This window comes from Humulus lupulus, chromosome 5, assembly GCF_963169125.1.
Source record: "Humulus lupulus chromosome 5, drHumLupu1.1, whole genome shotgun sequence".
In the NCBI taxonomy this organism is placed as follows: domain Eukaryota; kingdom Viridiplantae; phylum Streptophyta; class Magnoliopsida; order Rosales; family Cannabaceae; genus Humulus; species Humulus lupulus.
In genome coordinates, this window is record NC_084797.1 from 55620716 (window position 1) to 55764894 (window position 144179).

A 144179-nucleotide genomic window follows, 5' to 3' on the forward strand; every position below is an offset into this window, starting at 1 on the left:
TCCGGAAACCCTTATTCATTTATGATTGATGAAATTATTGATCGTGGTTGTGACTAGGTGTACGATAGGGCTCGGGGCAGGGTCGTGCTCGAGGGTCATCTTTCTTAGTCAAAGCACTCGGAATTAAAGGTAAGAAAATTGTACCTGGTTATGTCGTTATGTTGGGACTAAAATTTCCCTATATTTTTATGTGTTGTCATAAGATGGTATTATGCAATGGGGACATGTGATAAATGGCCTAAGAGTGTCGAAATCTATATTAGCACACAGGACGCGGCTCGGCCACTGGTAGCCGAGGACAGCTTAATAATCACTAAGCTCGGTTTAAGTGGACCGGAGTCAGTGGGTTGAACACTGGGCTTGGCCTAAGTGAGCCAAAGACATTGGGTTAAACAGAGGGTGCAGCCTAAGGGAGTCGACCCTAGTTATTGCATGACATGTGTACTGTTGTTAATCTGATGTATATGATATGCTGAATATTTGGACATTAGATGATTGGCTATTGACTGTTGTCCTTGTTTAAGTAAATATTATGGCTTGCTGGATAATTGGCCTAAGTGAGCCAATGTCTTAATGTCTTCATTGCTCTATGAACTATTTTGTTATCAGTATTGATTGTGCTATGATGTTATAGTTTTCTTGCTGGGCCTTGGCTCACGGGTGCTACGTGGTGTAGGTATAGGCAAGGGTGAGATGAATTGACCATGGGTTGGAGAGCTCTGGGGGCGATGTGTACATTGTCAGCTGCTCGACCGTCACGGTCGAGGGTTTGTACAGGGACGGAAACCTAAAATGTGTATTTTTCCATTAGAGTGGCTTTTATTATTTATAACATTTGGAAATTCTGTAATTATGTCATTTAAACCCTGATTTGGGATCCCATGTTTCAAACATTTATTTTAATGAAAATTACTCATTTATGACAAAAATCTTTTAAACCTAACTTGCTTATATCTTTAGATTCACATTTTTATTTAAATGACTTGGTTAGCAAGTCTCGCACTATTTTAAACACACAGTGTAATAGTCTTGGTTATCCAGGGCATTACACAATGTGTCGAAGAATCGCTTGTTGGAGCTATTCGCGAAATATCGCATTGGCAAGGAATACAAGTTGTATGTTCCTTCCAATACCTGTCGAGTCGATAATCCCCCCAGGGGTGCGTGGCCATGAGCGAGCCTATCTTGAAAGCGGGCGGGACCATTCCTTTGCACCCGTTTTTCATCATGATGCTTAATCACTTAGACCTTGCTCCGCTCTAGCTGGCGCCTAACAGCTGGCTGGCCTTAAGTTGTCTAGACATGGCGTTTACTGAGCTCAACAAATGCGCTCCTGTGGCTTGAGAGGTGCATTTTATATATAACCTCATGCCAACCCCTAAATCCAAAGGCTTCTATTTCTTACAGAAGGCCAATTCCCAGGTTTCCCTCATAGAGGGTTTTGTATCAAACATGGGGTCTTGGAAGCATGACTTTTTCTTCGTAAAAGGTCCCATTTTCATACGTGAACGCTTTCACTCATCCCAAAGTAAGTACTTCAAGCTTGTCTTCCTTTTACTTTTAATTGATTATTTTGGAGCTTATGCTTATATTGGTAATTATGTTGATTGTGCAGAGGAGTTTGGTGACCTTGACATTCCTCGGTCGGAGTCAACGCCAGTGGAAAAACTCCTTGATGTCGACCCCGCCAAGAAAATGGCTGCCCGCCTCTTCACTGTGGCCAACCTGAACCACCACAACTTATCCGTGGTATCGGATCCTGATGCGTTGTGGCACATTTCTCATCGAAGGAAGAAAGCGCCTTTAACTGAGCATCACTCTGACGGGAGCGATGCGGAGTGGGTGCCCAAGGAGGTTTCCCCAGAACCCAGACGACCATGTCGATCATCTCCATCTCCTAGGGGGTGCCCTCCTTTGGCTCCTATGGACCATGACATGGCCTCTCACTCCCGCGGTCTGCAAGCCATGCCGGAGATCTTCGTGTGTCCCTTTTCTGAGGAATACAATACTCTTCCTCATGCTCCCTTCAATCCTAGTTCGCTGGGGGCTCATTTTCCCAGTGTTCCTGCGCCTCATCCTGCTTCGGGGAGCGAATCATTTGTCCCTACCCAGCCAGGTGCCCCTGACTTGGAGGGGGCACCCTGGGTGGATCGTATGGCTACCTCTTATGGGCAACGGTATACTCGGGTCGCTGAGGGTCTTCCTGAGACTAATTGGAGAAGTCTCGGGAATTTTGCCATGTCGAAGCTTGGGGAGACTCTGATGCGCTCCACAACTTGGGTGAGTTCATGTGTCTTACATGGCCTTACTCTTTTTTCTTTGTTTTGAATTCTTTGTTTTCTCATCATAGATACTATATTAAAGTATCCACTCTTAATCTCACAAAAAGAACTCTCTAAAAAATACAAATGACATTAAAAAATGAGAAGTAAAAGAGCTAAGGATTTGTGGTTGCTTGCTCCTTTATTTATAGCTAAAATGGTCTTTCAAAGTAGTCCACGAAATCTGCAAAAATCAAATAAGGAATTGCACAAATTCTTTATTTAGAAAATTTTGTCAGTCTGTCAGATGCTGTTGATACAGATTGGGAAACTTACTCAACAGATAGTGTATCTGGACAGATTGACAGTCAAGATTTATTCCAACAAATTTTTTAATCAATTAAATTTCTAATAATTTTCTAGTTTGGCCCATGATCTGCAGTAAATGATTAGAATATCATAGAATATTATTTAAATGAAGAAAGTTGAAAATATTTTCTTTGTTACACAAAGTTTCATTTTCCAAAAAAATGAGACTACTTTTTTTTAATCTTTCTTTTCACATCCACCCATTACCACAAATTTTGTCAATAAAAAATGTCACAAAATATTCTTTAATCAATTGACAAAAAGTCTTAAAGACTAAAAAAGAAAAAAATATATTTTATTTAAAGAAAAATTTTCTTATAAATAAAATAATATTTTCTGAGTGAATATCAATATATATGGACGAAATTTTAAGTAAAAAATTGCCATGAACAAATCTAAGAAAACAAATCTGGAACAAACAAGTTGTCACGACAGATCTTTAACTTGTCGGGACAACTGCTTCAAACTTGTCAAAAAAACACTTTTGACTTATAAAATATATTGTCTATTTAAGATAGTCAATTTAGAGACCTGGCGGCTTTTCCCTGTATGTCCACTACCAAGGTAAAATCGCAGCAATATATAGTCATTGAAGGGGACTCCAAGATGTTTATTGAAATGGGTTGCGAGACCCTTTGGGAACTTAAGGATTGTGTCAGTGAGACCAAGATGCTTCTTCCATCCTTCTCTTGTTGTGTTTTTTATTTTATTTCTAGATCGGTTAACTTTCGTTGCTCATAACATTGCAAAGTGGGTATTAAAAGTTACTACACATTTCTTGACTATTCTAGAATATGCTAGACATTTGTAGAATACTTTACTCTAGAATTTTCTAGATATTTGTAGAATAAGAGTACTTTAGAATTTCTTATAAGTATTTCTAAAAAACTCAAGTCTAGAACTTTCTAGTTATGCTTGAGAAACAAGTAAATTTGTGTGGTTAATATTCCTTATAATAAAAGAATGATCTAGAACAAGTAATTCTAGCCACAAATATAAAGTAGGCTAGCCACTATAAATACCCTATCATGGGTAGCAAAATGATGTAACTAGAAACTACAAACCATCAATATAATTCTACTACTTTCTACTATCCTTTACTCTCTAAAACATAAACCTTACTCCTCCAAACCCAAAATCTTCACTTGTCCACTAAACAACATCAAGTATAATATCATAACCCATCATTACTCTATCCACTGCTACTACTCATCAAATATTCTAAACTATAAAAATTCATCACTATTTTCTTTATCTCAAATTCACAAATCATCAATGGTACCAGAGCCTCGTTCGATCAACACCGTGCGTAGTTTTTCCAACTCACCATGAGTTCTGATTCTAGCCGTTCATCTCCACCTCTTCCAATTTTACATGGAGAAAATTATGATTTTTGGTCCATCAAAATAAGGACCTATTTTCTTTCACAAAATCTATGGAAAATTGTTGAAGATGGATTTAGTGTTCCGAAAGACAAGTCTTAACTTACGGAGACTCAGAAGAAGGCCCTGGAGGAGAATCAACAAAAAGATTCTCAAGCGTTATTCTGCTTGTAGCAAGCTATGGCAGATGATATATTTCCACGGATTATGGGCGCATCAACTGCGAAAGAATCATGAGACACATTGCAGGAGGAGTTCCAAGAAATAGTTAAGGTACGCACCGTTAAACTACAGAAGCTCAGAAGAGATTTTGAAAATCTTAAAATGAAGGATAATGAGACCGCAAAAGATTACTATTCTAGAATTAGAGAAATAGTAAATAAAATGGGAACCTATGGGGAAATAATTTTTGACAAGAAAATAGTAGAAAAAATACTAATTTCTTGTACAGAAAAATATGATGCAATAATCTCTGTGATATAAGAAAAAAAATATTTAGATACTCTATCACCAATTGAATTAATGGGCTCTCTCGAAGCATACGAAAGAAGGCGAGAAAGGCATAGTGAAAATTTGACTGAAAATGCCTTTCAGTCTAAAATTAATTCGCGGTCTCAACAATCTAAAGCTAATGTGAGAAAATCACTAGAAAATTTTAAAAGCAAGAGTTATCAAGAAAAATAAAAATAAAATAACAACAAGTATTCTCTGTGTTGCATTTGTAAAAGAAAAAGTCACTTGGAGAAAGACTATTGGTTTAAAGGGAAACCTCCTTGCCAAAATTGTAAAAAATTTGGCCACACTGAAAAAACTTATCATTTTAAGAAATCCCATCAAGCTAATTTTTTAGAAGAGAAAAATTATGAAAATAATCTCTTCTATGTCTGCCAAGCTACATCAGAAGAAAAAGATACTTGGTATCTAGATAGTGGTTGTAGTAACCACATGACAGAAAATGAAAGCATATTTTGTAGTCTTGATGAATCAAAGACTAAAATCACAATTGGTAATGGTGACTTCATGGAAGCAGTTGGCAAAGGCATCATTGTCATTGACACTAAAAAAGGCAAGAGATACATCAATGATGTACTCTTGGTACCCAACATCGATGAGAACCTACATAGTGTAGAACAAATGATTGAAAAATGGCACTCTTTGCATTTTGAAGGAGATTCTTGCACAATCTATGACATGCAAGACAAATCCTTTGAAATTGCAAAACTAAAAAAGAAAGAAAACAAATGCTTTCCTTTACAATGAGATACGCAAGCAATGTCGCAATGCAAGTGCAAGAAGATGGATCGTGGGTATGGCATAGAAGGTTTGGAAATTTCATTTTCCACGGGCTAAAGATCCTCCAGCAAAAGAATATGATTCAAGACCTCCGAGCAATCAAGGAGCTCAACACTGCTTGCGAATGGTGCATGCTCGAAAAACAACATCGACAACCTTTTCCATCCAGTAAAGATTGGAGAGCCAGAGAGCCACTGGAGTTAATCCACACAGACGTTTGCGAGCCTATGCGTACTCTATCAAATGATCAAAATAGGTACTTCATTCTCTTTATCGATGACTTTACTAAAATGACAAGGGTTTGTTGTTTGCGACAAAAATCGCAAGTTTTTTATATTTTCAAGAAATTCAAAACCTGTGTCGAAAAGAAAAGTGGTTGTAACATCAAGACAATAAAAAGTGATAGAGGAAAAGAATACACTTCTAATGAGTTCAACAAGTTCTGCGAAGAAGAAGGCATGGAGCATCAACTCACAATTGGATACGTACTAGAAAAAAACGGTGTGTCTAAGAGAAAAAACATAATTGTTATGAAGACAGCAAGAGCTATGCTCATGGAGAAAGGTCTTCCAAAAAGATTTTGGGCAGAGGCAGTAAGCACTATAGTCTACTTGCTCAACAAATTTCCAACCAAAGTTGTGCAAGATAAGACACCGATTGAAGCTTTGAGTGGACGAAAGCCATCAACAAAGCATCTCAAAGTGTTCGGCTGCATATGCTACTCACATATTCCAAAAGAGAAAAAAGGCAAGCTAGATGAGATGATTGAGAAAGGAATCTTCTTAGGCTATAACACTCAATCAAAAGGTTGTCGAGTCTATAGCTTAGGAACGAAGAAACTCATAATCAGCCGGGACGTAAGATTCGACGAAGATACTGCATACAATTGGGAGACAGAAGAAATATAAAGGAAGGCTATCAACATTCCACTATTGTTAAGACAAGAAATTAATGAAGACCATGATCAAATTAGGTCTTTAACTAAACCAACTATGCAAGAACTAGTACAAGACACAGAATCTCCTCCAAAATCACCACCATTGTGAATGAGACCCTTAACAGATATCTACGAGACTTGCAACTTAATGCTTATGGAGCCAAAAAGCTTTGAAGTTGCTCAAAAGCAAGAAGTATGGAGAAAAGATATGGAAGAAGAGATAAGGATGATCGAGAAGAATGTGACTTGGGAGCTTGTAGATCGTCCACAAGACAAAGACACTATAGGTGTCAAGTGGGTTTACAAGATAAAGCTCAATTCAAAAGCATAAAACAAGGTTAGTTGCCAAGGGATACTCACAACAACATGGAGTTGACTACAATGAAACATTTGCTCAGTTGCATGCCTCAACACAATCAGGGCTTTCATTGCTCTAGCTGCACAAAAAGAAATGGAAGATTTTCCAATTAGACGTGAAGTAAGCATTTCACAACGGCTATCTTGAAGAAGAAATCTATGTGGAGCAGCCTCAAGGGTTCGTGGTGCAAGGACAAGAATATAAAGTTCACAAGTTAAAAAAGGCTTTATATGGCCTAAAGCAAGCTCCAAGAGTCTGGTACAACAGGATCGACAACTACTTCACCGAACAAGGCTTCAAGAGGAGAAAAAGTGAGCCAACACTCTACATCAAGATTCAAGGAACGAATGACACACTTATTGTCTTTTTATATGTTGATGATCTCATCTACACATGCAATAATGAGAATATGGTCAAGAAGTTTAAAGAAGACATGATGAAAAGTTTCGAGATGACTGATTTGGGCTTAATGCACTACTTTCTCGGGATTGAAATAACTCAACAAGAAGATGGGATTTTCATTTCACAAAAGAAGTATACAGAGACACTATTGAAGAAGTTCAAAATGGAGGGATGTAAGACAGTATCAGCTCCACTAGACAACAACAAAGCACTCAAGAAAGATGATGACTCACCAAAAGCAGATCAATCAAAGTTTCGAAGTTTAATTGGTAGATTACAGTATTTGATAGCTACAAGACCAGACATTATGTATGTAGTCAGTCTCCTATCAAGATTCATGCATGATCCAAGTCAAGTTCACTATAAAGTAGCCAAGAGAGTTCTTAGATATGTTCAAGGAACAAAGAACTATGGAATATGGTATGGAGTCACCCATGCACAAAACTAATTGGCTACATAGACAGTGACTGGGCAAGATCACTAGATGATATGAAAAGCACGATAGGATATGCCTTTATTGTAATGCCCCGAATTTCCTAATAAGGGTTAGGACCTTGATTAGGAGGCCGGGAGGGCCATAATTGAATTATGATGCTATTTAATGATCATATGCATGTTTATGTGAATTATATTATAATATGATGATAAATGCTGCATATGGGTGTATTTATAATTATAAGGGCATTTTGGTAATTTGGCCCGTTGAGGGCATAATTGTGTATTTTCGTGCATGTGGGTGAGTTATGATTGGTACCACATTATATGTGGATTTTTTCGAGCCTTTCAGCATGAGACGATCATGAAATGCAAGTGTTCGGTCTAGTCATAACGGGTTTAAGTTCGAGGCTCGGGTTGAGTCTCGGGGTGAGTTTAATGATTAGAGCATTACCGGGAATTAAAGGATAATGGGATATGGATAATTGGTATGTGAGAATATTGAGAATAGTGGGAATTGGAGAGTGTTAATTATGATTAGCGAAATAGGTGCGAAAGGACAGTTTTGCCCTCAGTGGCTGTTAAGGTTTTATTTTAGACCGAAGGGCATTTAAGTCTTTTCACCCTTAGAGATTGATATAATCCATTAAGGCTGTAGAAAGAAGAGGAAAACAGAGTGTTGCCTTCCTTCTCTCCCGATGGTCTTTTTCCTCCATTTTCTCTTTGGATTTTCAAGCTATTTTTGAGGAATCAAGCCAAGGAACCAAGCTGGGATAAGCTAGGGTTATGCTCCACCATTGAAGAGGGTGTGTTGCTGAGATTGAGGTGAGTTTTTAGCCATTAGAACTCTTGCTTTTGCTCTGTTTTCCAAGTTAAGCTCCAGCTGGTTTTTGGGTTGGAGAGTTGGGAATTGGTTGGAGTTTTGGTTAGGGTTCTTGGGGTTGTGGTCCCTAGGACATGTGGAGGTGGTATTTGGGTTCATTTGAGACTTAATTTGATGTTTGGAAGTTTTTGGATTGGGTTAGAAATGGTGGAATCGAAGGAAGAGAATTCTGGGAATTTGTTGGCTGAAGGTAGCGCTACAGCGCCCAGTGTAGGGCGCTACAACGCTACCTGTAGAGGAGGCTAGGGCAGTTTGGTTCTGAGTATAGCACTGGGGCGCTAGGAGGGTGGCGCTGTAGCGCTACACTATTTCTTCAGAACCTTGTTTTAGGTGTTTTTAAGGGTTTTCAGCTCGGGGTTTCAATCCTTAAGGCCCGGGATTGAATCTACTCACTGTGTGGGCATGTTTCAAGGTCCCGAGAGTGGGGTTTAGGTCGAGACCCTATCTTTGATGATTTTTCATTAATTGGAGATTGTATATGGTTATGACTAGGTGACCGCCAAAGGATTAAGGATCGATTGTTCTCAAGGGTCGTTCTTGTTCTAATTCTCGCTCGAACCGGAGGTAAGAAAACTGCACCCTGTGTATATGGGACATGCATGGTTATTCAGGATGCATGTTGGATTATTAAATGTGGCATGCATGATTATTTTTGAGGCATGTCAAGTGGTTAAATATGATGCATGAGATGCACGAGAAACATGTGATTAGGGCATGCTATGGTTATTGAATATGAGAATGTTCAGAGCTTGAGCCTCTGTGTTTATGCATGATCCTAATTGTACTGGTATTTGTTAAGTAAGCATGCTGAATGCCTTGTATTCAGATATTGGATATGTGATATATGTTTGGTGGCATTGCTTACTTGTATATGGCACTGACTAGTCAGAGGTACTGATCTAAGAGTTAGAAACAGCATAAGCGTCCTGAACGCAGGGCCGAATGAAGATTAGATCTAATCGATATCAGCGTTGAATGGCTCTAAAGCATTAATGCTGGACCGACCCTAAGGTCGATGACCTTTTAAGCACTTGCCTAGTCTAAGACTAGTTACTGAGAGCCAGGGCCTAGGGCCTAGGTGACTGTTTGTCACATGGCTAGGGAACGATGTTCCAGGGTTATGGCTCTATGGTCATGAGGAAGGTTATGTTGGTGACTAATCATCATGCACCTATCCTATCTAAGCTAGTGAAAGGATCACTTGTCTGCTTGATTGGTTTATGCTGGTGACTATTTCACCAGATACCTATCCTGCCTAAGCTAGTGAAATGATCACTTTTCTGTAAGCCTTGGTGACCCTATCGTCACATGGCTAAAGGGAATTGTCCCCATCATAGTGACTGTACCATTGTCACTCTTCTATATTTGGACTGAGAGTCCTGGATGATTATTATGATCATTGGTTGATGTGTTATACTCAACATTACGTGAACTCATTTGCCTGCTGAGTAGGGCTATATCTGCTAGGTGTGTGCCTTATGATCTAATGACATGTTGTAACTGTTCATGAGCATATTAAGTTTTCTTGCTGGGCTACGGCTCACGGGTGCTATGTGGTGCAGGTAAAGGCAAAAGAAAGCTGGACCATCCTTGAGTCGGAGAGCTTAGGTAACGATGTGTACATATGTAGCTGCTCGTCCACCACGGCCAATGTTTGAAGAGGAACTAGGGTTGAACCCTGTTTTGCCGCTTAGATCGGCCTGTTGTAAATATTTTCTCGTAGTAGACTTTGAAATTATAAATTTTGGGATCCCAATATATATATATATTAAACGTTCTAATGAAACGTTATATCTTATCCAAAATTTTCAATCCCTAAACCGCTAATCATACTTTGTTACACGATTTTGGCCAAATGACTCGATTAGCGAGTTTAGCATTATTTAGAAGGCACACCGTAACGGTCCTTGGAGTTTAGGGCGTTACATTTACAATTGGATCAGAGATATTTTCCTGGGCATCAAAGAAACAAGCAACAATCAACAATTGCGCAATCATCAGCTGAAGCATAGTATATTGCTGCAGCAATGACTACAAGCCAAGCTATATGGTTGAAAAGAATACTTGAAGACATGTGAGAATCACAAGACGAAGCTACATAGACCTACTGCGATAGTAAATCAGCTATTGCAATGCCCAATAATCCCGTATTTCACAGCAGAAAGAAGCATATAAGCATCAAGTATCATTTCATCAGAGAAGCTAAAACAAACAAAGAAATAGAACTCAAGCACTCCAGCACTAAAGAACAGTTAGCAGATATATCTACAAAGGCACTATCAAGAGGAAAGTTTGAGCTACTACGAGACATGATTGAAGTTGCTGAAATGTGTACCAAGGAGGAGTATTAGAAATTGCTACACATTTCTTAAATATTCTAGAATATGGTAGACATTTGTATAATATTTTACTCTAGAATTTTCTAAATATTTGTAGAATAAAATTACTATAGAATTTCTTATAAACATTTCTAGAAAACTCAAGTCTATAACTTTCTAGTTCTGCTTGAGAAACAAGTAAATTTGTTTGGTTAATATTTCTTATAGTAGAAAAATAATCTAGAACAAATAATTCTAGTCGCAAATGTAAAGTAGGCTAGCCACTATAAATACCTCGTCATAGGTAACAAAATGATGTAACTAGAAACTACAAACCATCAATAAAATTCTATTACTTTCTACAATTCTTTACTTTCTAAAACATAAACCTTACTCCTCCAAACTCAAATTTATTTACTTCTCCACTCAATCACATCAACTATCAAATCCTAACCCACCATGACTCTATCCACTACTAGTACTCATTAAATATTCAAAAGTACAATAAATCATCACTATTTTCTTTATCCCAAATTCACAAATCAGCTTTGTGGTGTAATTGTTACGGGGAGATAAACTATGACACTATGCCTACCGCTGTTATGAGTGACACCACTGAGTGGAGTGCTTAGCTTACTGTTGTGGTTTTGTACCTTCTTAGTTCCTTTTAATGAATTTTAGACGTTTCATAAAAAAAATGTATTAGACATCTTAAGGTTAAGGTGACAAGGCCGTTAAGGTGTGGTATGCGGCATGTGCTACAGCATGTCAAAATTCCAAACAAATATTCTTCACATACTGTAAATGGGTACTTGAGTTCACACCGAATAGCCGCCCAATCTGTGATAACGCCATTTCAACGGCTACATTATTATAAATGGAAACAGGAAGAGTCAGTCACAGGATGTCCCTTTCATGGCTTCCATCATCACTTTGCTGTGATTTAGGTACTACCTCAACCTCACCAAATTTTTATTACAACATTATACAAAAAGACAATAATAAAAGCTCCAATTTAATTGAAATTTTTCTCCACAGTCAATTCTTTTAGGACCTTAAAATTTAGCTTCAATAGTTACTTTTGACCCAATATATTTACGTTCTTTCATCAGAAAGAAAAAGACAATTTTATGGCACGACGAATCTTAAGAGAACCGAACAATCATAGATTCCGCGAAGTTATATTTTAATTATATTGACCACAGCCACCATATGTTTGTAATAATGTTACAATTAAAAAATACGCGACGTCTAAATTTTGTACATATGTTTCTTTATACGATTTTTTGGTTCAAGTTTGCTTCTGTCCAAATGGTTGTTTGGTTCAGAAACGGTTTGGGTTAAAGTGAACTGAATTGAGAAAGTCATATCCTTGGTTGGTTTTTGATTGAGAGAAGAATTATTATCTTTTTCTTACTAGGAGGAATGTTTTGTTGATTCTCGGGTTTGAGATTTTCTTGACACTTTGATTGAGAGTTTGGGATTGTTGTGTGTTTGTTCTTGAGTTGAATTTCTATTTTTCTTGTTCATTAGAGATTTGGGTCTATGTTGATGGTTCCATGGTCTTCCAAGTTAATTAGTCTGCGAAGCTGAGTGTTTTTAAAGGGTTGTTGAATCATGTATGGCTTCGTGAAGATTCTTTTCGTGTGATAAATTTAGCTGGGTTTCCCTTTTTTTTTCTTTTTCTTTTTCAAGTGTTCTTTTAATTTGTTGTGTCTTGGAAAGTTCTTATGGTCAAATGGTGGAACCAAGGGAGCACAGTGAGTAATTATCTTGTAAAAGCGAGAAGGTAGTTAGCAGAAAGGAAGCTCCTTCCAGTTTCCTGCCTTTCTTTAGATCAGGGAATAAGAGTGTCTTGGAAATGGAAGGAAGGGAGCTTTCAGACTTATATAGGAACTCCAGTGAGGAGTTATTTCTGAGATCTTATATGGAGAGTTCAGTGGGACCTTCTGTTCCATCCATTGATGTTCTGGGGTTTAGGAATCTATCTCAAAACTTTCGGACGGACAGTGAGGAGCTTTTCAAAAGCTGGCTAACTAATGGAGAGGCAAGCATCTGTTTTGTCCTTGTTGATTGACTTTAATTATCAATTTACAATTGGATGTTCTTAAAGAAAGATTTTCATTTTTTTTCAGTGCTCATTATCAAAATCTTGTGCTTTCCGTATAAGGAACAAGAAATAAATTATTTCATTAATCTTATCCGTTTTCTGTCTCTCTCTCTCTCACTCTGGTAGATTATGAGAGAACTACAAAGTTATGAAGTTATGCTATTGGTAGGTAGCTAACATATTATCAAATGCAACTTACTATATCATGATAAGTATGGTAAGTATGAGCCTGATTATGATATAATTCTTCTGATACAGGGATATTGTTGTTTGCATAAATTGTTAATTCATAACATAGTTGATGCTCAAAGATTCTCTTTGAGTACATAAAAAAAATGTTCAGTTTCTCTTGTTAGTTTATGTTTTAACTATTTTTTTTCCCACTCCTTTCCATTTTAAATTTTTAGAAGACTAGAAAATTTACTCTGATTTAAAACTTAAGACAAAAGTTAAATGTAGGCTTAAGTGCTTCCTTACATCTTCTGTCTGGCACGAAGATGGAAATATGGACGTTAGAGCATAATTTTGAAATGTTTCTTATTGGAGTGGCATGGTAGTCCTTTTAAATTAAGGTTCGAGTGAAATTTTACTTAAAAAATGTAAAAGTAAGAGCATAAGTCTAGGTGGCTTCAATTGGTGCACACAACATTTATTAATGCTATGTAACCAAGTTAGACCGATCAGATCATAAGCAATGTATGCAGCAAAGCAGTCAATCTAATTTTGCTTAAAAAAAAATGTGGTTTGCATAATTGATCATACAATTTGACTATTACCCCATAAGCACCAGGCAGAATTATCTATCAATGTGGATGTGGCTCTATCAAGGGGACTTTGTGTTAGGCCCTTGGTATGTTTCACCTATGCTAGGAGAGGTAAGAGGCCAAGTGTCCACGGGTAGTTTGGTCAGTAAGGCTTTTTGTATGGAGAGGGTAATTTTGTAATTGTTGAGTTAGTTATGGTAAGGGATGTAGAGGTCGTGGGGGTGGGAGAATGAGCTATGCATGAATTAGGTGATATTCACCGCATCTAGGAGAGCCAAGGTCTCTCGAACACCAGTGGGACTTGTTAACTTTTTTTTATTTTTTTAATAATAGCTCAATTTCTCTGGTTTTTCTCTCATCTGTTGTACTGTTTTCAGATTATTTTGCTACTGTAAGTTGTTCCCAGGTACTCAGGGCACATCATTTTGATTCTGTGTTTCTTCATTTAGTTATAACTAGTGACGAGAAAAGGGCATGAGTTTTGTGATGGCTCTATACTATAACTTAACTACTTCTAATAAATATTTAATACAAAATACATTTACTTGTGGCCTTAAGTGGCGTATATTCCCTTCAACTCGCCCAGAATATATTCTGTCTGAAAACTCATTTACTTCTAATAAATAATTAATACATATACTTGTGCCCTTGAGTGACTGGTATAGTCAGTTCGAATTTTAATTTTCTAGATTATTTTTTATCTGCTTCCTAATATTTATCTATTTCCAGAATAATTCCTTCAACACGTCCGGTATAGCACATCGTACTCGGCAAGGATCGCGAAGGTGAGCAAGTCAAGTTATTTTAGCCTTTAGTGGCTAGCTTTTTGCCATAATTTGATCATTTTATTTCTTATGTTGATAGGATTTTATTTATCTTGTATGTTAGTGTGTTTTCTTTTAATTATTATAAAATGTAATAAATAAATGGTAGATGATGACGATTTTCTGTGAACTTGCTTGCATTGTACAACAGTGATAATAATAATAATAATAGTAGTAGTAGTAGTAAATCTTCAATTTAATTAAAGGATGAGAATTAAACATCAGGCATCAATAATGTTTTGAAGCTATTTGGTCGATTTAGAAAACAACTAGTTACCTTTAGTTGATTGGCATCCCATAATGTTTTGGATTTTCCAGTGGAAGACAAGAAACCTTGAAGTGATTTTCTTCCTTCCTTAAATATTGTGTTGCGCTTGTATGAGTGTGATGTGGCTCAAAGGTCTGCATTTTATCTCCCATTGTGGCCACTAGCTTATTCTTAAATCCCATTTTAGACGAGAACTCATATTCAAGTGGTAGGAAGGACGAAACAGTGCCTTTACAAACAAAACTCAATGTCCAAAATGATGAGCAAAAAGATAAATAAAATTAAGCAATTGAGTGTAAAATCAATCATGGAGGGAAAAAAAATCGACTTAACCCATTACTTTTGATCATCTGGTGTGTGATTATAACAAGTTGCTTACTAGATTCTGATGCTGAATAATGTTTTGTGTGCCTATCAGATGTCCTAATTCCCAGTACATGATCTTCATGACACAATGAAAAACATTTAACAATTATGTACATAAAATTCTGCAGAAAGCTTGTTCACTATACTCTTTTACATAATAATTTAGCAATTAATTTAATTTTTTCATTCAATGTTTTTCTGAATTGCCAAGCTTTCTTAATTTAAATACATGTGCAGGATATCTACTGAAATATCTAATTTGATTGGTCAGCAACATGTTGGTATACTCCAAAAGAAAAGAAGCAATGACATTATATATCCTCAAAATAACGCCTCAGCTGATGATATTTCTGGCAGTGTCAATCATCACTCAATCAGGTTTTTATTACTCCCATTAAATCTCATGTAAGAGCATCTCCAATGAAGTACTAAATCTTTAATGCATTGCTAAAATATAGCACACTCCAAGAAAAACTACTCCAATAGTGTACTAAAAGTTGTGCCAAATTTGGCACAAAGGATAACATATGCCAAATTTGGCACAAAAGATCGCATGATCCAAATTTGGATTAGCAATATTTAATAACTTTTTTTATTTACTATTTTGCCATGAGTTATTATTTTTGGTATCCAATTTATTATTGACATTAATTGCAGACTTTTGGATGATAAAAAAATGAAAAAGAAAATTATTATTTTTTTATATTTTCATTAAATATTAAATGATTATAATTGAAGATTCATTTTTACATCAATTTGCATCTATATGCATTGGAGTACAATTGTAAAAGTTGTGCCAAATATGTCATTTATTGATTTTTTGTGCTAAACTTAGCAATATATTTGCATCTTGCATTGGAGATAGTCTAATGTGTCTACACATGCACATACTTGTTCATTGCCTAAAACAGTTAATATGGTTCTTATTCCAATAGGCACTCTTATGGTTTTTGAGCTAGCTTGTTCTTATTTTATTTTTTATTTTTTCAGGAATGCAGCTGAAAAGGGATTACAGGCTAGTGAGTTATATCTGGCCAAGGTTTGTCTTATATTGAGAGGTTTGTCTAACTTTACTAAGAGCGCATTGTCTATTTTTTAACTGTTCAATTATGTGCAGGCTTGGTTTCATAGTTCTCAACCAATGACAAGAAGTCGATCCTCTGAATTGCGGTAATAGCATTTTGTTATCTGATAACTGTAGAAATTAACAGTAACAAGAATATTTTTATTACTAAAAATAGCTAGAAATTAACAAATACCATCATAGAACAGATTTGAATTTATCCAACGAAGAGTCGTGTCCTAGTCTCATGAAATTCTTTTGAAAGTATAAATTTAATTTTCCAATTAATAGTCTTTGCAGGTGGTTAATTGATACTCTAAAACTTGCACATACTATTCTCTATGAGATTTTTTTCATCCTATTATTCATAGTTTTATTCTGTTTCCACTTGAATTTACTAGTTGCATTGAATATCATTCTGTTACTTTTCTGTTTCCTGCAGGAGGAAGTATGCTGCAATGCAAAGTTCACAATCAGCAGTCGGTCTGCTACACCATGCTTCTGCACATGGTATCAGCACAATGAATGAAGATTATGCATATCTGAATGGATTCAATGGCTCCTCAGCGTGTGAGATACCCAACCAAATGGATACATTTATGTCTCCATCTAATTCTTCCTCCTCTACATTTAACAACCCACCAGTGGGTGAAATTGATAAAGTGTCTTCTGTCGTAAATATGCTTAAGGGAACATTAGAACGCAAGAAGCTCAACAATCATATTGGAAAAGAAATTCTTGAAGATAATAGCTGTAATGGGATTTTTCCCGCTCGAGAAGTCGCCATCAATGTGAACTTCAGTCAAGGACAAAGTAACCAGATTAATGAGAAGCCCTTTACTTTTCATGATGTATCCCCTAACCAAGTTAAGGATTTTGGAGTTGTACAAATAAATGATGGATCAATGAATCTTGATATGGAAGGTTTTGTAAATTCGACAAATCCGATTCAATCAAGCAGAGGTTCCCAAGAACCTTCTCAAAGTGAATCTTCTGCAGCTGCACCAGTAGTTTCATCTGGCTTCGATGCATGTGATGGTCCCAGTAACTCTGGACAAGCTATTAGTGTTTCTGAGACCTCAAGGAAACAATCTAGAAATAGAAGTTCAGAAAATGGTTCTAGAGCTAAAGGTATGTAACTGATACAGTAACACTGTACTTATCCATCATGGTCTTGATGAATAGCTCTTTTATAAAGAGATATGTTGAAGGCTTAAAGAAGTACTTCACGAAACAATCTCAGAAAATCAAGGGGCTTCTATAGCAGGGAGGCAGATAATAACTAAATTTGTTTTTGGCCCAAACATATTTTCTTGTGCATGGTTCAAATATTTCATTTGACATTGAAATTATTTCAGATGTCTGGAAACAGATACTTCTCTTCCATTTCATTGAATTTTTAAGACTAAAGTTAGGAATTTTTTATGGAACGAAAGTGTCTTCTTGTGGAAATGCAGATATCAGAGAACGGATTATTGGTAATTTGAAAGATGATCGAAAGGTACACCTTTTCTAGGATAAGTGATAAGTGAATCCAGTATTTAAATTACTTGAAAAATACTCTGTGAAGGTTCAAACATTTTACCCACTTTTAGTATTCATTCTTTTCTGGATATCTTTTGCAGAGGGGAAGCCTACATCGACATGGATCTGTGACATCTGCTATTTCAGGCAAGTAAGCATGATGGTGGTTTCCATGTTCTAACTCTGTTTAGTACTGTCATAAATGAATTACAAAACCTTATGTACTTGACTTCATGTATTTTCTTTTTTAGTTTAAATAACCTCTGTTTGGGGAACTCATAAATTTGTTGAATTTAGTGTTGGATTATTGTTGTTGTTGTATATTCTTAACATTACTGCGATCATTCTTACTCTTGTAGTTGACAAGGAGGACACAACCAAGAAGCGTAGGGTGGAGCGATCACGAAAGTAAGTTAACATTTCTCATATATTGGGAAGATTATGTTTGCAACAGAGTAACCTTATTCTGAATTTCACAATCTTTTTATTTTCTCCTGAGAACATATATAATTTGAATACATGCCCATTTTGTATTAAGTCTAGATTTTCCTGATATTGTCACATTAGAACCACTTTTAAAAGTAGAAACTCTCTCTCTCTCAATTATTTCTAATATTTAAAACTAAATTGTTTTATGTTTCAGATCTTGAGAGATCAAGTACTCAATGAAATTTTGATTCTTCACTTTGAGTCAAGCTAAAAATAACATAATAACGGGTCTACTTATTTTTTTCCTATTTCACTTGCATGTTAAATTATAAGTTTTTTTGATACCTTCTGCTTATGAGTGGTACAGTTGAAAGGATATTTTATAGCACTACCTCCAAATTTGCTCAAGTATTGTTAAGCTATTTTCTTAAGTTATTTTTATATGAGAAGCTTCTTAGAAAGTACCAACTTAGGGCTACCCCAATAGAAAAAAATTATCAGTTACTTGGTTTTGGTCACTCTATTTTGAAAGTTCATTTTATCTTTAGATAACATATTAATTCTGCTGAAAATAAAATTTGAAAAATTAATCATCTGCCCATTTCTAGGAAAAGTGAAATGAAAAAGAAAAATGTTTTGTGGAAATGCCATATCATGCTTATTGACATTAACTTTGTTGTTGATGTTTATAGAATGGCAGAAGCAAAAGAAAGAATTTTAAGTCCCGTTGTTCCATCCGATATCCAATCCATTCTAAAGCGGTGTGAAAATCTTGAGAAGGAAGTGCGATCACTAAAGCTCAACTTGTCCTTCATGAACAGGTATATGAGGTCTACTTTCTCTTAACTATGGTCTTTTATACTGGGATAAACAATAAATAAAGACCAAAACTTACATCATCGTATCTAGCTATCATTTAATTGTTATATTTGTTTTGGTGTACAAATGGGAGTAACTCCTTTTAACATATATAATAATTGGCAGCTTTTGATGTTTATTAGCCTTATTTTTGTCTAAAGTACACTTTGGTTTTGTGTTAACTTACTGTTATATTTGTTTCAGGAAGGATTCTGAGCAGACCAAGCAGATCGAGGAGCTTCAACAACAGAACGAGGATTTACTAGATGAAAAAGAATGCCTTATAGAAGAGATTAAGAGGATCATGTCGGAAACTGACAAAATATGAAACGTTTGGTTAGGGTATAGGGAAAATGCAATCTTTGTTAAAGATGGGTTATGTTAATCCTTCTGAATAGTAAACCAACATTGATTTGCTAATCAAATTAAATGTGTCAAGGAGCTGGTATATAATTGTTTAGTTTTATTATATGCTATATTCTATGTTAATGTTATTTATATTTGAGAAGATTTATAATTTCTTTATCTATCAACACATGTTCAATTGTGGCTTCAAATCGACAAATATCAAAACTATAGAAGTTTAACTTATATAATAAATTCATTGGTAATTTAAATGTTGCGAAAGTAAGATTCAATATAAGTTTATAGTTCATAGTTTTCTCCATGCCAGCATATAAGAGTCCAGGCTATGGCATGAGTGCATGGTTTTATCAGGAACATTGGGATATTGTTGGTCCAATTAGTACCAAAAACTATACTAGACTATTTGAATGAATCTGTGGCCCTGTGGACCATTCAGTCCACGATAGTCACTTAGATTCCAAAAGTGAAAAATCTGTTGCTATCAGTGATTTTCGACCAATCAGCATTTGCAATGTTCTTTGTAAATTTATCTCTAAGGTTTTAATTAACAAACTAAAATATTTTTTCTGATCTATTGATTAGTGCTCAAAAATATCATTTTATTAGTTTTAAAATTTGAAATTAATTAAGATTTCATAAATATTTTTATGGATTTATTGTAATATATTTTATTTTTGAAAACATTAATCTTAATTTAATTTGTATTTAATTTTCAGAAAATAACATGTATTTTAACACAAGGAAAAAGAAAGAATGAAGAATAGAAACTAATGACATTTTTAAAAGACATTTGTGGAGCAACTTAGGCCCAAAACCAAGCCCAAACAGTCGAGGCCCAAGCCTTCAGCAAGTCCCCACGTTGCCACATGGTAGCTTCCCATTCGCCAGCCCAGCCAAGCTACCACTCCCTGATTGAGACACTCCATGCACGACACGTGGCCATGCGCAACAGTCCCACCGCCTGACGCGCGCCTACCAATTGCTGCCACGCCTGCTTGCGGAGCCAACCAGGGTGCGCCACGTCGCCCAGCTGTCCCCCATGCCCCAACACCACCTCTGCCGAGCCAACTAGCACACGATATGTGTCAAACATGTCTCCCTCATAACTGCAGCATGTCTCCCACTTCCATCAGTTTTTGTAGTCATTTTCCCACTCTTTTGTATATGATTTTATACATTTTGGCTCATATTTTCACTATAAATAGAGAGCCAAATGTATGCAAAAAAAATATGAGATTGTGGAATTAAGAGTACAGAGTAAAGTTAGAGAGAAATACACTTATTTCTTCTTTCTTCCATTTCTGTTATACTTTTTTAGTAGAAACAATGCATATTTTATGCTAAATTCTCTTATCGAAAGGTTAGAGTGAAGTTCATGTTTCACATTATATTTTTAATATATTGATTCTTTTTTGTTATTCATTTCAATATATTTGTTACAATCAAATTTATTTTATTCTAAGTTTATTGGTGTATTTTACACAAGTCTAGTCATGCTCTTCTTATGTAATTTGGACTCTTGATTTAATTTATGATATTTGTTATATTATATATTTTTTACTCCATTCTGTCATTGATATTTTATCGCTCTAAGGTATATAATATGATAGGTTTTTAAAATTAGAAGTTAGTATAATTTAAGTAAGAACATATTTTAAGGTGAGATTTATTATATATATTTTCCAACTATAATTAATGGTGTAGAATTATAGTTGAGTAGAATGAATCAATTTTACTAAAATATATATTGTTTGTATGAATGAAACTTGTGACTTCCATATTTTCCTTTTGATTCTAATTCTTCAATTTTGTTTATTTAGTGTTTTAAAATTATACTTTTTCAAAGTTACATTATTTATATGTTTCTTATCTCTAATTTACTTTTTTTTTTTTTTTGTATTTTACCTCTCCGTGGATACGACATAGCCTGATTACTATTGCGACTGCTTAGGATTTTATTGGACGATATCAATTTTTGGCGTCGTTGCCGGGAGGTAATTTTACAACTAATCTCTCACCTTTAATTTAATTAATCACACAATAAAATTTAACCTAAGGTCCATTCATGGAATAATAAAATTCCCCAATTCGGTAAAATTAAGCATTTAACACCAAAATGCCCTAAAATTTCTATTTTCTCTTAGGTTTCTATTTTTTACCAAACTTTAATTTTTATGAATATATTTTATGCCCAAAATATATTTTCCATAGTTTTTCATTTTATTTTTCAAGATTTTTACCCGATTAGGGTTTTTGTGTCGGTCCAAGATCGAAAGTCTTATCTTGACTTTTAAACACAAAATTCATAATTTGGCTAGCAATAACTCATGGAAATAATTTCCAAACAAATATAATATTATTTAAAATAATGTTCTTAACTCGCGGAAAATAATTTCAACCCGAGTCGTTTCAAGGTACTCGAAACACAGGACGTTACAATACCTACAATTTATAGAGGTTTCGTTCTCAAAAATTAAAAAAAATGAGGATACAGCTCCCTCATCTTGTCTTCTGTTTCCCAGGTTGCCTCTTCAATGCAATGGTTACACCACTGCACCTTTACAAATGGCACCATCTTGTTCCTCAACACTTTTTCCTTTCGGTCTAGAATCATGACTGGCTTCTACTCATAGACGAGTTGAGGATCAATACTCAGCTGCTCATAGCTGAGTACATGTGAGGGATCGCACATGTATTTTCTCAACAAGGATACATGAAACACGTCATGCACCTTAGACAGGGCGGGCGGAAGAGCTAAATGATAAGCTACTTCCCTGATCCTCTCTATGATTTAGAATGGTCCAATGTACCTTGGGCTAAGCTTTCCTGCATCAGTCGGCATATTTGTTTTGTCGATCAACCAAAGTTTGCAAGCGTTGCCTTATCTGTCGGATGTCCTCAGTAATTTGATCCACCTCATTCGATCCAAGAAACTTTCTTTCACCGGTCTCGTGCCAATGAATTGATGATCGACATTTCCTTCCATACAAAGCCTCATACGGAGCCATCTTGATGGAATCATGATAGTTATTATTGTAAGAGAACTCTATAAGTGGAAGCTTCTCATTCCATGACCCTTGAAAGTCGAGCACGGATGCTCTTAGCATATCTTTTGGGGTCTAAATTGTTTGTTGGCTTTGACCGTCTGTTTGTAGGTGGAAAAAAGTGCTGAATTTCAGTTTAGTACCCAACATCGTTTGAATTCTACCCCAGAATGCCAAGGTGAAACATCCATCGCAATCTGATACGATGGAGTTGGGTACACCATGCAGTCTCATTATTTCTGCAATGTAAATTGTAATGCCCCGAAATCCCTAATGCGGTTTAATGGCTGGATTAGTAGGCCGGGAGGGTCATAACTGTTTAATTATACCATTAAATGAATATATGCATGTTTATGTGAATTATATTATAATATGATGTTATATGCATGCATGTGGGTCCACATTTGAATACTATGATGTTTTGATAATTTTGCCCGTTAAGGGCATATTTGTGAATTTGGGTGCATATTGTGATTTGTGAATGAGATCCCATTATTATGGAGATATATTCGAGCTATTCGGCATGAGACGGTCTTATATTATGAATTAGCAGTTTTGTCATAACGGGGGCTCTTTTATTGGGATATTGAATTATAAGAATGTTATTTGATGATTAATTGGGAGTTATTGAGATCAGGAGGAAATTCTGGGAGTTTTGACTATAATGCCCCCGGGGGTGTTTTTGGGAACCCGAGCACTAGGTTTTATTTGAGTTTACTTAAGCTTGAAGTAGCTTGTCAGATAGAACGTACGTTAGAAAACCTCTCGTTCTTTCCCGTTGGTTTGTTTTACAGTTTGAAGCGTTTTCAAGGAAATCTCAAGTTCTGGGAGTCAGAATGAAGCGAGGATCGAGGCATAGCGATCCTAGGAAAGATTAGAAGCTTCTTGATCAAAGGATTTGATGAGAAACAACCCAATCAAAGGTAATCTAAGTTTTAAGTTTTGAGTTTTTGGAGTTTCTAAGCTTAGAATTCGCTTTTGTAAATCGTTGAGTTTTTGGTTCGATTGAACCTCGGGATTTGATGGTTTTGGATCATTGGGAAGCTTGGGAACTTTGATTTGATGATTTGGAAGTGTTTAGGCATGTTTTTGGAGGGTTTATGAAAAACGTGTTTGGGGATGGGTCTGGGTTGGGGGCCGCGGCTCTAGCTTGATGAAGCAGGTGGGGCGATTTTGCTTTTGCTGGGCGCCGCGACCCTAGGTGTTGGGCGTCACGGCCCTTGCTCCTAGAGTGGCTAGGGGCCATGGCCCAAGGTGTTAGGGCCGCAGCCCTTGAGCAGGGTTGAGCTCGTTTGAGTATTTTGGCCCCGGGAACTTGGTTTTGGGCCTCAGGATTGTTCCTACTACCCGGATTAGTGGGGATTGATGTCCCGGAGGCTAGATCTTGGTTTGGGAACCCTTGTTTATCATTTTATTGATGGTGTCCCATATTTGGTTATGATTAGGTGACTGGTAAAGGACTTAAAGTCAGATTGTTCTCAAGGGTCGTTCTTTTATTCATTCTAGCTCGAATCAGAGGTAAGAAAATTGCACCCCATATGTGACATGCATGGTTGTTCATGAGGCATGTTGATTGTGTAAATGTGGACATCGATTGATTATTGAATGCCTAGCAAATCTTGCTCACTTGTGCATGGTACTGACAAATTAGTCAGATTTGGCAAAGGTGTCAGTATCAACTGTGAAGCTGGGACTTATTAGTCATGTTCGGCAGTGGTACTGGGCACCGGTCACACAATGCTGACTTATAAGTCAGGACGGCCTTAGTGTGTTCAACGCAAGCCAATAAAGATTAGATCTAATCGACAACTGCATTAAATGACTCAAAAGAGCGTTAATGTCGGACCGACCTCAAGTCCGATGAAAACTAAAAGCGCTTGTGTGACTTACCCATCAGTCACTCATCTATTAAGTTAGGGACTTACCCATCAGTCTCTCATCTGTTAAGTTAGGGACTTACCCATCAATCTCTCATCTGTTTAAGCTAGTGACTTACCTAGCAAGCACTCATCTGTTTAAGCTAGTGACTTACCCAGCAGTCACTCATCAGTTCAAGCTAGTGACTTACCCAGCAGTCACTCATCAGTTCAAGCTACTGACTTACCCAGCAGTCACTCATCTGTTTAAATTAGTGAATTGCTTGTCAGTCACTCATTATGGTTTACCAGAACCTGAAGTGATATTCACTCATCTGTTTAAGAGCTATAAGTTCTGTGTGATTATAATGATAATTAGTTGATAATATCTATATGCATTATTGTGTTTTCTTGCCGGGCCTTGGCTCATGGGTGCTATGTGGTGCAGGTAAAGGGAAAGAAAAGCTCACCCAGCCTTAAGTGAAGAGCTTAGGTGGTGATGTGTACATATGCGGCCGCTTGACCACCATGGCCAAGGAGTTCTCAGAGGAACTAGGGGGTTCACCTTATTTTTGCCGCTTAGGTTGGCGGGTTTGTAAATTTGAAACAGTAATGACCATTTTGAGTTGTAAATAACTTGTAAAAGATTTTATGGGCCCATGAATAATTTTATGTACTTAATAAAATATATCCTTTCCTTTTTATTGGTTTTCCACCTTAGCCTGTTAATAACACCTAGAGCACGTTTTTAACCAAAGGACTCGAGTAGCGGGTCAAATTTTCGGTTCATCGATCACCGTAACTATTATGGGGTAACCAGGGCGTTACATAAATATCTGCTAACTTATGTGCCCCATAAGTTACCTGGATTGGCAAGAAATGAGCAGACTTAGCAGCCTATCTACGATAACCCAAAATGGCATTGTGCCCCTTGGGAGTGGTTGGTAGACCTATGACAAAGTCCATCGTGACCATCGCCCACTTCCATTCCAGAATTTCTAAGGGTTGCAACAATCCGACTGGTCGTTGATGCTCGACCTTTGACTCGTGACAAGTCAAGCAGTGTGCCACATATTCAGTCGTCTACTTTTTCATCCTAGGCCACCAAAAGTACTTTTTCAAGTCTTGGTATATTTTCATTGTACTTAGATGCATGGCATAAGGAGAATTATGTCCCTAGAAAAAGATATGCTTCTTGATCTCGCCATCGTCTGGAACACATATTCTGCCCTTGAACCCCAATACTCCATCTTTGGAGATATGGAATCCAGGTCGCCCCTTGTTCCTCACATCGTACATCAGTCTTTGTACCCAAGGATTGACTAACTACCCCCCTTTTATAGCTTCCATAATGGTACACTCGATAGAGAGGTTATCCAATTGACCGACTACTATCTCTAAATCCAAGGTAGCAAGGTCAGCTTGTAACTACAGCGAAATCTCTTTCACTGTCATCACGTAAGCATAAGAAATTACTTTTCCGTGCTGCATCAGCACTGCTCCCAGCCCTTTGCCTGAGGCATTGGTATAAATAGTATATCCCTCTGTGCCATTAGGGATTGTCAGCACTGGGGTAGTCATCAATCTTATTTTCAGCTCTTGAAAACTCTTCACACACTTATCAGTCCATTCATACTTGATGTTTTTGCGGGTGAGGGCAGTCATTGGTGCAGCTATTTTGGAAAATCCTTCCACAAATCACTGGTAATATCCTGCTAACCCAAGAAAACTTCTAACCTCATGAGCATTTTTTGGAGGTTTCCACTTCTTAAGAGCATCTATCTTGGCGGGATCTACCGAACTTTCGTCTCCCGACACTATGTGCCCCAGCAAACTAACTTTCTGTAGCCAGAATTTGCACTTCGAAAACTTAACATAAAGCTTTTCATCTTGCAGACACTAAAGGACCAGTCCCAGATGCGTTGCATGCTCTTCTTCGCTTTTCGAGTATATTAGAATATCGTCAATGAACACAACAATGAACTTATCCAAATACTCGTGACATACGCGATTCATAAGATCCATGAATGTTGTAGGCTCATTGGTTAGTTCAAAGGACATCACTAAGAACTCATAGTGACCGTAGCACGTTCAGAAGACCGTCTTTGGTATATTTGTTTCCTTAGCCTTGAGTTGGTGATAGCCTGATTGCAGGTCTATTTTGGAAAATACTGACGCTCCGTGTAGTTGATCGAAAATATCATCAATCCTGGGCAATGGATATCGGTTCTAGATCAACACTTTTTCAGCTCTTGATAGTCAATGCACATTCTCATCGAGTCGTCTTTCTTCTTCATGAATAAGATCGGGGCTCCCCACGGAGAATGGCTTGGTCTTATGAAATTCTGGTCCAGAACGCTTGTATTTTCCACTGTAACTCCTTGAGTTTAGCTGGCGCCATCCTGTAAGGAGTCTTTGAGATCGGCGTAGTTCCCAAAATTAGATCTATCTCAAACATGTTCTCTCAGTCTGGTGGAATCCCTGGGAGATCTTCATGAAATTCGTCGGGAAACTTTCACACAACCGATACATCAGAAGGTTGTTGACCCATCTTTTTATCCTTATCCACCATGTTTGCCAGAAAACCGATGCATCCGTCACTCAACATTTTTCTCGCCTTCATTGCAAAAATCATGGGGCACTTCTTTTCTCTTGACGTACCCTTGAACTTGAATGGTTACTCTCCCGCTAGGGTCAAGACCACTTTTCTGCACTTGCAATCGATAACGACACCATATCTGGTTAACCAATCCATCCCAAATATGACGTCGTATTCATGTAGGTCCAAGACTAATAGATCTGCAGTTAGTTCACGACCTTCAATCCAAACTGGTACGATTACTCTAACCTATGTTCATACCAGCATATCCTCTCCTGATGGCAAGGATACCCCACAAATAACATGCATAGGATCAGGTCTTCTATTTTATTTTTCCACAAAGAATGCAGATACAAAAGAATGTAATGCGCCAGTATCAATTAATGCATATGCCAAGGTTTAGGCGATATAAATCTGACCTGACACCATATCAGATGGTCCAGCTCCCTTGTCACTTTGCGTAAGTGCATAAACTCGAGGCAGAGCTCCAATTTATTTCTGCTGGTCATTTCGGTTGCCCTTGGTTGACATTTAGCACTCTTTAGCAAAGTGCCCTGACTTTCCACAGTTATAACATACCCCACACTCACCCCGATGGCGTCGGTTACACTTGTTGCATAGTGGCCATCATTCAAACTCACGTCTCGGCTGTTTGTTGGGACTAGCCATTGCTTGATTGGGAGGTCCCCCTTTTCTTTTGTTATTTCCTCCAAAAATCAGCCTTGTGCCTCTTGGATTGTTTGTTCACCCCGAGTTCTGGCCGAACCTCGGGTTGAATTTTCCCCTTGGGCCATTCATATTGGCCTGAAACTATCCGGGGTTGTAGGGAGTGTACCTTCTGTCTTCGTTCTTCTGTGGTTCTGGCTTGTCTGATACGGCCCAAGACTCTTAGTGAAGAGCCCATTCCACAGCTTTGGCATACGTCTACACACCTAGTAATGTCTCTACGTAGGCCCTTCATAAAACTCCAGGTCTTATTCTCTTCAGTGTTCACCTGGTTCTTCGCGAACCTATATAGCTGGTCAAATTTTTGAACGTAGTCTTGCACACTCGACATTCCCTGTCAAGAACTCTAGCAATTCCATCTCGGCAACATTATGCCCTTTCTTGGCTGCGTCCCACCAGATGCGGACGTCTTTTCTCAACATATAGGTCGCATAAACTACCTTCTCTCTCTCTGTAGTTCCAAGGAAGTCGAAGATACTTTCCAAAATATTGATCCATTCCTCTGCCATTGATGGACCACGGCTCCCCTCGAATATAGGTGGATCTATTTGCCGAACCTTTCTGATATAGGTTTTGCTCGGGCAACTCTTGGTTCTTTTACTGGCAGTACGGTTGCTCAACGACAACCTGCAAGCATGGGTTCTATTCTTCATTTTTTTTCCAGGTGGTATTTCTTCATTTGCGGGTGGTACTTCATTGTTTTTAGCATTACTGGGTGGCATGGGGAGTAATCCCAAAAAGGGTATTAAACCTTTCATCTCGGAGGGCATCAAAGTCCTTCTGTCTCTTTTGCCCTCTTTCAATTTGGGCTCTATGTGTCTCCACTAGCCTTAGTAGATTATTCATCTTCTCGGCTATCTCGCGAATTCTAGCCACTTGGGTTGGAGCTCTAGCAGTAGGCCCGTTCTGAGCTCTAGCAGCAGTTGTGGCATGGCCCCGGCCAGCAGCATCCCTACCTCTCTCAGCTCTTGTCGTTGCCATTTTTTTTGTTTGATTTAAAATCAAAAAGCTCCTAAGCGCATAGCGATGAGAAGTTTATACCAACGCTGATTACCTTCTCCCTTTCGATAGCCGCCACAAAGTCAAAGATCCTTTATTTGAGTTGCTAGATTTGGTTTCAGCTGTACTCTTTGTCGTCGGCCTCGACCCCTTCCTCTGTCTCAGCCATGATCATTATTTTGGTCAATGACCACTCTCTTGGCTGGGTCTGGTTGATAACAATTCGACCTACCCTGGTTCGAGTGTTAGGCACCATCGAGTCTTTATACCACAATTTATAGTAGGGAAGAATACTAACCTAGCAATAAATGAGCACACCAGTTTTGCTCATAAACAAGAAAGAAGAACCATAATGATTCGACTCAAAACAGGTAGTCATAATATTCAGGGATATAACCTAGTAATACAAAATGATCATGACAAATCATGCCATAGGATTTTAGTTAGTAGGACGATAAATCCAAAAGAGAACCCTAGCTACATGTTGGGTTTCTACATCCGCATGCAACAACTATACAAAAGTCCTACAACCTAGTAGGTTTACGAAGTCTTTACAAAAAGTATCAACAAGACCCTCACATCATAACCTAATCTAGGCTATCCATCAGGATATCCAACTTTATGTCGGTATCCTTGTCCGAAATTTTGGGATCCTCCTCTAGCTCTACCTCCTTGCCTCAAGGTATACTATCAACCACGGAGGCAGGCCAATCCATGGCCCAAATACTAGCTCGATCTGCATACGAAAGTCATACCACGTGTCACGAATCAGTTTCCAACGCCTGTGTCGAGCCTCTCATACAAGTACTAGCATATCGCACTATCTGTCGCCCGGGTGTGTTGGCCCTATCAAGGACTTCTATCATGTAATGAGTCCATTTCCAAATGACACGCCGATGTTGTTGATCGTAATCGAAGCATCACAGATTCTCATCATTAAAGATTCTATAGTAATCGATCCTAGGCATAGGGATCATGGGTAGGTTTCCTATCACAAGGTCACCTATCTCAAGTATATCGACCATAACCTACAATTTATAGAATTGAGGTAAATAAAAGAAAGCAAAGGAAACATATATTAAAAGACAGTACTTATAGTGAGTGTCGGTCTATCTTTGTGAAATGTACATGTGGGTTGTCTACAGAACTGGCTCAACTCGAGTTCTTATACCAACTGTAACATCCCGGGTTTTCTTCCCAAAAAGGACGGTCCACATGTACATTACCTACAACAAGAAACAACTAGGTAAGCTAAAACGCTTAGTAAGTTCAAAAAACAAAAGCATGCTGAGAAGACAGGTGGTTACTGACCAAGTTATTGTCCCCAAATAACAATAGCTGAAAAAAATTCTTGATCCATCCGGACCCTACGCAATCAATTTCAAGAATGCAAAATCGTCTTGGCAAATTTATGGTCATGCCTGATAACCAATGACATACTATTTCCTATAAACAGATAAATCCCTGCACTTAGAAAAATCCCAGAGCAAGCAAATATAATATATCACAACTATTTCATATATACCTATATATCCCTGCACTCAGAAAATTTAAGATCAAGCAGATATAATATATCATAATATACTTCGAGACCAACGCTCGACAACTTCCAACAATTCAGGCATAACATGTCGTCCAGCATAAATGCTAATCTGTAAGAGAGAAAAGACTCTCAACACTAAGATCTAGCCAATAAATATCCCCATCAAGGGTAACTATCGTGTTACATAGGGCATCGCTACTGATCCAAGAGTAAATCCCTCACAAGGGTAACCATCAAGTTACCTAGGGCATCCCTACTTATCCAAGAGTGTAATCGAAGTTACATGGTTTTACAAAGACTTCTATGTTAATCAGTGGTGCTGGTGAGCAGTTGCCCCTAGGGGGTTGAGCCTCACTCAAACTTGGCAACCCCTAGTATCTCTAGGCAGTCTCACTGAATGGCCAATATTCATGGCCACTATCCGGGAATAATTTATCAGAGCACTTGCTTGGGTTCTAATCGTTCACTGATTAAGTAAGCATGAGGGCCCCTAGGTCCCATTCATTTTGGCGCCCCTAGGTTTAAACCAGCAATCCTCACCTCTTGGCATCTCGTCGCGGTAATGAACCAAACATAAATAGAATCAAGTAGTGTGACAAGGATCAACCGTCTAGAATATGATGGATATCTACTGGTCATATTTTCTGAATCAGCACCAACTAGACTAACGTCTCTAAGCAAACTTTCTGCCACAGTGTATATATGTGCATGTGTCTCTATACTAAGATACAATACAATAGTCGTTTCATGTTGCAGCCACACAATAGAAGTTGACTTACTTGGAGTCCTTTGCTCTCAGCAAGATTTCACCCTCCAATGTATAATCCAGTTATGCTTAGCCAATACTGTAATTATCCACACAATATACTCGGATTAATTATGGCATTGTATAATTCATTAATATTATTTTGGGTAGTTTGGACATTTTAAAAATCATTTGAAAGGATTAAAGATCCTTATTTGGTTTTAAACCCACTAAGGAAATTCATACAAAAATATTTGAGACTAAACCCTAAGTCTCCGGGAGACCTACCTTATGGTCTCGATACCTAGGCTCGTGTATCAAAATAGTATTTTCCCACAATCCGCTAAAAATCTTATTCTTTAAAAGTATCGCTATTAACCCGTACTTTCACAAGTCAGTTAATTAGATAGAAAATTTTAGCCGGTATTATATCTAGAAAATACTAATTAAATTCCTTAATTATTTTTCAAGAAAATAATATCTTAATTTTCCTTTTATTTTCTTAAGGTTTTAATCTCTATAAATCGGTTTAAGGAAATATTCTAATTTTAACTTAATTAGGAAAACTGTTAAATTTTTTTTATCTTGACTAGTTAATTTTTCGAAGTCAATTAATCAAGTTTACTTACTAGAAAAATAATTTACTTAATTACTTTCTCAGAATATAGGGTTTTAAACCCTCTTTTAATTTATTAACTTATTAATAAATTAAATCTTTTATTTTTTCGAAAGAATAAAATACTTTAATAAAAATAATTATCACTAATTTCAAAGTGGTATTTTAGTTCAAAATATATTTTCAAGACTTACCATGTTTTTATCTTGCAATAGGAAATTTTTTACTTTTTACCTTAAGTTCCAACATCCCATTTTTACACTAAGTGTGAAAACCCCATTTTTTTTTTTTCACAATTTTAACTACATACTTTGTTAGGTCATAACTAGAAATTTACTTACTCAATTGTTACCAAAATTTTCCAATTACATTTTTGGTATACCATTTAGGTCTTTGAAAAGTATTATATCAAAAGGAGCATTTTTTATTGGTGAAAATATTTTCCAACAATGAGGTAAAAGTTCCCTTATTTTCAAGTCCGTATTTTTTCCAAACTTTGGCACTTAATAACTTTCAAACCGTTCAATATTTTGTTACCAAATTTTACAGTTAAATACTAGGTTTTCCAAAGAATATGTCCACACATTTTTAGAAAAAACTGGGTTCATTTAACCTATACAGTAGTAGTCCAAACTTGGTCCTGAAATTAAGAATACGAAAAAACAGTTTTTTTACCTAAACTTTGAAATAGCATAACTCACTCATTTCTAAATATTTTTTAGTGTTTCAGAAGCTCAATTTTATGTACTCAATCTCATAAACATCACAGGGGATGCTTGACCCCTTCGAAGTCAAATCTCAAAACTTGTATTTTTGTTTTAGGGTTTTCAACAAAACCCTTGGGGATTTTGGTTCCTATTTTCAAAAATCAACACACATGCATCATAAAAATTATAAAGCAACTACCATAGCCTTATTACATCACCAATAAGAAACTTTAAGCATTAAATATAAAAAATAATGCTTAAAAAAATAAAAAACATACAATTACAACAATAAAAAAAAAGTAAATTGTTTACCTCTTGTTGTTCTTGCTTAAGGTTTGGATCTTTCTACTAGCTTTGGATCCTTCAAAACCCTTTCAAAACCTTAACCAACTCCCCCAACAACATATATAATTATCTATTGAAAAAAATCTATGGTTAAAAATTTACAAAAGTCTTGTTTTTTTAGACTTTTCCTTAGGGAAACCCTTCCTAGACAAATGCTTAAGCTTCCAAGCCTTCTTAGTGTTCTAGAGGTTGAAAGTGGTGAGAACACTTGAGAGAATTTTTTTTTGAAGAATATGAGAGTGAGATAAGAGTGTAGGGTCGGTTGGGGAGGTGGAAAAGAATGGTCAATCACACAAAAATATCTAAACACTTGAGTGTTTTTTTTTTTGACTTCATGTCTTTTGTGTCATTATCATTTATTCAATATGATTTAAAACTTAATCAATTTGGTCCATAGAATTTTAAAACCTCACATGGCCGGCCATTTAATTTCTATTTATGTAATCATATAATATTTTTTTATAAAGGTTAATAAATATTTCCTAAGAAGAAAAATTTAAATTGACTTTCTATAACCTTTTTAACTCATATAAAGTTTTAAAATAAAAATAAAACTTAGTTATAATAATTAAATTAAATGTCTCTCACATTTAATTTAATTAATCACACAATAAAATTTAGCCTAAGGTCCATTCATGGAATAAAATTCCCCAATTCGGTAAAATTAAGCATTTAACACCAAAATGCCCTAAAATTTCCATTTTCTCTTAGGTTATTATTTTTATAAAACTTTAATTTTTATGAATATATTTTATGCCCAAAATATATTTTCCATAGTTTTTCATTTTATTTTCTGAGATTTTTATCCGATTAGGGTTTTTGTGTTGGTCCAAGACCGAAAGTCTTATCTTGACTTCTAAACACAAAATTCATAATTTGGCTAGCAATAACTCATGGAAATATGTTCCAAACAAATATAATATTATTTAAAATAATATTCTTAACTCACGCAAAATAATCGTGACCCGAGTTGTTTCAAGGTACTCGAAACGCAGGACGTTACAATAGCTAGGCTAGTAAGTGGCTAAGCAAGAAAAGGACACTTAAGATCAACGGGGTGATTAGGGATAAAAATGAATAAATGGTAGGCTTCAAAGGCTCAATTGGTCCAAGGATGGCCTAAATTATGTAATCAGTGTGGTGTTGCCTAGGATTTCACATCAAGGAAAATCACTAAGTAATCCTAGAAACTTAAGCTATCACAAGAAACTATCTCTTTCTAGGGTTTCAAAAATGTTTAATCAAGCTATGCACACACTAAAAAGAGAAACACTCTCTTCAATCAATTGCTAGCAACATTTATACCCAAAGAATTTAGCTTAAAAACTCAAGCAAGAATGACATCCAGCTTCAACTTAGATTTATTATATTTTTGTTATTTTTTTTAAGAACGTCATCGAGCCCCTTAGTTAAACATTAACAAAAACAAAGAATATCCTCAAGAGAATGACAAAACAACAATGCAAAGACAACGAAAAACAAGACCAAAACATGAACAGGACACTAAGACAACAAGATTATAGCCACGAATCAAAAGAAATAACAAAAACAACAAAGTAAAAAAAAAAATGAAAATGAGCTGAGATAAGATAACTCCCCTCGCCTATCCTTCGGGATTGTCATTCAAAAAGATAGGGACGATTTAGAATCGATGGCCTTCTTTTTGGCTGGTTGTGGAGTTGAGGATTTGGGTGCCTTTCGCTTGGGAACTTTAATTCTAGCAACTGCTATTTGGGGAAAAATTTGGACAAAAATGGTTGCGGGGGCTCACAAATCACAGCTCACCATCAACATAATAGACTAAGGCAACCATGCAATATGTCCACCTACTTATCAATTAGCAAAACATTCTCATGATGTATCGTGGATCTCTCTGACTTGTGCTTGTCCCAAGTCAAAAAATTTTGCTCCAGCAAAAATTTATGATGGAATTTTTTCTGCAGCAGGCGGAAACCTTAATTTTTCAAAATTTGCAAATAGTTTGCTCCCCATTTTGCTTCAGCAAAATTTTCGCAAAACCTTCAGACCTCCAAATTACTTCTAAAACACCATTTGCTTGCTTTCTTAACACTTGAAACATAAAAACACACATAAAAACACTCCAAACACATCACAATAAAAGGAAATTAAAATTACAAAAATTAAAAATAAAAATAACTCAAAACACTAATATATTTTTTTTCTTTTTCTAAATCATTAGTTTTTTTCATCATATATTTTTTTTAAGTGTATCCTTATTCATTCTTTGGGTTGCTTCACAAATAAATCCTCCAAATACCATGGCAACCCAAACTTCTCATTTTTTTTTCTAATGATCTTTCAAGGAGATCAAGGTGTTGTATCGCTCAACCTCGCTTCCCCCAAACTTAGCTCTTGTCCTTGTACCTTAAATGCTCTCCCCAAGTGCTCATCATATAATTCCACCACACCATTGGGATATACCTTGTTCACTAAGAACCCACCATCACACCTTCATTTCATTAGAGAGTTTGAGAAAAACACTCTATTCTCAACTTCCAACATTTGTGATTAAGGCTTACTATGTTTCTTTTTCTTCTTCTTTTTCCTAGGTAAATTTGGAGGATGAGATGGTTCTTCTTCCTTACTTATCCATGGCTCACCACATTTCTCAATTTCTTCAAAAAGGACCTTTTTCTTCACTCCCTTGCTATGTTTGTCATGCATGTTTTCAATAAACTTGAAGTTAGAAGCATTTATGGCCAAACAAGCTTCAACTTCATTAGGTGAGCACATAGGATTAAAAACCTTAAATGTTACTTGTACATCTTGAGCTCGAATGGTGAGCTCTCCTTTTTCAACATCCTCCCGGTACCACGAAATGGTCTCCCCAAAATGATCGGTACATCTCTAACTTCCTCATAGTTCAGAATAATAAAATATGCCGGAAAAATGAACTTGTCAACTTGTACTAGGACGTCTTCAATCTTTCCCTCCAGATGCACCATAGAATGGTCAGCTAATTGCAAAGTGAGTGTAGTTGGCCATGTTTCTCCAATTCCCACCTTCTTAAAAATGGACATGGGCATCAAATTAATGCAAGCCCCCAAATCACAAAGAGCTTTACCAACTTCTTTTCCCCCAATAGAAATTGGAATTGTAAAACTGCCTGGATCCTCCATCTTGGGAGGGATTGTATTCTTCAAAATAGCACTACAACCTTCAGTCAAAGCAACCATTTCAAATTCTCCAAGCCTCCTCTTCTTTGTCAAAATATCCTTCAAGAACTTCACATAGTTAAGCATTTGTTCCAAAGCTTCCACTAGAGGTATGTTGATGTGGAGATGCTTCAAAACATCCAAAAATCTTCGAAATTGGCTTTCTTGCGGCTGCTTTTGAAATCGTTGAGGAAATGGTGGAGGTGGCTTGCTCGTTCGCTCCTCTGATGCATTTTGCGGAGGGATTGCTGCAACATTTTCTTCAGAATCAACTTTTGACATAATCAAAATTCCAACACTTTCTCCTTTTTCCACACTACTTTGGATTGAAGTAGGCTCATTTTTTCTCTTAGGATTGTCCTCAATCAACTCCAGATTTTTACCACTCCTCAAAGTGATCACCTTGAATTGCTCTTTACCATCTCTCCTTGGATTTTTGGTATCACTAGGCAAGGTGCCTAGTGATCTATTCCTCAACTCATTAGTTCCTCAACTCATTAGTTAGCTACCTCATTTGAATCTCTACGTTCCTCAAAGACGTTGCATGACTTTGAATTACTGTATCATTCTTGGCCATATACTCTTTCATCAAATTCTCCAAAGATCCTGTTTGAGAAACTTGTAAAGGAGGAGGTTGAGCTCTTGCTTGTTGAGAAAAACCCGGTGGATATGTAGGCTTATTTGGCATCACTGCACCACTTGAACTAGCCCCTTGACCTCCCCAAGAGAAATTTGGATGATCCCTCCAACTTGGATTATAAGAGTTTAAATATGTATTGTTGTGGTAGTCATTTTGATTCCCCAAGTAACAAACCGAAGCGAGATTAGAAGGACAACTATCAAATGCGTTCACTCCTCCACAATAAACACAAGAAACATTTGCTACTTGGCCCATAGGAGTTTATTGCAAGTTACCGCCCATACTCATGGTCTTCAATAGGTTGGTCATAAATGAAACTTGAGCGGTCAAAGCATCTACTTCATGAATACCCGCTACTTCCTTCTTGATGGAGCTCTAACATTAGACCATGGCAATTCCCTCCAAAATCTCATATGCTTCATTGTAAGACATAGAGAGAATTTTTCCTTTTGCCGAAGCATCTAACCCCATGCATGTGGAAGCATTTAGACCATTATAGAAAGTTTCCATTTGAATACAATGAGGGATGCCATGATGTGGACACTTCCTTAATAACTCTTTGAACCTCTCCCAAGCATCACATACTGACTCATCCTCCGACTGTTGAAAAGAAATAATCTCATTCCGAAACTTAACATTTTTCGTTGGAGGGAAGTACTTCATCAAAAAATTCTCAACTAGTTCATGCCACGTAGTCACTGAGTTGGAAGGAAGTGTACTGAGCCAAGCTCTAGCTATCCCTTAGAGAAAAAGGAAACAACTTCAATCTCAAGGCTTCTTTAGTAACGCCTTGCAACTTGAATAAATCACTCACCTCCAAAAATGAACGAAGATGGAGATGAGAATCTTCTATAGGCAGCCCACTAAATTGACCCACTATCTGCAACATTTGGAACATCACAGGCTTCATCTTAAACTGAGCAACTTGAATTTCAAGCCTAACAATACCAGGATTCAGCTCATTAAACATTGGGGCAGCGTACTCCCTTATGGCCCTTTCTTCTTCATCGACCATAACAAATGCATTAGCGACATTCAAAGAATTGGATGCTTCATTAACAACTCCCACAGCCGCATTAAGCATGGGTTGAGCTCTAAGTTCCTCAACCCCTTCACCTTTTTGAGCCATACCAAGGTGAATTTGAGCCCGTTCTTCCCTTAACCTTCTTTGAAATGTACGTTCAATATCAGGGTAAATAGGGGCTAGCTCAAAGGCTTGATGCTCGTTCATGCAATAGAATCAATCTAGCGAAGCACAAGATCAAGCAAACAAGACTAGTGTAAACTAAGAAAAACAAATTGCAAAGTAATTAATAATACACAAAATTTTAATTTCAATCCGCGATAACAGTGCCAAAAACTTGTTGTGATAATATTCAATCAAATATGTGCAAGTGTACACAGTCACAAAACATGTAATAAAGTGATAAGTATACAAGATCGTCTCCATAGGGATTGCAAATTAAAACTAAATGCATCAATTAATTACCAAACAATTACAGAAGAGTAACCAAATTAAATTGTTTTGATTTTTGTAAGCTAACACTACTTGGAATCAATTTAAAATGCTAAAAATAAATTGCAATGGTAATATAAAAGTGATATAAAATAGATTGGTTAAAATAGGCTTGAATTATTAAATCCCTCTATATCAATTGACCTGTACGTTTTGCTGCAGCAAAATCTCAGCATACTACCCATAGTTGACAAGAATTCAAAACACATTCATGAAACTTTTCCAAGACCCATGATATTAATTCTTCCACCTAATTTAACATATTCCTATGCCAATCAAGTTAAAGAACCCAGAATTAAGCATCAATTCATCATTGTTACACAAGGCAAATAACAGATTCCTATGCTATTCAGAAACATAATCTAACAAGATTATCCACTTATGTCATTCAAATCTATCCATTACATTCAAACTTCCCAGCACAAATATAACTCAATATCTTGTAATTTTTGATCAAGCAAATAAAAATAATTCATCATCAAGCATAATTGAATGAATAATGGGTAAATTACTAAAATAAAGTGCTAGAAATTTTGAATTAAGATATAGAGCTCATCAACAATTCAAGCCATAAAAGATTAGTTCATGGCTAATTTAAAGAGCATAAATCCATTTTCAATTCTGCCCATGAGTATCAAAATTCACAAATCAAAAGAGGAAATACAAATCTAAAGAGAGAGATAGAGAGTAAGAACAAAATTTCATCAATGAAGATGTAAGATTCCTCTTCTTTTCTCTTCTTGGACTTCTTGTACTTCTCCTTCCTCCTTTCTCTCTATCCTTCTAGCTCTCTCCAATCTCTCCAAAAAATGGCACTAAAAAATTCAGTAATGGAGGCTGCCTTTTCCTCCTCTTTTGCTAGGGTACAAAACCCTCTTTTCTCTCTTGCCAAAAATGCCCTCCAAGCACTCCACGTGAGCCCCTCCTTTTTTCTCTAGAATCTTCCTTCTAAAATGCAGCTAACATTCTGATTTGCTGCCATCTCACCACCCTTTGACATATCAATTAATGAAATGCCACTTGTCTTTCCCTTATATGCCGACTTTTCCTCTTTGATTCCTGCTGAAAATGCTCCAGCAAACCTAATATTTCAAAACACAATAAACAAATAAGAGCCTCTTCATTATTTTCTTTAGACAATTTCATACCTAATTCCCTTAATTACTACATTCAGCTCTAAAACACCATAAATGACACAAGAACACAAAAAGGAAAAGAATTAACTAAAAATAACAAAATACACAAACATCACTCAACCTAAGTCTAAAATTATAAGCTCAAAAGTATGAAAATTAACTCTTTGTTAAACAGTTATCAACCGAGCGGGTGGATACAACACCCTTAGAGGGTCTCGCCCTAGTGGCCTGCACGCATTATGCTTTCTCCATTCCCAGCCTTTGTCGTTCTCGGTCCTTTCCCGTTCATTCATAATCATTCACAACATAGCATTGTATTTACAAGTATTCACATATATATTAAACAAAAATATTAGTGCCACACCCTGAAACACAAATAATAGGGTCATGCCCTACTCTACAGGCACAAACAGTTTTCTTACTTGTGTCCCGAGTTGACAGATTAATGTAATCCTAGGCACGATCCCCTAAACCAAAGCTTTGACGTAAAACCTAGTCACAATGCCATAATAAACAGATATCCATCAATCCCTAACCTATTAAGAACTTCACATTAAAATACTAGCCTTCGAGACCTTGAATTCTACAAAACCGGGTAGTAAAATCCTTCCCGAGCCTTAACCTTTAGGTTACTGAGCTTAAAATTTTCAATTGGCAAACATTGTCTATTTGAGCCACGGCCCAGCCCTTAAGGGTCGCAGCGTGCCACAAGTCAAAGAGCCTTGGGCTCTCATCCAAGGGACACGGGTTGCGGCGAGCCTCAGCTTGCGCGGCGGCACCTTGACAAAAATTCAAGGCCCCCAAGCCTCTGAGTTCACGCAGGCCGCGACACCTGAAGAACATGGCCGTGGCACGAGCCTCAAAACCCAGAAATCCTCATGCACTTTTCAAGCTAAACTTCTTGAAATTCAATCTAAACATACTCTAATGCCAGAATTGAGTCCCTCAATAACTCTACGACCCATAGGCAGTGCTAGCACCTTAGAAAGCTAGCTAAATCACCCAATTCAGACAAAATTCATCATAAGCCTAGAACTTAGCTAAGCTTCATTCTCAACATAATTTACCAAAAGAAATATGGAAATAACCTTACCTCAGTAATGGTTCCAAGATTAAGCTAGATCCCCAACACCTCCACCTGCAAATCCTCAACTTCGAGCCCCAAATTCTGAGCTTTTTCTTCAATTTTTCCCAAAATTCTCTAAGTCACCAAGAGATGGAGAGAGAGCCATGAGAGAGAAAGAGAGATAGGCTGAGAGGGGTTTTATTTTTTATGTTTCTTCTTAGTTCCAGAAGTTTGTTTTGGGCTTGAGTGTAACCTTAATCATTTAATGCCACCAAGGGCAATCCCATCATTTTCCACATCCTGCTAACTGCTCGAGTGTTCCTATAATTCCCCATTTAACCCTCGACATACTTAAATCATCACTAAATCACTACTTGTTACCCGAGAAATCACGAACACGTGCTATGTCCAAAAATAACCCAAGGCTTACCCCGAGTTGAGTATTCGACCCCGTTGTGACTATTTCGCTATTCCACTTCCTAGGACCGGCTCAGATCACACATCACAAATATATTAGCACAATCTTATGGTATAAACCATAACATGCATATAATTCACATTTATGCCCTCAACGGGCCAAAATTATTGCAACGCCCTAGATTTCCAAGACCATCACACTGTGTACTTTAAATAGTGCTTAACTCGCTAAACGAGTCATTAGGCCATAAACGTGCATCTAAGTGTTGTTAATGGGCCACGGTTGAAATTTTGGTCAAAAGGAATGGATATTTTATTAAAAACATTAAATTGTACATGGGATCCCATAATTACGTTTACAGCCCAAAATGGTCATTACAATCCAAAAGTTACAAACCCGCCGACCTAAGCGGCAAAAATACGGTTCTTTGATTCACTCGTTATAGTTTGTTAAAATGATCCGACTAAAAACTGTTGTTTTGGGAACTCATTGATTTAAATGGTTGAGGACATATTATATAGATATGGAATCTATACCTTTCCGAGAGGAATTGAATAATGATTCTCTTAAGGGTTGGCTTTTGGAACTGAAAGGTTATTCAGCTCAAAATCATAAATGAGTTTATGAATTAACCTTCACTAATAAAGTTAATTGTACTTAAGGAAACAAGATATAATTAAAAAGGTTAAACGGTGATTAATTCCTACTTTTATTATGAACCATTAATAGAGGATTGAATTGTATGTAGTGAATAAATTGATTGACCCTTTTTATATATTTGAAAGTACTCAATAATTAAATGTCTACAATTATAAGAGTCCAATCTCATATTTTTAGTGGAATAATATTGAGATTAATAAATTAAGGTCATTTTATTAAAGAATTTTAATTAATTATCTAAATTTATTGGAGCTTGAAATTATAGGTCCATAGGTCCCAGAGATGGCTCTATCAACACTATTCAAGGTAAGAGTTAAAATTGGGAAAAATCAGGAAAATGACATATTTGGAAGAAACTTGTTCTTTAGAGTCAACTGCACACATGGTAAACCAGTTACCAACAATTAAGGGTGATTTGTGCAAGATTTTTCCAAAATTCTCACACCAATGATCGCTCTTACCCATAATCATGTTAAATTCTAATGGACAGATAAGTGCAAAAAAGCTTTCAACACCTTAAGAAGAGACTAACAATTGCTCCAGTTTTAACTATCCCTAACGGTACGAAGGGATATGCCATTTACAGTGATGGGTCAGGGCAAGGATTGGGGGTATATTAATGCAGAATGGTAAAGTCATAGCATATGCCTCCCAACAACTAATGAGTTATTAGAAGAATTACCTTACTCGTGATTTGGAGTTAGCAGCAGTGGTGTTTGCACTGAAGATCTGGAGGCACTATTTGTATGGAATTCACTGTGATATCTATATTGATCACAAGAGCCTTAAATTTTATTCTCTCAAAAGGAATAAAATATGAGGCAGCGTTGATGGCTAGAATTATTCAATGATTATGACAGCGACATCCTATATCACCCTGGGAAGGCCAACAAGGTGGCAGATGCTCTGAGTCGACAACCATTGCTTAACTTGTTATCAGTACGAGAAATACCATGGGAGATAAAATATAATATCTCTACTCTAGAGTTAGAGATAGTGATTTGTCAATTGGAAACTCTTTTGATACAATCGACCATTATGGAGGCTATTCGGGGAGCACAACTTGTTGATCCAGAGCTACAAAGACTAGTCCATGAGGTAAAGAAATATATGAGATCGAGATTCCATATCTCGGATGATGAGGTGCTAGGATTTAACTGTGTTCTCGAAGATGAAGAAATCGGGAAACAAATTTTCTACGAGGCTCATAACGCCCCTTATGCTATGCACCAGGGTACCACTAAAATGTACCAAGATCTAAAGAAGTACTTCTAGTGGCTGAGAATGAAGAAAGAAGTGGTGAAGTACATGGCTCACTACTTAACATGCCAACAAACAAAGTCAGAACATCAACGACCGGCTGGGTTACTACAACCCTTGGAGATTCCATAATGGAAGTGAGAAATGATCACCATGGACTTCGCTTCAGGTCTACCAACCATGATACCATATAGGTTATTGTAGACAAATTAACTAAATTCGCCCATTTTCTGCCTGTCAAGATAACTTATGATGCACATAAGCTAGCGGATTTATCTATATAGAAGAGGTGGTAAAATTACATGGAGTACCCATCTCTATTGTGTCAGATCGAGACAAGCGGTTTATTTCAGTGTTCTTGGAGAGAATTCAGACCAAACTTGGTACTACCTTGAATTTTAGCACTGCTTTCCATCCCCAAACTAATGGTCAAAGTAAACAAACCATTTAGGCCCTAGAGGATATCTTGAGAGCCTTTATGCTCAATTTCCAAGGGTCTTGGAATGAAAAGCTTCCATTAATAGACTTTGCTTAGAATAATAGCTATCATGATTCAATCAAGATGGCCCTATTCGAAGCTCTGTATTGAAGGAAATATCGATCACCAATTCATTGGCATGAGGTCGGTGAAAGGAAATTCCTTGGGTCAGATGAAATCAACCAGGCAACTAAGGATATTCGGCGGATTCAACATCGATTGTAGATCTCGGTAGATCGACAACATATATATGCTGACTGACGAAGGAGACCCCTGGAGTTTGTGGTTGCAACGAGGTGATGTTAAAGTGTAGAGTCCAAGAACTTTACTTAGCTAATTGTTTAGTAGTATTATAGTATGTATAGTATTATCTTTGTTACTGTGGATTTTTGGTTCAGACCGGGAATTATTTGGACACTCATAGTAGTACTTATAGACTTTCTAAGTTTAACCTATACTTTAAGAATATTAAGTATAACCTAAGGTTTGATTATATGACTGATATTAAGGATAATATTTGTTATATTATAAGGTTTAGATATCAACCAATAGGATTTTAAGCACATGTTATGAATGGGTAATTAAGGATTAAGTATTTTTTAGGATTAAATTAATTAAGGGTAATGTTTGAATGTTATAGGGTCAGTCAGCAGCTTTGAATACGTTGAAGGCTTAGTAAAGGCTGTTTACTCCATTCAAACTTATCTAAAAATGTGTAATTTCGTGTTTAAATATTCAGCGTGTGCCGATATATCGCAGCTATAGGGGGCGATATATCGCAGCACGTAGATACGGAAAATACGAGACGATGCACGGTCGCCTCGGGCATACTGGCCCAGGCGATATATCGCCTACAGGGGGCGATATATCGCCTCCTCCAGCATAAATTCAAACATTTTTGAATTCTTTTCCTTTCAGCCATTCAAACTTCTTCATAAGTCCAGCATCTTTTGAACGAGTCTTCAGCCTCTACAGAACGATTATTCAAATGATTTTCACCTAAAAAGCCATTATTTTTATTCAAGTAAAATCAAGATACTTTCATTCCCAAACTCTATAAATAGGACCTAGTACCCAGCCATTATTCACCTTTTACTCTAAGTTCAGAAGCTGCTAGTGCTAAGTGAGTGTGAGAGTGTAAACACCTGGTTTGGGAAATCATAAGCTTAAACATCATAAGCTTATCAAACACTTTGGGAAGTAAGGTTCTTTAGTATTTCAGTTGTGGATAGATTGGTCTTGCAAGTCTTTGAGGTAAACCCGAAACTCTATTTCATTTGCTTCATGTTGTTTTCTTTCTCAAAGCCTTCTACTCAGTCCCCTCACCTCATTCTTATTTTGGTTAGGGAATCCAAGTTCTTAAGCACATAAGTTGCGGTAAGCATATTTCTCAATGGTTTAGTCTTCCTATTCATTTTCATTTCTTCTTCTTCATAAGACTCACTCTTTCTCATATGGTTTTAGGAGTGTTCCAAAAGTCCCAACTCAGTCCATCATATTCCAGTAACTTTGGTAAGGAAAATAGGATAGAATCTATATGTTCATTGCTTATGTTATCTTATGTGTTATGTTATGAAATATGATATGTTATGAATATGTTATGAAAGTGTATGTTTGTAGGCTTGGGCTTATGCCCTATTTGACTAACAAGACCCCAAAAAGATTATGGGCATATGCCTACTTAGCTAGTAGGACCCCACTAATCTCATGGGCATAAGCTTGTTTAGTCTATGGGACCCCAAGTAATAATGGCCATTATAATAAGTGTATGTATTAAGTGTTATGATATGTCTTTACGTTTATTATGAAATTTATGTGTATGACTATGTGTTAGATTTTCCTTGCTGGGCATTAGGCTCATTCCTTTCTGTTTTATGTGCAGGAAAATAGCTTTAGAGGCGGTAAGATTCGTGACGCTTAGAGGATGTGTATCGATGGTGAATGGAGTCAAGGGGCCGAGCGTTATTCGATTCGAGGATGTAGTCTTGTATTTACTTTTTATGGTTTTATATGTATTTTCCGCATTTCTTATGTAATTATTTTCATTTTTAAATCATGTTTTTGTTTTTAAAGACAATGGGATCCCATATCCTTCTTAGTATTTATTTGTAAGTAACTCTTATTTTACAAGTTACTCAATAAAATTATGGTATTTTCGTAAAAATGTAAGTTTATGTATAGTTTTGTTAATGGTCCAAAAAGTCTAGATTAGTGGGTCATTACATAAAGGAGTTATGCGATTCGCAAAGAAGGGGAAGTTGAGTCTGAGGTTCATCTGACCATTCAAGATCTTGGAAAGGATAGGGGAGGTGGCTTATAGATTATCCTTTCCTCCTACATTATCCCAAGTTCATGATTTCTTTCATGTATCTATGCTAAGAAAATATGTGGTTGACCCAACCCACGTGCTCTACTATGAGAAGATACGCATTGATCCTCAATTACACTACGAAGTAAAACTGGTGGCGATTCTGGATCAGAAAGATAGAGTGTTGAGGAACAAATCAGTGTTGCTAGTGAAAGTTCAGTGGTGTAACCACGACATTGAAGAAGCCACATGGGAAACCGAAGCCAAGATGAAATAATTATATCGCCACTTGTTTTAAGTTTCAGGATGAATTGTAGGTATTGTAACGCCCTACGTTTCGGGCACCTACGAATAGCTAAGAATGGGGTGGGGAAATGTGTGTGTGTGAATATTATTTTGAATGATAATATATGCTTGAGAAGCAAAACTCTTGTTGCAAGTATTATCCAAAACTCAATATGTGTGGTTTGGTGACAAACCGAGCATTTCAGTCCCAGACCGAAATGGAAACTCTAATCAAGTAAATTTTTTAATAATCGTTATTTGAGAGGCATAATTATGGAAAAATAATATTTGGCATTAAATTATTGGATTAATTTTAATTAAGGTCAAAATTTTTGATTTTGTTGGAAAAATCTAAAAAATATACATTTTTGCGAAAATGCACATTTCTAGCCAGAAAAAAAGCGATTTTGGCTAATTAAACTATTTGAGTTGTGTATATACGAGTATGACAAATTAAATTAAATATCAAGACCTATTTAATATAATTAGCCTAAAATTAAAATCTCAATTAGGGAGTTGAGGAAAAAAATTACCATGTAGTAACTTTTTGGAGAAAATACAATTTACTTAAGATTTATTAGACTTAAGCAAGATTAATTAGGAAATCAATTTAAGATTGATTTGTACTTAGTGGGAGGTGGTCGAAAGGTAGTAAATTGGTAATTGGAGTATTTATTCTTATCACATATAAATAGATAGAATGGTCTAGAGTATTCATTATTCACAAACACAAAACTTGACTCTTAAGTTTTCTCTCAAAATTTTCTCAATCTCTCCTTGTGACGGACTGCCTTAAAGGCTGATTCCCTTGGGAATTTTTATTCACAAGTCTCTCATCTTTCATCTTCCTTGAACTAAATCCTAAGTGTTGGGGTATTAGTTTGGAGCTAAGGAGGTCACACCCAAAGTTGTTTCCACAAAGGTAAACACTAAACTATCTTTGTTTAAGTTTTGTTCTTGGATTAGTTATGCACTTGGCTGAGTTCACATAGTTATGTAATATGACTTAAGAGATTTTGGGAGTGTATGTGTATAGATAAAAGGCTTAATGAGGGATTCAAAGTGCTAGGGTGTGCCAAAATTCAATCCAAAGACTACTAGAGGTATGGTCACCTCCTATGTGTTCATTTGATAAGTTTTGTTGAGTTATTGTTCAAACTGCCATGTCTTGATTATTAGTTGTACTTTAATTGATCATTGGAGCTGTGTTGATGTCAAATAAATGTCTGATTATACATACATAAGGATTTACATGTTTTTTATTGATGGAATTCAACATTCCATATGTGAAAATCTTGATTTTATAAGAAAATGGTTAGGGCATGACTTCTACTTGGTCAAACAAACTCTGCGTCAATTTGGTTATGGATTTTCTTGGTTTCATGTTGAATTTTAGGATGTGTATATGTCCATAATGTATAAAAACGTGCAAAAGGGTTTTGAATTGACAAAGATACCAAGATATATCTTTTCAAAAATTTGTGTGCAGTTTTGGATTTTTGCTTTTCAAAAATTAGGTAAATGGCTTGTTTTGGACAATTATTTCTATGGGCATATTATTGAACTTTTTTCTGATTTTGGAGAGAATGTTGTTTTAATGTTGAAGAATCAATTTTCATAATTTATAAGGAAAATTTGAAAAGGGCCGGGAGTTATGAATTTTCAAAGTTTGATGAAAATTTATGGAAATTTGTAATTGTCTATGGACTGCCAGCTTTGAAAATCTGTTTTACCAAGTAAAAATGACTCGGATGATTTGATTTTTGGTATGAGTATTATCTACATGGCCCAGGATAGGCCTAAGAAATTTTGGACCTATGTAATAAACTAGCTGGAATTTATAAAGTCCCAAAATTTGCTAAAAAGTATGACCTATTTCTAGACAGCCTTAAAGTGAAATTTTTGAAGATAAATATCACTAAATAAAAATGATTATTATTGTGTGACATTTTACAAGGAACTTCTTAGAGTAGTAAAGTTTAATTCTGTGAAGTTTGAGAATTTTTGGAGCTATAGTTTTCCAATTATAATTTTCAAACTAATCTACTCATAACTTAGAAATTATAAAGTTTATACTTAGGGAAAAATATGAGGATTTTTTCCAAGTATTTAACTAAGAAAGTTATAAATTTATATTGGTAATTGTAAAACTTAGTTTAACACACTACATGATTATTAATATTAATTAGATATTAAAGGGATAATATTGTATTAATTAAATGGTTTATTTAAGAAAAATTTTAAAGGGTCAAATACCCTAACTTCTTTTAAAGAAAAGAATAAAGTAATCTTTTCCCAATAAAAATCAATTTTTAACTTAGATAATTTGAACCTAATGTAAATAATTCTTTCAAATGGTTTCTTAACTAAAGATTTCAACTTGGATTATCAAGGTTTGTGATTAGTGTGATTTTACTTGAAAGGTGGGGTTTTTTTTTGGTAAAATCAAATAAAGAGTAAGGTTTGGGTAAAACTTTAAGATTCCAAATGATATTTTCCCAGCTACGCTCAGTAACGAGTGCGGGAAGTGAAAAGGAACTGATTTTTAATGACTAGACCCGAGAGATAGGTTTTCTCGAAAAATTTAAAGTGTCGTTATGATTTAAAATGTGTGAGGACGAGAATACCCTTGGTAAGTATTTTTTTTATGACCTTAATGCCCAAGTATATTGTGATGTAATGCCCTAATTAATCTAATTACACTGTATACAATGTTGGCTCGCAAATTGGGACTCTTCAGAAGGAGGTTTTCAGTACGCAGCTAAGGACAACTGGTAAGTCAGTTTATGATTTACGTGTCTGCAACATGAATTAACTAGTGTACTGCTTACTAAAAGAATTAAGGCGTATGCACTAGTTATAGAAAGAGGGCTCATTTGGAGACAGACTCTACGGGTGCTTACGCTCCACATGGGATTATGTATAAGGGTTGCCCAAGTGAAGCCCGAGACTCTTGAGATAAGTATACCAGGTAAACCTAGGAGTCTGAATGATCCTATGGGTGCTTATGCTAGATCATGTTATGTAATGACCCACTACTCTAGACTTTTGGACCATTAACGAAACTATACATACAAATCTTTAATAAAACTTACATTTGCGAAAATACCATAACTTTATTGGAAACTTGTAGAAATAAGAGTTACTTTCATAAAATAAGTAGGATATGGGATCCCATTGTCTTAAAAACAAAACATAATTTAAAATAAAAAGGAGTTACATAGAAAGTGCGGAAAAATACATGTAAAACCATAAAAAGGTAAAACAAGACTACATCCTCGAAAATCGAACTCTCGACTCCTTGACTCCATTCACCACCGATACACATTCTCCCAAGCATCCACGAATCTTTCCCGCCATTATAGCTATTTTCCTGCACATATAAACAAAAAGAAATGAGCCTAATGCCCAGCAAGGAAAATCTAACACATAGTTCATAAACATAAATTTCATAAGAAACATAAAAAAACTTAACATAACACTTATATCATGCACATACTATAATGGCCATTATTACTTGGGGTCCCATAGACTAATCAAGTCATATGCCCATTAGATTAGTGGGGTCCTACTAGCTAAGTAGGTCATATGCCCATAATCTATTTGGGGCTTGTTAGTCAAATGGGTCATATGCCCAAGCCTACAAACATACATATTTCATAACATATTTTATAACATATTTCATAGCATAAAACATAAGATAACATAAGCATATAACATATAGATTCTATCCTATTTTCCTTACCAAAGTTACCGGGATATGAGGACAGAGTTGGGATTTTTGGAACACTCCTAAAACCATATATAACAGGGTGAGTAGATTTGAAGAAAAAGAAATGAAAGGAATGGAATGACTAAAGCTTAAGAAAAATACTTACCAAAACCTTTTTGCTCAAGAACTTAGATTTCCTAACCAAAATAAAGATTAAGGTTAGAGGCTGAGTAGAAGACTATGAGAACTTAAAAGAACAAGTACAGAAATGAACTAGAGTTTTGGGTTACCTTGAAGACTTGTAAGACCAATCTACGCCTCAAACCGAAATACTATAAAACCTTACTTCCCAAAGTGTTTGATAAGCTTATGATGATCATGCTTATGATTCCCCAACCCAGGTGTTTACACTCTCACACTCACTTAGCACTTGCAGCCTCTGAACTTAGAGCAAAAGATGAATAATGGCTGGGTACTAGGTCCTATTTATAGAGTTTAGGAATGAAAGGATCTTAATTTTACTTGAATAAAAATAATAGCTTTTTAGGTGAAAATAATTTGAATTATCGTTCAGCAGAGGCTGAAGACTCGTTCAAAAAGATGTTGGACTTATCAAGAGGTTGAAGGGCTGAGTGGAAAATGATTTCAAAATGTTTCAAAATATACTGAAGGAGGCGATATATCGCTTGGGCCAATATGCCTGAGGCTGTCGTGCATCGTCTCGTGTTTTTCGTATCTACGTGCTGCGATATATCGCCCCCTATAGCTGCAATATATCGGCACACGCTAATTATTTAAACACGAAATTACACATTTTTAGCTAAATTTGAATGGAGTAAACAGCCTTGACTAAGCCCTCAACGTATTCAAAGCTGCCGACTGACCTTATAGCATTCAAACTTTACCCCTTATTAAATTTAATCCTCAAAATACTTAATCCTTAATCACCCATTCATAACATGTGCTTAAAATCCTATTGGTTCTTATCTAAACCTTATAGTATAATAAATATTATCCTTAATATCAGTCATATTAATCAAACCTTAGGTTAAAATTAATATTCTTAAACTATAGGTTAAACTTAGAAAATCTACAAGTACTACTATGAGTGTCCAAATAATTCCCGGTCTGAACCAAAAATCCACAGTTACAAAGATAATACTATTAATACTATAATACTACTATCTATCTTAGCTAAGTAAAGTTCTTGGACTCTACATGTTATGCCGTTTTAATACAGTTCGCGACCGTGAGAATTGGCAAGGAGATAAGTATACCAGGTAAACTTAGGACTCTGCATGATCGTAGAGCTGCTTAAGCTCCATTATGTAACATTATTATTTGGTCCTGTTAGCTATCGTGACATCTAGGCAGGAGGTAAGTATACTTGGTAAGCCTAGAGGTCTCCATGAACTTGTGTGGACCCCCTAACCCCGATTCTTTGTTTGAAATTAGTATAAGTGCCCTTGGTAACTGGTGATTACCCTCGAGAGGGATTTCTGAACTAGATATTAATGTTGAGAATTGAGTCTCCATTGATTTTTGAGCTATGATGCTCGAGGATACTATGCAACTCCCGAATTGGATTCTAGGGTCAGTTTTATTATTGGTTATTGCTATTATTCTGCTTCTTGTCTGGTGTGGATCTTTTCTGCAATATTTTATGCTTCCCAGTTTATGCTTGTTGTATTGTGATACCACCGGGACACTTAGGCGTTCTTAAAAATGTTTGGTTAGGGTTCAGATTTATCCGACATCCTAAGTATGGTAAGCTATGTGTTGCGAGAATAATGACTAGGTCATTTTTCCCATTGAAGAATTTTGTGATCCTAGCCATTGGATGATCACTTAACAACTCCTAGCTTTAGTGAATCCCCCTTTTCCTCAAGAAATCCCACTAACTTCAAGAATTGGACACTTGAAAGCTTAGAGTATGCTTAACCATTTGAAAGAAAATAAGGAGAGAAAGAGAACTAGTGTATACATGAATGACCAAAACCTCAACAAAGGGTTGGCTCTTACTCTAATTTTGTGGTCAAATGACCAATTTTCCCCTACCAAACTTATCCTCATAACCAACTCAAGGGAATTTTAGTCATTTGCAAAAATTCTCGCTAACCTCAAATTTCACCATGACTTTTCTAATTATATCCGTTAAACCCAAACACTCACCAAAATAATTCCCATTAACCAATAAATCCCAGTAATTTACCAAATTACCAAAATACCACTAATCTCATCCTGAGCCGGGTATTTAACCCCCTTGTGACTTTTCTGCTAAATTTCTCACTAGGACTACCTCATGTCAAATAACACAAATATCTCCACATAATAATGTGGTCTCAATCACATAGCATATAAAATTACAGATATACCCTCAACAAATCAAAATTACGAAGATGGCATTTCTAACAGAAGTGGGCTAACAAGCATATTTAATACACATAAACATGCATAAGAAATCATATCATAATATAACTCATGAAATTCACGTAATCACATAATATATTCAATTAAATCATATAATAACACACAATATACCCATAATGTCCTCCCGACACCCTAATCAAGGCACTAAGCCTTATTAGGAACTCTGGGACATTACATTTTCACTTTACGAGATTCTCCATCACCTGTGGGTACTTGAGAGTTGCTATCACAATATAACATATTCTCATGAACTCCACTTCTCTTGATTCAATTATCACATTAGACTCCAAGTCTAATAGCCTATAGGCCTGTCTATTTGAGGCATAGCCTACAAATACTTTACGACCCATGGACCTAATAACTCTTGAATAAAGAGTTATTTTTTATACTTTTAAGGTTATAAATATAGAATTGAGAAGAATGATGTTTTATTTTTGTTATTATTTTTAGTTCATTTTTTTTCCTTTTTTGTGTTGTTTTATTTTTGTGTTATTTTTAGTTTTTAAGACATGAAAGTGCGAAAACAATGAATTTATGCATGAATTATAAAAAAAAATGAAAAGAAAATTGGTTTCTAAGTTGTTTTATTAGTGCTAAAATTTCAGATTTTGTTGTAGCAAAGGAAATTTTGCTAGAGCATTTTCATCATGATTCAAGTGGGAAATTTCAGCATATGAAGAAGAGACACTTAGCATGTCATTAATTGAGTTGGCAAAGAGTGAAGAGGTGGCTAAAATCAGAGGCAATGAGTAGCATTTTGGAGAATTTTCTACAAGAGAAAAAAAAGCTTTGGGACAAAAATAGAGACAAATGTTGTGGGCCTTCTAATTAGGAAAATATTTGCACCCTAGCATCATTAAAAAGAAGGCAGCCACCATTTTAGAGAGTATCCTAGAGCTACCATTGGAGAAAGAGGAAAAAGGGAAATGAAGAAGAAGAAATTCCAAGTTTGAAGAGGAGAATCCAAGGAAGAAAAGGAAGAGGAGGAAGACAAGATTATTGATTCATCATCTTTGACTTGCTTTCTCCTCTTTAATCTCATTTAAGTTCATAATTTCTTTAGCTTTTTCTATTTAAATATCCATGGGCTGTTTTAATTTTGGATTTGTGCTCTTGAATTTAGCCATGAACTAGATATTTTGAGGCTTGGATTATTAATGAACTCTGTCTATGTCTTAATTCTAATTTTATAGCACTCTATTTTAGCAAAAATAAACATTGTTCATTCAAGTGTGCTTAATGATGAATTCTTGTTGTTGTTTGGCCATCAATGGCAAGATGTTGAGTTAAAATGAACTTTTCCCACAAAAGTGTGCTTAATGATGGCAAGATAATCTTTTCCCACAAAAGTGCCTAATTTAGTCAAAATGAACTTACCGGATTCAAACTCCATTTTGATACCAGATTTACTCAATAAACTTCCACTTATAATGTTTCTAGTCATATCGGGAACATATAAAATATTAGTTAAGATCACTTTCTTTCCATTAGTGAAGAGCATATCAATGTAGTCCCTTCCAAGTACCTTGGATCTATTTTTATTACTCATTTGGACTTCAAGTCCCACCTTTACACTTTCAAAGGTTTTGAAAATAACTTTATCATAGGTTGCATGAATGGTGGAACAAGTATCATACCACAATCCTTGCACATTTTCTTGGGTTGCATTAACTTCACTCAATGTTGCTATGATCTCAATATCAAATGCATTGTCATTGGTATCCTTACGTAGGTTTGCAATGATCTCATCATCAAATACATTGACCTTAGTATCTTCATTTTCTTTTGCAATGATCTCATCATCAATTGCATTGACATGTTCACCTTCTCTTAAGGTTGCATTAGTCTCATCACTACATGCATGAACTATGTCAATTCTCTTTAGGGTTATCATACATTCCTCTTCGAATGCATTATTCTCAATTAATGAACACCTCAATGAATGCATTAAATTTAATCAAGGTTAGAAAGATCTCAAAATCAATTAAAGTAACCCAATTAAATTCATTTAGAAAAGCAATGATCTCATCATCATTTGCCTTAAACCTAATCTTATTATGGTTAATTATACAATTACCATATCTCACATGATGATCAATAATTTTACAAACAAAATAAGTATAACAATTGCTCTTGAATTGTTCATTAACATTCACCATTGTACTCTTAACATAAACAATAAACACAAACTCACAAAATATGGCAGCAAAAACATTTCATTCAAATTCTTGAAATCTACACATTTAGAAATAAGGAATTTGATGACATTATTCTCTTTAAATGTGTAATCTCATTGAGTTGTCTCATCCTTTGTTGATGAAAACTTTGAATCCATAATCACATTCATGTAGCGCATATCCAAATAGAATTTTCTTTGATCTCTCATGGTTATGTGTTCAACACAAACCAAATCTTGAAGCAAGGATTTGAATGTTGTAGATGAAGAACAAATTTCCCTCATTGTTGAATATGGAAACACAAAATAAAGTAATTAGAATAGAGATTTTGACTGTTCAAAATTTATGGCTTTACACATTCTTAATAAAAAATGCATAATAAGAAAAGTTATATATTACAAGCTCTAGATGCTAATCAAGAACCTTATTCAAAGTATGAATGCAAATGTTGATAATCAAAGAACCATGTTCATGGTATGAATGAAGATCTTGAAAATCAAAGAACCATGTTCATGGTATGAATGCAAATCTTGAAAACAAAGTGTTATTTGATTACATTTTTATATGATGAACTTATAAAAACTTAATCATCAATACTAACAACATAAACACAATAGAATGACAAAACACAAGATTAGGGTTAAAGAGACACAACATTTTATATTGTGCAACTTGAATCTTAAAATTTGGGGTGAACTTCTAAGACTTATACACAATAAGAATATTCTTGTCTGAAATCTATATTCCACGCCTTCTCATATTGCTTGAAGCTTCAACCAAGTAGAATGAGATTTGAGATTGAACAAGCCTTAAAACTCATGCAAGTCAAGCAATGCTTGATGAGTTTCATGTAGAAAACTTTGGACTTTCAGAGTTAGAGAGAGAGATTAGAAAAATATTGGAGAGAGACAGGTTAGAGAGAGATTTGAGAGAGTCATCAAGTCTTCCAAAACTCTATGATAGCCCTTTTATAATGTAGGCACAATCATTCGGTCTAGCCATTAGTCTGTACGGACACGTTAGGCGATACATCGCCTACATGTAGGCGATGTATTGCCTGCCAAGCGATATGTCGGCCGTTAGCTGGCAATGTATTTCCTGCTGGGGATTTTGAGCCCCTTCGTATTTAGGTGATGCAACGCCTCATAGGAGGTGACACATCGCCACCCCCTCTAACTTTTGACCCTTCCAATGGTCCTAAAATGGCTCCAAAGTCTACCAAAATTTTTGGGGGTCGTTAGATACCTCCATGTATCACTTTAGACCCATAAAAGTCAAATTTAGATGCCTACTACATAATCTCATGTTTTCAATTCAACTTAAGTTAAAAATGTTAAGTGTTTTGCAGCTCAATGTGTAAACATCTTAACCTTTATAGTAAACCAATCTCAACAGGAATTTCAAGCTATTATGACGATTGCCAATAAGAGGCTCTGTAAGTTGATAGGAGAAGGCTAAACCCTAGCTTTCCATCCTCGAGGTCCTTCTAGGAAAAGGACCCTTCCTATAATTGATGAGATTGAGGAGGAAGAGGAATGCACATAGGTGCTTATACTCTAAGACTTGTTATGGCTATGTCATATTAGTGTGTCTTTCTGTAGATGATATGTTGATTTTGAGTAATGATGTGAGAGGAATAATAGAAACAAAGAGGTTTCTATCTTATAACTTCAAGATGAAGAACCCTGGGGAGGTTAATACCATTCTAGGTATTAAAGTTAGAAGGAATGGTGGGGGTTTCGTAATGAGTCAAACCCATTATGTCAAGAAAGTGCATGAGAAATTTAGTTATCTCGAAATCAAAGAGGAAAATACCTCGTTCAATTCAAACATGTAGAAAAGAATGAAGGAATAGTGGTGGCTCAATTGGAATATGCAAGTGCACTAGTCAGCCTAATGTACGCCGCTCATTGCACAAGAGCGGATATTGCATACGTGGTAAGTAAACATTAGGTTTACTAGCAATCAAAGTATCAAACGTTGGATGGCAATTTAGAGAATTATAGGATACCATAAGAGTACCAAGTATCATAGCCTTCACTATTTAAATTTTCCAAGGATACTTGAATGATATTATGACTCAAGTTGGATATTGGGAGTGGGAGATAATCACTCCACCACCGGTTGAGTATTTACTCTTGGAGAATGTGCTAAGGCTCTAAGAATCAAACTTGTATATCATACTCAACCATGGAAGAAAAATGTATAGCTCTAGCTGCAACTAGCAAAGAGGCCGAGTGGCTTAGAGATCTCATGTTTGATATGCCTTTTACCGCGGATATGGTATCGACGATCTCGATACATTGTGATAGTCAATCCACTCTTGCTAGAGAAAATAATAGTGTGTACAATGGGAAGTCTAGACACATTAATATAATACATGAATATGTAAGATAATTGATTCAAGATGGAATCATATATATCGCATATGTTAAGACAAGTGATAACTTAGCGGATCCATTTACAAAACCTCTTGTGAGAATGTTAGTAAGTTCCATTTTAAAAGGGATGAGACTGAAATTCCAACAATAAAAGACTCACCAATGATGGCAACCGAACTCTAAATTTTTGAACATCAAGGGAAAGATTTCAATGGTTAAGAACAATTCATTTTAAAGTGAATGGCTTCAACACTAATTTTTTGTGAGTTCCATCCAAGATGCTTAGTGTCGATTGCTACCGAGTAAGGGTTAAGCCTAGGGATTTTGATGAAGTTCAGTTGAACAAGCGTCTATAAAGGTCACAAAGATATTGTAAGAACTTCACCTATGTAAACTTAGAGGTGGTGCCACCTGGAGTTTCTCCCAAGAAAGTTCATGAAGGGATGAGCACATGTGTAACGTCCCGCATTTCGGGCACCTATGAGTAGCTAAGAATGTGGTGGTTGGATATATATGAATATTATTATGAATGATAATATATTCTTGAGAAGAAAAATTCATTTTGCTAATGTTAGCCAAAGTATGAAATGTGTGGTTTGGTGACATAACGAGCATTTCGGGCCCAGACTGAAATGGAAACCTTAACCATGAAAGTTCTCAGATAATCGTTATTTTAGAATCATAAGTATGGAGAAATAATATTGGGCATTAAATTATTGGATTAATTTATATTAAGGTCAAAAAGTTAAAATTTTTATGTGAATAGTCTCTAAAAAAGCAATTTTTGTGAAAAATGCACATTTTAACCAAAAATGAGATTTTGGCTAATTAAATTATTTTAGTTATAAATATAGGAGTGTGACCACTTACATTAAATGGCAAGACCTTTTTAATTTAATTTTGGAGAAAAATACCATTAGCCTAAGATTAATTAGTTTAAGTTAGAGTAATAAAGAACTAATCAATGAAATAATTGGGATTAGCATAGGCAGCAGCAAGAGGGGTAAAAGGGTCATTTGGAAGTTTATTTTTATCACATATAAATAGGAAAAAAGTCAAAAGTCTTCATTATTTACAAATGGTAAAACTTGGAAGTTAAGTTTTCTCTCAATTCTCTCTCAAATCTCACCTTGGCCAACTACATATACAACCTTTTCTCTCTGATTTTTCTTCACAAAATTCTCATTCAATCCTTCCTTTCTCATCTTCTATCTTTCGTATACCTAGTTCCAAGTTACCTAGTTCTAGGTTGGAGTTAAGAAGTCTACACACAAAGTTAGTTCTACAAAAGGTAATAGCTAAACTCCTCTTATCAAAGTTTTTGTTTCGTTAGTTTATGCACTAGATCCAATCCAAGGTTATCAAGAAGAATATGGTCACCCCCCATGTGTTTTCACTTGATTTTTTGTTGAATTTACCATGTTTAAGTTGTTTGATATGTTTAAATTAATTATTGGAACTGTAATAATATTTGTTTGATAGTTGATCATACATGCATGGGAGATTGGATAATTTGTTAGTGGTGGAATCCAACATTCCATAGGAAAAATTGTGATATTTGGGAGAAAATATTAAATATTTGAATCCCAAAGGATCAAGAGAAATCTTTATGAATCTTATTTTAGATTTTCTTGGTTTCATTTGTATTTTAATATGTGTAGATGTTGATAGTGTATATAAACGTCCAAAAAAGGCTTTAAAATGACCAATATATGATTTTTGCAAAACTTGTGTGCAATTTGGAAAATTGCTTTTCAAAAACTAGGTAAACAACCGATTTTGGACAATGATTTCCATAGAAAAATTATTGAATTTTTGGAGTATTTTTGGAATGAACATTATTTTGATATTTCTAAATCAATTAGTAAAGTTTCAAAGAAAAATGTTAAAAACACTGAAAGTTATACAAAAACTTGTGGAAGCTCGAAATAGCTTCTCGACATCCAAGTTTGAAAACTCATTTCATTAAGTAAAAGTAGTTAAAATGACCAAATTTTTGGTATGGCTATTGATTACATATCACAGTATAGACCCAATACATTTTAGATCCAAATAATGAATCAAATGTATTTTATGAATTCTCAAAGTTCACTAGAAAGATTGGTCTTTTTCTGGACAGTTTTGAAATGATGTTTTTAAAAATAGTTTTTACCAAGTAAAAAGAGTTATTTTTGTATGAAATTTGGCAAGGAACGTTTTGGAATATCCAAGTTTATTTCTGCAAAGTTTGTGAATTTTTGGAGCTATATTTTCAAAATATAATTTTCTAAACTAGGCTACTTATAACTTAAATTTACAATGTTTACACTTAGGAAAAGAATGAGAATTCTTCAAAGTATTTGGCTAAGAAAATGTGTCTTAATTTTAGTAATTACAAAATTGAGTTTAACACACTAAATAATTATTGAGGTTAATATGAATATTAGGAATTTAATATTTTATTAATTAATGTATTATTAATTTGGTTTAAGAAAATTAAAAAGGGTCAAAAACCCTAATTTTTCAAAGTAACGAAGTAAATAATCTTTTTAAAATAAAATCAATGTTTATCCCAATTTCTCTAAAATAAACTAAATATAATTAATATTTCCAATAATCATTTCTTAATTAATTAATTCTACTTAAATTATCAAAGTTTATAATTTGAGTAATTTTACTACAAAATGTGGGATATTTGGTAGAATCAATGAATGGTAAAACTTGGTAAAGCTTGAAACTATATTTTTCCCGGCTAGGTTCGGTAGTGAGAATGGAATGGGATATTTTGTAAAAATTCTGCTTTTAAATAACTAGACACATTGAGGGAAGTTTTTCCGAAAACTTTAAATGCAATTACGGCTTAAAACGTGTGACGACGAAAATACCCTTGGTAGGTATTTTGTTGTGACCTTAATGACCAAAGTAGAATGTTAATCAACTATAATGCCATAATTAACCTGAGTACACTGTATGTTAGTTATAGTGTTGGCTAAAAAAGCAAGATTATCTGAGGGAAGATTTCTCGTGCGCAACTAAGGACAACTTGTAAGTCAGTTTATGATTTATGTGTCTGCAACATGAGTTAGCTAGTGTATTGCTTGCTAGAAGTAGGGCTTATAAGCTAGTTAGAGAGAGATGACTCATTTTTAGACAGTCTCTAGGGGTTCTTACACTCCACGTGAGATGTTGGTCGTCTGAGTTACACCCGAGACCTTTGAGATAAGTATACCGGATAAACCTAGGAGTTTGAATGATCCCAGGGTTGCTTATGCTCCATTATAATATGTTATTTTAATTCAATTTGCGACCGTGAAAATTGACCGAGAGAAAAGTATACCAGATGAACATAGGAGTCTAAACGATTCTAGGGGTGCTTATGCTCTATTGAGAGATGATATTGATCGCGAAAATATGGTATGCAAGTATACGTAGTCAATTAAAGTAATAAAGATAGTAAATAAAGTATCGTTCCCACAAGGATTATCAACCAATTACCAATAAGTGCTTTTAAATTTCTATTTGGCTGTCAAAAATAGACTGGTTTTTTAAAACTGAGATTTAAAATTAAAATAAACTTTGCAAAAATAAGGATTGATTCAATAATTAAAAATTCCTAGGATATTAACTTCATCAACTTTTCATTCTATTAATTTTATTAATTAGTTCTAAATTTCTTTCTTCATATTCTAAATGCAGGTTTACATGAATCGATTTCTATTCTTTTTCAAGGTATAAGATCTAAACCTATATGCATGTTTTCCACATCTCTGTGATAAACTTAAACATATAGCAAGCATTAAGCATAGAAACCTAATAACTACACAAGCCATACAGGTACTTTCGTCCAATATGCAACCTATGTCTATATAACGATAGCATATTCAATTCTCTTCTTTTGAATTTTGAATCAAAATCATAAATCAAGCAAATATTGATCAAATATTTACTAGCATTAAGCAAACATTATATAGATCAGAATAAAGAAGTAGAATCAATAGAACATCATAATAAGATTAAATAAAAATCTAAGTGACTACATTAAACCCTTGATAAAAGTGTTTAGTTCACATGAGACATGACTAAAACAACAAAATAATTATTCATAAACATAAAATTCAAAGATTTGTAGAAGAAATAAAAATATGAAAGTGCAGAAAAACTAATTTCAAAATCAACTTTAATCTCTAAACTCATAATTAATATCTGACCTAATCCTAATTAAAACATAAAGTCTGAATTTACACTAAAGAAAACCACGAATCCCTTTTTTTCATAGGCGGGCTGCGACTTGGCCTTCCTAGGTCGCGGACCGTGCCATTTTTAAAGCAATTCAATGTCTAGTAAGATCTTTAGGCACCGCGACCCTCTAAACCCTAGTTGCAGCCCGCGTGTAGATGCACCATCTTGGTTCGCCTCTAACTTCCACTAGCACCATGAATTATAAGAGCAAGTCGCAGCTCTAATTCCCTTCAGCAACCTTCAGGCTCTGATTTGACTTGTGTCGTGACTTTAATTCCATTATTTTCAAATTTTTGTGTTTTAACATCCTTCCTTCATCAGAAACTTATTATAACTCATCCTTTGTGCCATTTTGAGTCAAGCAACCACTAAAAGCTCCTTTTTTTCACCATTTCCTCTTCTTTTCACATTTATCTCAAGATTCAATGCACCAACTTATAAAAAAACAAAAACAAGCGTAATCTTGCACAAAAAAAACATAAATACTCAAGATTACCACAAAAAAACATCGTAAAACGACACTAAAATGGAGTTATCAAACTCCACCAAACTTAGTCTTTGTTCGCCATCAAACAAAGGACTCAAAACAAACCTAGACTCTAACAACAAAGATAACACCATACAACAAACAAAACATGAATTATACCAAAAAACACTTATGCCTCAAAATTATGAATGCTAATCATATAATTCTAAAGAAAAACTACTCAACGGTTCCAGAATTTTGATCAAAATACTCCATCAACACACTTTAGTCTACTAACATTTTGGATTACCAAGTCATGATTATTAAATAAATGTATTTGAAATCAATTATGCTAACCAAATTCTTTCCAATCAATCCATTCAAACCAAATAATTCCATAAGCTCACTTACTTGCTATTCTCCACTTATATAAATCATGATATGCATAAGAATCAATAGGACTTGTATAAGCTTGTAATGATGACTTAGGTAAAGGTACATGAGAAAGTGATTTTTAAGCTCACTCTACTATAAGCACATGACCAAAAATCATCGACTTTACTCCCATAGTAAATATAATCCCATAATCCCCTTTCTTGATTTTATTTAGAGAGATATAATATTTTTTTTCTCATATGATAACTACACTCCCCCAAACTTAATTATTTTATATATTCATATTGGGAGTGTATTTTTAATTGATTTTTTTTTCAATATATATACTCTCTCTCTAATCTTTTGCACTTTTAACCCCATTACACATCAATCCCCATAACTTTTCTTTTTCAATCATTTGCTCATAGTATATTAGGGACGGATATATAACCAAGTTTCAAGTATTAGGCTTAAATAGTGACTTAAAAAAAAAAGGATACAATGTTTGGCTCAAAAGGGTTAGCCAAAGGATCAATTAATTTCAGGTCAACAAGAGAAGCTCAAATGGTCGAAATGATAGCCTAAATCATATTCCTAAGCATATGTGATATATTATTTCGCCTCGAATAACAAGTAAGCAAGTTCTAGAATTGTAGAAAATAATTTCCACTTTCCATTCATCAATGCACCAACCAATTCCAGCAAGCATAATCAATATCAAAAACATCAATTTAAACATCATAACAAGACATTAAAAAAATGTTGTCTAAACTAAAATGAACTAACAGAGTGTTCAATCATGCACACAGATTTTTTTTTTCAGATTTCATTTTCTTTGGATTATACACATAACATTCACTTTGTTCTCATTGGCACTTGTTGTCAACCATCATTCATGTTGGTACTTGTTATACCCAGATTTCGAGCCGTAGAAAATATGACCTCGAAAGCTGAGTTCGCATTAAATGGTCTCGTGAGGGTTAAGGGTATGCTCTACGATTGTAAATCGGAGCCTGCAAAGTGTGATACAGATCTCGAATATGGTGACCTCGAAATGATCTCGATCTCGAAGGATAGCTCTGTGAGCCCCTCATCTTCAGAAGCAACTTCGGAGCAGGGATCTCGAGCTCGATATGCCATCTCGAAAGAAATGTAAGCTCGGGAAGTGTCAGCGGCTCGCACAATGATGTGAAGCCTTGGAGATACGCAATGACTACCTTGAATGTCTACAAGTGTTGTAGATATGGGATATGATCCTCATTTATTAATGTAAATCCCCAAGAATCGTGGGATATTATTTGGTCAGTTATGCGTTTCCTGGTCTTCAGGGACGTTTCCTTTTATATCTGATTATAGGCATTTAAAGCCATTTATTTTATTCACAAAAGAGTAACTACCCAAAATATGTGGGATAGTATTCTGCATCCTTCTCTATAAATAGAGAAGGCATGCACCATTGTAAAGGATCGAATTTCTGATTCTTGAGAGAAAACTCTGGAGAATTCATGCTAAAGGATTGTTCAGAGATAATCTTGAGATTAATAACAGAGACTCGTGGACTAGGCAGATTTAACTGCTGAACCACGTAAAAACCGCGTGTCTGATTCGTTTGTTTGTTTTAGCCATTGTCTTTAATTGTTTGCGTGCTCTCTTCTTTTATCTGTTGACGAAAAGCGGCGTCAACAGTTTGGTGCTTTCATTGAGAGCCTCAAGCATCCATCCCTGAGAGATTCATGGCTACAAACAATCAGAACACTCCTGAAGAAAATTACCCAAGGCGTCCTGGAAAACAGCCAATGGAGAACCCGGACGCTGATGAAAGGAGTGGGTCCTCTGATTCCCGGGGACCACCTCCACAACCAAGGGATGAGGACATGTACTATAACCCTGAGCGTTATGTCCCTATTGTAGAATTGGAGAATCGGCAGCTGAAACAACTGCTGGCAGATGCCAACAAACGTAACGAGGAGTTGACTAGGATAGCCGCGGAGGCGCAGGTGGCTCAGCCCCCACCTCCGCGCGAAGACCGAGCCCCTCCTCCAAGGGACGTACACGTTCCTCCCCGGAAGCCCCGTGGACGTCAACGAAAAAATGCTAACACAAGGAGGCCAGCTCAGCCTCCAGCACCAACAGAGCCATCTGCTCCTTCTAGGCCTCAGAGGAGTACCCGAGCTCGGGTCCCGCCTAATCCACCTGTGGAAGTGCCTGCAGGAACTGAGAACAACCAAGCTCCTGTCGAGGCTCGGACTCAGGTTCCTGGTAGCGCACCAAACGCAACCGGCCCATCTCGGGCAAATTCTGGACCTTCCAGGCCGAGGCAAGGACGGCAACCACCGTCACCTATACGGTTTCCTCCGTCTCCCATAAGATATCCTTCACCTCCCCGCAGGAACGCTCAACCTGGTCGAGATCAGGATCAAGGGCGTACAGGGGAGAGACAAGGAAACGGGGAGACGTTCCAGGGGCGGAAAGGCGCGCCATCCGAGAGAAGTCAGACGTCCCGATCTCGTACTGCAGTGACGAGGCGACGTAGAAAGGATCCACCACGAAATGACCGATCGATGAGTTTCACTAGCGATGAGTCCGGAGAAACAAGGTCTGTCAGTAAACACGACCGGGGTCGTAAAAATACTGGGAATCACAAGAGCCATCCCGACCTGCGCAATCACCTGAATCAGAGCAGGGGAAAGGGAGATCAGACAAACCCGGATCTTAGGAATCATCTGAATGGGCGTAGAGATCCCTCACGGAGACGCGAGCCTGGGATCGTGATTAATGACTATCAATTCCAAACGCCGCCTAAGGACCCAGTACAAGAAAGGATCGATCAGCTTGAAAAAGCCTTTAGGCTTTTGAAGAATGAGCGAGGAAACGGTCGATATGAGGACTCTGATGAGGAACTCGAGCCGTTTGCTCCCAATATTTCTAACACTCAGTTCCCCCAAGGGTTCCGGATTCCTCACGTCCCAGCGTTTGAAGGAAAAACCGACCCATGCAGCCATCTGAGTACATTCAACACTATTATGAGAGCTAGTAACGTAGGTTACGAGCTCAGATGTATGTTGTTTCCAACATCATTGGCCGGGCCTGCCAAGAGTTGGTTCGAGAAGTACAAGAGACATTCTATAACTTCGTGGGATCAATTGTCTAGAGACTTCAAGAAGCAGTTCCGGGCTATGGTGGGAGTCAGACCCGAAGCATCCACTTTGACTAACGTCCGACAACAACCAGGCGAAACACTAAAGAGCTACCTGACAAGATTTAATCTAGTGGTCGCCCGAGCTCGTGACGTGGATGACAGCGGGCACTTGATGGCCATCCGAGCTGGTGTTTTACCGGGAGTGCACTTTGGGATGACATACAAGGGAAACCGGTGAGGTCGATAACCGAGTTTAACAGACGGGCGCAGAAATTTGTTAATGTAGAGGAAGCGAGGTCAACACTCAAAGCGACCTCGCAGACCGAAACTACAACGATAAACATTAACTCCGCCTCAACCTCGGTTGACCCTCTAGTTACACAGCCTGCCTCGGAGAATCCTTCCAAGAGAAAAAAAAGCGAGGGAAATAATCCTGAGGCTGATGGAGGAAAGAAGAAAAAAGGAGAAAGATATTTCTCCGTATATAAAGTGCATACCGAGCTCAACGAGTCCCGGGAAAACATATACCTGGCTAATGAAAACCAGGTCCCCTTCAGGCGACCGGATCCTATGAGGAATCAAAAGTCCAAGAGGGACTCCAGCAAGTATTGTCGATTTCATAGGGACACCGGCCACACAACTGATGAGTGCCGACAGCTCAAGGACGAGATCGAAGGATTGATCTCGAGAGGTTATTTCCGGCAGTATGTCAAAAACCAGAATACTGGACAGGCTACTGCCAGCCAGAGAGTAGCCGCGCTTCCGGCAACACAGAATAATAACTCCCGATCTCGGGATGAGGATAGGCCTCCACCGATAGATGGAGAGGACGTAATAACCATCTCGGGAGGTCCTCATCTCGCAGGAGGGGGCAGAAATGCTCAAAAACGATATGTGAATGAGCTAAAGACAGGGGACGGGTCTCCATATGAACCCGAACCAAGGGCACCAAAAAGCCAAAGGGTTGAGACTCAGCCTATAACCTTCACCGAGGAGGATGCCTCTCACGTCCAGTTCCCTCATCATGATCCACTCGTCATCACCCTACAGCTTGCCAACAAAAGAGTGCGCCGAGTTCTCATAGACAATGGGAGCTCAGTTAACATTCTTTATAAAGCAACCCTAGAGAAAATGGGGCTCTCCCTTCGCGACCTGAGGGCTTGTGCAACCACTTTGTACGGCTTTTCTGGAGAAGGAACCGCTTGTATGGGGTCCATTGAACTCCCTGTGACCTTGGGAGACTATCCAGTCTCGGTGACCAAGATGATGGAGTTCGTGGTAGTAGAGTTACCATCTGCCTACAATGTATTGCTCGGGAGACCCGCCCTGGTCGGGCTGGGGGCAGTTTCATCTGTAAGGCATCTAGCCCTTAAGTTCCCAACTCCAAGCGGGGTCGGAACATTGAAAGGAGATCAACTGGCAGGAAGGGAGTGCTACAGCATTTCCTTAAGGGGAAAGAAACAAACAAGCGCGCAAGCACTTGTTGTCATACAGTATAAAGACGGGACAGTTCTAAAAATTGACGAGGAGATCGATCCAAGGATTGAAGAGAAGATTGACCTCCAACCTTTGGAGGAGCTCGAAGAGGTTCAGCTCGATGAATCTAGTCCCTCGAAAAAGGTGAAGGTCGGGAAACACCTCCTAGACGAATCAAAATAGCAATTAATTTTCTTTCTGAAGAAAAACCAGGATGTCTTCGCGTGGTCCCACTCTGACATGGTGGGAATAAGCCCTAATATAGCGAGCCACGCATTGAATATAAACAAAAGCTTTCCTCCGAAGCAGCAAAAGCGAAGGCAGCTGGATGAAGACAGAAAGAAAGCACTAAAGGAGGAGGTGGACAGGCTGAAAGCAAATAATTTTATAAGGGACGCTTTTTACCCTGATTGGGTGGCCAATCCAGTGTTGGTCCCGAAACCCAATGGGACATGGAGGACGTGCATTGACTACTCAGACCTCAACAAGGCCTGCCCGAAAGACTGTTTTCCCCTACCGAGAATTGATCAGCTCGTGGATGCCACGGCGGGGCATGGTCTGATGTCATTCATGGATGCCTATTCTGGATATAACCAGATTCCCATGCATGCCCCCGACCAAGAGCATACAAGCTTCATTACGGATAAAGGGCTCTACTGCTACAATGTCATGCCATTCGGACTCAAGAATGCCGGAGCAACGTACCAGCGGCTCGTAAACATGATGTTCTCAGAGCAAATAGGGAACAACATGGAAGTTTATGTTGACGACATGCTCGTAAAGTCTCAACTTAACAAGAACCATGTTGATGACCTCGAAGAGTGCTTTGGCGTGCTCAGAAAGTACAACATGAAGTTGAATCCTCAGAAGTGCACTTTTGGGGTGTCTTCAGGGAAATTTCTGGGTTTCATTGTCAACTCTCGTGGAATCGAGGCTAATCCCGATAAAATAAAGGCCCTGATTGATATGCCGTCACCTCGGAAGCATAAAGATGTTCAAAGCTTGACTGGCAGGATGGCAGCTCTGGGCAGGTTCATTTCGAAGTCAACGGACCGTGGTCTCCCGTTCTTCAACTTATTGAAAGGAAGTAAAAAGTTCGAATGGACAGACGAGTGCGAGCTGGCCTTTCAAGAGTTAAAAAGGCACTTGGCCGAACCACCTATCCTATCGAAACCTGAGACGGGAGAAGTACTGTTCTTATATCTCTCAACAACTGAACATGCGATAAGCGCGGTGCTCGTCCGAGAGGAAGAGAGAATACAGAAACCCGTCTACTATATCAGTAAAAGATTACTGGGGGCAGAGTCAAGGTATCCACTGATGGAGAAGCTCGCCCTCAGTCTGATCCACTCATCTCGAAAGCTCCGCCCTTACTTTCAGGCACATCCTATCCATGTACTGACAGATCAACCACTAAGGCAAGTCTTGTCAAAACCAGAGGCGTCTGGTCGACTCCTTAAGTGGGCTGTTGAGCTCGGACAATTCGAGATCACCTACCATCCGAGAACAACCATTAAGGCACAAGCGTTGGCAGATTTTATAGTAGAATGCACCGGTACAGCCGACGACGAAGTAACAACCACGGCCCACGAGCTATGGAAACTTTACGTCGACGGGTCGTCAAATGAAAATGGAGCGGGGGAAGGAGTTATTCTGATCACCCCTGCAGGGAGCAAATTTCACTCTGCATTAAGATTCAGCTTTAAAGCATCTAATAATGAAGCTGAGTACGAGGCTTTACTGGCGGGACTACGAATAGCAAAGGAACTCAAGGCCAGAGCTATACATTGCTACAGCGACTCCCAGCTCGTAGTTAATCAAATCTTGGGAGAATATCAGGCTCGTGGCACAAAAATGGCAGCTTATCTGGAGAAGGCAAAGTACGCATTGGAGTTTTTTGAGTTTTATGCAATCGAACAAGTTCCCCGAGAACAAAACTCAAATGCAGATGCCTTAGCTCGGCTCGCCACTTCCACTGAAAATGAGGAGCTGAATGTTGTACCCATAGAACATCTGTCAGCACCCAGCATTACTGAGTCAGACAAGGAAGATGTGTGCATGATCGAGACAGAACCGACCTGGATGAGCCCGATCGTTGAATACCTCGAAAATGGAATTCTTCCCAAAGATCGAAGTCAGGCTCGGAAACTAATGTATCAACTTCCTCGTTACACCATCCTGGATGGAAGGCTATACAGAAGAGGGTATTCCATGCCATTGCTCAGATGCGTGACTCCCCCCGAGGCAAAGAAGATTATTAGAGAAGTTCATGAAGGGTTTTGCGGAGATCATACTGGGGGGCACAGCCTATCCAAGAAAATTATACGCCAAGGATATTTCTGGCCAACCATTAAGACGGATTCTTTCGAGTTCGTGAAAAAATGCGACAAGTGCCAGAGATTCGCCACGATACCCCGAGCTCCACCTTCCGAACTAACCATGTTGACGTCCCCATGGCCTTTTGCGGTATGGGGCATCGACCTCATAGGCTCACTCCCAACTGGCAAAGGAGGAGTAAAGTATGCTGTGGTCGCGGTTGATTACTTCACAAAATGGACGGAGGCTGAACCATTGGTGACCATAACTTCGAAGAAGATCCTGGATTTCGTGGTAAAGAACATCGTATGCCGATATGGAGTGCCAAGAAAGATTGTGTCTGACAACGGAACCCAGTTTGATTGCGACTTATTTTCCAACTTTTGTAACAAGAACGGTATAATAAAGAGCTTTTCGTCAGTGGCTCACCCTCAGGCGAACGGTCAGGTCGAAGCCGTTAATAAAACTCTCAAGAGTTCCTTGAAGAAAAAGTTGGAAGAAGCAAAGGGACGATGGCCTGAGGAATTACCCCAAGTCCTTTGGGGATATAGAACTACAGCTCGGACATCAACTGGGCATACCCCGTTTTCTCTAGCATACAGCTGCGAGGCAATGTTGCCCATTGAGGTCGAAATTCCGACAATTCGAACTCAGATTTACGACCAAAGTTCCAATCATACTCAGCTCGAAGAAACCCTAGACTTGATCGAAGAAAAAAGGGAGGAGGCTCAGCTGAGAAATGCTGCTTACCAGCAACGAACAACAAGATATTTCAATAAAAGGTTCCGAAGTCGAAAGTTCGGAGTAGGAGACCTGATTTTGAGACGAGTATTCTTAGCAACCCGAGATCCAGCAGCAGGAGTACTCGGGCCAAACTGGGAAGGACCATACCAGATAGAATCAGTCATCCGCCCTGGCGTATACAAACTTGCGAGATTAGATGGGAACCTCATACCACGAGCATGGAATGGCGAACACCTTAGACCATATTATCAATAGTGTAGGAAGTGTCGCCCGTAACCATGATTTTCTGTACTTAGTTTGTTTTTGAATTTCAAATAAAGGGTCTACTTTGTTTCACATGTAACTTATTTTTATTTTTGCAATCTCTCTTAATTTAATAACCTATGGTCACACTCATAGGATATTAAGGGGGCAACATTGGTATACATACCTCTAGCTTTAAAAAGAAAAAAAAATATACAATACAAAAAGTATTTGGATACAACCAAATACGCGAGCTAAGATAGTTCGGACTTAACCGAATTATAAAAAACAAAAAAGTATTTGGATATAACCAAATACGCGAGTTCAGATAGTTCGGACTTAACCGAGCGAGCTTAGATAGTTCGGACTTAACCGAATTATAAAAAACATTAAGTATTTGGAAATAACCAAGTATGCGGGCTTAGATAGTTCGGACATTACCGAACTACCAAAAACCAAAAACGTTTGGAATTAACCAGATGTGCAAGCATAACAGGTTTGGAACAAACCAGCCAAATTATCGATCAATGATGAATGGGAGCCTAAACCCGTCACAAAATATGTCGAGATCGAGGCTGGAACATCTTAAAATAGTTTTGAACTCATAACCTCGGAGCTAAGATACTAAGGATGAGGGAAAGTGACTAAAAAGATTAACCAAATCATTCATATTACATGCCATATAAGTACTTTTCAGTTCATGGTTACAGTAATGTCCGACCTTGATAAATAACGAGGTTGGAAACGGATAAATCGAATAAACTATGCATGAATGCATCGAATTTCGAGCCTAAATCCAAACTATGTTTGTATGCATAAATAAACATAACCGGTCCATCAATTATAAAAATATGCAAAATATTTCGAACCAAGAAATGTAAGTATATAAAAGAATAATAAAGGGAATTGTATTAGCCCCGTGGGCACAAGTTGAAATAATTACAGAAATAATGGGACGCAGTCCCGAAAACTGATCTCCCCGAGGTCAGATTCAAAGAAGAGGAGTCTCCTTGGCCTTCTCAGCATCAGTGGCACCGGACCCCTCAGGACGAATAGCATGACTATCCTCCTGAGCTCCCTCCGAAACAGTACTCGGAGTAGCTTTATCCTTCTCGAGCTGGTCAGCCTCTTCCTTCTCGAGCCGGGCATTCCATCGTTCGAGGAAGGACGCCTCGAGGGGACCCAAAAAACTGGTGTCCAGTTCTTCGTTATAGGCCCACATCCGGTACATGGCTGAATCGACCGCCGTTTCCTTCTTTTCTTTGAACTCAGCAGTAAGGCGGGTTTTGATATCCTCCATGAGGTCGAGGGTGACGGCCTTGTCTTCCTCGAGCTTCTTGTTGGTCTCCCGAAGCTGGATGTTGTCTTTCTTCTGCTCCTCGAGTTCATTTTTCAGCTTTCCGAGCTCCTTGGCCATTTCCTCACGCTCCTTAACCACTGCCTCGAGCTTAGTATTCACTGCCTTCAGGTCGTCATTCGCTTTAAGGTGGAGGTCCCTCTCCTCTTGGGCGAGGGTCCTGCTCGTATGGACCTCGTTGTTCAGCTCGTAATTAAGCTGGGCAGTGAAAGCAAGAGCCTGAAAAAAGGAAGAAACCATCATTAGCCTCGAGACAGCATGAATGTAAGCAAAGGGAATATATAGGATACTTACCGCGGCAGTGTGCTCGATACTCTTCTCGTACAGGACAGTGCGGTCCCGAGTGCCAGTTAGACACTGCCACTGAGGAGCCTCAAAATTGCCGTAGCTCTGGCCAATCCGGGACATTACATCCGAGATCAGCGTAGACCCGTGAGGACCGGCAGCATTATCCACCACATACGAATCCATATGGGTGGAAATAGTTAGCTTCTGGGCTCGGGAAGCAGAAGGTCTTTTGGCGAGCTGGGTAGAAGGCATTTGACCCGCCACAGGAGGTTGGGATTCAACCACGGCAGCGATATCAGTCTGCGAGGCCGGCGCCACCACAGGGACGACGACCTGCGAGGGTGGTATCGTCGTGGGGACGTTAGTCTGGCCAGTCGACGCAGCAGCAGAGCTCGAAGCCGGCGGGGGAGGAGGAGGCGTTTTCCTGGATCTCTTGGAGCTTTTCCCAGGCTGACTGGTTGTCAGTCCCCTTGCCCTGGGGCGCTTGCTCCTCTTGGCACCCGCATTGTCGATGAGGGCGTCGAGGTCGGAGTCCATGTTGCCTGCACAAGTCATCACAGTGAGTCAGTGAAAGAAATACAAGTTACTCCAACACTATATAGAGTGGTGAAAGAAAAAACCTAACTGGAACTTTCCCCCGAGATCGAGCTTGGGGACCATGAAATTCCCCCGTCTTCAGAAGAGGCGGGGGGAGGGCCTTCCCTATAAGTTGGCGATAACCTCGAAAGGTCCCTATAGTCATTGGTCCCATACTGCACAGCTATCCCATTCCACATCTCGTCTGTGGTATACATCGTGTCATATTTCCCGAGCCCACTATCAAACCTATGGACACAGTCATCTACCCAACTCCATATATAGAAGTGATATCTATCCTGTGGGCACGAGACTAGTCTATTGGGCCTGTGTTTTAATAAAGTGGGAGACCACATTCGCGAAGTAGGAAGGGTTTTACCTCCATCAGAGTCCGAACCCGAGGCTTCATCATTTGCCTCGTTCCCTGACCGCGGACTTCTCGAGCGAATTGGGAGAGGTGTTTTCCTTTTCCTCCTCGGAGGAAGGATGCCTGTGGGCAGAGGCACTTCCTCCCAGCGTTCGTATTTTTTACTGGACCAGTCAGAGGTTGACTGGCCCTGTCCCAACAAGCCACAAGCTCGAAGCTTGTCCTCATGTAACAGAAATGAAAGAGACCTCCTGCCATAAGGGAGTCGGAGCAGGCTCCCTCTATGCTCCTTCATTGTCTCGTCGGGGGTGGGACGCTGAAAGTTAGCTGAAAGGCGAGATACACTTCAACTAAACATGGATACAAGGGCTAAAGATTCGAGCTCAAAAATAGAAAGTAACGAGAATACTTACGAATTCGCCTAAACGAACGATGTCGAGACGGGAACAGACCGTCTGTCCAGAAAAAAGCCCTTTTGAAGTCAGGGGGATGGTTCGGAAGGTCTTCAAAGATTTTTGTCTCTTTGGGATAGCTCGAAAGGTAGTAAAAACCATCTCCTCCCCGAGCTCGGGAGGGATTACTCTTCAAACAAAAGAGGTATAAAATCTCTTGGGGTGAAGGTCCTATCCGCCCCAGCTCGTGGAATAAGGACCTCAGGGCAGACAGCACCCTGTATGAATTGGTGTTGAGTTGGAATGGAGCCAACCCAACGAAATCGGTGAAATCTCTGAAAAAGGACTTCAGGGGCAGCAAAGCTCCTGCCTTTAGGTGTTCCTGGCTCCAGGCCGCGTACTTCACACTGGAATCGCGGCCCCCAGGAGCGAAGCAGCTCCGTTCATGTCTTGTCGGAGCTCGGCAGTTCAGTGTGTCCAATGAGCTAAGGCCATGAAGGGCCAGGATGTCAGTTATCTGGTCGGAGGTGGTAAAACTGAATTAATCAGGAACGTTGATTGAAATCCTCATCAGATCGAATGGAGGGGAGTCGATGATGAGATAAGCGCCGAAAAGCTGTCAGACGAACGATCGTGGGCATGTTCCCAAGGTACTCAAGTACCTAAAGTGAGCAATACCCATCTGGCACGTGTCCGTTTTTAAGAGAGTGACAGTATGGTTCCCGAAAAAAGTAGTTCAAAAGTTTCCTTCTCTTAGGATTCGAACAAATACTTTTGAGGGGGCAAAATGTTATACCCAGATTTCGAGCCGTAGAAAATATGACCTCGAAAGCTGAGTTCGCATTAAATGGTCTCGTGAGGGTTAAGGGTATGCTCTACGATTGTAAATCGGAGCCTGCAAAGTGTGATACAGATCTCGAATATGGTGACCTCGAAATGATCTCGATCTCGAAGGATAGCTCTGTGAGCCCCTCATCTTCAGAAGCAACTTCGGAGCAGGGATCTCGAGCTCGATATGCCATCTCGAAAGAAATGTAAGCTCGGGAAGTGTCAGCGGCTCGCACAATGACGTGAAGCCTTGGAGATACGCAATGACTACCTTGAATGTCTACAAGTGTTGTAGATATGGGATATGATCCTCATTTATTAATGTAAATCCCCAAGAATCGTGGGATATTATTTGGTCAGTTATGCGTTTCCTGGTCTTCAGGGACGTTTCCTTTTATATCTGATTATAGGCATTTAAAGCCATTTATTTTATTCACAAAAGAGTAACTACCCAAAATATGTGGGATAGTATTCTGCATCCTTCTCTATAAATAGAGAAGGCATGCACCATTGTAAAGGATCGAATTTCTGATTCTTGAGAGAAAACTCTGGAGAATTCATGCTAAAGGATTGTTCAGAGATAATCTTGAGATTAATAACAGAGACTCGTGGACTAGGCAGATTTAACTGCTGAACCACGTAAAAACCGCGTGTCTGATTCGTTTGTTTGTTTTAGCCATTGTCTTTAATTGTTTGCGTGCTCTCTTCTTTTATCTGTTGACGAAAAGCGGCGTCAACAGTACTAAACACACACTAAAAGAAAACTTTACACCAAACAACTAACACAACAAAACAACACAAACAAACAAAACGAACGAAAAAATAAGCTCCCTCCCCAAAACTTAAGCTAAACATGATTCCCAATGTTTAAAAATAAGTAAAGAAATAAAACTTACCTGGTGTGAATCACGTCAAAAGGGTGGTGGATTAGGGAAAGGATGCCAAGGTGGTGGATAAGGAAAATAATGTCTGTCCTCCTCCTGATTTGACCACCGGTAAACCAACTCATTTTATTTGTCTGCCTGAGCTCGATGATAATCATGAAGCTCCCCCAAATAATTATGAATGTGTTGGTTTTTCCGGATGATATAAACCAGCAGTGGTAGTCATTCGGCATAAATCTCAGATGCTAGTTTGGATAACTCATCCAATATCTACAAAGAGTCCCGTCATGATGGCATAGACAAGAAGACATCGATAAGTTCCCACTTCAGATAAGTGACTCACAAAGAGTTTCCAAGCCTTCGCCACCATATTCATTTGAAACCGTCTGAAAAGCTTCGATTGGCCATCTTGCAATACAAAACTAGCACTTGGAAATTAGCATAAAATTCATGACCATGTTATATAGACATTTTTATTAACCGCGCCTGGGAAATTAGCATAAAATTCATAGACCATGGAACAATTGGCCTTGGACATTTTATTGTCTACAAAACTTTTCCAATTACGATGTTGAATTTCAGCTTGAATTATGTCAATTACGATGTTGAAGTTCATCTTGATATTCCATGCCTCGTTCTTGAATTACTTGACGGTAAGATAATCTTTGATAATGATCAAAGGCATCCTTACTAATAAAATGAGTAGGATCAAATTCATGAGGAGGCGGTGGTGGCGGGGCTAGTTGTGGTTGAGGTGGTTGGATGCAGGAAGTGGAAGGAAAATTGGCACTTCTGGAAGAAGCAGCCCTAGCAGGTTGTTTTCGTGGTCCCATAATCACACAATGCAACAAATACTACCTACAACAAAAATTCAACGACACTTTTGCTAATTTATCTTACCTCCTCAATGGAATAACACCCCAATAATCCCAACTCAAAGACACAATATAAACTAACAATGTAATCCACAATTCCAATTTAATCTCTTGTCACAGGATTACGTCAATAAAAAACTTCAAGAAAATTAAAAAAGAAAAACTTACATGCCTTTGAGTCTTTGAGATTGCCCACTCTTCAATTGCTCTTCGAATCTTTAATGTCACAAATAGAACAATTTAAGGTTAGATAAATTGAATGAAAGAAGGAAATATGGATCTAGGAAGTTGTGGGTTTGGTTTTTTGGGTGTTTTAAGAAGAAGAAGAATGTAAAAATTAAAGAGATTCTGGAAAAAATTTGTGTTGGGAAGTAGGACATTTCGAAATAAGGGATGTAGGTTGAGAAAAAATGAATTTAAACATGCTTCCCCTTTCTCACAGAGGCGTGCTGCGACCCACCACTATCAAGTCGCGACCCGCTTCAATTTTTTTTAATTTTCTATTCGCAGGCGCTCCGACCCTCTAAACACAAGTCGCGGCCCGCCTATACCATCCGACCCCTATTTGATCTCTGACTTCAGATGGGGCTGTGACTTATAAGCTCAATTCGCGGCCCACCTCCTCCTTAATTTTCCATGCTCTTTGACTTAGTTTAAAGATGCGACTTACAAACTCAACTCATGACTTGACCTCCAGACTAATTTGAAAATTACCTTTTCACGATTTTCACGGTTTTTACATATATTCTACTAAAAAAATTAAAAAAAATACTAAATAATTCTTTACAAATTCAAAACGAAATTAAATAAAAAAATTCAACTAATTAAGAGTTAAAATAAAAAAAAAAACTAAAATAAATTATAGGAATGCTTCCTACAGCGCTATCGTTAACGTCATTTAGCTGGACGCTGAATACCCAATTCAAAGGGGTTATAAAAGCAACACAGACTTGCATTTTTCCACTGTTCCTTCCAAATAGTGCTTTAGTCACTCACCATTAACTTTAAAGTATCCCGTCTTCTCACTACGAATCTGCACAGCTCCATAAGGCAATGAAACAACAATTATGAATGGACCTGACCATCTCAACTTTGATTTTCCTAGAAAAGTTTCAATCGAGAATTAAATAATAGCACCTTGTCGCCCGGTTGGAAATCCCTTCTAATTATCCATTTATCATGAAAAGCCTTAGAATTTTCTTTATAAATCATTGCATTCTCATAAGCTTCATTTCAAAATTCATCGAGCTCATTCAACTCTAGAAGCCTATTCTATCCTACCATAAATAGATCAACGTTTAACTTTTTTACCGCCCAATAAGCTCAGTGCTCAAGTTCCACTGGTAAATGATATGCCTTCCCAAACAACAGTCGAAATGGTGACATACCAATCGAAGTCTTGAAGGATGTGCAATATGCCCATAGTGAATCATCAAGATTTTTCGACCAATCTTTCCTTGATGTGTTTACAGTCTTCTCCAAAATACTTTTAATCTCTCGATTTTACACTTCTACTTGACCATTAGCAAGTGGATGATTGAACAAGACCTTTGATGATGAACTCCATAACGAGCGCATAGAGCTATAAATGACTTGTTACAGAAATGACTTCCTCTGTCACTAATAATTGCTCTTGGAGTACCGAATCGGGTAAAAATATTTTTATGAAGGAATTTAAGTACCTCCTTACCATCACAAGTAAGAGTTGCTACAGCTTCCACCCATTTAGAAACATAATCTATTGCCAGAAAAATGTACTTGTTATTATAAAATGATGGGAAAGGCCTCATAAAATATATTCCCCACACAATAAACAACTCAACTTCCAGAATTCCAGTCATCGACATTTGACCTCTTCTTGATATGTTACTGGTCTGTTGGCAACGATCATAGCTCTTAACAAAGGCACTAGCAACTTTAAATAATGTAAGCCAATAAAACCCACATTGTAAAACTTTTGTTGCTGTCCTCATTCCTCCAAAGTGACCACCACATTGTAAAGTATGACAATGAGTAAGTATGGAAATCATCTCCTCTTCTGGGACACATCTTCTAATTACTTGATCAGCACAATGAAGGAAGGGAATGGGCTCATCCCAATAATAATGCTTGACTTCCGAATATAACTTTTTGAGTTGTTGCCTTGACATGTCTGGTGACACAACTTTAGCTACCAAATAATTGACATAATCCACAAATGAAGGTAGCTTTTGTTCCTCTTTCTCATTATGCTTTTCTCCTTTTTCCAATCTACATAAATGATCTGCAACTAGATTTTCTGTCCCCTTTTTATCATGAATTTCCATATCAAACTCTTGCAATAATAGTACCTATCGAATCAAGCGGGGTTTAGTATCCTTCTTCATCATAAGGTAATTAATAGTGGAATGATCTATGTAAACAATCACCTTATTACCAATTAAATATGGCCTGAACTTATCAAATGCAAAGACAATTGCAAATAATTCCTTCTCAGTAGTTGCATAATTTAATTGAGCATCATTCAAGGTTCGACTAGCATAGTAAATCATTCAGAATACCTTGTCAAATTGATGTCCCATAACCGCTCTTACTGCATAATCACTAGCATCGCACATTAATTCAAATGGAATTCCCAATTTGGTGATACAACAATTGGAGCAGACACTAATTTCTCCTTCAGTATTTTAAACGCCCTTAAAAAGTCAACATCAAAGTCAAATACCGTACCATTCATAAGTAAAATCTAGCATGGCCTAAAAATCTACGAACCCCCTCAATAGACACCGGTGGAAGTAAGTTTTCTATTGTCGATATCTTCGCACTGTCTACCTCAATACCATGGCTTGAAATCTTATGACCCAAGACTATGCCTTCTGTCACCATAAAGTGACATTTCTCCTAGTTTAATATTAAATTTTACTCCTCACATATTTTCAAAAACTTTTCCAAATTAGACAAGCATCCATCAAAAGAGGGCCCAAAGACTGAAAAGTCATCCATAAAGATCTCTATACCTTTTTCCACCATGTCTGAGAAGATAGACATCATACATCTTTGAAAAGTTGCTGGAGCATTACATAACCCAAATGGCATTCTCTAAAATTCAAATGTTTCATAAGGGCACGTGAAGGTAGTCTTTTCTTGATCCTCCGGTGCTATGGGAATCTGATGGTATCCCAAATATCCATCCAAGAAACGGTAATAAGGATGGCCTGCCAATTTGTCTAACATCTGATCTACAAAAGGCAAGGGAAAATGGTCTTTCCTGGTGGCCTTAATTAGTTTACGGTAGTCAATACAAATTCTCCACCCCATTACCGTACGAGTTGGAATTAGTTCATTATTATCATTCTTGACAACCGTCATGCCACCCTTCTTCGGGAATACCTGAACAAGAATAATCCATTCACTGTCAGATATTGGGTAAATTACCCCTGCATCCAAAAATTTAGGAATTTCCTTCCTTACCACCTCTTTCATTGAAGGATTGAGCCTCCTTTGAGCATTGATACTAGGCTTAATATCCTCCTCCATTAATATGCGGTGCATCATCGTTGAAGGGCTTATACCTTTGATGTCTGCCAGAGTCCACCTAGCTTGTGAGCCCTCATCACCCTAAGTAGCTTCTCTTCTTAATTCAGAGACAATGAAGATAAAATAATAATTAGGAGAGTGTCATTCTTACCCAAATAAGCGTACTTAAGATGATCTGGTAAAGTATTTAACTCAAGAACTGATGGCTTCTCTATAGATGGGAGAGGTCTCTCAGGTACTTGCCCCAATTCCTCATATGTCATTTTGTAAATTGGCCCTGATGAGTTCAACCACTTAACATATTCACTGGGTTCAGTAGCAACACACTCTTCATGACTTGCAACCAAACTCAACTGAAGTGGATCCTCAATAGACTTAACCTATTTTCCTTGTTCCTCCAATACACTAACACTAAACCAACTGTCACTAGCTGAAGGATATTTCAAGGCTTTAAAAACATTAAAAATGACCTCATCACCTTGTACTCTGAGCCTTAACTCACCCTTCTGGACATCTATCAATGCTTGCCCCGTGGCTAAACATGGTCATCCCAATATAATAGGCATGTCCTCATCTTCCTCCATATCTAATACAATGAAATTAGCTAGGAAAATGAACTTATCTACCCTTACGAGAACGTCCTCTATAATACCTCGAGGTGTGTTAATGAATGATCAGCCAGTTGAAGAGTAACAGCAGTGGTTCTAGCTTCCCCAAAACCAAGTCTTTTAAATACGGACAATGACATTACATTAATGCTTGCACCCAGATCACATAAATCCCTCTCACAATGAAAGTTCCCAATGGTGCAAGGTATAGTGAAACTACCCGAATCTCTTAACTGTTGAGGAAGTTTCTTTTGAATAATTGCACTACACTCTTCTGTTAATGGCATGGTTTCATAATCCTCCATTTTCTCTTATTAGACAATATTTCTTTCATAAACTTCACATAACTAGGCATTTATTCTAGAGCCTCTGCAAAAGGAATGTTAATGTGAAGTTTCTTATAAACCTCAAGAAAGTTGGAGAATCGTATGTCAAGATTGGCCTTTCGGAACCGTTGAGGATACAAAATCTTTGGTGTAGGCTCAGTGTATTTCAGCTTCTCTGTCTTTGGAAGGTCTTCAGTAACCTCCTATTTTGCTGGACTAGTAACATGTTGATCCTCTGTCTTCTTTCCCTTGTCATCCACTGTAGGTCCATCATACTTAGTCCCACTCCTCAAAGTGACAGCTTGACATTGCTCTTTAGGATTTACGTGTATGGAACTAGGAAAATTCCCTTGTTGTCTACTAGAAAGTAGTTTAGCCAATTGACCCATTTGTGTCTCCAAATTCCTGATTGAAGACCTTGTCTCTGTCATAAATTGATTTAATTGGTCTGGCTAAGTTGTCGGTGAGTTCATTGGAGGGTGGTGGTGGATGAGATGGGCGTGGGTTTGGATCATAATAAGGCCTAGAATGTAGTCCATAAGTCGGTTGATAAGGTGGTTGTTGAGGTGGATACTATGGTTGTAAACCTTGGTTATTTTTCCAAGACATGTTAGGGTGATTTTTCCACGCAAGAGTATATGAATTTGAGTAGGTGTTGGCTACAGGCCTTGAAAAGTTACCAATAACATGTGCTTGTTCCAAAGGCATACTATTTATGTATGTTGAGCAACTAGCTGTGCTCAGGCATTGTTCATAAGAATGTGGTCCCCCACAAATCTCACAACTCATGACATTATGTACTTGCATTGCTTGTGCGACGAGGTTATTCTGCTGCAATTTCTTGGTTAAAGATGCCACTTAAGCGGTCAATAAAGCAATAGGATCAACCTCTAAGACTCCTGCCACCTTCTTATTCTCACGCTCAGTAGGCATATTGTAGTTATTCATGGCCATCTCTTCCAGTAATTCATAAGCTTCATTAGCGCTTTTTCTCATAAATGCTCCTCCTGATGTTGCATCAACTATTGTCCTTGTATTTCCCCCCAAACCATTGTAAAATGTATGCACCGGCAGCGACTTCTCTATTCCATGATGTGGGCACTTCCTTTGCAACTCTTTAAAATGTTCCCACGGATCATATAATGACTCCCCATCCAGTTGATGGAAGTTATTAATGTTTCCTCAATATCGGGCTGACTTCGCAGGAGGAAAATATTTACCAAGGAATTTATGAGCCAAGTTTTCCTAAGTAACTATAGAGTTGGCTTGCAATGAGTGCAACCAACTCTTCGCTCTATCTTTTAATGAAAATGGGAATAATCTTAATCTGACAACATCGTTACTCACCCTATTCATTTTGAATGTCGCACACAGCTCTAAAAAATTGGTGATATGGAGATTTGGATCCTCGTTTGGTAATCCCCCAAATTGTACACAATTTTCTACCATCTGAATAATCGATGGTTTTATCTCAAAATTATTCGCCTCAAGAGTAGGAGGATGAATTCTTGAATGTATCCCCATAACAATAAGGAGTACATAGTTTCTCAATGGTGGATCGGATTCAGCTGCATTACCCAAATTTGCATTGTTGTTCACACCATTATTAGTGTTCTCAGCCATGGTAAGATCCAACCTTTTCTTTATCTTTCAGTTTTGTCTGCACATTCTCTCAGTTTCAAGATCTATCTGTATGAGTACCTTTCGTCTCCTTCCACACATATACAAATAATTTCTAAAACACTATACATCCTCGATCCAAATGAGTGTAAAATATAAAAACCAAATTAGAACAAAAAATAATTAATTTTGATATTGGATATTAAGTCCCCAACAACGGCGTGAAAAACTTAATCGCAAAAGAATGATACGCAAGTATACATAATCGATTCAAGTAATATAGATAGTAAATATAGTATCGTTCCCACAAGAACTATCAACCAATTACAAATAAGTGCTTTCAAATTTCTATTTGGCTGTCGAAAATAGAGTGATTTTTTTAAACTAAGATTGAAAATTAAAATAAACTTTGCAAAAATAAAGATTGATTCACTAATTAAAAAACCCTAGGGTAATAAATTCATTTACTTTCATTCTATAAAATTATTAATCAATTCTAAATTTCTTTCTTCCTATTCAAATAGTAGGTTAACATAAATCGATTCCTATTCTTTTTCAAGATATAAGATCTCAACCTATATTCAGGTTTTCTACATCGATGTGATAAACTTAAACATATAGCAGACATTAAGCATAGAAACCTAATTACTACGCAAGTCATACAGGTACTTTTGTCCAATACGTAACCTATGTCTACATAAAAATAACATATTCAATTCTCTTCTTTCAAATTTTGAATCAAAATCATAAATAAAGCAAATATTAATCAGGTATTTACTAGCATTAAGCAAACATTATAGATTAGAATAAAGAAGAAGAATCAATAGAACATCATAATAAGATTAATAGAAATCAAAGTGACTACATTAAACCTTAGATAAAAGTGTTTAGTTCATATCAGACATGACTAAAACAACAAAATAATTATTATAAACATAAAATTCAAAGATTTGAAGAAGAAATAAAAAAAATTAAAGTGCAGAAAAAAATAATCTCAGAATCAACTTTAATCTCTAAACTCCTATTTAAAATCTGACCTAACCCTAATTAAAACATAAAGTCTGAATTTATACTAAAGAAAATCACGAATTCCTTTTTTTTCATAGGCGGGCTACGACATGGCATTTCCTAGGTCGCGACCCGTGTCATTTTTAAAGCAATTCAAAGTCTGGTCAGGTCTTCTGGTGCTGCGACCCTCTAAACCCATGTTGCGACCCGTGTGTAGATGCACCACCTAGGTTCACCTCTGACTTCCACTAGCGCCGCGACTTATAAGAGCAAGTTGCGGCTCTAATTCCCTTCAGCAACCTTCAAGCTTTGACTTGACTAGAGTCGTGGCTCTTAAGCCCATGCCGCGACTCTAATTCCATTATTTTCAAATTTCGGCCTTTCAACATCCATCCTTCATTAGAAACTTATTATAACTCGTCCTTAGCACCATTTTGAGTCAAGAAACCAATAAAAGCTCATTCTTTCACCATTTCCTCTCCTTTTCATATTTATCTCATGATTCAACACACCCACCTACAAAAAAAAAGCATAATCTTGCACAAAACAAACATAAATACTCAAGATTACCACAAAAACACATCATAAAACGACACTAAAATGGAGTTATCAGTTATTATTTGGTCTAGCTAACTAATGTGCCATTTGTACAAGAGGTAAGTATCCTGGGTAAACCTAGAAATCTCAATGAGCAGGTGTGGATCCACTAAACCCCGCTCTTTGTTTGAAATTAGTATAAATGCCCTACGTAACCGATGTTACCCTCGACAGGGATTCGTGAATTAGATATCAGTCTAGAGACTTGAGCCACCCCTGTGATTTGAGTTAAGATACTAGGGGATAACTTGGCAACTCACAATTTGGTTTTTGGAGTCAGTTCTGTTATTGGATGTTATTTCCTGCTTCTACTTTGGTCTGGAATTATTTGTAGGGTTTTATGTTTGGGCTCTGCTAAGGACAAGGTGATGTCGCCAGGACACTTAGGCGTTCTTGAAACTGTTTGGTTAGGGCTCAGATTTATCTAGAACCTTAAGTGTGGTAAGTTATGTATTGTGAGGACAATGATTGAGTCATTGATTCCTATTGTGTGTTTCTACTCTATACTGTTAAATTGACTTACTAAGAGCATTTTGTAGAGTCCAAGAATTTTACTTAGCTAGTTAGATAGTAGTATAATAGTAATTGTAGTAGTAATTTTATGACTGTGGATATTGATTCAGACCGGGATTTAATTGGACACTCATAGTAACATTTGTAGATTTTCTAAGTTTAACCTATAGTTTATTATATTATAAGGTTTAGATAGACCCAATAAGAAAGTAACACTTGTCATGTGTATGTTTAATGATAATTAAGTATTTTTGAGGAAAAAGTTTATTAAGAGTAATATTTGAATATCCTAGGGTCTGTCAGCAGCTTTGAAAACGTTAGAGGACTTAGTCAAGGCTGTTTACTCAAATCAAATTAAGCTTAAATTGTGCAATTTCGTGTTTAAATATTCGGCGTATGCCGATATATCGCAGCTATAGGGGGCGATATAACGCAGTACGGGGATACGAAAAACACGTAACTTCGCACGAGCACCTCGACGAGCCTCGGGCATGCTGGCCTAGGCGATATATCGCCTAAAAGGGGTGATATATCGGATCCCTTAGCATAATTTTGAATGTTTTTGAAAACATTCTCATTTTAATGTTTAACCTCTTGATAAGTCCAGCATCTTTCTGACCGAATCTTCAGCCTCTGCTGAACGATAATTCAAATATTTTTCACTTAAAAAGCCATTATTTTATTCAAGTTAAATGAAGATCTTTTCATTCTTGAACTCTATAAATAGGACCTAGTACCCATCCATTTATTCATTCATCAAGAAATGTTCAGAGGCTGCAAGCTACTAGGTTATTTTTTAGAGTGTAAACACTTGGGTTGGGGATTATAAGCTTACCAAACACTTGGGAAGTAAAGTTTATAGCACATTTCGGTTCAAGGGTTAGATTGGTCATAGAAGCATTCAAGGTATTCCAAACTCTAGTTCGTTTGGTATTATTTTCCCTTAAGTTCTTATAGTTTCTACTCAACATCCTAACTTTATTCTTTATTCTTGGATAGGAAATCTAAAATCTTGAACATAAGATTCTTGGTAAGTATATTTTGATGGTATAGTTCTTTCATCCCTTTTTCTTTAGTATACTCACCCTTTCATTTATGGTTTTTAGGAGTGTTCCAAAGTCCCAAACCTGTTCTCATATCCCGGTACTTTTGGTAAGGAAAATAGGATAGGATTTTATATGTTATGTTATGTGTTATCTTATGATTTAAGTGTTATGTTAACTTATGGTTTGTGTATGTCTGTAGACTTGGGCATATGACCTGAACAACTAACAAGCCCCAATAAATTTATGGGCATATGACTTGCATAGCTAGCAAGCCCCACAAATCTAATGGGCATATGACTTGTTTAGTTTATAGGACCCCAAGTAATAATGGCCATTATAGTATGTGTGACATATGTTTATGATATGTTTTATGTTCCATTATGAATTTTATGTATATGATGTATGTGTTAGATTTTCCTTGCTGGGCATTAGGCTCACTCCTTTATGTTTTTATGTGCAGGAAAATAGTTTTTATGGCGGGAAAGGTTCTTGGACGCTTGGGGATGTGTATTGAGGCGGAATGGAGTCAAAGGACCGAGTGTTCGATTCGAGGATGAAGTCTCTTTAATTATGGTTTTATATGTATTTTTTGCACTTTATTATGTAATCCATTTTATTTACAATTATGTTATGTTTTTCTTTTAAACAATGGGATCCCATATCCTACTTTAAATTTTATGTTGTTTAACATTGTTTTACAAGTTTTAATGAAGTAATGATTATTTCACTTGTAAGTTTTATTAAAAATTAATGTCTATGTATAGTTTTAGTTAATGGTCCATAGTCTAGAGTAGTTGGGTCATTACAGTTGGTATCAGAGAAAACGGTTCCATCGCACGAAGTTCTCCTCGATACACACACTCAAAGCTCCGAATCTGACCACCAAGTAAGTATTTAAGTTATAGTTTTTTTGCTTATGTGTATAGATAACGATTTTAGCATTTATGTTTTCAGTTAAGTATGAATGGAGCATTAACCAATGAGGATATCCGAGCCGTTAAGGCTTTAAAAAGAATAAGAGAACCAAGAAACACCGTAGGAGCACTAGAAAGAATCACTCAAGGACTGCTTTTGTTCCACAAAGAAATAGGTCACCTTCAAGAGTCTAAACAAATCATGATGAGCGCAACAGAACAATATGTATTAGTAATTAGACTGTTTAGAGATTTTCATCCTATAATAGCAGCCTTAGAGGAAATATGGGAAACAATGGATGATGAAGACGAACTGCCAGTAGCAATGCGATATTACTTTCTCTTAGTTAGGTTCACTGCAAAATCAGAATTTCAGTTTACAAATGAGCAAAAACATAGGATTTTTACATACCTTCCTAGAGGACATTTTGAGGAACATGATAATGAAGATTATGAAGAGCTAGATGATGATATGCTAGATGAAGGATTGGATGTAGAAGATCCTAATTTTTAGAATAGTTAGTTTTCATTGTTTGTTTTATTTATTGTTTGTTTTATGGTTGTAATAAGTGAAAAACTCTTTTCCAAATTAATATCATGTTATTTTGTTATCATGTATGAGTTTGATTTTTATTTTTGCATTCATAATAAATAATAAGTAAAATAAATAATGACTAAGTTCGGTAAGGGTGGATATAAATCAATGAACCAAGTTTCTATATTGAGAGTTAGGGGGCCATAGTAGTGGGAACGATTTTACTGATCCCAGCCCTCCCTCAATATGGTTAACTTTGGAACAAAGGTGAGTTTCGAGCCTGAGAATTAAGTCATATAGGATGATTAGAAACAAACATAGAAAATAAAGATGGCTTATTTTTCTAAGTATGGAAACCCACTCTAAATAATAAAGAAGACTCATATAATTTTCATAAGAAGTCATAATAAATAGGTCCTAGAAATGTTTGTCTTAGAATAAGCTTTTCCTTAGAGCCTATTAGATAAAGTTCTAACATGTTTCTTTCAACTGTTATAACTCTACTATGATGTTACTCCGACGATCTGCACGCACCAACGGAAACGCCTCCAACGTTGTTCCAGCGAACAATGAAGCCCCTCCAGTTCGCAGAAGGGGAGTGCGTGCTACTGCCAGCCGCAACGCGCCGGCACCACCAGCTGACAACACTGCGGAGATCGCCAGACTGCGACAACAAGTCGAGGAACTTTTGCAGCAGCAACGACAATAGGCTCAGCCTCCACCTCCGCCTCAGCCACAGCAAATGGCCTTAGTACCCCAACAAGTTGGTCCATATGGGGGATGGCCAGTGGCAAACTAAGTGCCGTATCCAGTACAGCACATGGAGCAAGTGTATGAGAGGTTCCACAAACAGCACGCTTCAAACTTCGAAGGGACTACAAACCCCTTTGAGGCAGAAGAGTGGCTAAGGAATGTGGAGCCAATTCTGACGCAGATGAATCTCAGTAATGCAGACCGTATATCCTGCGCCTCGTCATTGCTCAAGAAGGATGCAAGGATATGGTGGGACTTGGTCCAGCAATCTCATGATGTTGCCACCATGACTTGGACTCGATTTGTGGAGCTCTTCCACAAGAAGTATTACAATTCGGCAGTACTCGCTTCAAGAGTTGAGGAGTTCGCCAACTTGAAGCAAGGAAATTTATCAGTGGCAGAGTATGCTCGTCAGTTCGACCGTTTAGCTAAGTTCGCATCTGAGATGGTTCCAACCGATTTTCTGAGGGTGAACAATTTTGTTAGAGGACTTCGACCAAAGATCGAGATGTGGGTTAAGCTAGCAAACCCAGGGAATACTACGTATGCCGACGTTCTAGAGATGGCAATAGAAGTAGAGAGACTGTAGGCTAATGTAAGTAAAGAAGAAACCAGTAAACCTAAGCCTAGACAGCAAAGTCAACTTCAGACGAGTAGGAACAACAACCATAATAGCAATCATCAGTCCGGCAACAACAGTAACGGTCAAAAGAAAAGGCATCCTGATAACAAGCAATCTGACAGCGATAAGTGGGCACGGACAAATAATGGGGTAAATAGGCCGGGTTATGTGGAATACCCGCCATGTGCTAAGTGTCAGAAGAAACATCCTGGAGAATGTCGTGCAAACACCAAGGAATGTTTTAGCTGTGGTCAGGAAGGACATCGGAAAAGAGATTGTCCTCAACATAAGCCAGAAGGAAAGGAAGACGACAAGATGGTTCCTGCTAGGGTTTTTACCTTAACCCAAGGAGAGGTTGATGCTAACAATAGGGTGGTCACAGGTCAGGTTTCTATCCTCAATAGCATATGCTCTATATTATTTGATTCGGGAGCCACTCATTTGTATATCTCGTTAGGAATGATAGAAAGACTAGACAAACCTTGTGAAAGATTTAGAACTAGGTTTGTAACCAGGTTGCCTTTGGGCAAAATAGTTCTATCATCGCGGATAGTACGAGGCGTACCGATCATGATTGAGGACACAGAACTAGAAGGTGACCTGATAGAACTGGTGATCAAGTACTTTGACGTAATACTAGGCATGGACTGGTTAGCATGGCATGGCGCAACCATCGACTGCAAACGCAAGAAGGTGATGTTCGAGACTCCTGACGGCCAGAAACTATGCTTCATGGGACAAGCTTCAGGATTACGCACCCCGTTAGTATCATCTCTCAAAGCTCAAAGAATGATGGAGAAAGGATGTCAAGCGTTCTTAGCCAGCATCACAAATGTGGAAAAGGAGACACCACTTAAGGTTGGAGACATCCGTATTGTACGAGAATTCCCAGAGGTATTTCCCAATGACTTCCTAGGATTGCCGCCAACTCGGGAAATTGACTTCACGATAGAATTAGTACTAGGCACTGAGCCTATCTCTAAGGAACCATACCGGATGGCACCTACGGAACTCAAGGAGTTAAAGACACAACTACAAGAACTGCTAGACTTGGGTTTTATTAGGCCATGCCATTCGCCATGGGGAGCTCCGATGCTATTCGTGAAGAAGAAGGACGGAAGTATGCGGATGTGTATAGACTATCGCAAGCTAAACAAGGTAACGATTAAGAACAAGTGCCCACTACCCCGGATCGACGACTTGTTTGATCAACTCCGAGGAACGACTGTATTTTCAAAGATCGATTTACGGTCCGGGTATCATCAGCTCAAGGTAAAGGGAGAAGATATTCCTAAGATAGCCTTTAGAACTGGTTATGGACATTACGAGTTCTTGGTTATGTCCTTTGGTCTTACTAATGCACCAGCCCCATTTATGGACTTGATGAATAGGGTCTTCAAAGACTACTTAGATAAATTCGTCGTTGTGTTCACCGACGACATCTTAGTATACTCTAAGGATGAAGTAGAGCGCGAGGAACATTTGAGGTTGATTTTTTCACGACTGAAGGAGCATCAACTCTACGCCAAGTTTAAGAAATGCGAGTTTTGGCTATCGCAAGTGGCGTTCCTCGGGCACATTATATCAAAAGGTAGAGGCCGTGAAGGATTGGCCAAGACCAAAGAACGCATCTAAAGTAAGAAGCTTTCTAGGGTTAGCAGGTTATTATAGGAGGTTCGTAGAGGGCTTTTTTAAGATAGCCACTCCGCTCACCAACCTGACCCAGAAACAACAAAGATTTAACTGGAATGATAGATGTGAAGAAAGCTTCCAGTTGCTTAAAGATAAGCTTTGTTCGGCACCAGTTCTCTGTGTACTGACACCCAACGATAAGTTCATAGTCTACTGTGATGCATCGAAGCAAGGATTGGGTTGCGTTCTGATGCAAAATTATAAGGTGATAGCCTACGCCTCACGACAGTTGAAGGAGTATGAGCAGCGCTATCCAACTCATGATATAGAGTTGACAGCGATGGTCTTTGCGTTGAACATCTGGCGCCATTATCTTTACGGAGAATGGTGCGAGATTTATACAGACCACAAGAGTTTAAAGTACTTCTTTACTCAGAAGGAGCTCAACATGAGGCAGCGCAGGTGGTTAGAATTAGTAAAGGATTACGACTGTGAAATCTTATACCACCCGGGGAAGACAAACGTAGTTGCCGATGCACTTAGTAGGAAAAGTTATGGAACTTTAGCAGCTTTAGCCAGAATAGAAAAGTCGCTACAGCAGGAGCTTATCAGTGTCAGAGTAGAAGTAATTGTCGGCAAGCTAGCTAATTTTTCTGTCCAGTCAAATCTGCTAGAAGATATACGGATTGGGCAAGGACATGACGACACACTAGAAGCACATATGGATGCAGTCTGAGAAGGCAAGACCACAGATTTCTCAATATCTAGTCAAGGTTTATTAAGATATAAGGATCGGGTATGCGTGCCAAATGATCAAAGTATTAAGAAGACAATTCTAGAAGAAGCGCACAGTACCCCGTACTCAGTTCACCCAGGGTCTACCAAGATGACTCATGACATCGAGGTAATCTATTGGTGGCCAGGGATGAAGGAGGACATAGCAGAGTTTGTGTCTAAGTGTCTTGTATGCCAGCAAGTGAAAGCAGAGCATCAGCGGCCTGCAGGCTTATTGCAACCGCTTAGCATACCAGAATGGAAGTGGGACGATATAGCTATGGACTTCGTGACAAGTTTGCCAAGGACGAATAAGCAGCATGATTCCGCTTGGGTAGTAATAGATAGACTAACCAAGTCAGCTCATTTCCTGCCTGTTAAGACTTCCTACACGGCAGACCAATATGCAGACATCTACGTCCAAGAGAGAGTACGGTTGCATGGAATCCCCAAGACAATAGTGTCAGATAGAGGATCGGTATTTACCTCGAGATTTTGGGGAAGTTTACAGCAAGCTATGGGTACTAAGTTAAGTCTTAGTACAACTTTTCATCCTCAGACAGACGGACAGTCCGAGCGTACGATTCAGACTTTAGAAGATATGCTACGCGCATGTGTACTTGATTTCGGAGGATCATGGAATAAGTACTTGCCGCTGATAGAGTTCTCCTACATCAATAGCTACCAGTCAATGATTGGGATGGCACCTTATGAGTTGCTTTATGGAAGAATGTGTCGATCACCGTTGCACTGGGATGAGGTAGGAGAAAGGCAACTTCTAGGTCCCGATGCTGTTAGACAAGCTCAAGAAGCAGTAGCGCTTATTAGACAGCGTATGCTTGCTGCTCAAAGCCGTCAGAAAAGCTATGCGAATGCCAAGCGACGCGATGTGGAATTCAAAGTCAGAGATCTAGTCTTCTTGAAGATATCTCCTATGAAAGGTGTGAAGCGGTTTGGGAAGAAAGGCAAGCTTAGTCCCCGATTTATAGGTCCTTTTGAGATATTGGACAAAGTGGGAGCAGCTGCATATAGATTAGCCCTACCGCCAGCACTAGCAGATAGTCACAACGTGTTCCACATCTCGATGCTACGCAAGTATGTGTCAGACCCATCTCACGTCCTCAAGTACGATACGATAGCACTCGATAAAGACTTGAGTTACGAGGAACGACCGATTAGCATCCTGGATAGGGGGTGAAGCAGTTACGGTCCAAGAGCACTCCTATAGTCAAAGTCCTATGGAGTAATAGTTCTGAGCAAGAGGCAACGTGGGAGTTGGAGGAGGATATGCAAGGCCGGTATACGGAGTAATTTGGTAAGTAAATTTTGAGGACGAAATTCTTTTTAGTAGGGGAGAATTGTAGAGTCCAAGAATTTTACTTAGTTAGTTAGATAGTAGTATAATAGTAATTGTAGTAGTATTTTTATGACTGTGGATTTTGGTTCAGACCGGGATTTAATTGGACACTCATAGTAACACTTGTAGATTTTCTAAGTTTAACCTATAGTTTAAGAATATTAATTTTAACCTAAGGTTTGATTATTCTGACTGATATTGATGATGATATTTATTATATTATAAGGTTTAGATAGACCCAATAAGAAAGTAACACTTGTCATGTGTATGTTTAATGATAATTAAGTATTTTTGAGGAATAAGTTTATTAAGAGTAATATTTGAATATCCTAGGGTCTGTCAGCAGCTTTGAAAACGTTAGAGGACTTAGTTAAGGCTGTTTACTCAAATCAAATTAAGCTTAAATTGTGCAATTTCGTGTTTAAATATTCGGCGTATGCCGATATATCGCAGCTATAGGGGGTGATATATCGGCTCCCTTAGCATAATTTTGAATGTTTTTGAAAACATTCTCATTTTAATGTTTAACCTCTTGATAAGTCCAGCATCTTTCTGACCGAATCTTCAGCCTCTGCTGAACGATAATTCAAATATTTTTCACTTAAAAAGCCATTATTTTATTCAAGTTAAATGAAGATCTTTTCATTCTTGAACTCTATAAATAGGACCTAGTACCCATCCATTTATTCATTCATCATGCAATGTTCAGAGGCTGCAAGCTACTAGGTTATTTTTTAGAGTGTAAACACTTGGGTTGGGGATTATAAGCTTAATCATTATAAGCTTACCAAACACTTGGGAAGTAAGGTTTATAACACATTTCGGTTCAAGGGTTCGATTGGTCATAGAAGCATTCAAGGTATTCCAAACTCTAGTTCATTTGGTATTATTTTTCCTTAAGTTCTTATAGTTTCTACTCAACATCCTAACTTTATTCTTTATTCTTGGATAGGAAATCTAAAATCTTGAACATAAGATTCTTGGTAAGTATATTTTGATGGTATAGTTCTTTCATCCCTTCTTCTTTAGTATACTCACCCTTTCATTTATGGTTTTTAGGAGTGTTCCAAAGTCTCAAACCTGTTCTCATATCCCGGTACTTTTGGTAAGGAAAATAGGATAGGATTTTATATGTTATGTTATGTGTTATCTTATGATTTAAGTGTTATGTTAACTTATGGTTTGTGTATGTCTATAGACTTGGGCATATGACCTGTACAACTAACAACCCCCAATAAATTTATGGGCATATGACTTGCTTAGCTAGCAAGCCCCATAAATCTAATGGGCATATGACTTGTTTAGTTTATAGGACCCCAAGTAATAATGGCCATTATAGTATGTGTGACATATGTTTATGATATGTTTTATGTTGCATTATGAATTTTATGTATATGATGTATGTGTTAGATTTTCCTTGCTGGGCATTAGGCTCACTCCTTTATGTTTTTATGTGCAGGAAAATAGTTTTGATGGCGTGAAAGGTTCTTGGACGCTTGGGGATGTGTATTGAGGCAGAATGGAGTCAAAGGACCGAGTGTTCGATTCGAGGATGAAGTCTCTTTAATTATGGTTTTATATGTATTTTTCGCACTTTATTATGTAATCCATTTTATTTACAATTATGTTATGTTTTTCTTTTAAACAATGGGATCCCATATCCTACTTTAAATTTTATGTAGTTTAACATTTGTTTTACAAGTTTTAACGTAGTAATGATTATTTCACTTGTAAGTTTTATTAAAAATTCGTGTCTATGTATAGTTTTCGTTAATGGTCCAAAGTCTAGAGTACTTGGGTCATATCACTTTCGCATGTCTAGTTGCTCATGTTGTAGGTAAGGGCAAGGAAAAGCTAGCGTAGTGAGAGCCAAAGTTTGCCTGTGAAAGTGTACCTGTGACCCGACCTTTGGGGAGTCTACACTTTCAAAATGAATGGTTTAATGATGTTTAAACTATGCTGAGTTTATAACAATACTTTTTAAGTTTTAAAGTTAACATTTTTAGTGTGTGCACATATTACAGTAAATTTTTTTTTTTTATCTAGATTTTTTAGACCTTTCAAATGTTATAGATGACTTTAATTCGACAAAATTAGTGTTAGTATTTTTTGGTCGTTACATCATGGCCAAATGAATGCTAAACGAGAAAAGTGGGAAAACAAAAGATGTAGTGGAGGTGAGTGAGGTATTGCTAGTTTTATTATAAGGAATACTTGTTTCAAGCATTTAATCTACCAATGATTTTGACAAGACTTTGTGGTATTTTCACTAAGGAAAAGTTCAAGTCAAAAAGTACTTTCCATTAGGCACCAATACTATTTTGAGCTAGAGATTAAAGTTGGGGGAATGTTATGATTGGTTAAATACAGATAATTATTGTTATACAAACTAGGTACAAGACACTGAGTAATTTCACATAGTGAAGATGTTAAATTTGAGTTTCAATTGTAAGCACTTAAAAATTGTGTTTTTGGGTCCAAAGTGATACAATGAGGAATCTAAGGATGCTCAAAAAGTTTGGGAGCATTTGGAGCGGTTTAAGATCATTTTTTAGAGTTTTGACCTGTCTAGGTGGTGTTGTGTTTCCACCTAGAAGACAACACATCACCTAAAGCCTTAAGGCTTTGAGAAACTCAGCAGCCGACGCGTCGCCTGCCGTGTCCGTATAGACACGTAATTTAGCTCCAAATGATGTGTTTTTTAGGCTTTAATCCTATTGGTTAGAACTAATGATTATGCCTACTCTATCAAAGGGTTCTCATAGAATTTTGATAGACTTGATCACTCTCTCAAATCTCTTGGTAACCTTTCTCTTTCTCTAGCTTGCAAGATCTCATGTTTTCTTCCAAAAACTCATAAAGAAAGTGCTTATCTTTGTGAGTATACAGGCATGCTCAATCTCAATTCTCATTACCTCTTAGAAAGGCCTCAAGGATTCATTAAGGACTATGAAATAGAGAATTAGGATAGAAATACTCCTTATGTATAAGTCTTGGTTGTGCTTTGTTAATGGAATAAGAAGTTAAAGGGAGTGTTGTAAGCAAGGTTTTGAAGCTCCAAGAAGACTCAAGAATTTTGGTATACAAACTAGGGTTTTCATCCTCTAACTCAATCTTTTGGTCGCATCTGTCAAGGATATTTTTTTGTAGATTCATAATATAGTTGTTGTGTAATCTCACTCTCCCGCAATATTCCAATACTCTATTATCTGTGAAACATCATCATGGAAGAATCATCTTCATTTTCGGCCTTGAAATTCATGACTCGATGTAATGCCCTAACTAATTCTAGACCTCGGACCATTAAAAACTACTAAACATAACTAATAATTTGAATACATATATAAAAAATAACATAACTTTATTTAAACCCAAAATATTGTGCTAAATACAGAATACGGTATGGGTACCCATTGTTTAGTACATTAAACATAAAAACATAACTTTAATCAATTGTTTAAATACTTAGTGCGTAAATACATAAAACATAAGTCAAAAGACTTAAAAACAACATCATCCTCAATCTTCCAGTAGTCCATTCAATTCATTCATCCTCAACACACATGTCAAGTTGCCACAAATCCTTCCCGCCTTCCATGCTCATTTTCCTGCACCATCTAAAAATAAAGGAATGAGCCTAATGCCTAGCAAGGAAAATCTACTTAAAACACATATGTCATAACTCATCAAACATAAGACTATATCTTAAAGCATATACTATAAAACATATGACTATAAAAATGCATATCATATAGGACTACAATATTAATGGCCATTAACTCATTAACGTTGTATGTGATAAAACAATCTAGGTCCTCAGTCTACTAATCGAGGTAGGTTAGATCACAACTATAGTATATGATAACCCATCTAGGTCCTTTGTCTACTAATCGAGGTAGGGTAAATCATAACTCTAAACCACAAAAATGATAAAAATTCTTGGGGCATGCTATCTAAGCAAGTCATATGCCCAAGCGACTACAACATAAATTCTTGGGGCTTGCTATCTAAGCAATTCATATGCCCAAGGACTACAACATATAACATATCATAATATAAATTTTATCATAACATAAACATATAAACACATATAATCTAACCTATTTTCCTTACCAAAAACTAGAATACTCCTAAAATAAACAGTAAACCATGAGTTTCTAAAGAAAAGGATATGAAAAAGAGAACTAAACCATCAAAGTGGAAACTTACCGAAAACCGTAAGTTTCAAAGAACTTAAACACCTAACCAAGAATCATAACAAAGAGTTAGGATCTGAATGAAAACAAAAGAAAACTAAAGAACTATGAAGAACTGAACTTAAGGATAAGAATACCATGGATGAACTATGACTTTGATCTACACCTCGATACTGAAATTATAATCTATCTTACTTCCCAAGTGTTTAGAAAAACTTAGATTGGAAAAGCTTTTAACCCAAAACCCAAGTGTTTCTCTCTATAATAACTTTAGCAGCTTGGAGGCTCTGAACAATGCTTGAATGATGAGTGAAATGGCTTAGTACTAGGTCCTATTTATAGAGTTCAAGGAGTGAAACTAACCCCTTTCAAAATTAATAAAGAAATGAATATAAAATGAAAAAGATTTGAATTTTCTTTCAACAGATGTCCAGAACTCGGTCAAAATCATTCAAGATCAAGTCCATGTGGTTAAGGCTATTTTTAAATCTTAAATCCCCAAGTAATTCAAAACAATGTCTCCCAAGGCTGATATATCGTGTACCCTGGGCGATATATTTCCTGGACCTATACCCCGAGCCTTCGTGCTTTCATTCACGCAAAGTCGACGTGTTTTCTTTATCTCCCGTAGGCGATATATCGGCCCCTATAGCTGTGATATATCGGCGTACGTTGATATACCAAACACGTATTTGCAATTTTTCAGCTTATTATGAATTGATTAAATTTCTTTGACTTAGTAAAAATGTGATACTAACCGCTGCTGGAAGGTTCTAGAGCTTCTAGATCTTTCTTTTAATTAAACTATTCATCAGAAATACTTAATTCTTCAATAAACATGATTTTGACAAGTTCCACATTCTTATTAATTCTATCTAAACCTTAGGTTATAATAAAAAATATTTCAAGGACCAGCAATATTAATCAAACCTTATGATATAATTAATATTTCTAAACTATTGGTTAAACTTATAAAATCCATAACTATTGCTATGATTTTCCAACTAAGTCCTGGATTGAACCAATATCCACGGAAACTAACACACTACAAGCTACTACTAGCTACTACTACTACTACTACTACTACTACTATCTAGCTAAGTAAAATTCTGAGACACTACAATTCTCCCCTACTTAAAAGAATTTCGTCAGCAAAATTTACTTACCAAACAATTTCGGGTACCGTGCTAAGGTGTCTTCCTCCAACTCCCTCGTTGCCTCCCTTTCTAAACTATTACTCCATTGGACTTTGACTATCAAAATACTCTTAGACCGTAATTCCTTCATCCCTCTATCTAGGATGCTAACTGGTCGTTCCTCGTAACTCAAGTCTTTCTGGAGTGCTATCGTATCGTACTTGAGGACGTGAGATGGGTCTGGCACATATCTACACAGCATTGAGATGTGAAACACACTGTGGTTATTTGCTAGAGCTGGCGGTAGGGCTAACCTATATGCAACTTTTCCAACCTTGTCCAACATCTCAAAAGGACCTATAAACTGGGGACTAAGTTTGCCTCTCTTCCCAAATCGCTTCACACCTTTCATAGGAGATATCTTTAAGAAGACTTGATCTCCAACTTTGAATTCTACATCTCGCCGCTTGGCATCTGCATAACTTTTATGTTAGCTCTAAGCAGATAGCATACGCTTTCTAATTAGTGCCACTGCATCCTAAGCCTCTCTAATAGCTTCGGGTCCAAGAAGTTGTCTTTCTCCTACCTCGTCCCAATGTAACGGTGATCAGCACTTCCTTCCATAAAGTAACTCATAAGGTGCCATACCGATCGTTGACCGGTAGCTATTATTGTAGGAGAATTCTATAAGTGGAAAATACTTACACCACGATCCTCCAAAGTCTAGTACACAATTGTGCAACATATCTTCTAAAATCTTTATGGTACGGTCGGACTGACTGTGGGTCTGAGGATGAAATGTCGTGCTAAGACTTAACTTGGTACCCATTGTAATGCCCCAAATTTCCTAATAAGGTTTAGGACCCTGATTAGGAGGTCGGGAGGGCCATAATTGATTTATTATGTGATTAAATGATAATATGCATTTGTGATGTGTATTAAATATGCATGTGAACCCTTTTCTGAGTAATTGGGTGATTTTCATATTTTGGCCATTTCGGGCATATTTGGCATATATGTGATATGTGTGTGGTGCTATATTATTATTTGGTTATGCTAGGGTTACTCAGCACAAGACGATCCTAGGAGGTAAGCTAGTGGGAAAGCCGCAATGGGATTTAAGCTTGACTTGGAGTAATTCAAGGGGTATTTAGAGCATTACTAGGTTATCGGGTAATGGGAATCAATATTTGGTGATAAATTGGGAGTTAGTAAGATCAGGGGGAAATTCTGGAGGTTTTGACTATTTTTCCCCCGAGGATGTTTTCGGGACCCCGAGCGTTAGGATTTGTTTGAGGTTACTAAAGCTTGAAGTAACCTTTTGAAGAAATAAAAAGAACAATTTGTACGTTCTCTCTCCCTCTAAGTTTCACTTTCGTCTCCCGATCGCATTTTCGAAGGAAACTTGAGTTCTAGGACTCAGATTCAAGCGAGGATCGAGGCATAGCGATCCTAGGGAAGATTAAAAGCTTATTAGCCGGAGGATTTAGTTGGGAAACAACTTAATCGAAGGTAATTCAAGTTTTAAGCACTAAGTTTTTAAGCTTGAATTGGACTTTGTATTTTGATGTGTTTTTGGGTGATTTGAGACTTGGGTTTTGTTGGTTTTGGATCATGGGGATGTTTGGGAACTTTGATTTTTGAGTTTGGAGATGTTTGGATATGTTTTTGAAAGGTTTTCAGATGAAGAAATAGAGTTTTTTTGGCTGGGTTCGAGGTTGAGCCGCGGCTCTGTCCTTGGGCGCTCCGGCTCAAGCTTGAAGAAGTTGGTGGTTTGGTGCTGATGGGCTATTTGAGCTGTGGCTCTATTGGGTAGAGCTGAGGCTCTAATTGCTGTCAGAGAAGAGTTTTTAGGACTGACTTGAGTGGGGCTACGGCTCTAATGGTTGGGGTCGCGGCTCAAAAGAGAAAAAGTGACTAAAATGGGTTTTTAGTCATGGGAACTCAAACCTTAGGCCTTGGGATCATTCCTACTACCCGGTTTAGTGGGATGTGATGTCTTGGAGGCTAGGTCTTGGTTCCGAGATTGGAGTTAGAACTTGAACTCATTGGATCACCATTTATGGTTATGACTAGGTTATCAGTAGAGGCTTGGAGTAAGGATCGTGCTTGTGGCTTCTTTACTGGTAACCTGTGCTTGGACCAAAGGTAAGAAAATTGCACCCTGTGTATATGTGACATGCATGGTTATTCTTGATGCATGTTGGATGTATAAATGTGATGCATGTAATGCACGAGAAACATGTGATTAGGGTATGCTATGAATATTGAGTATAAGATTGTTCAAAGCTTGAGCCTCTATGTTTATGCATGATCCTAATTGTGCTAGTAATTATTGAGTAAGCATGTTGAATGCCCTGTGTTTGGATATGTGACATATGATATATGTTTGGTGGCATTGTTTACTTGTATATGGTACTGACTATTCAAGGATACCGACCTAAGAGTTAGAAACAGCATAAGCATCATGAACATAGGGTCGAATGAAGATTAGATTCAATTGATATCAGCGTTGAATGACTCTATGGCATTAACGCTGGACCGACCCTAAGGTCGATGAATCTTATAAGCACTTGCTAGTCTAAGACTAATTACTCAGAACAAGGGCCGAAAGCCTAGGTGACTGCTTGTCACATGGCTAGGGAACAGTGTTCCATGGTTATGACTCTAGTGTCAGGAGGAAGGTTATGTTGGTGACTAATCATCATGCTACGATCCTGTTTAAGCTAGTGAAAGGATCACTTATTTATATTGGGAACATAACCCACCTTAGTGACTTGTGCAACTATCACTCTTCTATTTGGGGCTAAAAGCCCTGGATGATTATTATGGTCATTGGTTGATGTGTTAAACTCAACAGTACGTGAACTCATTTGCCTTCTTGAATAGGGCTATATTTTCTAGGCGTGTGCCTTATGATTTGATGACATGTTATAACTGTTCATGAGCATATTGAGTTTTCTTGTTGGGCTTTGGCTCACGGGTGCTATGTGGTGCAGGTAAAGGCAAAAGAAAGCTAGACCATCCTTGAGTTGTAGAGCTTAGGTGATGATGTGTACATATGCAGCTGCTCGACCACCACGGTCGAGGTTTGAAGGGGAACTAGGGTTAAACCCTGTTTTGTCGCCTAGATCAGCTGGTTGTAAATATTTTCTTGTAATAGACCTCTAAATTATATTTTTGGGATCCCAATGTATATAGTAAATGTTACATCTTAACTAAAAATTTTAAATCGCTAATCATACTTAGATACACGATTTTGGCCAAATGACTCGGTTAGCGAGTTTAGCACTATTTATAAGGCACACCGTAACGGTCCCTGGAGTTTAGGGCGTTACAACTTGGTATCATAGCGAGCCAAGGTTTATGGTTCCTAAAGACAAGCTAGGCATGTACACTCGTCACTGAAGATTGCTTCACTCAGGGAATGGTAACTATTTCTGTAGTTATGTGCATAACTGCTTAAATGGAATGTAAATGCTTTACCTGCACATTGTATTAGGGAGCATGAGATTATGATAGAGCCTGGCTCTTGACTATATGATTATATGCTCCGTGAATATATATATATACATATATATGGATGTGATTATATGACTACCTGCTCTATGAATATATAATTGTATATTTTCATGCTGGAGTTGGAGGCATGGTGTGAATGTTTGAAGAGCAGGGATTATGATTGATGTATGAATGCCATGGGCATGTTTTTAGCACCGCAAGTGGTTTGTAAATGTGGTGTGGTAAGATTGTTTCCATGGGGAAAATCTCTTGATATGCTCATCATAATTAATGGGTCAAGATATTGACTGCAGATTCAAACAGCAGGTTTATAGCCAAGGAAGATAATGAGGCCTGGTGGTGGTTATACAGAGGCTGGGAATTACAGCCAGGGTATTAGTTCTTCATCTGCTCCTATGAATTTTTAGCAGATGCTTACAGATTTGCAATCAAGATTGCAGAGGCATGAGGAAGAGATCAGGTGTCTTAAGCAACAACAGGATCTGTTGAGGATCACTTCTTCCTTGATTATGCTAGGAGTGGCATCAGCTTTGGCTCAGCATAGGGTTGAGAACAGATGGGAATTTCTATGTGGAAGATTCCAGGAATTTTACCCTCCAGTCTTCGAGGGAGGCCTCGATCCACTCGGAGCTGAGTAATGTATGGGGATGATCAGTTCCATTCTTGACATTATGGGGCTGGTAGGTCACGATAGGGTGATCTGTGCTACATATATGTTGCGGGATGATGCCTGGACGTGGTGGGAAATAGTATCCCAGACACGAGACACAGCTATGATGGATTGGAAAGAATTTTGGCAGCTGTTTAATGAGAAGTATTACTGTGATGCAGCTAAGGGTGCTAAGATGAATGAGTTTCAGAATCTCATTGAAGGAGAGGCAACAGTAGCCATGTATGTTAGCAAATTTGATGGGTTGGCCAAGTTCACTTTTGACATGATACCCACAGATATAGCTCGGAAGGAAAACTTTGTTCAGCATTTGAATCCTGGAATAGCTCAGGGCATTAGAGTTGCCCCAGTGCATGAAGTCTCTACCTATGCCCAGGTGGTAGAGAAGGCTCTTGCTGTTGAGAGCATAAGAAATGAGAAGAAGAGTGCTAGGGAGCATGGAGCTCAGATAGTGGTATCTCCACTTATTAGAGCAAGTAAGAAGAAGAGCTGGAAGACTTACCCAGAATGTGCTCGGTGCAGGAGCCATGATTTGGGAGAATGCCGAGCAAGGGCATGTTTCTTATGTGACATGGTTGGGCACTTCAAGAAAGATTTCCCAAGGCTAAGAGAGGAAGAGCAAAAGGGGATAGACAGCTCGACTCCAGCTCGAGTATTTATTCCGAGGCAGTCTGAGACTGAGACTAGTTCCTCAGGGGTGACAGGTTAGTTTTCTAGTTCTGATTTTTGAGTTATGATGATTGGTTTTGGTGCCATGCTGTTTCTTTGTTTGATGCTTTTAGAGAAGCATAGAGTTATTATGCAGATTGCATGGTTATGTTGTGATGGGAAGATGATACTGTATTGGTGACTTAGGAAATAAGTGGGGTTGTGATAAAAAGGACTCCTCAGTGGTTTTGATAAAGCTGGTTATGACTGGCTTTGGTTTAATCCATGATATGGATTGGTTAAGCAATTATGAGGCAATGCCAAATGGCAGGGAAAGTATAGTAACTCTTGAGCTTGAGAGTGGGAAGCTTTGTGGCAGTTGGCAATGTGCATAGATTTGGTATGCTGATGACATCTGTATTGAGAGCTAGAGTTTTATGGCAGAGAGATGCATAGAACTCTTAGCTAGTGTGGTGGATACCACTTTGATTGTGCCAGTGGGGTCAGGACAGACTGGACTAGTCTATGAGTTTCTGGAGGTGCCTCCAAGGGATTTGCCAAGGTTTCCTTTATGTGAAGAGATAGAATGGTAAATGGATTGGTGCCAGGAATGGAAACAGGTTTTAGGGCACTGTATTGAATGGTTCAGCAAAGTTGTAAGAACTTAAGGTTCAATTATTGAGTAAGATGGAATTCTCCAAGGTGGATCTTTGATCTGGTTATTACCAGTAAGTGATCAGGGAGAAGGATATGCAGAAGACTGTTTTATATTGGATAAGGGCACTGGGAGTGCTGAGTTATGATTTGGGAGTTTGATTAATGTTGAGTTATCTTGATGAATTAGATGGACAGCTCATTCAAAGGTTTATTTGAATAGGATTTGTGATCATCTTGGACGATGGTATTGTGGTGTTTTCTCGGCGAAAATTTGCCAAGGTCAAGGGATGCCTTAAAGGCAGGAGCTTCCTTGAGTGGTAAAGGCATTTCAAGTGCCATGGGAAATAGTTCTGAGTCTTCTTGCAGGTCTGAACTAGTTAGTAGGTCGTTATGACACCTCAATGACAGAAGAAAGTAATTGCCTATGCAATATGTTGGTTAAAGGATCTAACCAGAACTAGAGTAGAGTTTCTGGTGGGCCAAGTGGCCAGTTTTATGTTGGAGATTATTATTTCGGAAAGGATTAGAAGGAAAGATGATTAAGTGAACCACAAATAGGAAAGATTGAGTGGGAATTCTTTGCTGGATTAGCTAAGGGTTTTGCAGTGTCAGGTATGAATTTGTCGTGGTATAAGGATCAGATTTGGAACCCGATGGACACTAAGATTAATTGGGAGACTCTAGATGAATCTCATGCTACTCTCTTATTCTTTTCATTCAGGCATCATGGTGGTGTACCAGAGTTTGAAAGCTTTATAGTGATGGCCTGGGATGGAGAGGGACATAATGGTATATGTGGCAAAGTTCTTAACCTGTTAGCAGGTCAAGACAGAGTATCAGAAATCATCAAGGCCATTGCAGCCTTTGAGTACGTTATAATGAAAATAAGAAAACATCGCGATGGGTTTCGTGGTGGAATTGCCCAGGTTAGTGGGTCAGTATGAGTTGGCATTGGGTCACTATGGACCAGTATTTGAAGTGAGTTCGCTTCTGTCAGTAAGGATGAGTAATACAGCTTGCCAGTATTCAGATCTTTGTGTGAAAGAGATAGTGCGCATTCATGGAAACTCAAGGTTTATCTTATTAGATGAAGACTCTATTGCGACTTCCAGGTTTTGGAAGGGGTAAGAAGGCAATGAGTATATAAGTGGAATTCAGTATAGTTTATTACTCTCAGACTGATGGTAAATCAGAGAGAGAGGGTTATCCAATTATTATTGGAAGAACATCTTATATGATGAATGAGTAAATATATCTGGATCCTGAGGTGGTTCAGAGGACTATTGAGATTATTAAAGGGTGAAATTTGGATGCTCACGTCTCAGAGTAAATGGAATAGTTTTACTGAATAGAAAAGCAGGAACATGGAGTTGCAAGTGGAAGATTGTGTCTTCCTTAAGGTATCACCATGGAAAGGGGTGACGAGTTAAGAGCAAGTTGAGCCCTTGAGTAGTACAACAGTTTGAGTCCTAGATAGGAATGGTTAGGATGATTTTGGTTCGACCTTATCTTTTGCACTGCCAGGTTTAAACAATGTATTTTGTATTTCCATGCCGAGGACATGGGTTGAAAGAAACTCATGAGTTAAGTTATGAGAATCTGGGGATTTGGGACTAAGTTATCTTGTACAGAATAGCCAGCCCAAATATGAAACGGAAAGAATAAGGTTCTGAGGAACAAACTTATGCCTTGGGTTAAGGTATGTTACAGAAATAATGAGGTCAATGGAATGACCTGGGAAACTAGAATCAGTTGTGCGGAATTCTTATTCCGGGCGATTCAGATAAATTTCGAGGACGAAATTTCTGTAAGGAGGGGATACTTGTAATGCCCAAAATTTCTTAATAAGGTTTAGGACCTTGATTAGGAGGCCGGGAGGGCCATAATTGATTTATTATGTGATTAAATGATAATATACATGTTTAGGTGTATTAAATATGCATGTGAACCCATTTCTGAGTAATTGGGTGATTTTCATATTTTGGCCATTTCGGGCATATTTGGCATATATGTGATATGTGTGTGGTGCTATATTATTATTTGGTTATGCTAGGGTTACTCAGCACAAGACGATCCTAGGAGGTAAGCTAGTGGGAAAGTCACAACGGGATTTAAGCTTGACTTGGAGTAAGTCAAGGGGTATTTAGAGCATTACCAGGTTATCGGGTAATGGGAATCAATATTTGGTGATAAATTGGGAGTTAGTAAGATCAGGGGGAAATTTTGGAGGTTTTGACTATTTTCCCCCGAGGATATTTTCGGGACCCCAAGCGTTAGGATTTGTTTGAGGTTACTTAAGCTTGAAATAACCTTTTAAAGAAATAAAAAGAACGTTCTGTACGTTCTCTCTCCCTCTAAGTTTCACTTTCGTCTCCCGATCGCATTTTCGAAGGAAACTTGAGTTCTAGGACTCGGATTCAAGGGAGGATCAAGGCATAACGATCCTAGGGAAGATTAGAAGCTTATAAGCCGGAGGATTTAGTTGGGAAACAACTCAATTAGAGGTACTTCAAGTTTTAAGTTCTAAGTTTTTAAAGTTTTTAAGCTTGAATTGGACTTTGTGTTTTGATGTGTTTTTGGGTGATTTGAGACTTGGGTTTTGTTGGTTTTGGATCATGGGGATGTTTGGGAACTTTGATTTTTGAGTTTGGAGATGTTTGGATATGTTTTTGAAAGGTTTTCAGATGAAGAAATAGAGTTTTTTGGCTGGGTTCGAGGTTGAGCCGCGGCTCTGTCCTTGGGCGCTCCGGCTCAAGCTTGAAGAAGTTGGTGGTTTGGTGCTGATGGGCTATTTGAGCTATGGCTCTATTGGGTAGAGCTAAGGCTCTAATTGCTGTCAGAGAAGAGTTTTTAGGCCTGACTTGAGTGGTGCTGTGGCTCTAATGGTTGGGGCCGCGACTCAAAAGAGGAAAAGTGACTAAAATGGGTTTTTAGTCATGGGAACTCAAACCTTAGGCCTCGGGATCATTCCTTCTACCCGGTTTAGTGGGATGTGATGTCTCGAAGGCTAGGTCTTGCTTCCGCGATTGGTGTTAGAACTTGAACTCATTGGATCACCATTTATGGTTATGACTAGGTTATCACTAGAGGCTTGGAGTAAGGATCGTGCTTGTGGCTTCTTTACTGGTAACCTGTGCTTGGACCAAAGGTAAGAAAATTGCACCCTGTGTATATGTGACATGCATGGTTATTCTTGATGCATGTTGGATGTATAAATGTGATGCATGTAATGCACGAGAAACATGTGATTAGGGTATGCTATGAATGTTGAGTATGAGATTGTTCAAAGCTTGAGCCTCTGTGTTTATGCATGATCCTAATTGTGCTAGTAATTATTGAGTAAGAATGTTGAATGCCCTGTGTTTGGATATGTGACATATGATATATGTTTGGTGGCATTGTTTACTTGTATATGGTACTGACTATTCAGGGATATCGACCTAAGAGTCAGAAACGGCATAACGTCCTGAACGCAGGGCCAAATGAAGATTAGATTCAATCGATATCAGCGTTGAATGACTCTAAGATATTAACGCTAGACCGACCCTAAGGTCGATGAATCTTATAAGCACTTGTCTAGTCTAAGACTAATTACTCAGAACCAGGGCCTAAAGCCTAGGTGACTGCTTGCCACATGGCTAGGTAACAGTGTTCCATAGTTATGACTCTAGGGTCATGAGGAAGGTTATGTTGGTGACTAATCATCATGCACCTATCCTGTTTAAGCTAGTGAAAGGATCACTTATTTATATTGGGAACAGAACCTACCTTAGTGACTTGTACAACTGTCACTCTTCTATTTGGGGCTAAAATCCCTAGATGATTATTATGGTCATTGGTTGATGTGTTATGTGGTGCAGGTAAAGGCAAAAGAAAGCTGGACCATCCTTGAGTTGGAGAGCTTAGGTGATGATGTGTACATATGCAGCTGCTCGACCACCACGACCGAGGTTTGAAGGGGAACTAGGGTTAAACCCTGTTTTGCCACCTTGATCGGCTGGTTGTAAATATTTTCTTGTAATAGACCTCTAAATTATATTTTTGGGATCCCAATGTATTCAGTGAACGTTCTAGTGAGACGTTACATCTTAACCAAAAATTTTAAATCCCTAAACCGCTAATCATACTTTCACACACGATTTTGGCCAAATGACTTGATTAGCGAGTTTAGCACTGTTTATAAGGCACACTGTAACGCTCCCTGGAGTTTAGGGCGTTACACCCATGGCTTACTGCAAGCTTCCCCAAAATCTTGATGTTAACATTGATCCTCTGTCGGATACTATGGTCTTAGGGATTCCATGCAGTCGTACTATTTCTTGAACATAAATGTCTACGTACTGATCTGCAGTGTACATTGTCTTGACTTGCACGAAGTGAGCTGACTTGGTTAGTCTATCTACTACTACCCAAGCTGAGTCGTGCTGCTTATTTATTCGTGGTAATCTTGTCACGAAGTCCATGGATATATATTCCCACTTCCATTCAAAAATACTAGGCGGTTGCAATAAGGCTGTAGGTCATTGATGTTTCGCTTTTACTTGCTGACATACTAGGCATTTGGACACATACTCTGCTACGTCTTTCTTCATTTCCAGCCACTATTATAGTGTCTTAAAGTCATGAGTCATCTTAGTCGACCCTGGGTGAACTGAGTATGGGGTATTGTGTGCCTCTTCTAAAATCTTCATCTTAATTCCATGGTCATTCGGTACGCATACCTGACCCTAATTTCTCAAGAACCCCTGTCCTGATATAGATAAATTTGTAGGCTTTCCTTCTTTGACTGCAGCTATATGTGTTACTAATGTGGCATCATGCCCTTGCATGATCCGTATATCTTCTAACAGACTTGACTGGATTGAAAAGTTAGCCAGTTGACCAATGACTACTTCTATTCCGGCATTGATCAGCTCTTCCTGAAGCGGCTTTTCTATTCCAGATAATACTGCTAGATTCCCGTAACTCTTCCTACTTAGAGCATCAGCAAGATTTCACAGTCATAATCCTTTACTAGTTCTAACCACCTGACCTGCCTCATGTTGAGCTCTTTCTACGTGAATAAATATTTTAAGCTCCTGTGGTCCGTATAAATTTCACACCGTTCTCCATAAGGATAATGGCACCAAATTTTCAATGCGAAGACCACCGTTGCCAACACCTTATTATGCGTTGGATAGCGTTGCTCCTATTCCTTCAGCTGCCTTGAGGCGTAGGCTATCACTTTGTCATTTTGCATCAGCACACAACCCAAACCTTGCTTCAATGCATCACAATATACTACAAACTTATCATTAGGTGTCAGTACACAAAGTACTCGTGCTAAGCATAGCTTATCCTTGAGCAACTGGAAGATCTCTTCACATTTATCCATCCAATTGAACTTTTGTTATTTCTGGGTCAGGTTGGTAAGCGAAGTGGCTTTCTTAGAAAAGCCTTCTACAAACCTCTGATAATAGCCTGCTTGGCCGAGAAAACTTCTAACTTCTGATGCATTCTTAGGTCTTGGCCAATCCTTCACAACCTCTACCATAGCTGGGTCTACAGCAACTCCATCTTTGGATATTATATGGCCGGGGAACGCTACTTGCGAAGAGTAAACTCACACTTCTTGAACTTGTCTTAAAATTGATGGTCCTTCAATTGTGGAATGGTTATTCTTAAATGTTCCTCGTGCTCGACTTCATCCTTGGAGTACACCAAAATATCTTCAATGAACACTACGACGAATTTGTCCAAGTAATCCTTGAAGACCCGATTCATTAAATCCATAAATGTGGCTAGAGCGTTTGTAAGACCAAAAGGCATAACTAGACACTCATAATGTCCATATCGAGTTCTAAAAGGAGTCTTTGGACAATATTCTTCCCGTACCTTGAGTTTTTGATAATCGGACCGTAGATCAATCTTAGAAAACACGAACGCTCCTCAGAGTTGATCAAACAAGTCGTCGATTCGGGGTAGCGGGTACTTATTCTTAATTGTCACCTTTTTCAGCTCGCAGTAATCTATACACATCCGCATGCTTCCATCCTTCTTCTCCACAAATAGAACTGGTGCTCCCCATGGCGAATGGCTTGGTCTAATGAAACCCAAGTCTAATAGTTCTTGTAGTTGCGTCTTCGACTCCTTGAGTTGGGTAGGTGCCATCCGGCATGGTGCTTTTGAGATAGGCTTGGTTCCTGGTACTAGTTTGATTGTGAAGTAAATTTCCCAAGTAGGCGGTAACCCTGGTAAGTTGTTAGGAAATATCTCTAGAAATTCCTTTATAATGCGAACATCTCCAACCTTCAGTGGTGTTTCCTTTGCCACATCTATGATGCTTGCTAAGAATGTGTGACACCCTTTCTCTATCATCCTTTGAGCTTTGAAAGATGAGATAAGTGGTGTTCGTAGTCCTAAAACCTTTCCCATAAAACATAGTTTCTGACCGTCAAGAGTTTTGAACATCACTTACTTACATCTACAGGCGATGGTTGCGCCATGCCTTGCTAGCCAATCCATGCCTAGTATCATGTCGAAGTCTTTGATTTCTAGCTCTATCAAGTCTCCTTCTAGTTCAATGTCCTCGATTTTGTTCGGTATGCCTCGTACTATCCGTGATGATAGGACTACTTCGCCCAAAGGAAATTCTGTCACAAACCTAGGTCTAAATCTTTCACAAGGTTTTTCTTATTTCTCTATCATTCCTAATGAGATATATGAGTGTGTTGCTCCTGAATCAAATATTACTGAACATATATTATCGAGGATAGGAATCTGACCTGTGACCACTTTGTTACTAGCTTCAGCTTCTCCCTGGGTCAAGGCAAAGACTCTGACTGGAACCATCTTGTTGTCCCTTTTCTCTTCTTGCTTGAGCTGTGGACATTCCCTCTTCCGATGACCTTCCTGGCCACAATTGTAACATCCTTTGGTGTTTACACGACACTCCGAGGATGTTTCTTTTGGCATATTGAGCACTGCGGGTATTCTACAAAACCCAATCTATTGTTTCCATTGCTAGTCCGTGTTATTTTGTCATTGTCGGCATGCTTATTGTCACAATGCCTTCTCTTCTGACCATTATTTTTGCTATGATGATTGTTGTTGTTGTGGTTTTGACCATTCTGCGTCTAGTTCTGCTGCTAATGTTCAGACTTGCTGGCTTCCTCCTTACTAACATTTTCCTGAAGCCTCTCTACCTCTATAGTCGTTTCTAGAGCATCGGTGTAAGAAATGGTTCCAGGGTTTGCTAGTTTGACTCCTAGCTCAATTTTGGCTCTGAGTCCCCTAACGAACTTGGTGACCCTCAAAAATTCGGTTGGGACCAACTCTGGTGCAAACTTGGCTAGTCGGTTGAATTGTCGTGCATACTCTACTACCGTCAAATTTCCCTGCGTGAGACTGGAGAATTCTTCCACCCTTGTGGCCATGACTGGTGAGTTATAATACTTCTTGTGAAAGAGCTCCACAAATCTAGTCCATGTCATGGTGGCGACGTGATGAGTCTCTTGTACTAAATCCCACTAGATTCTAGCATCCATCTTCAGAAGAAACAAAATGCAGGATATGCAGTCCGTGTTGCCGAGGTTCATGTGTGCTAGGATCGACTCTACATTCCTGAGCCATTCTTCCGCCTCGAAAGGGTTGGTTGTCCCTTCAAATTTTGGAGCGTGTTGCTTATGAAACCGCTCATGGACTAGCTCTATGTACTGAGCTGGGTAAGGCACATAGTTTTCCATTGGTCATCCCCCATACGGACCTACTTGCTAGGGTGCATGAACCGCTGGCTAAGGCTACGGTTGCAGCTGAGGCTGGGGTTAAGTCTGTTGTCGTTTTTGCTGTAGCAATTCTTCCACTTGTTGACGTAGCCTAACAATCTCAACGGTGTTTTCAACTAGAGGCGGTGAAATTCTATTAGCAGCAGCATTGGTACCACATGTTCCCCTTCTTTGGACTAGAGGGGCTTCGTTAGTCTCGTTGGCGATGCTAAAGGTATTTCCGGCTGTGTGTACAGATCTTCTGAGCGAAATCTTTAGCAAAGTTCTAACAATCGAGACAAACATGTTAGAACTTACCCTAATATGCTCTAAGGAAAAACTTAGTCTAAGCAAACATAACTCGGACCTATTAGTTATGATTTCTTATGAAAAATTATTTAAGCCTTCTTTCTAATTAGGGTGTGTTTCTATACTTATAAAATTAGCCTTCTTTATTATTTTATAAGTTTGTTTCTAATTATCCTATATGACTTAATTCTCAGGCTCGAAACTCTTCACTTTTCCAAAGTTAACCATATTGAGGGGGGCTGGAATCAGTAAAATCGTTCCCACTACTATGACCCCCTAAACTCGCAATACAGAACCCGGTCCATTGATTTGTATCCACCCTCACCGAACTCAGTCATTATTTATTGAATTTATTTAAATTTATTATGATTGTAAAAAAAGTCAAACTCATTTATGTCATTCAAAAATAACAATTATATTCATTTGGAAAAATATTTTCACTAAGTACAATCATAAATGCAAAAATAAATAAATAAACTAAACTAAACTTAAAATAACTAAGGTAAATCTAAAAATCAGGATCTTCTACATCTAACCCTTCATCACACATATCATCATCTATTTCTTCATAATCATCATTATCTTGAGCCTCAAAATTACCTCGGGGAAGATTCATGAAGATGCTATGCTTTTGTTCATTAGTGAATTGAAATTCCAACTTAGAAGTAAACCTAAGTATGAGAAAATAATATCTCATGGCTACCAGTAAATCATCATCATCATCATCATCATCATCATCTATAGTCTCCCATATTTCTTCTAATGTTGAAATTACAGAAGGAAAATCTTTAAAAAGCCTAATTACTAGGATATATTGTTCCGTAACTCTCATTATAATTTGCTTAGTAGTCTGAAGGTGAACTATCTCCTTGTGGAATAAGATCAGTCTCTAAGTGATTCTTTCTAACACTCCTACTGTATTCCTTAATGGCTTAATGGCTCGGATATCCTGATAGGTCAAGGCTCTGCCCATTCTTAACTGAAAACATAAGGGCTAAAACGTTAGCTAATAACATAAACATATACATAATAAACATAAAAATTACATTGGCAGTTAGATTCGGAGCTTATGTGTGTGTATCAAGGAGAATGTCATGCATATGAACTGTGGGCTCTGATACCAACTATAATGCCCCGACTAATTCTAGACCTCGGACCATTAAAAGCTACTAAACATAACTACTAATTTGAATACATATATAAGAAATAACATAACTTTATTTAAAACCCAAAATATTGTGCTAAATAAAGAATATAGTATGGGTACCCATTGTTTAGTACATAAACCATAAAAACATAACTTTCATAAATTGTTTAAATACTAAGTGCGGAAATACATAAAACATAAGTTAAAAGACTTAAAAATAACGTCATCCTCGATCTTCCAGTAGTCCATTCAATTCACTCATCCTCAACACACATGCCAAGCTGCCACGAATCATTCCCACCTTCAGTGCTCATTTTCCTGCACCATTTAAAAAGAAAGGAATGAGCTTAATCCCAGCAAGGAAAATCTACTAAAAACATATATGTCATAAATCATAAAACATAAGACTATATCATAAACCATATACTATAAAACATATGACTATAAAAACATATATCATATAGGACTACAATATTAATGGCCATTAACTCATTAACGTGATATGTGATAAAACCATCTAGGTCCTCAGTCTACTAACCAAGGTAGGTTAGATCACAACTATAGTATATGATAACCCATCTAGGTCCTTTGTTTCCTAATCGAGGTTGGGTAAATCATAACTATAAATCACGAAAATGATAAAATTTCTTAGGGCTTGCTATCTAAGCAAGTCATATGCCCAAGGACTACAACATATATCATATCATAATATAAAAAGTATCATAACATTAACATATAAACACATATAATCTAACCTATTTTCCTTACCAAAAATTGGAATACTCCTAAAATCAACAGTAAACCATGAGTTTCTAAAGAAAAGGTGATGAAAAAGAGAACTAAACCATCAAAGTAGAAACTTACCAAAAACAATAAGTTTCAAAGAACTTAAACACCTAACCAAGAATCATAACAAAGAGTTATGATCTGAATGAAAACTAAAGAACTATGAAGAACTGAACATAAGGATAAGAATACCTTGGATGAACTATGACTTTGATCTACACCTCGATACTGAAATAACAATCTATCTTACGTCCCAAGTGTTAATAAAAACTTAGATTGGAAAATCTTTTAACCCAAAACCCAAGTGTTTCTCTCTAAAATAACCTTAGCAGCTTGGAGGCTCTAAACAATGCTAGAATGATGAGTGAAATGGCTGAGTACTAGGTCTTATTTATAGAGTTCAAGGAGTGAGACTAACCCCTTTTAAAATGAATAAGTAAATGAATATAAAACGAAAAAGATTTGAATTTTCACTCAACAGATGTCCAGAACTCTGTCAAAATCGTTCAATAGCAAGTCCAAGTGGTTAAGGCTATTTTTAAATCTTAAATCCTCAAGTAATTCAAAAAATGTCTCCCAGGGTGGATATATCGCCTAGACATATACCCCAAGCCTTCGTGCTTTCATTCGTGCAAAGTCGACATGTTTTCCGTATCTCCCGTAGGCGATATATCAGCCCTTATAGCTGCGATATATCGGCATACGTTGATATATCATACACGTATTTGCACTTTTTTAGCTTATTTTGAATTGATTAAACAACTTTGACTGATTAAAAATGTGATCCTAACCGCTGCTGGAAGGTTCTAGAGCTTCTAGATCTTTCTTTTAACTAAACTATTCATCAAAAATACTTAATTCCTCAATAAACATGCTTGTGACAAGTGTCACGTTCTTATTAATTCTATCTAAACCTTAGGTTATAATAAACAATATTTCTAGGACTATCAATATTAATCAAACCTTATGTTATAATTAATATTTCTAAACTATAGGTTAAACTTATAAAATCTATAACTGTTACTATGAGTTTCTAACTAATTCCCGGCTTGAACCAATATCCACGGAAACTAACATGCTACAAGCTACTACTTCTATCTAGCTAACTAAAATTCTAAGACACTACACTCAAGATTTTGTTAGATTGGATTGATTTGATGGGACTAACTTTGTTCGTTGGCAAGATAAGAATAGGTTCTTGCTAAACACTCTTAAATTTGTCCATGTCTTGTATAAGGATCTAAAAGCCATAGAACTTGCCAAAGAAGATGACACTCAAGAAGTCATCAAACATAAGAAGAAACGCGAAGAAGACAAATTGATTTGTAGGGGTCACATTCTTAATGCACTCTCAGACTGGTTATATGATCTTTACACCAACAAAAATACCACTAAGGAGATATGGGAAGATTTAGATAAAAAGTAAAAAGTAGAAGAAGAATGTACAAAGAAATTCCTTATTACTCAATACATGGAATTTAAGTTTTATTACATGAAACCCCTTCTTCCCCAAATACATGAGCTACAAATTATTGCCAGAGAAATTTCTTGTTGGTGCCACAATATTCAAGTTGCCTCCATCTTGGAGGGGCTATAGGAAGAACACCATCCATAAGAATCAGAATATTTCATCAAAGGAAATCCTCAAACACTTCATCTTTCAAGAGGAATCCCACTCTAGAGATAAGAACAAGGAGAAGTCTAATGGAGAGACTTCAAAGTCCAATGTGGTGGCTAATCCTCCTAACAATGGCAAAGGAATTGGCAAGAATAAAGGCAGGAGTCAAAAATTCTTAGGGCCTATGAAGAATGACGGACAATTTAATAGTTCCAATGGACCTTGCTTTGTTTGTGGCAAAAATTCAATCGAAGAAGAGCTAGTGGAAACACTAAGTGAAATCAATGCCATACATGGAAAGGTAAATGGGTAGTGAAATGATACTTTTGCTACAATCCATGTTACCTATGACAGAATTTTATTCAAGACCTTTGAATCTTCAAAGGAAGGGCACAGGATTTAAATGAGAAATGAGAAAAGGTCCAAGGTTGAAGAAAAGGGAACTATAGACTTATTCTTCACATCCGACAAGAAGGTTATACTCACCAATGTTTTGTATGTACCGAAAATGAGTAAAAACCTTGTGAGTGTCAATTTTCTTGGCAAACCCAGAATCAAGGTTGTGATAGATTCCTCCAAGCATACATTGTCAAATGGGAATGTATTTGTGGGAATGGATATGCTTGTATGGAATGTTCAAACTTTGTACCTCAATCGATAACATGAATAATAAAACTTCTAGTTATTCTTCTTATATGCTTCACTCAAATCATATTACTTTGTGGCATGTTAGACTTGCACATATTGGATTTAGCATAATTAAAAGACCAATTCAATGTGGATTGATTCATTGTGATAATGTTGAGCACATTATGTGTTAAATCTAAAATGGTAAAGAAACATTTTCTAAGAGTTCAAAAGAAATTCTAAATTGTAAAATTTGATACATAGTGATTTATGTGAACTAAGTGGAATGTTTACTAGAGGAGGAAGTAGATATTTTATTACTTTCATAAATGATTTCTCTAGGTTCACATATGTATATTTTCTTAAAAATAAATATTAAGCATTTAATGTGTTTAAAGCATATAAAGTGGAAGTTGAAAATCAACTAGAAAAGAAAATAAAATTGCTTGGAAGAGATAGGGGTGGTGAATATTTTTCAAATGATCTCAACTTGTTTTGTGAAGAGCATGGAATTATACATGAATTTACAACCCCTTGTACTCCGCAACAAAATGGTATAGCGAAAAGGAAAAATAGAACATTTTTTGAGATTATTAATGCTATGCTATTGCATTCAAAATTGATCTTTAGTTTGTGGGGTGAAGCCTTACTATCCACTTGTCATATTTTGAATCATATTCCCATGAAGAAAATAATATATATATCCATATGATTTATGGAAAGGAAAGAAACGAAACATTTGTTATCTTAAAGTGTAGGGGTATCTTGGTAATTTCAAGAACACGGATCCTAAAGGACCAAGTTGGGTCCAATGGCTTTAATATGTGCATTTGTCGGCTATGCCCCAAATAGCTAAGCCTATAGATTATTAGACTTGGAGTATAATGTGATAATTGAATCAAGAGGAGTTGAGTTCATGGAGAACATGCCATGAGATGACAACTAGTTAATATAACCAACTCAAATTAGGGAGCCTCAAGAAGAGACTCCTACAATGGTTGTTTAGCAATCTTTATTGTCTAGAAGGAGCCAAAGGCTCAAAGATTTGGGATCAAGTAGTAAGTGTTCTCAAATAGAGACACTATACCTCATATAGAAGGCAATAATGAGGAAGTCACTTGGCAAAATCTAATAGTTCATCAAATAAAGGATGATCTTAAAACTTTCAAAGAAGTTATGTCCTCTAGGGATAGTGTCTCTATTTTTTGAAGGAGGCAATAAATGATGAAATGGATTCAATTATGTCTAACCACACTTGGGAATTGGTTGACCTTCAAAAAGGGTGTAAACCAATTGGGTGAAAATTGGTATTTAGAAGGAAATACCATACCGATGGCACCATACAAAGCTTTAAGGCTATACTAGTAGCCAAATGACTCAAACAAAAGGAGGGAATAGATTGCGTTGACACATATACACCGGTAGCAAGAACTATTTCTATTGGAATGTTATTTTCTTTATCATCTATATATAACATTTATGTTCACCAAATGGATGCTAAAACGACATTCCTAAATGGGGATCTCGAAGAGAATGTTTATATGGAACAACTTGAGGGTTTTGTTCTTCAAGGAAATGAATATAAAATGTGTAGACTTGTTAAATCATTATATGGTTTGAAACAAGCTCCAAAACAATGGCATGAGAAGTTTGACAAAGTCATTGTTTCAAATTGATTTAGACACAACAATGCGGGCAAGTGCTTATACTTTAAGACTTGTGATGACTATGTCATATTAGTGTGTCTTTATGTAGATGATATGTTAATTTTGAGTAATGACATGAGAGGAAAAATAGAAACAAAGAGGTTTCTATCTTCTAACTACACGATGAAGGATCTGGGAGAGATCGATACCATTCTAAATATCAAAGTTAGAAGGAATAGCGGGAGTTTTGTATTGAGTCAAACCCACTATGTCTAGAAAGTGCTTGACAAATTTAGTCATCTCAAAATCAGAGAGGCAAATGCACCATTCGATTCAAACATGATGTTTGAATAGAATTAAGGAAGAGTGGTGGCTCAGTTGGAATATGCAAATGCAATAGGGACCCTAATGTATGCCGCTCATTGCACAATAGCGGATATTGCATATGCGGTTAGAAAACTTAGTAGGTTTACTACCAATCCAAGTATCAAGCATTGGAAGGCTATTCAGATGATTCCAGGACACCTTAAGAGTACCAAAGAATATAGCCTTCACTATTCAAATTCTCCACGGATACTTAAAAGATATTCTGGCACTTGTTGGATATTGGGAGTGGGAGATAATCTCTCCAACACCAGTTGAGTGTTTACTTTTTGTTGACGGTAAGAACTCGTCAACGAATTATGGTCGAAAAAATCGACGACTTAACAAGAAACTGATGAACTTAGAAGAGCTTGTTAGAAACTTAGAGAAAAATTTGCAGAAGAAGAAAACTTGTATATTTCTCTTAGATTAGTCTGGTGTTACAAGTATTTTCCAACCCCCTTTTTAGTTGAAGGAAGGTCCTATTTATAGGGGAGTTTTAATGGCTTTTAGTACAAAAATTTTCCCAAGGGGACAGAGAGGTGGTGGTATGATAGGGCCCCTCAGAGGATCATGGAGCAAGCGATAGTGGTGTCGGGCTCCAGGCCTATCGGGCCTGACATTTATCGACGGTGTGGGAGGAGGTGTGCCTCCTCTTAGTACTTTGTACGACCACTACTCTCTTGACTTATGTACGGCCACTACTCTTCTGATGGTTGTGTCTGTTTCGTACTCCGTACTACTCAGGCCTTTTTCATACCTATACTTTGTCTTTACCTTGATGAGCCCTTGAGAGCTTGGGTGTAAGATGCTCATAGCTTGAATCTGAGGAGAGACTGAGTCTTTAGGTTGTATGGACCTATTAGGACTATTTACTCTCAAAATCAATGGTGGTCCTAAGCTTTTACTCCAAGGTTGTTGAGGTCCTTTGAATAACCCTCCTAGCCTCTAGGAAGCATCACATTCATTTTGTGGTCTCGAGTAGGGTCAAAGTGGTGCATGGGCTTCAGGGGGGCCTTGAGCTCACCCCCTGAGGTTGACCCCTCAGGCTGAGGTCACCCCCAGGTCGCCCCCTGAGCTCGCCCCTGGGGGTTCTGGAGGTCCTGGTGGGCGTGGACGAGGTCTTGAGGCTCTTCTTGTCGTCTTGAAGTACCTCTTGGATGCTCGTCTCTTGCATGTCTTCTCTTGTAATTTCTCCATGCTCACACTCTTTGAAGAGGTGATATCTCTTGGGTCACTAAGAAGTAAACTTGTATATCACACTCAACCATGGAAGAAAATTTTATAGCTCTAATAACACTTGGCAAAGAGGTCGAGTGGCTTAGGGATCTCATGTTGGATATCCTTTTTACCACAGATATGGTATCGATGATATTGATACATTGTGATAGTCAATCTACTCTTACTAGAGCATATAATAGTGTGTACAATGGGAAGTCTAGATACATTAGTCTAAGACATGAATATGTGAGACAATTGATTCAAGATGGAATCATATAAATCTCATATGTTAAGACAAGTGAGATCTTAGCGGATCTATTTACAAAACCTCATGTGAGAAGGTTTGTAAGTTCCACTTCAAAAGGGATGGGAGTGAAACTCCTAGAATAAAATATTCACAATTAATGGTAACCCAACTCTAAACTTGTCAACATCAAGGGAAAAAGTTCCATAGGTAAGAAGAAGTCATTGAAAAGTGAATGAATTCATTACCAAATTTTTTGTGAGTTCCATCCAAGATGGTTAGTGTTGGTTGCTACGGAGTAGGGGTTAAGCCTATGGATTTTAATGAAGTTCAGTTGAACAAGCATCTATAAAGGTAGCAAAGATGATGGCAGAACCTCACTTATGCGAACATAGAGGTGGCGCTGCCTTGCATGGGAGCTGGAGATTCTCCCTGAAAAGTTCATGAAGGGATGAGCACACGACCATATGAATGCTAAGTGAGAAAAGTGGGAAAACAAAAGATCTAGTGGAGGTGTGAGATTTATCACCAATTTTATCATAAGGAATACTTGGTTCGATCTTTTAAGCTTCAAATGTTTTTGATAAGACTTTGTGGTATTTTCACTAAGGTAAAGTTCAAAGTCGAAAGGCACTTTACTTTAGGCACCAATAGGTTTAAGTTTGTATTTGACCAAGTGGGGGAATGTTATGATTGGTTAAATACAAAGGATAAGTGTTGTTATATAAGCTAGGTATAAACACTTAGTAATTTCACATAGTGAAGATGTGAAATTTGAGTTTCAATTGTAGGCACTTAAGAATTGTGTTTTTGGGTCCAACGTGATATAATGAGATATCTAAGGATGCCCAAAAAATTTGGGAGCATTTGGAGGGGTTTAAGTTCAGTTTTGAGAGTTTTGACCTGCATAGGTGGCGTTCCGTCGCCACCTAGGAGGCGACACATCGCCTAAAGCCTTAAGGCTTTGAGAAACCCAGTAGGCGACGCGTCGCCTGACGTGTCTGTACAAACACGTGTTTTAGCTCCAAATTATGTGTTTTTAAGGCTCTAATCCTATTGGTTAGAACTAATGATTGTGCCTACTCTATCAAATGGTTCTCATAGAGTTTTGATATATTTGATCACTCTCTCAAATATTTTTCTAACCTCTCTCTCTCTCTCTCTCTAGATTTCAGCATCTCAAGTTTTCTCTAATATACTCATAAAGAAAGTGCTTGTCTTTGTGAGTTTAAAGGCTTGTTAAATCCCAACTCCCATTTCCTCGTAGATAGGCATCAAGTATCCATTAGGGGCTAGGAAATAGAGAATTAGGACAGCAATACTCCTCATGTATAAGCATTGGTTGTGTTTTGTCAAACGAAGAAGAGAAGGCGGTGGTGTTCTAAGAAAGGTTTTGAAGCTCCAAGAAGACTCAAGAAGTTTGGTCTTCAAACTAGGGTTTGCATCGTCTAACTCAATCTTTTGGTGGCCTTTGTCAAGGATATTTTTGTGTAGATTCATAATATAGTTGTGATGTAATCTCACTCTCCCCCAACAAACATGAGCAATTTGGCGTCAACTTTAACCTCCTCAAGCTCGACTATAAAGAGAGCTTGGGTTCTTATGAATACCACGACCTCCGGGGCCAGGGGTTCCTCTTCTGAGACTCAAGGCAAAGGCAAGGAGGTACTTGCAATGAAGCTCGTGGCCCAAAATAAAAAGCTTGTGCTCACTAGTCAGATCGTCCCTCCTCCAGCTCCTCTTGTGATACCTCCAGTTCCTTCATCTCTCTTCCAGCTCCACATTTGGAGGTGGAGATATTTTTTGATCACCATAACGGTCATATCCAAGCTCTCTTCAGTGACCTTGTCAGCCATGTTAATCTACTTATAGAACAGGAGCTTCATAGGATTGAAGACTCAACTCCCACAAACGTGTTTGGTAAAGCAACAAGGATGCATATGACAGTAAGCTTTGCAATTACCCTGTATAACTTTTGCATACTTCAAATTTTTATCTAACTTTCAGCAATGTTTCCTTTTGTAGGCATTCATGGCCAAAGTCCGAGCTGAGAATAAGATTAAATCCCAACTGGTGGAGATGGTAGGAGAGAAGACTCGGATTAAATGAGAGAAGGCCCTGATCGAGGAAAGTTATACTCTACTGGCAGAGAAGAACACTCAGCTCCAGGAAGGAAATACTCATCTTTAAGAAGAGATTAATCAACTCTAGGAGGAGATTAACACAGCTTGGGCTAATGAGAAAAGCTCCAATGAGCAGGCTCTCGAGCTGGTCAAGACTCAGGATGAACTTCGAGCTGAGGACAAGGGCCACAAGGCCAAATTGAACCAGTCCATCGAGTATGGTGTTATAACCAGAATGTTGATTAATCCTTCCTTGATGTAGAACTCTTGGCCCGTTATGTGACAGTCAGAATCCCATGATCCGTAAAGGGAAAGACCGAGTAAAAGCTGAGCAATCCCACACCGCCTGGGAAGGTTAAGTGTGATGATTCTAAGACTGTGTTGGTATGGGACTAAACAGTTGAAGAGGGATTAAATGGATTAATGGGTACTGCCTATGCCAACAAGATGCATCTTCTTTTAGGTAGCCCATCACTTGAGAACTCCAAAGTTAAGCATGCTTGACCTGGAGTAATCTAATGATGGGTGACCTCCTTGGATGTTTTCCGAGGAAGTGTGTGAGTGAGGATAAAGCAAGCTGGAAAGACTCGTGTTGGTTTGTAGGGCCAATTGTCGTTCCAGGAAGCAGCCATAGTGACATGGGGCATTACAAATGGTATCAGAGCCTTGACCCAGCCGAAAGTGTGGCCGACGGGGACGTCGGGCCTGTAAGGGGGGGGGGGGTTGATTGTGACAGACAGAATCCCGTGATCTGTAAGGGGAAAGACCAGGTAAAAGCTGTGCAATCCCACACTGCCTGGGGAAGGCCAAGTGTGATGATTCTAAGACTGTGTAGGTATGGGACTACACAGTTGAAGAGGGATTAAATGGATTGATGGGTACTACCTATGCCAACAAGATGCATCTTCTTTTCGGTAGCCCATCACTTGAGAACTCCAAAGTTAAGCGTGCTTGACCTGGAGTAATCTAATGATGGGTGACCTCCTAGGAAGTTTTCCCAGGAAGTGTGCGAGTGAGGAAAAGGCAAGTTGGAAAGACTTGTGTTGGTTTGTACGGCCAGTCGTCGTTCCATGAAGCAGCCATAATGATGTTGGGCGTTACACATTACCTTGCCAAGTTCAGAGACGGAGACCACTGGAGTTGCTACTAATGGCAGGAATGAGGAGGTATCTTCTGAAAGAGCTGGAATTGAGGCATGGGGTTGAGGAGAACTTTTCTTTCTTTTCTTGGGGATTTATAATAGCACTTGTAATTAGGCCCTTGAGGCCAAGACAATATGCCTTTTGGCTTGTTCGAGGTTAATTTCCTTGTATTGAATTCATATTACTCTTGCCTTTTATAATATTCCTTTTAACTAAGCTCTTTAGGGAGGTTAATTAGGCCCTTGAGGCCAAGACAATACTTGTGATTTTTTTATATAGTTTTAGGAAATCTTTTAGACCGAGTTATTTTTAAAATTTTGTTCTTAATAGCTGCCCCATTATTATTCAAGTTGTGTACCTGGTTAAGTCTGGGATTTTTATAGCTTAATAGCTTACATGTTATTGTTCACGCCTTATGCTTTTATTGTTCGCGTTAACTTAGTTTCATTCTAAATTATTATGAAAACTCGGGCTCAAACAAGCTACCAAATTATTCATTATCAAATTCTAAGCTAACCAGAATTTTTCAAAGACTTAAAGTGTACTAAGTATGAAATCATAGGTACATGCTCCCCAAGCTATCAGAATTTAGTAATATTCTAGATCGCTTTTAATGGGTTAATAGACAAAATTAATTAAAAATTGGTATTGTAACGCCCTGGATAACCAAAGTCGTTACACTGTGTATTTAAAATAGTGCAGGACTTGCTAACCAAGAATTTCAAACGAAAACATGATCCTATAGTCATAAACAGGTTAAGTTTAAAAGATTTTGTTCATAAACAAATAATTCTCATTAAATTGATTGTTTAGTACATGGGATCCCAAAACAGGGTTTAAAAGACATATTTACAAAAATTCCAAAAGTTATAAATAAACATGGCCTCTCTAATGGAAAAATATACATTTTAGGTTTCCATCCCAGTACAAACCCTCGACTGTGGCGGCTGAGCAGCTGACAATGTACACCTCACCCCCAGAGCTCTCCAAATCATGGTTGAACCATCAAACCCTTGCCTTTTCCTTCACCATGTAGCACCCGTGAGCCGAGGCCCAGTAAGAAAATTGCAATGCATAACATAATAAAAAATACTAATCAGATAACTCACAGATCAATAATCAAATACTCAATAGACCGCATCGTTCACATAATCAGTGATATCAGTCAACAAACCAATAATAAACCATCCAAACAATGAGCATGCCATAATCATCAGATTAACATTAATAAATATATCACACGATATATAGGGTCGACACCTTTAGGCCGCACCCTCTGTTTAAGTCACTGTCTTTCGCTCACTTAGGCCGAGCGCAGTGTTCAACCCACTGACTCTAGCTCGCTTAGGCCAAGCTAAGTTATTATTTGATTAACCTCAGCTACCAGTGGCTGAGCCATGTCCTTGTGTGCCAATATTGATTATGGCACGCTTAGGCCATTTATTTAATATTCACATGGCATAATACCATCATACAACACCACATACAAGTAAAGGCAACACTTACTCCCAACTTATCCACATAAAAGGGTGCGTATTTCTTACCTTTAATTCTGAGTGCTTTAGTTACTACGAACGGTCCTCAAGCATGATCCCACTCTGAGCCTTGGCGTACACCTAGTCACAATCCCTGAATGATACCTCAATGATTTTGGATTCCAAAGGACAATTCCAGGACCAAACTCGCACTCTCGGGACCTCTAATTCCACCAAACGAAGTAGTGAAACCGTCCCCCCGAGCCCCTAAGAAAAACCCTACAAAGTACCTAAAAACCAAGTTCTGGAGGTAGGGTAGCGCAATAGCGCTACCTATAGGGTGCTACAACGCTACAACCAGACACCAAAGCCCCCCCAAAAATGCAGCCTAGCGTTGTAGCGCTCCCAACCTAGCGCTACAGTGCTAGCACCAGAAATGGAAATTTCTGGATTTTTCCCTTCGAACTTTTCTGAGTCAAATCTCCTTAAACTCACTCCAATCATCATCCAAACTCAAAATTAACCTTAGAACTACACTCTATTCTTCATAGGCAATAAAACCCAACCAAGTTTTTCGCCAAAACTCAAATCAATCCCCAAAACCCATTTACTAACTCTCAAACCCAAACACCATAAAAACAAGAGTAAGAACATAGAAATTTAGAGATAATCAGTCAGAACTTTTACCTCAGCTATGACCATCTTCTCCCAAGCTTCAACCCAAAACTCTGAGCTCAAGTTTTAGCTAAACCCTTCTCAGTTCCAAAGCCTCAGTTCATCTACAATCATTTCAAATTCCCAGAATAAACACATGCTCCAGTCTCAATTACTTAGTGAATTCAAGGTCAAAACCTTACCTGAAATGGTGGCCTAAGTTTCCCTGAATCTTCTGACTGTCCTAAGCTTGCCTTCCCGCAGCTTGACCCAGCTGAATTCCCTTCCAAAACCCCAGCCTCAAGTCTGAATTCTTCAGCCCTTTTCCTTACCCTCAAATTTCACATGGGAGAGTGAAAGGGAGGGAGTACGTGAAAGATGAAAGAGAGAGAGAGAGAGAGAGAGAGAGTTGATAGAGTCTTGTTTCCTTCCTTGAGTTATTCTATAAGCCTTTGTTTTAATTCTAAGTTCTGAGTATATCCCTTATTGACTAAAAAGATTATTTTACCCTTCTAGGTTCTCCAATCCTGAAATGGCCCCTAGGGGTAAAAAGGTCATTTTACTCCCAACTCCCACTATTTCCTCGAATGTTCCTAATGTTTACCAATTTAATCTGGTCGTTCAATTAATCACCAATTACTTACCCAATGTCTATTAATCGCCGATATAACTTCTAAATTCCCAAAAATATCCCCAAGCTCCCACCAAGCCATGTATAAGTCCCCGTCGTGGCTATTTCGTCAATCCGCTCACTAGGACCGTCTCGAGCCACATGCTACAAATATATCCACATAATAATGCAGTCTCATCAATTTTATCACATATAATTACATTTAGGCCCTCAACGGGCCAAAATTACAAACATGCCCTTATGAACAAAACAGGGCCCACATGCATATTTAATACCCATATAATCATGCATGCCACATGATCATGCATTTAATCATTTATTCACATAAATGCCAATTATGCTCTCCCAGAACACTAATCAAGGCCCTTAAGCCTTGTTAGAAAATTTTGGGTCGTTACAACTATCCCCTCCTTACAACAATTTCGTCTTCGAAATTTATTCGAACACACATCAGGTAACAAATCTCATACCTCTGTCCATAACTCCAGAGTCCAATTCTTTACCTTTAATCCTTTAATAACACTCTTACTAGAGTGACAATCTTGTTCGATAAGATCTTATCCTGAAACCCCAGGGTCTGCTTATCTCATCAACGATTATTTTCTGCCTTGTCATTAGCACCAGTAATACCCAAAAGCCACCACCCACACTAGGTGTAACGCCCTGGATAGCCAAGACCGTTACACTCTATGTTTATAAAAGTGCTAGACTTGCTAATCAAGTCATTTAATTAAAAACATGTTACTGAAACTCTAGTGGAACTAGGGTTAAAAGATTTTGGTCTTAAAAGTCACATTTCTTATAAAGAAACATTTCCTATTTACACGGGATCCCAAAAATAATAGGATTAAAATCATTTACAAAAGATTCGAGATTTAAATACAGTATTAGCCATACTAAGGCAAAATGAACAGTTAAGAATCCCTGTCCTGATCCACTCCTCGGCCATGGCGACCGAACAGCTGACTATGTACATTCAGCCCCGCAGTCCTCCATCTCAGGATTGGTCCAACCTGCCTTTTCCGTTACCTACACCACGTAGCACCCGTGAGCCAAGGCCCAGCAAGAAAACACAATAACAGAGCATAAGCAATCAACAGACAACCCAATATCCCATATCCCATAAGAATGATTTCAACCATATAAGCATTCATGATAACCAAGTATTCAGCATACCAAACATGTCAACTCAAGTCAATCACCAATTTAAAAATGATAACTAGGGTTAATGCCCTTAGGCCGCACCCTCTGATTCTCCCACTGACTTCGGCCCACTTAAACCGAGCTCAATGAATATAAAGTTGTCCTTGGCTACTAGTGGCCAAGCCGCGCCCTGTGCGCAATTATTGTGTACGGCACCCTTAGGTCGTTTATCACATGTCCCATGGCATAATACCATCATTGACATTATATAGATATCGAGAGCACTTAGTCCCATCACAAACATATAACCGGGTGCAGTTTTCTTACCTTTAGATTTACTAGCTTTGTTCACTTTGATCCTTGAGCACGATCCCTCTTGAACCCTAGCACACACCTAGTCACAACCATAGGTCAGAACCATCACCAAACCTCAAGTCCAAAACCTAACCTCGGGACCAATCCCGAGCCCCCGAGAAGCTCTAATTCCACCAAACAGGGTGGTGGAATCGAACCCCGAACCCCCGGGCAAAAACCCTTGAAAATAACTCAAAAACCCATTTCTGGATGTAGGGTAACGCTGCAGCGCTCTTTGGAGGGTGCTACAGCGCTACAAGCAGAACCAAAATCCCCCAAACAACCAAGCCTAGCGCTACAGCGCCCAAAGTCTAGCGCTGTAGCGCTAGTCACAGAACCAGCACCCCTGCATTTTCCCTTCCTCCCATTTCCCCGAACCAACCCTTGTCAAAACATTTCCAATTTTCAACTAAACTCAAAAACAAGCTTTTCAACACACTCCACTCATCCCAAGCATCCAAAATACATAAAACCCAATCACATGCACCCCTAATCTCAAAATTAACCATGGTTGAACATCAAACTCAGAAACTTCAACACAGCAATCAAAACCTCATAATTTAAAGCTTAGAATTTCATACATTCAATGGGGATTCGACCCTAAGTCAGCTTCTACACCTCCTTGGCTTACTCCTCCTCGAACCCCTGGCTTGAATTCCCTAGAGTTCCCACCAAATTCAGCTTAGACACCATAGTTTGATAGCAAAACCAAAAACTGGAGAAACTTCAAAGTCTTACCTCAAGTAAATAGCTTATTCTTGCTAAACCCTTGCCAAATCTTCAAGCCAGAATAAGAACTCTTGCCTCAAGCTTACCCTCACTTCCCCTGGGTTTCTGCTCCAAAATACCTCAAGAATTGATGAAGAAAACCTAGACCGACCTTGACAAAATGGCCTGCTTTTCTTTCCCTTCTTTTCTTTCTTTCCTTTTCTTTCTTTTCTCAAACTTCTACTTCATTCTACAAAATCCACTAAGCATAAAGCCTCAGTTATGCCTATCTTCATATGCCAAATGACCACAATACCCTCCCCTTTAATTCTAAATCCTTTAATCCACTTAGGGGCATTTTGGTCATTTTACCCAATTCCCGCTAATTCCTCAAGTGCTCTAATATTTTCCGCTTACTTCCCAATACCTAATTAATCATCAATTATATTCCTCATTATCAAAATAGACCCCAATATACTCTCTAAATTCCCATTTATACCCCCAGGCTCGCCCCGAGCCTAGTATAAATCCCCGCCATGACTTTTTCGCTAACCTGCTCACTAGGATCGTCTCGAATCACAGATCACAAATATATCCACAGAATAATGTGGTCTCAACAATTTATCACATATATGTACATTTATGCCCTTAACGGGCCAAACTTACGATTATGCCCTTCTAACCTAATCAGGGCCTACATGCATACTAATACACATAGTCATGCATCTCAAATATTCAATTAATCATATAACATACTTTAAATCATTAAGTCACATATATTCCAGTTATGCCCTCCCGGCACACTAATCAAGGCCCTTAAGCCTTATTAGTAAATTTGGGTCATTACACTAAGGTAAGGCTAACTTGCAAGCCCCTGGCCTACTCCTTGGTAGGATCTCGGAATCCTTCTAAAATCGGAAATCCAAACTCATTCTTTCTTTCACAAGGTATCATACCCTTCCTTGTCTGCAATGTTTGGAGAAATACAAATTTCATGTCCTGGAACTTCGTATTCCGATACTCGAAATTTGTGAACTCTTACGTTCTTTTAGATAGACAGATACTTATGCCCTAATAATTCTAACAACTTCATTGGTTTTCCCCCGAACCAATACTGAACCACAATACTCATTGCCTTTTATTTCCTTACCATATCCTATGCCGTGTCATCTTAGCCGCAAATTGGCATTCATTACTGTGACTGTTTCATCAAGGGAATATACTTTTCTTAATATCCCAAACACTTGTACATTCAATACATAGTTCGTTAAAATAACCATCAATCCTTCAGATTGCCATACTATCTGTATAAAACCAATAATTATAGGTTTCAACCTTATTTCCTTCGTTCTCCATTCCCTTTCCAGAATTTGGGGAAATTTAAGGGTCTCAACCCAACACTATCACTTATCATGTTGTGTCACCCGTTCACATGGACCAAAGTATGATAACTCAACCTGCTGAGTTGCAACCTTCTATAAACAATCATCCTACAATCCACCACTATACCATTATATTGTCCAATATATGAATATTAGATCTTATCACCCATTTCAACTTCCTTGTTACCATATGTCTTAGAAGGTAATACGATGTTCATTTAGGATCTCCCTCTCAACACCAGATTCTATCAGATCATTCATCCGATCTTCATCTCTTAATTCATACTACTATGGTAGGTTTCTTGACCATCTTCACAAGATCTTCTTTCTGAATTTCATTGTCCATAAAGACATATATCTATCAACAACCCATCACTGACGCCACATCAATCCCAATTGTTACTGTATCTGACCTTGCTGTAACTCGTGGCATCCTATCCAACCGACACAAACCATCCCAAGTAAGAGATCAACTTCCAAACTAATTTTCCCCTTGTACAGTCAAGGATTTCTAACATGAATTACCAAGTAAGTCTCAGTGGATTCTATTCTCAGGGTTATTCCTCTACAAATGATCAAGCGCTCAAATCTCTTATGCTATACCTTCACCGTCAACTTAATATGCTCTGTATACCAACCATGTTCCCATTCTTTCACCTACTGTGAAGCTCAAACCATCATCCCTTCAGTCTATATCTGGGCGCGTCTCAGACTATGCACCGCTTACAATTTCATGTTCTTAAAACTAAGTCAAGGTCCCTCACAGTACCCTTCTGTACCATCCATTACACACGAACTTCTACGCCACGAGGTGTTAACCAATTCTTATTCCGTCTTCCGAAAATCTAATACAAAGTTGTCCATTCAATCTACCCTTAGGTTCTTTTGTCGTTCTAATCTCTGATATGGCCGCCCTCCAAAGATAGTTATGTAGTAGACGACATGTTCACCAGCCTCGTTGTGCTTCCTATCCTTCAGACGTTCTTCAGTAATCTCTCTGTGGCTTCAGACTGAATCTCTTCATACCGGATCCCTTCTCTTCCTGTAGCATGACCTTGAATACCCTTAGAGAGATTGAAACCGACACCTTCTGGAGCCTTACCTGTAATCTTGCTTCTTTAGTATTAACATCACCACTGTAGTAGTCGTTCGCATCCTGCTTCTATCTTGGGAGTAGCCCAACACATCCTTGATGACCCTAGACGTGACTTGTTCTTATCATTCCTTTAATTTCTGCTTGTCGAACTTACCTGTGTTATTGAAGCTTAAGTCAGTTAAGAACCTTTACTAATAATCCATCACACCCCACTGGGTACAAGTAACAATTCTTAAAATGTCTCTTTCCTCGATCCTCAGCTGGTAATAACTAGATCGAAGATCAATTCCTAATGACATTGTCCTGTCTTGTAACCGGGCATTTAAACTCTTCATCCTTAACATACGATGTTAACGAATTCCACGATACGGCACTCTATCTAATCCATCCCTAAGCCAAATACTTCTTCAACTAAACCAGTAATTCAATCTGCAAAACTAATACCATTTTTCATATTGTCACTGATACCGAGTCTGTCCATAGCCAACTCCTGAAGCATACTCAACAACTCTTTACATACTCATCTGAATCCCTACTGACCACTTTAGTTTCCATTTAGTCCAACTTATATACTTCAGGTGATGTCCCTCGCAACCCATGGTTGTCTCTTAACAAATTAGCTCTCACCCAGGTTCACAACAAGGCTCTCATATGAAAAGCTCAATTACTTTCACCACGAATCCCCCCAACCAACACTAATATCTCAAGCCCCTCTAAGATAACCTTGAGGCATATACTTCATATAGGAATCCTTCCTGGGAGATACACAACACCAAACTCTTTCAGCCCATTATGTAACCAAGAACGAGGATTATCAAGTCAACCGTTCACCTCCGAGGGACTAGCCTCGGACTTCAAATGTAACAAGGCATTTAAGTCTTCCATTTTCTAATCTTGGGAAATCCTTAATCGTCCCTAACGTACTGAACCATTCCATGTAGATAATGTGTCCTTATCTGGCATCTTCCCATATGGCATCTCTTACTTCTGGTGCATAATGAATAACTTCACTAAGCCTCATCACTGTCTTGATGACTATCTTGTAAACCATACCCCTTCCTGTCAAAACTAGGAGACAAAGAATTGTTAGGGTCTCTTTTGTTCTGAAATCTGAGTATTTGCCCTGAACAAATTCCACCAATGGGAATACTGTCATCCGTATTTCTTGCCCTTTGACATTCACGCTCCATACCTCATTCCTTATATCTAGAATACCATCGTCCTCCCTGCTGCCCAAGCATAGATGAAAATATCATGCACCGGAGTGGCCCTGATGCTCTGGGCCATCCCAGAGTTTAATCCTTAAATGAGTCATCATCTCCAGCTACATCGACTTATATCAGTCTCCCAAGTGAATCGACCAACCCACCAACTCATTGACATACATCGTCGTTGCCTTACAATTCTCAACCAAGTTCATAAATTGATTAGTCTCTATAGCTTAGACTACGTCTTTATAACATCTTTATTGAATCACTGCCTAAATTCCTCTCAACCCTTTATGACAACATCTTGGGTCAGAGTACAACTTTCGGGCATTCTTCTGCCACAACCACTTAGCATAACCACTCTATCACGACCTATCACCTTCATGTAATCAAGGATGGGATTAGTTATGCTTATCCTCTAATCGATTCCTAGGCAGATCCAAACCTCCCTCAAAACCAGGGGATAATGCCTCTAAAGCCTTCCATATAGTACTCTTATATGTCTATACCTTTAAGTCAACCAACACTGGTGCCCTTGTTGTTGCACTATAAAGAGAAGCTCTTTCCCCAAAAAAAAACCCGCTGTTTTACTCATTTAGTCTCCTCTATCAGACCTCATAGCTTACTCACATACCAGCGAACATCTGCTGCGACCTTCAGGGGCAGATGGAGGGTTCCAATCCCTATCTATCATCTGCAACCTCTATATAACATTACTAGGTCCACTTAACCATTCTGACCACAAACAATCTAAATTCATCTGCCATTACTAGCTAAACCCCTCAGCCCTGATGTTCATATCCAGAACCTTCCCACGGGCAGGTCCAAAAAATCACAATAACCATACACACATAAAGCATAACAAACACCAATCTACATTACTATGCATTAGTTAACAAATTCATTGCGACTAAATGTAATCATGTTCATCATGCTTTCCATATACTAGAAGGCAGATAAAACATATAAGATCAATTTAAACAATTAACCACATGTAATCAATATACAAACTATTATCCAAATATTCATCCACATGCAATGGCAATGCTAATAAGCACACCTCAATATCACCACATAGCAGTCAAGGGCCAGGCCCTATCAGAATCTCATGCTCCCTATTAATCATACAAATCAATGCATTCATGTTCTATTCAAGCACTTAAGCATATAATCTCATATATTCAATTACGAAACCCTGAGTCAAGCTCGTCTTTCGCGGCAAGTGTACATGTCCAGCCAGTCTTCAGGAACCCTTAAACCGAGACCGCTCTGATAAAAAGTTGTAACGCCCTGGATAACCAAAGTCGTTACACTGTGTGTTTAAAATAGTGCAGCACTTGCTAACCAAGTCTTTCAAATGAAAACATGATCCTATAGTCATGAACAGGTTATGTTTAAAAGATTTTGGTCATAAACAGATAATTCTCATTTAAATGATTGTTTAGTACATGGGATCCCAAAACAAGGTTTAAAAGACATATTTACAAAAATTCCAAAAGTTATAAATAAACATGGCCACTCTAATGGAAAAATATACAATTTAGGTTTTCGTCCTTGTACAAACCCTCAACCGTGGTGGCTGAGCAGCTGACAATGTACACCTCGCCCCCATAGCTCTCCAAATCATGGTTGAACCATCAAACCCTTGCCTTTACCTGCACCACGTAGAACCCGTGAGCCGAGGCCTAGCAAGAAAACTATAATGCATAGGATAATAAAAAATAGTAATAAGATAACTCATAGATCATTAATCAAATACTCAATAGACCGCATCGGTCACATAATCAATGATATCAGTCAACAAACCAATAATAAACCATCCAGACAATGAGCATGCCATAATCATCAGATTAACATTAATAAATATATCACACAATATCTAGGGTCGACGCCCTTAGGCCACACCCTCTGTTTAAGTCACTGTCTTTGGTTCACTTAGGCTGAGACCAGTGTTCAACCCACTGACTCTAGCTCGCTTAGGCCAAGCTCAGAGATTATTTGATTAACCTCAAATTCCAATGGCCGAGTCGCGTCCTTGTGCGCCAATATTGATTCTGACACACTTAGGTCATTTATTTCATATTCACATGGCATAATACCATCATATAAAACCACATACAAGTAAAGGGAACTCTTACTCCCAACTTATCCACATAAAATGGTGTAGTTTTCTTACCTTTAATTCTGAGTGCTTTAGTTACTATGAACGGTCCTCGAGCACGATCCCGCTCCGAGCCTTGGCATACACCTAGTCACAATCCATAAATGATACCTCAATGAGTTTGGATTCCAAAGGAAAATCCCAGGACCAAACTCACGCTCTCTAGACCTCTAATTCCACCAAATGAAGTGGTGAAACCGTCCCTCCAAGCCCCCAAAAAAACCCTACAAAGTACCTAAAAACCAAGTTCTGGAGGCAGGTTAGTGCTGCAGTGCTACCTATAAGGCGCTACAGCGCTACAATCAGACACCAAAGCCCCCCCCCCCCCCCCCAAAATTCATCCTAGCGCTACAGTGCTAGCACCAGAAATGGAAATTTCTGGGTTTCTCCCTTCAAACTATTCCGAGCCAAAGCTCCAAAAACTCAATCCAATCATCAACCAAACTCAAAATTAACCTTAGAAATACACCCTATATATCATAGGCAACATAACCCAACCAAGTTTTTCCCAAAAACTCCAATCAATCCCCAAAACCCATATACAAACTCTCAAACCCAAACACCATAAAAACAAGAGTAAGAACTTAGAAATTTAGAGATAATCAGTTAGAACTTTTACCTCAGTTGTGACCATTTTCTCCCAAGCTTCAACCCGAAACTCTGACCTCAAGTCTTAGCTAAACCCTTCCCAGTTCCAAAGCTTCAGTTCATCTACAATCCTTTCAAAATCCCAGAATAAACACATACTCCAATCTCAATTACTCAGTGAATTCAAGGTCAAAACCTTACTTGAAATGGTGGCCTAAGTTTCCCTGAATCTTCTGGCTGTCCTAAGCTTGCCTTCCCTCAGCTTGACCCAGCTGAATTCCCTTCCAAAACCTCAGCCTCAAGTTTGGATTCTTCAACCCTTTTCCTTAGCCTCAAATTTCACAAGAAAGAGTGATTAGGAGGGAGTACGTGAGAGATGAGAGAGCTGATAGAGTTTTGTTTCCTTCCTTGAGTTATTCTACAAGCCTTTATTTTAATTCTAAGCTCTGAGTATATCCCTTAATGACTAAAAGGATTATTTTACCCTTCTAGGTTATTTAATCTTCAAATGGCCCCTAGGGGTAAAAGGGCCATTTTACTCCCAACTCCCACTATTTCCTGGAATGTTCGTAATGTTTACTAATTAAATCTCATCATTCAATTAATCACCAATTACTCACCCATTGTCTATTAATCCCCGATATAATTTCTAAATTCCCAAAAATACCCCCAGGCTCCCACCAAGTCGGGTATAAGTCCTTGTCGTGACTATTTCGCCAATCCGCTCACTAGGACCGTCTCGAATCACATGCTGCAAATATATCCACATAATAATGTGGTCTCATCAATTTATCACATATCATTACATTTATTCCCTCAACGGGCCAAAATTACAAACATGCCCTTATGAAGAAAACAGGGCCCACATGCATATTTAGTACTCATATAATCATGCATGCCACATAATCATGCATTTAATCATTTATTCACATAAATGCCAATTATGCCCTCTCAGCACACTAATCAAGGCCCTTAAGCCTTGTAGGAAAATTTTGGGTCGTTACAGGTATTGTGTTTAAAGTACAGAACAATCGTTGAATTTGATTTATTAAAAAGAGAATAAAAAGAAGGGCTTTTATAAATAATCCTTGCAATAAAAGTAAAAAAAAAAATTAACTCAAAATACAATTATTGCTAATATTTCCTAAGATGAAGTGCATTCCAAGTCCGCAAAACTCCTTCTCCATTCAATCGATTTAACTTGATTGTTCCCTCGCGCAAAATTTCCACGATCTGGTACGGTCCTTCCCAGTTCGGTCCTAGTACGCCATCCTTAGGATCTTTTTTTGCTAGAAACACTCTTCTTAATACCAAACCCCCTAGTTTGAATTTCATTTATTTGACTTTGTATTAAAATACCAAGTTACTTTCTGTTAGCATTGCGCTAACTGGAGTTATGACACTTGTCACCGTTCTCTGAGCAAATCTAGGGATGCTCGTATAAGGTCATGGTTTTTCTCTTGGTCAAAAATTCTTTGACTATGGGATGTTATTAAAGCATCGATTGGAAGCATAGCCTTACTTTCGTATGTCAACGAAAATGGGGTATGACTAGTGGAGGTGTGGTGAGACGTTCTATATACCCAAAGCACCTGTACGAGTTGTTAAGGCCATAATCATTTAGCGTCCTTCGATGTCTTCTTTAAGCTCACATTTAGAGTCTTATTCACTGCTTCCACTTGTCCATTAGCCGATGGATATGCCACCAAAGGGAAGCTTTTGATAACCTTGTGCTTTTCATAGAAGTTCGTAAACAGGATGCTATCGAATTGAGTCTCATTGTCGAACATAAATTTTCTTGGGAGTCCATACCAACAAATGATGTTCCTCACCATGAAATTCAGTGCCATCTTCGAGGTTATTATTGCTAACGTTTTGACTTCAACATACTTAGTAAAATATTCCACCACGACCACACATAACGTACTCCTCCTTTTTCCATAGGCAATGACCCAATTGGTGAATGGCCATGGCGTCGAGATCATGTATAGCTTGACAGGTTCAACCAGAGCTCTTGTTGAGAAAGACTAGCACTCATTATTCTTTTGAACATACGAGGTTGAGTCTTTATTCATGGTTGGCCAAAAATATCCTTGCCTGAGTATCTTCATAGCTAGATTATGCCCCCCCCCCCCCCCCCAACGTGATCTCCACAAAACCTGCATGGACTTTCTTCAGAATAGTTCACCACTGATCGGGTGATACACATCTGAGCAAGGGCATGGAATTTCCTCGCCTATATAATATTCCATCAACCAAGATATACATCGAGATCTGGTATAGCAGCCTACTTGCATCCTTTTGATCATCGAGAAATTTCCCAGAGGTGAGATATTCAATGATTGGGGTCATCTAGGTTGTTCCTGTTTGCATTTGCTCGTAATTTTTGGAGTCTTCTTCAATTCTTAGATTTCCAATGATTTAACTAGAGCAACATTCAACGTGTATGCTTCCATGGTTTAACTAGAGCTAAATCATTTGCATTGATATTTTGCTCACAGGGTACTTGCTCTATAGAATAAAACTTGAAGTCTGATAATTCCCCTTTTACTCTTGCTAAATATGCAACCATATTTATTTTGCAAGCTTGATATTCTCCCAATACCTGGTTTACCACGAGCTGTGAATCACTATAGCATTGGATGGCTTTCGCTTTTACCTCCTTAATGACCTAAATTCTAACTAATAAGGCTTCATATTCAACTTCGTTGTTCGAAGCACTTAGTCTAAGCCTTAAATCATAATGGAAACGATGTCGCTAAAGGGTGATTAGTATAATTCTAGCCTTAGATCCATGCTCCTTTGATGATCCATCCACGATCAGCATCAACAATTCCTGTATCGGTTCTCTTATCGGCTCATCTTAAAAACTTGTGCATTCAGCCACAAAATCATCTAGGGCTTGTCCCCTGATTGTAGTTCATGGTTTATAAAGTATTTCAAACTGACTGAGTTTGATGACCCCCTTTAACAAACGCCCCAATGGTTCAGGCTTTTGCAATACCTGCCTTAAAGGTTGATCGATTAAGACTTGTATGATGTGGGATTGAAAATAAGGCCGTAACTTTCTGCAGGCTAGGACCAGACAAAAAGCAATCTTTTCCATCAGAGGATATCAGGCTTCAGCTCCCAAATGTCATTTACTAGTGTAATAGACCAATTTTTGAGATCGGTCCTCCTCTGGAACTAAAACTGGGTTGATTGTGGTTTTAGTCACGGCTGGGTAAAGATATAAAGCCTCACCATTTACAAAAAGGAGGTTCAGCTAGATGCTTTTTCAGATCTTGGAAGGCTTGCTCGTGCTCTTTATTCCATTCAAACTTCTTGTTCCTCCTTAATAAGTTGTAAAACAAAAGACACATGTCAATTGATTTTAAACGAAATTGTTTATGGATGGTATCCTCCCTGTTAAACTTTTGACATCCTTGCGCAATATGGGAGACGGCATGTCTAGAAGGTATTTGATTTTGTCCAGATTAGCTTCAATTTCCCTTGAGTTTACAATGATACCTAAAAACTTCCCCGATGAGACTCCTAAAGTGCACTTCTAGGGATTTAACTTCATATCGTACTTTTAAGCATGGTGAAGCATTATTCCAGATCAGCCACATAGTTATTGGAAGTTTTAGACTTGACAAGCATATCCTCAACATGCACTTCCCTTTTTCGGCTGATATAGTTAATGAACATTTTATTCACCAATCTTTGATACGTAGCTCTGGCTTTTTTAGCCCGAACCACATCACATTGTAGTTGTATACATTGTGCTTAATCATGAAGCTTGTATGCTCATGGCCAGCAGGGTTCACTGTGAATTGGTTAATGGCATGACCTCGTGACCGACTGTTGCATCCACTAGATGACCGATTCTTGGCAAAGGAAAAAGTTCTTTGGGCAGGCTTTATTGAGATCAGAGAACTCTATGTAGGTCCTCCATTTGTAATTTGGTTTTGGTACCAACACGGGGTTAGCTATCCAGGTATGATATTAAGCTTCTTTGATGAACCCGCATTTTAGGAGGTGAGCTACTTCCTCCACTAGTGTTTCTCCTCTATCATTTCCAAGTAAACTCATTTTCTATTGTTTGGCTTTTATATTCATATCCAAATTCAAGGTATGCTTTATAACCCGGGACTGATACCAACCATATCAAAATGTGACCACGCGAAGACATCGAGGTTATTTTTTAAGAAGTAAATCAAAATTATCTTCGGCTATGTGCCAAGATTACTTCCAAACATTACAACTTTGGAGGTAGCCTCCTGATCGAGTATTAGCTCCTCCAATTCCTCTAGAACTTGAAGTTCTAATTTATCCTAGCCTATTCGTGGATCAATCTCTTCAAGTTCGGTGACCTCAATCTCCATTAACTGGGGTTCTTCTGCCTCTTTAATGATTACCATCACCTACTGCACGAGTTGTGTTTTTCCCTTCATTGATATGATATAGCATTCTTTAGCTACTAGCTGATCTCTCTTGATTATACATATTCATGTCGGTGTGGGAAGATTCATGGCTAGATGGCGAACAGAAGTGATCGCTTCAAGGCGGATCAACTAGGGTCAACCTAAAATGGCATCCCTAACTGTTACACTGAGCTTTATGGTTCCACTTGTAGCCAATCCTTCCCCTAAAAATTCATAAAGGGTCCTCAAACAAGCTTCTAGGTCCTTGACCGAGAGTCCCATAGTTTACAAAGTGGACCTGAATAGCACATTAATTAAGATCCCAATTTAGATCAGAATTCTTTGGACTCTTCTATTGGAGAGCTAAACAGTTATAACAAGGGGGTCATTATGTGGAAATTCGATGTGGCTGGCATCCTCTTCCGTAAATATGATCTCTTGTTTATCCATCCTCTGTTTTTTTTATCATACGCTGCTCGGGAGCTTATGGCAAGCTGTTGTGGGTCTTCAACTCCTGATCATATCTCTTCTGAGCCTCCTTCCATAATTATGATATCCACTCCTTCCACTGGCAGCGATACGAGTGGATTTTCTAAAGCAGGTAGAACTGCAGGAGGGTTTTGTTGATTTCTCGTAGCTGGTCGTTGATTTGGAATGACCTGCTAGTTTGGAGCTACTCGATTTTGAGCATATTGTGCTAACGGCTCAACTTAGATAAGTGTCTCGATCTCATCCTTCAATTGTCGACAGTCATCTACGGTGTGACAGATGTCATTATGAAAATGACAAAACTTTACTGGATGTCTTTAGCCCGCTGATTCTTCATGGGCTTAGGCTTCTTCCGTGGGAGGCGAGTAAAATTAGCTAGGTATATGTTTTCTCGTGGATCTGTTAAATCAGTATACATGGTGAAAATAGAGACATATTTTTCCCCGGCCTTGTTCTTCTTGGCTCGTGCCTGGTCTTCGTCATTGTTCCCATTGCGTTTGTTGTTACCGACCTAATTGTTGTTTGTAACTGGATGGGTTAGTGCTAATGTACTAGGCATCATTCCAACAGGCTGAATTGTGTCATTGTTGGTAGTCGCCATTGATGATTCTGCCTCCTCAAGGTTTATCCATTCTTGAGCTTGAGACAAGAACTCATTTGTGTTCTTGAATCCTTTTCTCTGGAGGTCTTTTGACAGCTCTCCTCCTTATGGGGATTCCAGCTCGCATGTCCATAAGCTTGGCATTGTCATCAACGTCTCTGACCCGAGCAGCAGCATTGGTGAATTTGTTTTATGAGAGCATTAAGAGATTCACTAGGTTGTTGTTTTATGTTCACTAAGGAATCAGCTTTCACCCGTTTTTCCTTAGCAACTTGGAATTGTTTCTTGAAATCCATGGACAACTGATTTCAAGAGGTGGTCAGGTGCCTTTGGAACTTGTCAAACCAAATTTTTGCAGTGCATGTGAACGTGGCTAGGAAAAAACATATTTGGTGCGAGTTGTTAGTCATACAAAATTTAATTATATTTTATCTCTTAATTTTTCCAACTACTTTATTATAGCGGCAAATAAAGGTGGAACCTACGAGGACTATTATTCAATTTATTATTTGAAATAAGAAACAATAATAAAAAAAGTGATTTTAAAGTTTCAAAATGAAAAATAACATAAAGCAATGAATGAAACAATTGGACTGATAATAACGATTTTAAGATATAGCTAAGAGTTAATTCTCTACTTTCAATAATCATTCAAGATTAACAATGATTACTATTATTCCATATCCCAAACTAAACTATTAACCCCACAGATAACACATAAGTAGACATTATCCCAAATAGTGATGCACACACGGTGGAGAATTGGAGGAGAGGTCTCCTCCCATCCCCGACCCGATCCCCTCTTATTCCCCATCAAGGAATCCCCACGAGGAACCCATTTATTTAAAAAATAAATTTTAAATTAAAATTTTAGAATAAAAAGTGTGAATTATATATATAATTAAAATATTACACAATATTTATGATTTGAAATACTAAATATTATCCCAAATAAAATTTAAAATATTAAAAAAGTTACTAATATACTACAATAACACATAGAGAACAATATAAAATACATAAAAAAATATAACAAAAATAAATAAAATAAAAATGAAATGGGCCCGTAGGTGCATTGAGTGTCATCCCCACTCCCACCCATTTAACATTGGGGGATTGAAAATGTAATGCCCTATGTAACACCCTAAACTCCAGAAACCGTTACGGTGCGCATTTTAAACTAGGCTAAATTCGTTAATCGAGTCATTTGACCATAATCGTGTAACTAAGTATGATTAGCGGTTTAGGGATTAAGAATTTTGTTTAAGATATAATGTTTCACAAAAATGTTTAATGTATACATTGGAATCCCAAAAATATAATTTAAAGGTCTATTACAAGAAAATGTTTACAACCAGCCGATCTAAGCGGCAAAACAGGGTTTAACCCTAGTTCCTCTTTCAACCCTCGGCCGTGGCGGTCGAGCAGCCGCATATGTACACATCGTCACCTAAGCTCTTCAACTCAAGGATGGTAAAGCTTTCTTTTTTTTTTCCTTTACCTGCACCACATAGCACCCATGAGCCGAAGCCCAGCAAGAAAACTCAATATGCTCATGAACAGTCATATCATGTCATCAAATCATATCTGGCATGCCTAGCAAAATATAGCTCTATTCAAGCATGCAAATAAATTCAGATAATGTTGGGGATCAAGGATAAGAAATCATGCCCTCCTGATTGGATGACTATCCAATCAATCCTAATTAGATGAGTGATTTAACACGCGTGGTTCCATTAACCATAATAAGTGACTGACAAGCAAGTCACCACGGGGCTCAACACCCACAGCCACGCAAACGATGATCATTATAATCATACAGTGCTTATAGCCCTGAACAGATGAGTGAATATCACTTTGAGGTTCGGTTAAACCATAATGAGTGACTGATGAACAAGTCACTACGGGGCTCGGCACCCATAGATATGTGACGAAACCGTCACCTGGGCTTTCTAGCAATGGCTCTAATCAGATGAGTGACTGACGAACAAGTCACTACGGGGCTCGGCACCCACAGCCATATGACTAAATAGTCATTGGGGCTCTCTGGCCTTGGCTTCAATAAAATAAGTGAATACTGTGTAAGTCACTTTGGGCTCAACACCCATAGCCATGTGACTAACAGTCACTGGGGCTCTCTGGCCCTGGCTCTAAGTAACTAGCCTTTGGCTAGACAAGCGCTTATATTTTTCATCGAACTTGAGGTCGGTCCGGCATTAATGCTCATTTGAGTCATTCAATGAAGATGTCAGTTAGATCTAATCTTTATCGGCTTGCATTATACACGCTAAGTCAGTTCTTGACTTTTTAGTCAATACTAGGTGACCAGTGCTCAGTACTACTACCGAACTTGACAAGTAGGTCACAGCTTCACGGTTAATACTGACACCATTGCCAATTCTAACTAGTTAGTCAGCGCCACGCACAAGTAAGCAATGATACCAGGCATATATCATATGTCAAATATCCAAATGTAGGGCATTCAACATGCTTACTTAACAGTTGCTAGCATAATTATGATCATGCACAAACACAGAGACTCAAGCTCTGATCAATCACATTTTCAACATTCATGGCATGCCCTAATCACATGTTTTCAATGCATCACATACTGGGTGCAGTTTTCTTACCTTTGGTCCAAGCACAGGTTATCAATAAATGAGCCACAAGCACGACCCTAATTCAAAGCCTCTAGTGATAACCTAGTCACAAAGATAAACGATGATCCAATTAGTTCAAGTTCTAAACCCAATCCCGGAACCAAGACCTAGCCTCCGAGACATCGAATCCCACTAAATCGGGTAGTAGGAATGATCCCGATTCCTAGGGTATGAGTTCCCATGATCAAAACATCGATTTGGCCACAAATGGCCTCAAGCGCCGTGGCCCCTCCTGACAAGCGCCGCGGCCCTCAGGCCCATCAACACCATCACCCACCCGCAACAAACTCGGGCCGCGGCCCCACCTCGAAACCCAGCCAAAACCTCGATTTTAACATTTTAAAACCTTCCAAAAACCTATCCAAAAATCTACAAATTCAAAAATCAAAGTTCCCAAGCATCCCCATGATCCAAAACCAACAAAACCCAAGTCTCAAATCAATCAAAAACTCATCAAAACACAAAGTCCAACTCAAGCTTAAAAACCTCAAAAACTTAGAACTTAAAACTTGAATTACCTCTGATTGAGTTGTTTCCAACTAAATCCTTCGACTAATAAGCTTCTAATCTTCCCTAGAATCACTATACCTCGATCCTTGCTTGAATCCGAGTCCTAGAACTCAAGTTTCCTTTGAAAATGCGACCAGGAGATGAAAATGGAACTTTGAGGGAGAGAGAACTTACTGAATGTTCTTTTTATTTCTTAACAGTTTACTTCAAGCTTACGTAGCCTCAAACAAATCCTAATGCTCGGCGTCCCGAAAACGTCCCCGGGGGCGAAATAGTCAAAACCTTCTGAATTTCCCCCTGATCTTATTAACTCCCAATTTATCATCAAATACTTATTCCCATTACCCAATAACACGGTAATGTGCTAAATACCCCTTGACTCACTCCGAGTCAAGAATAAATCCCGTTGTGACTTTCCTACAAGCTTACCTACTAGGATCGTCTCGTGCTGAGTAGACCTAGCATAACCAAATAATAATAAAGCACCACACACATATCACATATATGCCAAATATGCCCGAAATGGCCAAAATATGAAAATCACCCAATTAATCATAAATGGGTTCACATGCATATTTAATAATCCTAAACATGCATATTATCATTTAATAACATAATAAATTAATTATGGCCTTCCCAGCCTCCTAATCAAGGTCCTAAACCTTATTAGGAAATTTGGGGCATTACACCCTAGATAGCCAAGAGCATTACACAATGTATTTTAAATAGTGTTGGACTTCCTAATCAAGTCATTTGGATATAAATGTGTAACTAAAGGGAATTAACGGATTAGGGTTTAAAAGTTTTGATCATAGGAATGATTACTTTCATTTAAAAGTTTGAGTCTATATATGGGATCCCAAGATAAACATTTACAAGGAATTTACAACTCCAAAGGGTAATTACAACATAACCCGGCCTAAGCGGCAAAATTAGGGTTTGACTTTAGACCCTCTTGAATTCTCGGTCGTGGCGGTCGACCAGCTGCAAATGTAAATGTCGCCCCTAAAGCTCTCCAACTCATGGTTGGTCCAACTTTCCCCTTCCCATACCTGCACCACATAGAACATGTAACTCTAATCAATCAAACACATACTCAAATTTAAACAGCCAATGAGTTAGACAAGTGCATACTGCACTTCTAATTATTTAGGTGGCGTTCGGGCCAGACAAGTGCATATTGCACCCCAAAGATTCCCTAGCCAAAATGGCCTGTGTTTTGCACGCTTATCGCTGACCCCGACTCTCTTAGGTCAAGCTTTCAGATGAGGAATAATCAAACATATAGTTTACCTAATCACGCAATTAGATGCAGCGTATACAAGCATGCCTAATCAAGAAATTACAGGCATAATCATAGTCATGTTCATTAACAGGGGCCCGAGTCCTAATCACCACCAGTGTGCAGTTTTCTTACATTGAGTATCAAGTAGATAGAGTTTGGCGATCCTTACTCCCGAGTCCTGGCGGTATAACCTAGTCACAATGCAATAACGAGTAATCATCAAGAACTATCAAATTAAAAGCTTCCAAATTAACCAGCCCTAGCCCCTAAGTTCATGCGAGTCGCGGTGCTCCAAGAACAGCGCCAAGATGTGACCCCGCGGACCCAGGAAAGTTAGTGATTTCATAAATCGTAATCTCTCCCTAAACCCCTCAAAACTCAATTTCCACCACAAATTAACCACCCTAATGATTCCAGCACCATAGAAGATAATAAACAAGAACTTAAAACCTCTAAAACACATTCCATCACAAAGAAACAGAAATTCCTCAAGGATACGGAAAAACAAAATTTAGGAAGCTTTATAGTTAAACTTACCTCTTAGAATTGTGAATCCCAGCTATGATCCCAGGCTTTATAGCTTCTACTTCTCCTTAAGCATGCTCCAATTCCCACAAGCCCCCTTCTAGACCCAAGAATTATCAAGAACTTCCAAGTTCTCTATTGGAACCAAAACATAGTGAGTGGGAGAGAGAGAGAGAGAGAGAGGTTACGTTTATGCTCCCAAGGCCTCAGCTCTTGGCTAACTTGTCTTAGCCCAAGGGTCGAGATGACTATCCCACCCTAGCTATTCAAATGCCCTTTATCCAACCCATGGGTATTTTAGTCTTTTTCCTCAAAATTCCTACTAATCCTCAAATAACACTATCGATACCCAATTAACCCTGACATACCCAAGTAATCACCAAATGAATTCCCATCCCCCGGTAAACCCCAAAAATGCACTAAATTATAGAAATACCCATAGGCTCACCCCGAGCCGAGTATTTGACCCTGTTGTGACTTTTCCGCTAACTCGCTTACTAGGATCGCCTCATGCAGAATATCATGAATATGTCCACATAATAATGTGGTTTCAATCACATAACACATAATTACGATTATACCCTAAATGGGTCAAAATTACAAAAATGCCCTTATTAACGAAAAACGCGCCCACATGCATATTTAATACACATAAACATGCTTAAGTATTCATATCACAATATAATTCATATATGCCATATAATCACACATATATTCAATTAATTTCACATAATTCACGTATAAATCCAATTATGCCCTCCCAGCACACTAATAAAGGCATTACGCCTTATTAGCGAATTTGGGACGTTACAATTATCCTCTCCTACTAAATATTTCGTCCTCGAAATTTACCTCAATAACTCGGGATGCTGATCCTGCATAACTGACTCTAGCTCCCAATTCACTTCCTCAACCTTCTCATTTCTCCATAGTACTTTAACTAGAGGAATCGTCTTGTTTCTCAGAACCTTATCCTTTCTATCGAGGATCTGAATTGGTCGCTCCTCATAAGACAAATCTGTCTGTACCTCCAAATCCTCATAACCCAACACATGTATTGTGTCCGATACATACTTTTGAAACATAAGGACGTGAAACACATCATGGACTCTTCATAATAACGAGGGCAAAGCCAATTTATAGGCTACCTGCCCGATCCTTTCTAGGATCTCAAAAGGTCCTACAAACCTAGGGCTAAGCTTTCCCTTCCTCCCAAACCATTTTAGTCCCCGCAGTGGTGAAACTCGCAGAAATACGTGGTCCCCTACCTAGAACTCCACATTCCTACGCATAGGGTTAGCGTAGATTTTCTGTCTACTATGGGAGGCAAGCATTCAAGCTCTGATCTTCTCAATAGCCTCATTAGTTCTCTGAACCATCTCAAGACCCAAATACTTCCTCTCTCCCATTTCATCCCAATCAATGGGTGGCCTACACTTCCTACCATACATCATCTCGTATGGAGCTACTCTAATAATTGATTGACAGTTGTTGTATGGAAACTCAATCAACGAAAGATACTTACTCCAGGACCCCTCGAAATCCAGTATGCATGCTCTAAGCATGTCCTCCAATATCTTAATCGTCCTCTCAAACTGACTGAGTTATACTGAATTTCAATTGAGTCCCCATAGCCTTATGCAGGCTTCCCCAAAACTTGGAGGTAAAATGGGATCCTGATCCGACACTATAGATTTTTGAACCCCATGGATACGTATGATCTCTCTCATGTACAATTATGCATACTGATCCATGGTATAGTTTGTTCTCATTGACAGAAAATGAGCTGATTTGGTATATCGGTCTACTATCACCCCTACCGAGTCATGGTGCCCCAATGTCCTGGGCAAGCCTCCTAAAAAATCCATAGTATTGTCTTCCCACTTCCACTCAGGAATACCTAGAGGCTGTAACAATCCCACTGGGAGATGGTGTTTAGGCTTCACCTGCTAACAGGTTAGACACTTCGCCACATAGTCAACCACATCTCTCTTCATCCCAGGCCATAAATATAATTACCTTAGACCCTAATACATCTTCATGGTGCCTAGATGTAATGACTACGATGTCGTATGAGACTCATCAAGGATCTATCGTCTAATACCCAT

At 38.1% G+C, this 144179-nt stretch overlaps 3 protein-coding genes, 2 long non-coding RNA genes and 1 other non-coding gene across 7 annotated transcripts; 4 read left to right on the forward strand and 2 right to left on the reverse strand.

The window, feature by feature from the left end:
* The first annotated feature begins 11849 nt into the window (after positions 1-11849).
* LOC133834838 (protein CYCLOPS-like) lies at positions 11850-19377 on the forward strand. 2 transcript variants are annotated; one of them, XM_062264594.1, is made up of 11 exons: positions 11857-12685; positions 14242-14297; positions 15208-15348; positions 15961-16009; positions 16088-16140; positions 16476-17164; positions 17491-17534; positions 17659-17704; positions 17917-17965; positions 18679-18807; positions 19049-19377. In XM_062264594.1, the coding sequence occupies exons 1-11, from the start codon at positions 12500-12502 to the stop codon at positions 19170-19172; spliced, it is 1566 nt and encodes a 521-aa protein (XP_062120578.1). In that variant the 5' UTR covers positions 11857-12499; the 3' UTR covers positions 19173-19377. The 2 variants fall into 2 exon arrangements, with proteins under 2 accessions (XP_062120579.1, XP_062120578.1); XM_062264595.1 differs by lacking the exons at positions 18679-18807; positions 19049-19377 and having other exon boundaries at positions 11850-12685; positions 17659-17708; positions 17917-17954.
* Positions 19378-34353: 14976 nt separating this feature from the next.
* LOC133779148 (uncharacterized) lies at positions 34354-36461 on the reverse strand. The gene is made up of 4 exons (XM_062219141.1): positions 36076-36461; positions 35476-35993; positions 34931-35125; positions 34354-34460 (listed from the first exon to the last, which is right to left on the reverse strand). The coding sequence occupies exons 1-4, from the start codon at positions 36459-36461 to the stop codon at positions 34354-34356; spliced, it is 1206 nt and encodes a 401-aa protein (XP_062075125.1).
* A 271-nt stretch (positions 36462-36732) lies between these two features.
* On the forward strand, positions 36733-36839 carry LOC133780952 (small nucleolar RNA R71). The gene has a single exon (XR_009869756.1). It is a non-coding gene; the product is annotated as a small nucleolar RNA R71 (small nucleolar RNA).
* Positions 36840-46070: 9231 nt separating this feature from the next.
* LOC133780423 (uncharacterized) lies at positions 46071-52710 on the forward strand. The gene is made up of 3 exons (XR_009869303.1): positions 46071-46255; positions 46370-46436; positions 52081-52710. It is a non-coding gene; the product is annotated as an uncharacterized LOC133780423 (long non-coding RNA).
* A 4412-nt stretch (positions 52711-57122) lies between these two features.
* Positions 57123-92125, forward strand: LOC133834839 (uncharacterized). Its single transcript, XR_009893479.1, has 4 exons — positions 57123-57324; positions 59709-59741; positions 84272-84697; positions 91858-92125. It is a non-coding gene; the product is annotated as an uncharacterized LOC133834839 (long non-coding RNA).
* Positions 60046-71745, reverse strand: LOC133777638 (uncharacterized). The gene is made up of 4 exons (XM_062217324.1): positions 71281-71745; positions 70662-71197; positions 70387-70586; positions 60046-60091 (listed from the first exon to the last, which is right to left on the reverse strand). Exons 1-4 carry the CDS (start codon positions 71585-71587, stop codon positions 60046-60048), a joined length of 1089 nt encoding a protein of 362 aa, XP_062073308.1. The 5' UTR covers positions 71588-71745.
* Positions 92126-144179: the final 52054 nt, after the last annotated feature.

Coding starts and splice junctions, on each gene's coding strand:
- LOC133834838 (XM_062264594.1), top strand. CDS start 12,500: ATGGAAGGAAGGGAGCTTTCAGACTTATATAGGAACTCCAGTGAGGAG. Junction 17,535..17,658: donor ATTTGAAAGATGATCGAAAG/GTACACCTTTTC, acceptor TATCTTTTGCAG/AGGGGAAGCCTACATCGACA. Junction 18,808..19,048: donor AACTTGTCCTTCATGAACAG/GTATATGAGGTC, acceptor TATTTGTTTCAG/GAAGGATTCTGAGCAGACCA.
- LOC133779148 (XM_062219141.1), bottom strand. CDS start 36,461: ATGGGCCAAGTAGCAAATGTTTCTTGTGTTTATTGTGGAGGAGTGAAC. Junction 35,994..36,075: donor AACGTAGAGATTCAAATGAG/GTAGCTAACTAA, acceptor CAAAAATCCAAG/GAGAGATGGTAAAGAGCAAT. Junction 35,126..35,475: donor TATTGGGGGAAAAGAAGTTG/GTAAAGCTCTTT, acceptor CACCTAATGAAG/TTGAAGCTTGTTTGGCCATA.
- LOC133777638 (XM_062217324.1), bottom strand. CDS start 71,587: ATGTGGTCTCCCACTTTATTAAAACACAGGCCCAATAGACTAGTCTCG. Junction 71,198..71,280: donor GATCTCGGGGGAAAGTTCCA/GTTAGGTTTTTT, acceptor TGACTTGTGCAG/GCAACATGGACTCCGACCTC. Junction 60,092..70,386: donor CTGAAAAATGAACTCGAGGA/GCAGAAGAAAGA, acceptor TTGTTGTTTTAG/TCATGTCTCATGTGAACTAA.